The following is a 144,179-nucleotide window of genomic DNA, read 5'->3' as shown; positions in this document are numbered from 1 at the left end:
ATAGTGCTCTTCCCAGTGCACCAAGCTGCACTGTATCTTCCCATCTTCATTCATTTATTCCTTCCCTTTCACACTTATTTCTTCTTCCTTATCTCCTCCCTCCTTTCCATTTCTTTGCAATGCATTCTCATGAACGTTTTTGTATATCGTACGAATAATATCGTGCACATCTATATCCATGATGTTCCACTTTTGGGATTGCTCAGATGCTGCCGGAATTCCGCAGTATGTCGCTCTTTTTGGCCGGATTTCCATTACCTTCCGCTTTTTTGTGTTGGAAGTTTAAACTCCGGTGGATTTATAGTGGACTATGGTTAACTGCTCCTCAGATCTCTGCAAGGTAAATCCAGACAGCTAGCTAGACTATCTGTCCAATCTGAGTTTTCTGTTGCAAGACTAAAACAACTTTTGAACGTACACACGTTCCACCAAAACAAGTTCCTTCCCGAGGTTATTTTGCAGCAGCTCCGTTGCTCCGTCTGGCGCTAAGCATCGCCCAAGAAGATTGTGATTGGTTTAAAGAAATGCCAATAAACCAGAGCACGTTTTTCTCCCATCCCGGAATGCTGTGTAGACTAGCCAGACCCTCCTCCGCAGCGCTGCAGAGGAAGGTCTGGCAATGCAAGACTATGTGTCACGTGACCGCTGGTCAAATGACATTAACTTTTGCGCTCTTTACTGTTTAATTTAGCCAAGAAAAAAGGCAACGTTGAGCCGGATACAGGGCACCGTGAGCTGACGGTCCTTTCGGGGGTCGTTGCAGTTGAATTTAGCCGACAAAAGGTGACCGTCATGTGGCGAAGACAGTTTAGTTTAGGCACCAATACGACGAGTTAAGATTAGAAAAAAGATTGGGGTTTGAATTAAAACAAACAGTCCTTTTTATTATTATTATTATTTTTTTTTTGGGGCATTTTTAGGCCTTTATTGACAGGAAAGCTGAAGAAATGAAAGGGGAGGGAGGGGGGAATGACATGCAGCAAAGGGCCGCAGGTTGTAGTCAAACCCGGGCCTGCTGCATGGAGGAGTAGGCTAAACCTCTATATATGGGCGCCCGCTCTACCAACTGAGCTATGCGGGTGCCCACAACGTTCCTTTTAAATACTCTTGGAACACTATACACGTTTCCTGGGTGAGCGTCTTGCGTTTTATCCGGGTCACAAACTCCGCTCCCCAGCTTGAAAGCGCTGTTTTATGCCCCACCCATCCAACGTAACCTCCTCCCTATTTGGACCAGAGCCCTCTTATACATCAGCAATTACTGTGCTGCATACAGCAATGAATACGTAGAATACATATAAATTACAGTGCATTACTCGTCGCCATACGTAGGAATGGTTCATGAGAACCACCCTCTCTCCCGCATTTTACATTTCACCATGTTGCTCTTCTTCTTGTCTCCCTGTGTGAGTGGGAAGAAGAAAGGAAGGTTAACTGCAACTGGAGATGGCCTTTGCACATATGCAGGATCTTTCCAAAGAAGCGGTGTGAACTTCGCAGTAGGCAACGGTTGGGGATGCAGGCGGCAGCGGTGGCCTTGCTGCTGCCTTATATTTAATAAATAAAGCATTTTTCTTTCAAGGTGATCGAATATGGTATTTTTACAATATTATGCGATTTGGATTTTCCAAAAATTGGGATTACCATATCAATAATTATGAATATGAAATGTTTGTTCAATATTACCAAAACAGACTATCAAACCATATTAATGTTCACTGCAAACTAGTAGCGATCACAGCAGTCGTAGCAGAACAGGAGGGCTGGCAGCAAGATAAGCAGCAGATAAAATCCCAGGCCTCAGCTTCCATGAATATTTCATTTCTGGAAAGATGCAAGCAGGCAGGAGAGGGGGAGAAGGAGTTATAGAAAGTGGCAGATTGAGGAAAAGAATTCCGCTGCTATCTCTGTCTCCTCTCTTTCTCACTCCACTCGTCTGCCTGGGACTGCCTTTTTTTTCTCCTTCCTCCCGCCGTGCCAGATGGACTGTTTTCATCATGTGATTGGCTTTTGTAATTAGTACTGATGAGCTTCCCTGTAATGTAATAAGTTAAAAAGCAGATGTGGGAACGTCATTCCTTTTTGTCAAAACACACATGCAAATAAACACACACATCAAAACCAGGCTGAACACTTGCCGTAAAGCAATGTGATGTAACCCGGCAATACAATTTATTGGCCAATCAAATATGCAAAAGAGCACACCTTCCTGGATTACTTTGTAACATCTATCTATAAATTGCTGTCTGTCTGTCTGTGTGTGTGTGTGTGTGTGTTTGGGGGGGGGGGTGTTAAGCGCATATCTCTCGAACCGTTAGTCCGATGGATTTCAAACTTGACAGGTGTCTTGTGACGGGCACAAGTAAGTGCAGTGCCAAGTTTGACGTTGTTTGGATAAGAATCGCAAACGATGTCGTTAAATATATAGGTAAAAGAAGCACACATTGGCTTTTGCTGCTCTAGCCGCTGGCCACTCCCCCTCTCACACTGCATGCAAACACTGACTGAGCACCTGTTTGTCTCACTCTCTCCAACCCGGTCTCACGGCAGTTCGTGTAAATGTCCACATTATTCTTAATCTATTGATACGTGTTCACGGAGATGTTTTTCTCGTTTTTTACGTGTAACTGTCACGTTATTTTTTACATGTAAATGTCACATTATTTTCTCAGGGAAAGGACGCCGGGAGGCGGCCGAAAAGGTCGCTCCATAAGCCGGGAGGCGCCCGCGAGGTGGCCCGTTGGGGACCCGCCGGGAGGCGGCCGAAAAGGACGCTCCATAAGCCGGGAGGCGCCCGCGAGGCGGCCTGCGAGGCGGCCTGCGAGGCGGCCCGCTGGGGACGCCCCACAATAACGGGATGGCGGAGGTTGGGTTTAGGAAAAAACTTACGGGGAAAGGGCGCCTTAAACGCCGGGGAAAGGGCGCCTTAAACGCCGGGAGACACGCCACAGTAACACGCAGGACAAAATGCCACACGCAGGGACCAGGGAAACAAAGCGCCGCAAACTGGACGCGATCCCCGCTCGCCCGGGTGAAAGTCCTGTATTGTTTGACCCATCCACCACCCCGACCAACCTCCCTACGCGGATTTTCGGCTTTTTATATTACTCCCTACAATTTCGTGCTGTGGCCACAAAATGTGCTTCCCATTGAAATACATTACTTCACATTTTTGTGTTGTCCACCACGTAAAACGAGAAAAAATATCCTGAAACACCATAATAAATTATACACAATCAATTAAAAGAGCTCCATGCGCATTTCAGGCTGTCTGTTTGTGAAAAAAAAAAAAAAAAAAAAAAAAAAAAAAAAAAAAAAAAAAACAAAAAAAAAAAAAAAAAAAAAAAAATAAAAAAAAAAAAAAAAAAAAAAAAAAAAAAAAAAAATATGTGCTGTTTAGCGCTCATATGACACGAGACAACACCGTCTCTCTCTCTCTCTCTCTCTCTCTCTGCGCGCACGCACACACACCAGGGGCCAGTGGGTAGCACACTGCCATGAGTCCATGACACTAATGTCTGCTATGAGTCCATGACGCTAATGTCTGATTACTCCACATTTTCATTGTGATATTTTGTGATTAAATTCAGAATCTGCAACGTTCTGAGTACCACCTCGGGTCTCTCTGTCTCTGCGCACACACACAAACAGTCCGGTTCTGGTGGTGATTAACGCAGATATGTGCTTGGGTCTCTCTCTCTCTCTCTCTCTCTCTTTCTTTCTCTCTCTCTCTCTCTCTCACTCTCTCTCTCTCTCTCTCTCTCTCTCTCTCTCTCTCTCTCGCGCACACGAACACAAACGGTCCGGTTCTGGTGGTGATTAAAAAAAAATAAAAAATATGTGCCGTTTAGCGCTCATAACGGGCCAGTGGGTAGCGCACTGCCATGAGTCCATGACGCTAATGTCTGATTACTCCACATTTTAATTGTGATATTTTGTGATTACATTCTGATTCTGCAAAGTTCTCTGTCAGGTAAATAGGTAAGTTAGTAGTAGGGTATACAGGGGAGTTGCATTTGAAGTGGTTTGGGGTCCTTCTGTAAGTAATTTTGGGATAGGCTACTATTTGGTTTTGATGAATTCTACAAGCAGCAATACCACAGGCCAAGTAATCGCCCGTTCCAAACAGTCACATTTTCAACGGGCACTGCAATAGTACAATAAATTAAGTAATTTCACTTATTACTGCAGAAAGGGAACAGGGACCGTGTCATCTATCAAGGTTCCTGTTTTTGGTTTAAACACCCTGTAAAAATGACATGCCTTTCTCTAATCTTTAGTTGGCTAGGATTGATTGACACAACAAAGCAATGTCCTCTGGCTTAGACATCTCCTTATTGCTCGGATTCATTTCCATACATCTCAAAATAAGATTAGCTGAGTAATAGCATTTCAATGCCTACTTTACGGCTCATACTGTATTCAGATCTAAAAACATTGGATTCCTTTCTATTACTTATATAGGGTAATCCACAACATATTGCCCATTGTACCTTTAAGTACAATGTGAACCCTCCAGTTGTCCTCGGGTCAAATTTGACCCATTTAAAAAAATAATCTATATCAGAAATTTGGGTTTCTTCCAACTAAATTGTCAAAGAAAATAAAGTGGATGTTTCCATTCAACGCCCTTCACAAGTAAAATGAATCAAGTTTCAAGTTTAAATTTATTAGCTGTTTCAACAGTGCAGAGAGCCATAGTGCAGAGAGGACAGTCCACAAGTACATAAAAGAGAAAAACCTTAAAACGTTAAGCCATATTTAAGTGTCGTATAGCTTGGAGGTAGGTAGGTGCTATCTCTGAAGCGTGATGTTCTGCTGGTGATGCTTCTATACCTCTTCCCTGATGGCAAAAGGGTGAACAGGTGATGTGCTGAGTGGTAGGGGTCTGTGGTGATGTTTCTAGCCTAGAGGAGGAACTTTTAAAATGGCGACGGCACGCGTACACGGTTGGTGGGGCTCCTTGTTTGCTGCGCTTTTTGCACTTTTTATCGGATTAACTCATTTCTCCACGCATCTCAAATATCAGTTGATCAAGCTTTCAACACCGAGGCAATTATCGCTCAAAAAGTAAGCTATTTCTCAGCCTTTCACTCAGTTTTCAATTGCATAAACACTTTAAAAAACATTACACACAATTCTCTACCTAAGACACAAAAATCTAACAGGAGTGACTTGCTTTGCTTTTCTAAACACAACCAATCAAAATGCTACACTTAATTACCAGGGCACACACACACACTCCTCACATTTGCAAACACATTATTTCATAACTGAACACTAACCAATCACTGCTTTAGTATAGGCCTATACGTAGGTCAAGGTCAGATTACCTGTTTTGAACAATGGATGCCAACAATAGACAGAGAGCAAGGGGAGTAGGAGGGAAAGACAGGGGACAACAACAAGCAGGAGGAGGAGGAGGAGGGAAGAAGAGGAAGAAGGAGAGCCATCTCTGATGAGATCAGGGCCACACTTATTCATCATGTGATCAACCACAGATTGACCATGAGAGAAGCCCATCTTGAGTAGCTTCACAGTGGCATCCATACTGCATGCAACTATCTAATGACTATTTCAGCATTACTAATCAATCAGACTTTGTTTTGCACAAAGTGCATACAATCCCCCCTCACCCCGACACACAAGCACGCACAAACACACACATATATTCTTTATTCTAAAAATGATACCTTTGGTTTACGTATGTTTGTACTTTTGTTTTCTTGTTTCATACTACTGTATACAACACATGTGCTACTCTTACAAACGTAATGTTTTGTCCAATAAATATTTTCTGTTTTACTGTAACATTAAATAGTTTTTTACAGTGCACTTTCAGCAGATTACTTTCTCTCTAGAACATTGTAAATGTAGATATAAGCCTATGAAAGACAAAAGAGCTTTAGATTTAGAACATCAGTGTGTACATGGTATATCCAAATATTTACTATTATGAAAAAAGTGTTTGCTATTTGATGCAAATGCTTCATTTTGAGATGTGTTCATGGTATTTTGAATGCAGTGTTTCATTTTGAAGGAGATGTGAGGCATTTTGCATTTTTGTGTGTGCAGTTTTGAAAAAAGGAGACATAGTTTTGAAAATGCGTGTAAGCAGTTGGAAAAAACTGTAAACCCAGAACCTGACCAAAGTCTGTAAGAAATGTTTAAACACTAAGCTCTGTCCCCAACAGGGGCGGATATACCGGGGTGGCATAGGGTGGCAACTGCCACCCTAAAAGAAAGCCTTGCCACCCCTGCTGCCACCCCAGTTGGCAGCAACGAATTACGGTAAAAGTTATGGCCAATTTGACAATTTACGAGCGTGCGTCTCCAATGTCCGACTACAGTGAATGCAGCATAAGATGACGCCAGAGCGGAGAGAGCCTGTTATCTTTGGAAAACTGAGTGGCGCTAAGCGAGGGAGCCAGGAGTCGCGATGAATGGAGACACAGGAGGAAAGAGGGTAAAACGGGATTAACTATCTATCAAGAAATGAAATTATAAGCGAAGCACAGTGCTAGCATAGTTGCGATGCTGATTTTGAGATGATAAAAATCAAGTTGAAGAACGTTATTTCGCCAACTATACAATGTTACTTAGGGTCTGACGTTTGTTCTGTGTAAAGTAGGCTACAAAAGCTAATATTGATTCAACGTCTGTTAAGGAAAACATCGTTACTTTGAATCTTACAGAAATCAAGAGGAAAGGTAGCATATTCAGTTTTTGTCTCCAAAGAGAAAGGCGAGAGAAATAGAAAATGAACAAGTGAGCAAGGTAGATGGAGAAGATGTGGTGGAAGGAGAGAGAAAAGAAGTGGAAGGAGAGAGGGAAGAGGTGGAAGGAGAGAGAGAAGAGGTGGAAGGGGAGAGAAAAGGGCAACAGAAACGTGACAGAGACAGAATACAAGGCCAAGGCGACCAGGGACAGGAGGAGGTGGGAGAAGACCACAGCGGTGAAGATATGGAGGGAGAGCATCACCGAGAGGAGGAGGGAGAAAGCGAGAGACAAGAGAAGGTGCAGGGCTCAGACAGTGAAAGGGAAAGCAGAGTGCCTCCAACCATCTCCAGTCAAGCTGGTCCACACGGTATGGAAACTGTTGATGCATAGTATACTAAGTTAGATATGAATAAGAACAACAAATGACAAAGCTTAAATATGAATAATTAGGGAAAGTTGTCAGTGTGAAAGTTTGATGAGATGGGGAGATGAGTTTTTATATTTTGTGTAGAATGTATTTTAGATCTATTGCTCAGATTAAATAAAAAAAATAAAAAAATATATAAATAAAACAAAAAATAAACAAATGAACCTAAAAATACTCTCCCAGGCTAAAGTGTTAGTGTGTGTTAACACAGTCTGATGGTTAGAACTAATCAATGACAGTTCCTAATTTTGTACAACTGCTGCCTGCAACGCTTCCTCTCTGACACAGTCCAAAACAGTTTGCTTCCCCTCTCACACATCTGCCTCTCATCACCTGGGTCTTACCTTAATGCCTTTCCTGTGACAATGCCCCTTACTTCTATCATACTTCTATATCTCCTATTAAGTGAGATCACATTGTACGGTCACTTATTCCTAATATGAACTGTTTCAAATGAAACCTCAAATGCAGGACATTGATTGCATGAGATGAAGTGTGTCTGTATGAGTTTGTAAATGGCAGCCTGTGCCCTTTTGTAGTGTGTACATACTATTTCTCATCGAACTGTGATAACTGATTAAATTCAGTAAATATACATCTGACATATGTTGCCACCCCTCAAAAATTCCTGCCCCCCTCTCGCCACCCCAGAAATATTTTTCTAGATCCGCCCCTGGTCCCCAACAAACTTCATCTGTATAATTTCAGATATGGGCAACTCACCATTTACCGCTCATTTTTAATCTTCGGTCCAAGGCGCACTTTACGCACAACAACATGTCACTCCAACCGCATCAAAGCAAACAAATCTTATGCGGTATCATACCTTTTCCTACTGGTCTTACTCGCGGAAGATGTGCAGCTCAATCCAGGCCCAGGCCTGTGGATACAACTGTTGACGGCGCGACGGGGCTTCCTTCCTCGCCAGCGAGTGGAGTTTCCTGCCCTGGATGCCAACGGTCAGATCGGCTCCACGCCACCCGGAGTGCCCGCAGGTTTCCGGACTCTATCGCCCAAGAAAAAGCGCGCCTTTCCCCAAAATTAAAACCAAAAAAAAAACCCACCTCTCCGTGTAAAAATTATAAAGGAAGAAAACACAAAAAACACAAAAAAAAACCCCCCCCCCCCCCCCCCCCCCCCCCCCCCCCCTCTTTAATTAAAAAAAAATTTCCTTACCACCAAAAAAAACCACCAAAAAAAAAAAAAAAAAAAATTATATTATTTTTTATAAAAAAAAATTTTATTGGATAGACAAACGCTGCAGGAAAAACTGAAAAATCTCACATCCAAACATGACTTCAGGCAAAATTGAAAATTGAAGCTCCTATACGTATCACCAGGAATACTCAAACACTGATAGATTTAATTTTCACGAACAAACCTCATAAAAACATAATTTAGACACTGGTCTAGCTGACCATAATATGATTTTAATTGCAAGAAAAGACTGGCTAGGTTTATAAATTGAAATCAGAATTAATTTCAACTTGAAATCCCTCGTAAAAAACTGACTGAATTTGAGAACGAGTTAAAGGGTGTTAACTGGGAGGAGCTCCAACAATATGACCAAGTAAACGACTTCTGTAATAAGCTCATGTCCACTATTGGGAGTATTGTTGATAAATACATTAAAAAGGAGTGTGTTATAATTAATAATGTGAGAGCCACCTTTCTCAAAATTGAAACAGGGATCCCTCAGGGCACTGTCTTGAGACCCATACTCTTCATCCTCTACATTATCATGCCTCTACATTTGCCAGATGTATGTCCAGATATAGGTCTACAGATGTATGCAGATGACACAGTGGTGTATGCATCTGGTAATACCTATACTTCTGTGGCTGACAAACTAAATGACAACTTAGACAAAATATCATCTTGGCTGGCCTCATCTTCTTTAACTTTAAACACTAAGAAAACAAACTGTCTGCTTTTCCATTAAAAAGCTACCTCTAACACAACTCTTGAATGTACAAGTTAATGGGGAGCTTATTGAACAAGTACCTGAAGTGAAGTCTCTGGGAATAATTGTAGACTATCAGTTGAATTTCAAAAGTCATATCATGAAAATCTGTAAAACCATTAAGGCCAACTTGGGCTGTTTTATGATGATAAGAAACTGCCTGACTCTTGACTGTGCTTTTATCTTTCACACATATCGTATGGCTTAACCACATGGTCCCAAGCACAACAGACATCAGTTAAGACCATAGAGTGTCTTTATAACCGAGCCTTGAAAGTCCTGGACAAGAAGAGAATAAGGTACCATCACTGCCAAATTCTAAGCAAACATTAGATTTTAAGTTTTGCTGATTTTATCTCCCTGCATTTTGTTAAATTTGTCTTCAAATGCCTGAATACTGCTGCTTCCCCCCCACCCCAGTAAAAGGGGCACAATTATGGAACTCTCTGCCAGAGCGCTTGAAATGTATCCCAGTATTAGCCACCTTCGAAAAAAATACCAAATTGTGGCTAATTCGGGAACAATCTTGCACTCATATTTAGTTTCTACACTGTGCTCTCTCTTCATTTCATTCCATTTTATTTCATCTTGTCTTAGTTTTTATGTAAATCTGTATTTTTAACCAAAAGCCCTACTAGGGACAAGGTGGTGTTAAAATGATGTTAAAAGCTGAGCTAAAATCAAGTAACAGAACACTTGACACAGTACAGCATTAACACGTATGGTTATGAGAGAGTTGTACAGCCTGACAGGGATAATGGTGTTAAAAGCTGAGCTAAAATCAAGGAACAGAACACTTGCACTTGGCCTCAAGGTGTTGGAGAATTAAATGTGTGCATAGTGACACTGCATCATCCACTCCCTTATTTGCCCTGTAGGCAAACTTATGAGGGTCTAGTGTAATATGCTCTAAGATCCTACAGACCTACAGAGGAAGTTGGTCTGCACAGCTCCTTAGCGTGGCTGGCGTAACGCCGTCATGCCCTTCCGCTTTGCTGATATTTTGACGGTAGAGCAGCCTTCTGACATCATGCTCTGAGATTGAAAAAGGGGGGTGACCAAACAACCCCAGGTGGGAGAGACTGAGAGAGCTTGTCTGAGCTTCACTGGACTCAAATCTACAGCAAAAATCATTAAGCCTCTCAGGAAGGGAGGGGTCACAGTCTAGAACATGATGCTTGGTCTTGTAGTTAGTGATTATCTGCAGGCCCTGCCAAACTCCCTTAATGTCATGGACTTGGAGCTTGTTTTCAAGTTTTACTCTATAAGTGGCTTTAGCTGTTTTAACTGCCGTTTGAAGTTGGTATTTAAGGAGTCTGTATTGTACTTTGTCACCACATTTAAAAGCAGCATGTTTCACTGCATAGGCACCTTACTTCCTTGTTGAACCAAGGCTTGTTGTTACTGTAGCTGGTGACAGTTTTAGTGGGGATACACACAGACTCACACTATGTAGGACATTACAGTGTCAGTGAAAATGTCGATATCATCATGTTCAAAAACACTCCAGTCAGTAATATCGAAACTTGTGGCTTGTAGTCTTGTAGCATGTCTACAGCCGGGGGAGAGCTCCTCTTGACCCTCTTTGTAGTTGGTTTAGATGTTTTGAGTTTCTGACAGTATTTAGGAACGAGGAATATGGGGTTGTGATCAGACTCACCGTTCAAAGCTCTGATTAGAGCTTGATATGTGTCCGGGATGGAGGAGTAACACTGGTCCAGTGTTTTATCCAGCCTGGTGGGAATATGAATCTGAGGCTTGTATCTGGGAAGAGCTTTCTTCATGGAGAGGTGGTTGAAGTCTCCCAGCACCAGGACAGCCGATTCCAGGTTGGAGTTTTCTACGGCGGAGATGTGGTCAGCCAGTTGGTGTGTCGCTGTCGCCGTTGCAGCACTCGGGGGAATGTAGACTACGCACAGGATAACGGAGGAGATTTCTCTTGGTAGGTAAAAGGGGATGTACTTAACTGTTAGATACTACAGGTCCGGCGAGCAGTTGTGCGACAGAGATCTGGTGTCCGTACACCAGTTCTAGTTTTTTTTAAAAAAAAATTTATTTACCTTCACGTCGCGCTATTAATGACATCACAATCAAAATGTGCCACTGATTGGTTGGTTGTAATGTTAATCCAGGGCAAACAACTTCGTCATTGATCCTGGCCTGTTAATAACTTGGTGATATCAGATCGTGCAACACTCAGTGTTGCTCTCCATTTGTTTCGTTTTCCTACTGTTTGTTTCTGAAATCCTGCAATGGACTCATTCGGTATGACAGAGCCGAACTCCGAGACAATTTTCAGGTTTCACAGTCATTTGTGCCGGATCTACACCCTGATCTCCTGCAGGGGTGCTCAAAACACCGGCCAAGGAAGAGAGGCAAGAGAGGGGGAGCACTGGTTCGGCTAAGACACCGGGGGCACCGGCTAGCCCTACCGAGCCTTATTCTCTCCAACTTCGCTTGTTATCATACAAGAAGGATGAGCTCACTGCCTGCATTCATTTCAAATGGGATTTTAGGAACTGCTCTGCCATCTGCCAGACAGAAACTTGGCTGCATGAGAACACCATGATTGAAGATAGTTGTGGAAACTTTCCCGGCTGGTCAACAGTACAGAAGTTAGCTATCCAAGGCACAAAAGCGCATTTTGGATTTCTTTATAAATCAACCACAGGCTAAAAAGCCTAATAGACCGGGGGCAGAAAACTCAGCAACTGTAACCGAAAGAAGTATCAGCAGCACCTCTACACCTGTCACTCCCAGAGCGATCCTGCTAGCAACAGACGACGAGGGAGCTAATCTTGTAAGCAAAGTTAGCGGCACCAGGGCAGCCACAGACTGGCTTGCTTATCTTTGATTTAATATAATTCAGTGATGTGTTTTATACCCTTGTGTTTTGTGGCTCCGTTTTTGAGCTTGTAGTAGGCATATTCTGTACCGTTGTCGTAGCTTTGTGCCTATATCCTGCGTTACCCGTGCCCAGTTTGTTCTGTCTTGGACTTTATTCTTGTTTGTTTTTTCGCTTGTGGAGCGTGTACCTGCGTGTATAAAACTGGAACAGTTTTATTACTGAAGCCTTAGTACTGTTTTGACACCACGAAGGGCCTTTCTTTTAATAAATAAAGATATTTTGTCTTCATCTTGACAGTATGGGTATGAAAGAAATTTAACTTGGTTGAATAACGATAAATGTCTATTATTTTCCGGCGTTTCTGGATCAGTAGCCTATGGCAGGCTAATTATTGTCTTGGATAGGCTATTTATAATAAAATAGAATCTCTATACAGTTCAATAAATTGTGATGGAAGCAGTTTGGTGTGTGGTTGTTGACTTTGGCTGAAAACCTCATCCTGGAAAATTTGTCAGCACCCCCAATTCAAAATATGTTCCCGCGGCTCTGCTGGCCTGTTAATTACTTGGTGATATCAGATTGTGTGAGTCGCCATAGCGCGGCGCCATCTTGGATCCAGATCCAGACTTTGGTTGCATGCCACAAATGATCAGTTCACTACTTTTATTGAGTGTGGGTGTTTTATTCAATTTTATAGCATTTGAAAAAAAAAAATGACAAAATGTTTAAAAAATAGCAAAAATGCCAGAAAAAGTGACAAAAAATGGGGAAAAATATCAACAAAAATGTCGGGAAAAGTGTCGAAAAAGAACAACAAAATCTTGAAAAAAAGATCAACAAAACTAAAAGTTGCACTGGTCAACGGAAAGACGACACAAGGGTTAAAAAAATAAAGTCTGCATTTGTTACAATTGCATAATTACATTGACATCTCAAGATAATGATAAAATGAAATGTACTCGTGCAATTACAATGAAATCGAACAAAAAAGTCACTCACATGTTTCATAGACAAAAGCTCTTTTAATGAAAATCATGTACTTTTCTGTCAAGTAAAAAAGATTGATCATATGCATACTATTTATAGCTTTAACATAGCAGGCAGTAGAAAAAGAGTTTACATTTAAAATATCCAGAGCATTCAAAAGCATACGTCTTCTAATAACTTGACACTGAGACATTCCTGTACATCATCAACTCACTATGATTCTACTTTTGGCTGGTCTGATCGGTGGTTGGTTAGCTCCTCGCTACAAGAGAAATGTATACAGTGTGCAAGCCTGGGCTCAAATTGGTCCAGAGCAGTGCCAGAGCTGGGCTATTAGGAAGATGCTGTAATGTTCTGGATGAGCTCAATCAATTACTGTGAAAAGCTGTAGAAAAAGCATGCGGGATAATATTTTGACACAAAGTGATTTCAGTCTCACACGTCTGATATATTTTTGTTTCTTTTCTTCTTTTTTTGTCAGCTGAGATGTCTAAGCTAGGATGTCTTTTCTGCTGGTAATTTATCACCTAGATGAGTGCATTTTATGGAAGAGTGCTTGTTCATTTGCTGCTGATTTGCAATTTGTGTTTCTTCGCATTTTCGCTGATGAGACATCTGAGACAGGACAGGACACACACATCACAAAAATATACACAAGCTTACATAATTTCATCTAATCCTCACTGGATATCATGTGTGTTCTACTTTGTTCAACTTCTATTCCAGGGCCAATACATAGCAGTGTATTGACATACTGTTGGTGTTGCAGCCATATCATAGCATACAGTATGTTGCTAATGCTTGTATTATATGAGCAGTTGCCGTGGGATAATGCTGGCTCACAGTTTAATCAAAACTGTAATTTCTTAACTGCAATGTAAGATTTGGGTGAATTTAAATAAGGTGTGTACAGTTAGCTCTCTTTTCTATTTACATTTTTTGACAGACTCTGTTGTGCTATTTCTTTATTTTTGAGTGGAGATCTTCAACAGGGGGTCCTCGACCCCTAGGGGGTCATCAGAGTCACTGCAGAGGGGCCAACAAATTGTTATTTCCCCCAAAAACAATTTAATATGTAGGAAAATATACATGAAACATGAATCCAACATATTATTAGCAAAGACAAATCGGCCTATTCGTAGAAAGCAACGACCAACAACATTGATGATAGGCTTACTGGCCTATAGGTAAGGTAGCCACTATGGTAGCCATCCACAGATACAGGTAAGCTCATGGATTCACTGTGCCTTCCATGTTTGACAGTAAAACATGATGATATTTGAATATGTAAATAATTATTATTATTATTCAACTTAGCTCAATTTTATACAATATATGTAGTAGAGGGTCCCTGCTTGTCTCTCTCTCTCAGGTTAGGGCTCCTTGGCCTGAAAAACGTTGAAGACCTCTGTTTTAAGTAATCTTTCCAGACTACAGACCAGCAACTTTGCAGCTATACCAGTTTTGTAGCCATTAGACGCTCTGTCCATACTACGCTGGCTAATTCTTAAAATGCTGTTTCGCACAACAGGTGTTCGCAGTAGCATTTTGCGTAAAACGTAAAAAAGTCTGAACAGTAGGCAAACCACTAAATCTGGTTATAGAAGAATGGAGCCACTTCGGGGTCACATGGTAGAAAAAGAACATTTGCTTGACATTTGTCGGGATTGCTCTAATACTGAAAATACTACAATGTCCCATATGTTGTACTTAATAGACTGAAAACAATCACGTCACCATTGTACAATTCATCTGTGATGGACAGCACAAGTTACATTACAATACTGCCATTCAGAAGTAATCGCCTGCCACAAAAGCTTGATTGGCCACAGTAAGATGGCTGAGAGGACTACTGATCTTTTTGAATGGTCTTTTATGCTTTTAGGTTGTAGAAATTAATCTTTACACATGGATATTTTGTATGAAGGGTTCGGAAAAAACAAAAACGCTGTACGATGGTTCAACCAGACTGACAACTGAAAGGGCAGAACGAGACAAAGATCCCTCTGAGCAACAGTATGAATAAGGAATAAAGAAATCAGCAGTCATTGGTAAATGAAACTGGAAACTTAGCATCAAAACGTGTGTAGATTTAAATCGAAACAGGTTCCTGTTTTAGTGTCAAGTGAACAATAATGCAGCCTAATACAAGCCAGAATTAAAAGGTGTGATGCTTTTGCGCAGCTATATTTAGAAGGTTAGTCTAGTCTAGGGTTGGCACTATTGGATCTGGATCAGGAACTATTGCTATGGACTGACAAATCACAGTTTAAACCGTTTCAATCTAGCCCCTGACTGCAAAGGAAAAAAACGGTTAAAAAATATTTAGAGCCCAATTTTACAGTGGTGGTTTAATAATGATCTAGTGTCACTTACGCTTTTCTGGACTCGAAAACAAATTCAAAATCGAAGGGTAATTAATTATATATTTTACCCTATCATGCATTACTATGGGGACATTGAACGTAAATGTGTTTGAGTGTTTATCTGATGAGCAGGCTGCACCTTGTACGGCAGCCTCGGCCACAGTGTGTTAATGTGTGTGAATGGTGAATGGTTCCTGTACTATGTAAAAGCACTTTAAGTAGCCATTAAGACTAGAAAAGCGCTATATAAAAACAGTTTTGGGGCCCAAACTATTTCAAATGTGAATAATATGTTTGATGACTGAATTATACGTTTTTTATCAACGTGTCTACCATCTGTGTCTATGCAGGATGCGTTTGGGGACAATTACCGTATTTTCCGGACTATAAGTCGCACTTTTTTCATAGTTTGGCTGGTCCTGTGACTTATAGACAGGTGCGACTTATATATCAAAATATATATAATTTAACATGTTTTTAAATGTTAATTCATACTGACTGATTCATAATTAACTGAAACATTAACCTAAAGACAACTGAGAAAGACTGAACACAAACAAAATGCCCCCAAAAAGAAAATCCTATTCTGCAGATTACAAACTGCAGGTAGTAAAATATGCAGCCGAAAACGGTAATCGAGCAGCAGAAATAAAGTTTGGAGTGAGTGAGAAACTTGTGAGGGACTGGCGAAAAGCAGAGGTTACTCTTACTGCAATGAAGAAAACAAAGAAAGCAAATCGCGGTCTGAAAGCAAGATGGCCAGAGCTGGAGGAACGAGTCCACAGATGGGTGCTTGAACAACGTGCTGCCGGGAAAGGCCTGTCAACGGGGCAGTTACGTCTCCACGCTCTGTTAGTCTGACGACAGCCCAGCAGAAGAGGAGACGGTGCTTCATCTTCCTCCGGAGTTGGCAGAGTTGTTCAGAAGCGACACAGAGGATGAAGAATTCAATGGATTCAGTGATGTGGAATGAGATCGGGAGCTTGGTGAACTTGCTTACCAGTAACTTGCTTGTCGGACTCGCTGGCTTGTTTTGTTAATTTAGCCTATTCAGCCTCCCAGGTATATTCTTTATGCTATTGTGTAGCTGAATAACCGTTAATGTGTTACGTTAACATACCGGACACATATTCAGCCTGTTGTTCTGTGTGCTATTGTATGGCTGAATAACTGTTAATGTGTTACGTTAACATAACAGACACCTATTCAGCCTGTTGTTCTGTGTGCTATTTTGTAGTTGAATAACTTGCCTTTCCAGATTAAATGTCTGTTCTTGGATTTTGTGAAATAAATTTCTAAATAAATGCGCCTTATAGTCCAGTGCAACTTATATGTTTTTTTCCTCTTCATGACGTATTTTTTGACTGATGCAACCTATACTCCGGAGCGACTTATAGTCTGGAAAATATGGTAATATGAGTGTGGGTTTGGCAGCGCTTAGAGCCCGACACACAGTCCCTGTAGCTACACACATACAACAGAAGGAAATGGAAGTGACAATTAAAACACACGGTACGCAGTCTGTTCCATCAGACTCCTGTGACGACTGAAAAACGCAACTGGAATGCCCCTTCCCCACCTGTGTAGATACACCGTTAACGTACGTTAAAGTGCCCATATTATGAAAAAATCACTTTTTCTGGGATTTGGGGTGTCTATTTTGTGTCTCTGGTGCTTCCACACACATACAAACTTTGAAAAAAATCCATCCATGCTGTTTTGAGTGAGATACAGTTTCTGAATGTGTCCTGCCTTCAGTCTCCTGGTGAGCTGTTCAAAATCGGCTCGGACTGTGACGTCACAGTCCGAAATGAGCTGGCTAACCACAACCGTTAGCTCGTTAGCATGCTAACAGTTAGCATTAGCATGCTAACGCTAATGCTAACGCTAGCATGCTACGTCGTTCTCAATAGCAAAGCACTGCTACAACACACACAAGTTCACTATAATCTACAAAAGAATTACTTACATGTGTGCCCTCATTTAGAAGTCTCCCAGCTAATCCTGCCTTGTAACTGACCAAAGTTGGAGAAACAGGCTTTCTTTTACTGTCTCTAGAGTTAGCTAGCTGACATGATCTACATCTGAACTACTGAGCATGTGCGAGTGCAGTCAAAGATAGTACAGAAGAAGAAGATGAAAAGAGGTCTCACTCTGTAGCTAAAACAGAAACCAGGTGAAAAGAGGATCTACAGCAGTTAGAAAGAGCTGTGCAGTACAACAAAAATATGGTGTTTTTTGAAAATTAAACCATGTAAACCTATTCTGGTACAACCTTAAAATACAGTTATGAACCTGAAAATGAGCATAATATGGGCGCTTTAACCGGGAGCGTCTTTTCCATGCATCCCATTCATTGTATATGTAAGCAGCCGGGCAATGCATTCTGGTAGCAATGTGGCGACCTTCAAGAGAGGGGATGTCCAGTTTCCATCTCCTCATTTGCATAGAGTTGAATTGAGGCTGCGTCATGCAAATCAAGTCTTTTAAACTGACCGTTGTTGATCTAAAATGAAGTCAGATTCAGCAACGGCATAGCTTATTATCACATAAAATGTTTTTAGATAAAACATTTAGGTGAACTATTTTCGTAAAATGTGCGAAAGTTTCCAAACGAGCCGCCGTGTTGGTCTATTCTGAAATTCGGAAGCAAACAGCAAAGTGTTCGTCCAATCAGGTGCACGACTATGGACGCGTACCATCGGTAGGCCAAAATGGAGAGTGCATCCTCAAATTTAACTGGCTCAGTGTGGACATCATCTAAAATAAGTGGAATGGATGCATGCTATGGTCATGAAGCTGCAATACTTGTCAGTATTCATTAACTAGATATATAATTAGAATTAGAGTTGCCTATAATAACCGACTGAGCCTGAACACTATTATACACATTATATAAATAATACATTTCCATTTTCTCAACACAGTATACAAAAAACTTCCTGTTACGAATCCATCATATGTCAGCAACATTGCACAGTCATAGTCACAAACTGTAAATCAAATAACTTATACAGATTTCACAGAGCACGCTTACTCACTGTTCTCTCGCATTCAGCAAAGGCTGATGGTCGTTCAGTCTCTAGTGAAATATATATTCGTATGGTCTTCATCTCTATCGCAAAAAGTCTTTAGGATTTCTTTAAAAGGTGGAGAGAAAAGGAGTAAAAGATAGAATTCTATGGAAGTAATTATCACAGCAGTCCTCGGCAGGGAATTCAGACTTCTTTAATAGGTTGTGAATAAAAGTGATTTAAATGAAGGGGATAGAGTGGAGGGATTAAGGTAGGGTAGTGGTGCTAACAAGATCATTCATTTATTGACATATTTATTTATGTATTTGGAGGGAGAGAACTGCAGATATATTATGTAACCTGATAAATGAATACATTATACACAACTGATTGTTACATAGCATGGGAGCTGACACCCATGCATGCACAACAATGATGACACAAATATATAAAGGGGAAGACTGGTGGTGGTGTTAAAGGAAGGCACTCAGGAGAAGTTGATTGGAAAGGAGAGAGAAGGTGACAAAGAGGAGGAGGTGGGGTGAGCGGGGAAGAAGGTGGGATAAGCAGGATGGAAAGAGAGGAGAGAGGAAGCATGAATAATCCATCAGAGAATCACGACAGGATTAAGACGCTGGAAGCCAAAAATATCCGCGGCCAAGGCAGCTTGGCGCAATAACGCTGCAACGGAGCACAACACGACAGCAGCCACTCCTGCTGCCAGTCTCCATCGGCTCAGGAAGTAAAACATTAGGGGCATTATAAAAAGCCACTCTGATGTTGCTGTGTACAGTAAAACTTCCAGTATGAAGCCTAGACTCACACTATTTGCCTTCTCTACTGCCTGTAAAACATAGAGTGTTTGGTTAATATAACATCAAATGGGACAAAAACTAGACAAGCACTTCCCTCCATTATACAGATGAATCCAAACTTGACTGACACCCTATAGCACAAAGAAAAATCCATTTAAAAAAAACTGTTCAGGGCAGGGGCACCCCGGCAATTTTACACATTCAGTTTATGTTCAGTTTACTTGTCATGGGGAGTACTACTCACTATGTGAAAACAGCCAGTAGAGTGTGAAAGATGTGGCCATTTAGACATTGAGGGTTGAATGAACGATGCAAAGGGAATTGTAGCATCTAGTGTTTTCAGTGCTTGACCCATACTGGCAAGGTTGGTTTACCAACTGTGGAAAGCCAGCCACTGCCGCCGGGCCCCTAAAAGTACCAGGTTGTCTGTGTGGCAGTTACTTACTTCTTTGGTTGCTTTTTTCTTTATTGAAAACTGCAATGGTTAAATACCCTAACGTGATGCACTTCCAGTAAGCCCTGATCATATGGAGGGCCCCTGTACCTTTAAAGACCCCCAAAAACTTTCTTTAAATCTTAATTTTGTCTATACGACAACATTTAAAATTCACGACCACATAAGCCATAATCAGAGCTAATGTTGGGTAGAAAACGTTTTTAGTTTATGTTTAGAAATAGTTTATTTTACAATCACAAACTAAGCTAATCTGCTTAATCAGGACTCGGTGGTCTGGCAACATAATAAAAAACATCCCCACAACTGAAATCATATTATGATTAAATGTGACACGCAACCTAAATGACATACAGCAAAACTTGGGCAGGGTAATGGTAAAAATAGTGGTTTATTTGCTCTGTCAGGCTATTTTGGCCTTGGCTATATTCTTTTTAGTTTTTTAAATCTGTCTCTTACAAGTCCTCCACCTTATTGAAAGTGCAATACTAACATGCTGAATATCCCTTTCCTTTAAACATACTATAAAATATGTTAATTCTGAGGTAATTCCATTTTCTTCAACTGAACTTGATTTTAGAATTATTAAAAAACAGAGAGGCTGAGTAGGGGAGAAATCAGCTCTTTTTAAGATAGTCACTTTCCTCTAGTCTCGCATTGCCAGACCTTCCTCCACAGCGCCGCGGAAGAGGGTCTGGCTAGTCCACACAGCATTCCGGGATGGGTGCAAAACGTGGCCTGGTTTATTGGCATTTCTTAAAAAAAAAATCACAATCGTCACAGAACCCCGATGCCTCTGCAAAATATCCTCGGGAAGGAACTTGTTTTGGTGGAACATGTGTACGTTCGAAGGTTGTTTCAGTCTTGCAACAGAAAACTCAGACTGGACAGATAGTCTAGCTAGCTGTCTGGATTTACCCTGCAGAGATCTGAGGAGCAGTTAACCTTAGTCCTCATGAATCCACCGGAGTTTTAAATGCCAACACAAAGAAAGCGGAGCATTCCCGGAAGTTGAAGGTTGTGAATATACACTATTTTCCTCTGAAACGAGCAAATCTGCATCTGTGACAACAGACAGCAACGTTCGACGTGCTTTAAATAATATAAGCCTCTTAGACCTATTACTTTACATCAGCAAAGGACTCCACATGTGCATTTCTCACCCTTCATGCATACACCATCTCCTGTCACAAGAAAACGTCCAATCATCCCTACTGCTGTTATCTTCTCAAATTCAAATAAGGGCTTACCTCCTGTTTTTCTGGCATGCTTTTATCTTTATCTCTTCCTCCCTCTAACACTTCTCTCGTCCTTGCCTACATTTCCTGTCATTCTTTTCTCCCTCTGTACTTCTCTCTGTGTCACTTCACTCAAATGAGGTTAAATCTTCCTGCTGCTTGGTAAGAGGCATAGATTAGCAAAACAGAGTTCAAGCTCTGCCAACACCTAGGAAGGCGACCAGAAAAACAAGCAACCCAGAGACCGAAATTGGTAACTAACCGTTCTTTTTTGAAGAGTATACCTCGGCAAAATGTGTGCACATGGGTTTGTTTGGGTACGATACAAAGCCATGCAGAGCTGTACACCGCAGACTACTGTCCTCCTCCGGAAAACGCTCCCACAAGTCCTTTGTTCAAGCAGCAATTATGACTCATATTTACGTTTATAGAGGTGGTGCCCTCTAGTAGCCTCCCATAATTATTACGTGAGCAAAGCAGGAAGTAAGGTATAAGAGCGCCAAATTCCCAAGGGGGTAAGCTTCGCTTCAGAACTCGAACCTCCTATGGCGCCATTTAGATGCTACAAAGCATTCTCCTCCCGTTAGCATTCCACTGACTGTCATTCATTTTGACTTCACTTGACAGCGAATAACTTTACATCTGAAGTGTTTAAAGACTCTTTGTCCATTGTTTATTTCTAAAGAAACACGACAATGTATAAAAGGCTCCATTACCTTGTACCTCACGTTATGGCTCCGTAGCTGACGTTTTTGTAAAAATAGGCTATCGATTGTGTCACATAGTAGAGGAATTACCGTATAGTACAGGAGAAGCACGCAGGCAGTTTCGACTTACATGAGCTGTTTAGGTTTAATTACTAATGTTAACTAGCATTTTAGTTAGCAATAATTAGCCTGTGCCCATGTTATCTCCTTACATATACCTACACTCTCCATCTCTGCAAGATTGGGAATGATTGAGATTTCTCTTGGCACAGCTACAACTTTCAGACAGGTTGCTCACGTCACATTTACGTTGTCTCTCTCAGTTGAAGGCTGCGCAGTAACGCTAGCGCTCACCGGAAAAGTGCTTCTAATAGCCTTCACTGGTCTCCGTCCAGAGCAACGGGATCTGTTGGTCCATTCTTATATACTGTCTATGCAAATTCCACATAAGGACGCAGGTTGGGGTGGTGGATCGGTCAAACAAACAGGACTTTCATCCAGGAGAACTTTTTTACTTTACTTTGGACATAGACTATATTTCTTGCCACCGCTAGGGGTGCTAATTGAATTGTGGTTGTATTAGAGGGTAGGAATAAACAAACTATTGTATGGTTTGGAGAACTTGTTGGCACACTGGTCTAACAGCTGATCCACAATCGCATTTACACAGCATAGGGAATTTTAACAGTGACTCAAGGTGGTGAAAAGAGGATTAAAATGTATTATTTAGGAAAATCCCAACATGTGAACCATCATTTCTGGGCACAAACATGCATGCTCTTCTCTGTTTCATAGCAACAACATAGCAATGTACAAATTCATATGATTGTGAGTGATTGTTGTAAGATGTACAATTATGAGAAAGGCATTAACACTTAACAGCATTTAGTAACCTAAATTTCACAGTATTGTAACAATATTAAATATCAAGTTACCCTCCAATTTAAAGGTGCACTATGAGTTCCTGCATGGTTTCAGAGTAATTTCATTTTTGTCTCAAATCGTAGGCATCTCTCCTTGATCTGCTAGCCTCCTGCACGCCTGAATACACTGAAAAAGCCCGGTCTCGGGAGACAACACAGGGGTAGTAAACATCAAACAAACACTAGGGGCACAGGCTGTGCACCAAAATACAACAAAGCACTCCAGCCAATCACCGACAAGATGGTTGGGGGAAGGGGGTGGGGATTAGTGACAGTTAGTCATGACAGTTACAGAAACATGGGGGGAGGGGCGAGCTTGCTCTGTTTTGTTTGCAATTTACTTGGAACGTCAACAGAAGTGACCATGCAGGACCTCGTAGTGCACCTTTAATACACTTCCACTCACCTATTGAAATAACACACAAATAACCAACAACTTGTGGAACAATTGTCATCTCATCACAGTGTATTTTTACTGCACCTGGTTCTCAGTCACAATGTAAGAACAATACTCCACCTTTAATATATCAATATCTGTATTTAAATATTGGAAAACATACAGTATGTAAGGTAATGCCACCGGTAATATAAAGAGCACAGATTTATGAAGCTACCAGGCGGTTACAACCCTTACAAGAGGATTACCACTCACTTTGAGAGACCATTCAAGTCAGTTAGGCTACAGAGAACAGATGACTACCAAAAAAACAGCATTTAAGTAGAACCAGAAAGTGACTCTGAGTTGCCCAATCTGAACTACATTTTAAGATTAACTGTAGAATGAAATTGTTTTATCTGATTTCTCTACACTGAGGTTAATACTGCACAAAATTTTCCCTTGTATTAAAGGCAGTGTTGGTAAGGTTGAAAAGCTAGCAAGATTTGAAAGTAGCATCTCCTCAGGGCTCCGTCTAACCCCTCCCCCTGCCCTCTGGGCTCCGCCCCATTCACAGATGTGCATGAGCACCGCTGCTTCAAAGCAGAGCAGAGAAAGAACGCAATTTTACTCCATGTCTCATTCACCGGTAAGCAAACACCTAATATCATACCGAATGTTGAAAACAAACATCTACTGTTAGCAATGCGGCCACAACGTACATTGAGTTCAGCCTTGTACAGGTAGGGCTGGGTATCGTTCAAAAATATTCAATACTGGTGTCAATACCATTACTGTGACTTTGAAACCGGTTCCAAAACAATAATTTTTTCAATACCAATTTATAAAACAAAAAGAAATTACAACATTACACATTATGGCACAACTTTATTTATTTATTTTTCAGCTCCTACTACATGAGCCCTGTCTCTGTGCATAACAGAGTTTTTCGTAGTGTCTCTACGACGTGTAACGTTAGATAGCAAATCACCAGCATTATTAGATCTTGGTAGAAGCAGGCTGCATGCTTATTGGCTCACTGACGCTGATGAGATTTACTCCTAAGGTATCGAAATTGGGTATTGAATGACAAGGCATTTTTCGATACTCGATACTTTAGAGGCAATTCGGTCGGTTCCCTAAAAAGTATCAAATTTGTATATGGGGGTGGCGCAGTGGATATGACATGCCTACCTGGGTTCAATTCCCACTGCAATACATCAGCCAATGTGTCCCTAAGCAAGACACTTAACCCCAAGTTGCTCCCCCTAAATGGCATGTAATGTAATGGTACCCAGCCCAATGTACAGGGGAGGGGTAGAGTATGTGCAGCGGGGCAAGGAAGCATTTTATTGGTGCAGACCACGAGCGATTGTTGGGAGTTTTTACAGGATTACTTAGCTACAGAAGACAGATCTTTTTCTCTCCTTTTTCAGAGCCCATAACTTATTTATTGCTGTAAAAATGTATAAAAAAGTCTATATTGGAAATAGTTACCAACCCTGCCTTTAACTTCTTATATAGTAGCCTCAAAGGTTTCTTGCTGTATAACTGGCATTACAAAGCCATTTCACTGACTTGATCACTCTTTTATACCTTTGCTGCTTTTAGGATTTATCTTTATTCCAAGTCACATAGTCTTGCTTTAAAGAATGTTCTAGGAATTACATCTATTATCACATTCAGTAGCTGGTTTAAGACTGGTCTGTAAGGTTAAACCTAAATCTGCCCTTAGATTGATGTAATGTGATGTAGTTGTACTACATTACTAATTTTAAGCCTACAAAGTTAGCTTAAAAAGTTCGCCTTCCACAGGCTAGGACTCTAAAAGTTACACCTGTTAATAACTGACATTCATTACTTTATAACCATATGTGAGCATTCTTCTTACCTCAAAATGCGTTCCAAAAACATTTCCGTAAGCAACTGTTATTTCTGGGTATTTTGTGGTTTGAGGGAAAGCTGACCATGCTAATAAGAACTGGACTGAATTTTCCATTGGCCCACATAGTATATGTACCTTTTTAAACTGAGTGGTACAGTATATCCTTTTAAGACACAGTATATAAGGCTTAGACTTTGGCGACGTTAAATAGACCAGATTCCTCAAAATAAATAGCAAACAACCGTGCATTCTCTTCCCATGGACATACATGGACACATTATACTTGTGTATTTTATCCTTATTTCAGATGTGAAGTGAACAAATAATTATATGGATTTCATGTGGATGGCTGGATAGATAGATAGACAGATTTGAACTTTAATGGGACTGAGGTTACTAAAATAACCTTACTTCATTTTGAGCTTGTTACCTTCTGCACAATTTTGAAAGTTTATGAAAAATGTTGAAGTAGAATCCATTAATAACAGGTTTGATGAATGGGGGCAATATGAGCCTATTTTTTTTTGTTTAGTTAGTTGACATACAAGTTAGATTTGTTGCAATAAAAAAGTAATTTGTCCTCTGAGGCTGAAGATGCAGTGTAGATTATTCAACAAGCGAAGTTGTGATTGCATAATTTTATTGCCCAGTATTGTGGAAATATTGTGCTGTTCCTGGTTGTACAAACTGAAAATGTGCTGGTGCATGGACAAAGGATAGTACACCCATCTACCTGCCCAAACATTGACTTTTAAAATACCACCAAAGATTTTGGCAGACTTTTTTCTATTTTAATTCGGTTTTTGCTTTTTGATGAGCATGCATTGTACTTATTAGGAGGCAACTTCACCTAATATACCAATTGATGCCCATTTGTCATATGGATATTTAGCTGTAATGTATCACATACAGTACAATTTAGTTATGGTATCGCCATAGAAGATAAAGAGGGGCTACACACAAACACACCATATAGTAGGAGCTTACAGAATGGATCCAATGAAACTGAAGAGGTATGGTCACCATTATCTGTTTTTTGAAAATAAATGCTGCATTTATGGTTGGTTAGTTTTTACATGATTATAAAGCAAGTGAATAAATGTGACTCAAACAACCAAATTGTACTACAAATGTACAGGCGTCAAACTACATTTGTACACAGTGATGTACTCAGATGGAAATATGCAACAACAAAAAAACATACAAAGCTTAGCTTTTTATAGCAAAAGCATGTCAACTTAAAGAGCATCTGGTACCTTCATCAAATTTAGTTATAAAGCATACCAGGCCAGTTTACCTTTTAAAGAATAAGGCTGGCAATGTTTTGTATCTATCGGTCAACAAATCCAATGAAAAGACCAAAACCACCAATGTGCCATAGAGCTCCATTGCTCAGTAGCAAACCAAATGCATATTAATATGAAGCTGAAAATAGTTCTACATTTCCTAGTCCTATTTGAGTAGCATGTGTTAACTACTACAGTGTAACCAATGGTAACCAAGCTTTTGTGGGCTTGGGATTCTACAGATCGAGTAGGTAATGTGATAGGTAAGTTGGAAAGTATTGGGAGACGGACTAACACATTTTTGGTTTTGGTCTTTTTAGGAGATTTGTTGGTAAAAGGAAAACAATTTGAATAATGCCAAGCTCATACTTTAAGCTGGACTTTTCTCAAAAGACGACCGAAGACACTATAAAGTGTTGTAAATATCAATATCACATGCTGTTTCAGTGACCCATTGGTAAGATTCTGTGTGTTGCCTTAGAATAATATGTTCTAATAATATCTAATAATGCTATTTAAATACACAGGCGCCTAATTAGACGGCATTCAGCATTGGGAATGATGCTAATAGTAAGAAAGCTTAAAAGTGGTTAATGTAGCTAGGTAACAGCAATAGCTTTCTAGGCAGCAATGACAGTATATTTAAGAATGATGAAATGAATGAATGTTTTTCTTAAATCTGAGGGCCAAGTAGAGAATATAAAAGGAGTCAAAACACACAAACAAACAAGAAAATGGTGGCCACCGTTTCCCATATAAAAACGTGAATCATCAACAAACATTGACACTGCAGTGTGCAAGGAATAAGATCTAGTATACTGGTAACATTCCACTGTTTATTACTGGCCTACTGTGTTTAACTTTTTCCCTTTTTATTCTTTTTTTTAAGAAAATTCAGTCATTAAAAATCTTTCTATAGTATATTTTTTCTTAGCAAATATATAAAAAGTAATTTACAGTTATTTTACACAAGAATATCCTCTGGCTTTTGTTTTGGAACAGATATGACTAAATGTGTTCTTTTGCAGCATGGTGTTACAGAATATGTATTGAAACAACAAACATAGGTCACTACAACGTAGCAAAAATAAAAATAAAAATACGTAGACTTCATACAGAAAAATTAAATACATGCATACATACAGTACAGTGCCATGCAAACAGTTCATTTTGGGAAGTAAATTATTTAAGATTTCTTTCCCGTGTTTCAAACATTTCATGCCTTCCTGCTATACATACATGACATGGCTTATTCATAATGTGACGTTCACTGCAGCTGCTGCAGGAAAGTAGCCAAAAACTCCTCCCTTCTAAGTAGGGCAATGTTTGGTTGATGAAATCTATAAGGTTCTTATCATATGACATTACTTTCTCCACAAATCCACAAAAGCAGGGAATGTGTTTGTGGTAAAGTATGACAGGTAAACTATGATTCTTTTACACATTTGCATCTTATTTGTTTACTGATATGAGTTTAGAAAAGAAGTGGGTTTAATCTTCCCTCACGCACTTCTTTGTCAAACACATATATCTAACTGACGTTTGGTCCAATATCAACATTCTAATCTACCCCCAGCTGCCTGTTTAGCTGTCCTCTGTGAGAGCCATTCACTTCCTCAGTGGCACCACAAAGAAGCAAGACAGCAGTGTCCCCTCAATGACAATCCTGTAACAAGGTATTGACTGATCTGCAATCAGCCACATCTGCTCTCTCATATGGGGCCTCTCTATCACATGCAACCAGCTAAGATCTGCCTGCAAGAGGTCAGCGTGAGATTGGTATCTGTCAGAGCTGCTGACCTTGACCGTGTTTGTTTTGGGACTGCAACAGAGATTCTTATCAGGTCTTGGCACACATGGATAATACTGTTTACTCTCTGGGGAGACAGCAGCCATTTTAGACTTCAAGTCTGAATTTTGAAGAAGGGTATTGTGGAATGCAGAGTATTTTTTGATGGGATGTTATTTGAAGTATTAGGGCAAAAATAGACTAATTTACTACATGGACAAAACCAGCTTCAGGCCTATAGGTGGCAGTAGTGGTCAGCACCTTCACTTTTGCAATCTTCCCAATAGAGAGCCACTTTCAGGCTAGACTAGGCACTCGCATTCATAATTCAATAGAATCTCTCATTAAGGGTGGCTTACCCTGGTATTCTTACCCTAACCATTCTCACTCCTCATGCCTAAACCAATCTAACCAACAAAGGCAAATAGTACTAGCCAATCAGAGGCAGAGTAGGACAGGCCATGCCTTCGCCGTCTTAGGAAATTCAAATTTGCTTCATGGGGTTTACTGTCCAAAAAGTAAAATATTTGATTTGTTAACATTTAAATAACTGTCGTGGCCAGGATAGTTCAGTTGGTCTTTTCTAAAGAATTATCTTTAAAAAACTGTCAAAACTATGACATTTTTCTGTCATGGCCTTGCACACATTATACATAATCATAACTATTTCTTCCTTATATAGTATCTGTCATATCTAGTCTCTCAAGCTGTTTAATTTAACCCTGGATGGTCATAGGCTTGGGGTAATGGTGTTCAATAAAGCAGCTTTTTTTTGGTTAAGTGGGGGCCTTGGAACATGCTGAAAAACACATCTTGACAAATGATCACCTCAAAAAGTTAGCATGTATTAGCAAGCAATTGCTTATTTACACATCCGGCAGATACAGAGCAACATTAGCAATCACTTGGCGTTGTGTTTCTGAAAGCCTGACCAATGTAAGTCCAATATACACTTCTTTAAGCTCTGTTTTGGTCTCCACCGACTCCTGAGGGATGTGGCTCTTTAGCCTCTAAATGCTCCACTGTGTCCACCAACTTTGTCTGTCTGCTGTTTGTTGCTGGGACGATAGCGAAGAGAGGGCATATCAAAGCTTTTTCCCAGGAAAAAGCTGCCTGCTACTGGAAACACGGTTGATGAGAGTAGGGAGACTGAACCATACAGTTAGGTTGCTGGCCACAAAATAATGAGCTAAAAGATGCTAAAATGCTCTGCAGTTGGGTAATAATTCTCTGTGACCTGGTCAATATGATCGACACCTTTATCTACACTTTGTCTTTTGATCCATTGTCAACATAAAAATATTGATAAGTGCAGCTTTAAAGGCTGGTAAAAACACAAATATTAAATAAACAGTGATTATGCATTTTTCTTTTAAAACGTACTAACCATGTCTAAACAAATGGAGTGAACGAATACAACAGGTTATCTTGTACGGCTGGATTTATATTAATTTGTTTTATTACAAATGGCAATAATTTTGAATGCAGTTTTCTTACTTCTGGAACAAAACCCGGAGGTTCTATTTTCACTTCGGCAATTAAAACTATTCAGACACAGTGTACTTAACAAAAGGTGCCTCACTGCTTCATTTAAAACCTGCTTCACAATCTGCTCAACAAACCTCAACAACATTAAATAGCAATAATTTAAATTAGCTTGAATAATTCATGATTAATGGTTGATTTATATGAAAGTTCAAACTTACTGAGCCTTTTGTTGTTGTTATAGAACTGTCAAACAAACAAAAAATATGTACACTATTTGGCACCACTGCTAGCTTGAATCACATTCAGACCTTCCAATTACCAGTGCCATGCCAGTAAGCTTTTGTAAGTGGATCACAAAGACACTCATACTCTCACAGAAACTATCCATTGTTATCAACCTGCTAGAAAATTAAATATTTCAAACCTTTGAAACACTCTTCACTTTTGGTTTTACTGGTCTGGTGCAAAAGCAGTTACTTAAGTCATACTCAGGCTTACTGCATTTTCGAATACTGCTGCACAACAGTCACTTATCACTTCCTCTTCATAGCTGCAGCCCACTGCAGTTCCTTTTGCCATTGCGTACAACCTTATATGATCTCTGGAATAAAGCAGAAATATGGGTCTCCTGCTAATATATAAACCTCAACAGTTCTATTCTCACAATGCAATGTGCAAGATAATTCTTCATAATGGACACAGTGTATGCCATCTGCCAAGTTCAGCTGTTCAGCTATTTTTAATGTCACAGAAAAAGTTGCGGTGTGCTTTCCACGGTTTCTCTCTTTCCACAGAATTTGGTATTGGTAAGTTTCTGCTATCCAGGTGTGAGTAAGATGTGTACACTTTTGTATGATCACACTAACTACTTTCACCAACTTGAATGTCCTTGGCTTAACAGACTGCTATGATCCTCACTCACCTCTTTTGAGATATGGGCTAAGGGAGATGAAAATAAAATTGCTAATATTTAAATGGACTAACACAGTGTTTGTTTAGAATTTACTTACAGATTTAGCAAGCATAAGTTCTGGGAACTAACTTGTTTTCATAAACCTAATAGTTGGGAAAGAGGTTTAGAACCGTGAGCTTATTGCAGTTTGTGCAAATGAGATACACTGTCCAGACTGTCAAGGACTGAAAGACTGACCAGTGGGGCTGCGCTCTACTCTGGCCGGCCTAGCTGCTATTGGTTGGGAATGACCAGTTCCCACTCCTCAGGGGACATTTGACTCCCCTGCACCTCAAGAGGCAACTCACCATTGGAGAATACCTCTAATCCACCAATAACTGACGGATAACCACTCATACTCATTGCTAAAATTACAAACTACTCAGACATTTGTCACATGATCAGGATTCTCCCTGACTTCGATGCACTCTATCTCTTCCCTTTCTCTTTCCCTCTCCCGCTCCCTCTCCCTCTCCCGCTCTTTGCGCTTTGCCCGTTTCTTTTTCTTGTGTCTCTTTTTGGATGGCGGGAAGAAGGTCAGGAAGACAGGCAGGATGACAAAACAGTGCAGCACGGTGCAGCCTGCGGTGAGGAGGGAGCACTTGAACAGTGTATAGGTCAGATTGGAAGGCACAAACACCAGGGGCATGATCCCGATCACAAAACAGGATGCGTTCTGCAGGATGGCTGCCCCGTGCTCCTCCAGTGCCAACTTGATGCACTGCGTCCTAGTGTGCTCGGTGGCTAGCACAAAAGTGTACAGGTGTGGCGCACAGTGATCCATGGCGAAGTTGAGGGTATAAATAAGGCACAGGATTGAGATGCTGTCCATGCCAACGTTCCAGAGGGTCATCAAACCCAAGACGCCCAGCTCCACGGACGTTACCGTGAGGATGAGCCAGAAGTTCCCCAAGGGATTGATGACCAGGAAGAAAGTGAGGATGAGGATTGTGAGCACGCTGAAGCCTGAGGTCAGGATGGGTGAGATGACGGAGGAGCTGTAGCGGTCCATGAACACAAACGTAGGATTGAAGGCAATGAACTTGATGCTGTTGATCAGCATCAACGGACGAAGCTTTTCCAGAAGCTCCACCACCTCTTCCCGCTTCTTCTCTGTCGTCCGTGCCACCAAGTACATCCGTGAGGCAATAATGTCGTACTCATCGGTCTCACGGTTCTTGGAGAATATGATGTCCTCAGTGAAGTGCTGGTATTCCGGGCTGCGCAGGAAGGAGCCCTTCAGGATGGTGATAAAGTCGCTCTTGGTTGAAGCACTCACATTCACCACCCGCAGGTAGTGGAAAAAGTTGTCCATCCAAGAGATCTTGTTGAAGCCATGACTTAGAGTCTTCAGGTGCTCCTGCACCGTGGAGTTCCAGTACTCAATGGGCTCGTAAATGTAAAACCCAATCACGGGACTGTAGTTACTGAAGTATTTCTGCTGGGTCAGTGCATACGAAACACTGGGAGAGTTACTAGCCAGCAGGTTCACAATGTTTGATCCATCACTGATTTGTAAACATCCCATGAATGAGAAAGAGGCATAGATGAGATATAGAATGACCACAAAGGGTTTGACATAGGTGTTGGTAATCCATTCTGTGTAGTGCTCACGCAGGAAGTGCTGGATGAAGTGATTCTGGTAGGGGACGCTGTCGTGGTGCGTGGACAAGTCATGGCCGTCACTCATCATGGTTTTAAACCATGTGGGCTGGCGGTCCAGGTACTCCACGGAGGGGATTTTACAACAGAAAACACTGTGGTAGCGGTTCTGCTCCAGCTGTCCGGCAAAGACCAGGCACGAGCCGTAGAAAGAGAAAACGTAGAAGTAGTTGACCAGGATGGCAACGCACATGCTCTGACAGAAAATTTTAACTGACTCGATGTTGGTAAAAGGGCTAGCTCCCATGCCAAAGGTGATGATGTAGAGTGAGCTGGTCATGGTGTAGCACACCATCACATCAGCAAAAGCGTCCGCCACGCGCTCCTTGAAGGGGAGATTTTCCCTTGTTCTCCTCCAGCCTGCTAGCAGCTCGAACACCCCTTTGGTTCCATGGCCTAGTAGAAAAGAGAGAGAACTCAGTAAGAATTATGTTTGCACTGATGTATTACCACTGTGTTCATCAAAAAATGACATGGCCTGGAAAATTCTTCTATTTGCATGATATAATCATTCCTAGGAAGTGAAATGGTCCATGTCACAGAAGGATTTCAGAAGCAACGTTTTTTTGTACCACTGAGTAATATCAATTTAGATTCCTAAAAACTAAATGTATGTAGATGCAGATTGAACTGAACTGCCACACTATATTCGAATTACAAAAACACAATTTTATCAAGCAGCATCAACACAGGATATACAAAATATTATTGTGTAAACAAGCACTAAAGGGAAATCCCACTGCTTTAAAACGAATATAATTTAGGTGCTCCGCTAGCTGGGTTGGTCTGGCTGGTGGTGGTTGGTTCAGGCACATACCCACAATGTCCCCAGTTAGATTTCAGCTGGGGACCTTTGTTGCATGTCATACCCCTCTCTCTCTTCAAGTTTTGTTTGCATCACTACTATCATCTATTCAATAGAGGCAAAAATCCCCCCCAAAATCTCCTTTTACTGTATATGTCAACAGTTCCTTAAATTATCCTCTGCAAGAAGCACTACTTGATACATAAGAACCACTACTTGATACATAAGAACCACTACTTGATACATGAGCCAAAGCGATCTTCAAAAGCTGACCATGAAAAGCAGGAAACCACAGTCTTCCAGCATCATGACATAAAATTAAAAATAAACAAATACAAATTTGGTTTGATTCCTCTAATAGAGACATGGGCTTTTACTTTTCTCTTCATATCTGAGTCCTCTCTACCATGCATTCGTAAGCAGCTTCCAAATCTATCTGCAGCAGGCCCATTCATGAGTCAAATCTGTAGGATTTTCACCAGTTGAAAATATAGACATGAACACACAACGTTCAAAGGCATATGCTCAATAGTGCAAAATCTCCCACACAGAAACACTCGCCCACCCACGCACACTGTTCATTTGTTTGTAAAATGCCGGAGCTGCATTTATGATGAGGGGAAAACTGCTGCAAGGGAATGTGCTATACATTTCTGAACACTAGAATCAGTTTAATGGTCCTCTACCATGTAAATATTTCAGAACAAGTGAACACAGGATTTAGGCCATGCATATGTTTCTCAGCCAAAAACAGCTTTAACATATTATTTTCAAATCTAGCGGGTGGACAAGGCAGTGAGAGTGATTGCTACCCTTGACAGCATTGTAAATTCCCCCTTGTCTGATACATAGGAAAGAAGTAAATTAACTATAAAGGATTAGGCATTTGTAATGAGTTGGCTAGATGGCTTTTCCTGCTTTTAGTTTTATTAAGCTGTGCTGCGAGTCAATTAGTTAGTGTCAGTTGGTTTAGAGGGTGTGGAGAGAAAGGAAATTTATGCCCAAGGTTTTTCCAACATAACATCTGTCATGGGGTTGGAACCAAATGCAGATAGTAGAGGAGGCAGCATAATGAATTCAGTGGATTATTGAAGAAACAAGTGTGGATAGTCTTTCAGGCATCAATAGTCCAAGTGAGGCAGTAGATCTGATAGGCAGGTAAGAGGCAGACAGGTAACAGATCGCAGCAAGAAACCACATTGCAACAATGATAAACCGACAAGGGGACAAAAGAAGTGGACCAGTATATGTGGGGAGTGGCTGACGAGTAGGGATGGGTATCGAGAACTCGTACTAACCTGGTACCGGTTCTGGACTGGACAGTACCGAAATATCGATAACCTCCTGGACAAACAATCATGCTATAGGTTTTTGTGTAGCGCTGCTGGGCACCCGCTGGGGCTAAGCATCTAAGAATGTTTTCTAAACTAAAATGTGTTAGGTTACACAACACAAAAAGTAGCTAACTCCTTTGAGGAATTACTCAGAGCATATGTAAGTATAATGTAAGTGGTAGAGAGAGAGAGAAAAAAAGACAAAGAACGTGTGTGTGACGGTATGAAGTTAGCAGTTAGCTGTGAACGTAGGGGGGGGGGGGGGTGTGTTTTTTTTTTTTTTTTTTGTTTTTTTTTTTTTGTTGTTGTGGTTGTTGGTTTGTTATGGGTTTTGTGGTTTGTGTTGTTTTTTTTGGTTTGTTTTTGGGCTTTTGGGTTTTTTTGGTGGGTTTTTGTTTTTTTTTTTTTTTTTTTTTTTTTTTTTTTTTGTTTCCTTTTTCTGTTTGTGGGTGGGGGGGGTTCTGACAACCAGATAAACAATGTTTTTTATTGCTTATAGTTGTTAGAACAGACCTTTGCCCACCGCCCGCTCTGTTTGTTGGAAGCAACCAACCTACGTTTCGTTACATACAGTATGTGCCTGCACATTGTGTCAATGACTATACAATTGAATTTGTAGCAATTGCTCCTTCCTCATTATATATACAGTAACAATTTAACTTATTTTTGCAAGTAAAAGTAAAAAAGGTCAAATCTTTTCATGTCATTATTTTTTGCACCAAATTATAGAGTAGTATCGATATAATTATGAAGGAAAGGCTTTCAATTTGAACAACGAATAGTATTGGTATTAATAGGCAGTATTGGTATTGATAAAATCCTAACGATACCCATTGCTACTGACGAGGGAATGACATGCAGGTGAGCAGGTTGGCGGGGAAGGCCAGGCAGAGCTGATTAGTGAAGTGGGAACATACACGTGTGGATGAGTGTGGCAGTCAGGTGATGTGGAAAGGAGGGATAGTCCGATAGAGGAAGAATGTCATAGCTGTGGCTGGGGATGAGGGACCGAGAGCCAGTGGTGTTCGCATGGGTTTCCCATTTACCAAATAGGATTTTAAGTAGCGTGTCATTTTCTAGACATGATTTGGAAAAGCTCTGGGATTTATTGCAGTGATTAATTGCTGGCAGGAGGAAGTGGAGAATACCAATGAGCCCATCTGGTAAAGTGTCCCTGGTTAGTATTGTCACTAACGTTACTGAAGACTGATGACTCAAAAAATTTATTGCAATGAACAGTACTAACAGGTCCTTTGATATTGTATACTTTTAGATACAGTAAAACATTTAAAAAGGCAACAAACCAATAGTCCAAAACCAAAATATATTGAATTTGCAATGATTACCAAGTAGAGAATGGCTGTAAATCCTTACAGTTAAGAAAGTGTTCCATTTTCAATGGCTTAAATATCACATCTACAATAATAAGGGTATGTTATTGTAAGAGTAGGGATACCTTTAACAATTATTTCCATTATCAATGAATCGACAAATGTCAGCAAATATGCACATGCACACACACAACCCTCTCACACACAAATTACCACAGCTATGAGCATAAAAAAAAGTATAAAACACTGACTCGTGGGCATCTTTACTCCATTAACAAACAATGATGTAGCTAGTTATATTTTACAGACAGCTATTGCTCACAGATCATTTCAGTATAGCATGAAACTTCCAAAAATGCAAAATGTGCTTGATACACCATTATGTCTACATCAACATCTAAAAGCATGTTATACTAAAGTAAAATATGATTTGTAGTATATAGGATAAAACATTCAAAAAAACTGGTCAGATCCTTCAAATAGACTGGATTTAAGAAGCATTGAGACTATAGTGGTACTGTGTTTTGATGAAGTCTGCTTTCTAGTAAGAGCAGCACTCCTTTTATCCTGAGATTTCTTGGGAGATTTCACATCTGTCTTGGCACTCTGTGAAACTACCTTTTGTCTTTGATAGCTCCATGCTCAAAAGTTAGAAGAATCCCAATTAGAAGGGATGATACTGAGAGAGAACTGAAAGCAAGCAAAGAATAAAAACAGCAACACGCTCACTGTGCTGACAGTTATTCACACCCTCGTAAGACCCACTAAGGTGGGCAACATGTTTAAACTCAGCAACGATAGCACCCTGCATCTCTTCATGTTTAGTGGATCAAATATTTTGTGTTACCTTATATATATTATATATATATATATTTCCCTACCTCTATCAGGATATTTGACATGATGACTTTATTCTATGAAAGGAGTATCAATACCAATTTTGGGGAAATCAATTGTTTATGAAACATGACAACTAGTTCAGTCAGGAGTAGGCTATATCCACAACGTTCTACTTCCAGGATTGCTCCGGTGGCGCCGAAAAATCCGCCGGATTTCACTCATTTAGGCCGGATATCCGTTGCCTTGGGCTTCCCTTGTATTGGCATATAACCTTTTCTCAGATATCTGCAGAGTAAATCCAGACAGCTAGCTAGACTATCTGTCCAAGCTGAGTTTTCTGTTGCATGACTAAAACAACTAGAACTTCCTTCCGAGTCTATTTTGCAGCGGCACCATGGCTTTTCACATTTTCCTCCCATCCCCGAATGCTATGTGGCGTAGCCGGACTCTCCTCCACTGTGCTGTGGAGGTGGGACTACTACCACTTTAAGAGTGAATATAGTTTAATACTGGTCCATGGTGCATAATAGGTTGATATATTTGAGTCTTTGGCGATTTGACTCCATCACAATGTTAAATTATAAATAGGTATAGAGGCCATGAATATAGCAATATCCCCCTGATGGAGTCTAGACACTGGTGGTGGTGAAAAAGGGATAAAGGAAGTAGGGGTGGTACGGTTCATGAAAAAAAACCCATCCAAACAGTTCGGTCTGCTTGTCTCAGTTCGGAGCGTGTGTGCATCGCACGGTTCGTCAGTACACTGTTAATGTGCAGTAACCACTTACTGCCGTAGTGCCCACTTTCGACACCTATGTTAAAACACTTACTGGAAATGATGAGTGGGATGAGCGGGACGAAAGCAACACATGGCTGCTAATTGGACGAATGCATCACGTGGATCTTGCTGCTCCAAAATTTCAAAACAGACACTAATGGCGTCTTGTTCTGAATACGATCTCGTATTTTACGAAAATAGTTCACCGAAACCTGTTTCTGAAAACATTTTAAGCAAGAAATAGGCCATACAGTTGCTGAATCTGTCTGTTTTTTTGATTGACAAAGGTCAGTTTAAAAGATTTTCGTCGGATTTTGAGAGGCGGCGAGCCGAGCCGACCACTCCTCAAGTGGAGTGTGGAGTGCTGCAGGTCACGTCACTTGTAGAAATGTCAGGTGGGAGAGATAAGGAAGGCTACCCGGAGTTGGAGTATGTGCCAGTGTCGTATAAGTCTGGTGTGTGGGAACATTTTGGATTTCATGTTACCTATGATGAACTACCACTGTGTGCAAGTATTGTGCAACATGCATTCAATGTGCTAATTTTAGCTATATATCATATGCTGAAGTATATTTCTGGAGTGTTAAAGATTAAAAGAAAAAATAACCGTACAGAACCGAAAACCGTGATACGAACAGAACCGTGGGTTTTGTGAACCGTGCCACCCCTAAAAGGAAGATCTGGATGGATGTGATGTGGAGTGGGGCTTCTGATGATGGAGGAATCCTGGGTGCTGGGAATTTTGAGAACTGGAGATGAACGGGAGGAGGGTCACATTGTTTTTTTGCCTGAAATGCCTGAAATCACAACTGACAGCAGCAAAGAGTAGAACCGGTTTAAAGTTTGAATGCAACAACGCGATAGCTCGTGGAGATAAAACGGAGAGTAAACGGCCACATTCTGCAGATGACAATGCGGCTGCGTCGGGAGAGAAAGAGAAATGTGAAGCGTAGAAGTCGTCCTGAATGAACTTATGCTAAGCTTCATGAGATCAAATGTTGCCTTCTCGTGAATTGTTTATCCTTTGGCAGACAGCTCAATCCTTTTCTTGATAATGGAGATAGATGGATTGCAGAGGCTGGTTGCACCAGCTGTTTGTATGTTCAAACCTAGCCTAGTTATAATGTAAGTGTTCACTAAGTGAAAATAAACACATCACCAGTGCCCGAAATGAGCCAGTGGTGAAAACTTTCCTTCAGTGGTATAAATAAAGGAAAAACAAAAAGGCCTGGTCAGTGTGGACGTTGCAGGGGCTTTAATCAATGAAAACGTGAAAGAAGCAGCAGGGAGTGGAGCACATGGCTGGAAGCATGACTGCCGCTCAATGTTAATCAGATTGGGAGGAAACTGACAATTCTCTCAATGTCTGAATGCTGATAGATGCAAAACTGAATGTCCACATTTTTGCTTGAGCAATACGAATGGATGACGAAAGAAGAGCGGGGGTGAGGTAACACAGCAACAGAGACAGAGATAGAGACTGCATTCCCGATTATTGCGGTGATAAAACTTAACCAGTGTCACCGTCATGTCCTCTAAACAATATGGTACACACACACACACACACACACACACAGCATGACCACCCTCTGAGAACTTTATAGCCACGACTATGAGTCTGCAGGGAAGCCCACACTCTCATTTGCTGTTGCTCTGGCCATTTTCACCCACACACAGATGCTATGGAACAAACACCCACATACAGACAGCAAATGAACTAGTTTGCCTCCTTTTCACCTCCCTTTTTCTATATATGAGACTGCAGGTGGTATAACACAGTTTCTGGCAGCTGCAGTGAAGGCATACAGCACTTGGTCCTCAATATCTGTGAACAGCTGAGTGCACTGACTGGGGATTGTGCTTAGATAATAACATCCTGATATCAGCAACCTGCAAAAACATTTCAAATGAGCTTTTCAAGCTGCATGGTTTAGCTGTATCCCAAGTGTAGCTGTTGTTGAGGACAATGAGTTAATGTACTCTGTGTTTTTTTTTTCTGGAAATGTTGGGGTTTTAGTATCTGTGGGGACAGGGACGTTGGAATGTGTGGGGGGGCATTTTTAATGCCGCCAATCGTCAAGTTGCTGCCAACGGTGTTTTCTGGTGTTTCCTGAAGTAGCCCGTCTCATGAGGATCTTCCCTGTGTGTGCTATCAATGTAATTCTTAATGTGTTTTGTCATAAATTATTTTGCTAATATTTGTCAAACAATGAAGATGAGTCTCCACTCTCTGCTTGGCAGGACACAGCCTGTCAGCTATTCACACGCGAAGACACACACATACACACACGTATATGTGTAATATAGCCTAGAGCATGTGGGGGCGGAACATCATGCCTGATTGTTTTGAAGCGGAGGCCAGTGGTCGTAAAGTGTACATGCTTTAATCAAAACCATTTTATTAAAACCAAAAATTAATATGACAAAGTAGCCGGCTGGATTTAAATAAGCAGTTGGCTGTTTGGCTGGTAATGAACTCTTATGGAAAGCTATGCTCATATAAATCATGAAACCTTAACAAAATCCATTAATAAAAAGTGCATGTGCACATGAGGTGACAGGCTTATCATTTGTGACAATTACATTAGTAGGCTATTAAAAGCATATGTTCTTTGTTACAGGGAAATATGAAAGACAAATGAAAGTCAGACAAAATTAGCACCAATTCTTTATAACCAATAAATAATAAAACGTTTGCAGTAAAGGGAAGCTGTTTATATAGCATCTATAAGTTTCCATTTTAGAACATTTAACATATGTAACATAACATTCACACTCTTAATTTGAATAAAGGCCTGCTTATATAATTTGAATTCTCCTTCAGCTCAGTTCTTCAAGTGGACAGTTGTTCTTTCAATCAACCCTCTCAACCCAATCAATCAATCAACCCTCCCCATGTTGGTATAAGTGATGTTGCTCTACATTTTATTGTTTCTTGTCCAACAGGTCATCTGTCTTGGTTGGAGCTGCGCCTCCTCAACTATTCCTCTCTCTTGTGGGGTCCTTCAGGGGTCAATCCTGGGTCCTCTGTTATTCTTTATCTACATGCTGCTTCTCTGCGAACACAATATAGACTGCCATTGTAATGTAGATGCTAAACAACTGACTGTTCCCTAAACACCTCCCTTAAATAGCCACTGCCCAATCATAGTTTGGCAACCGTCAACTAGTACTGGGCGTTTCATTCGGTATAGTTTTAATTTCCCGTACAATATGTAAATGCAGAGCATCTTCCGATTTGTAGACGACCACTCTACCAACTGAGCCACAGGAGATATCTCATATATCGCAACACCAGTGCATAGTTGCTAAGAGCGCTAAGGTCAGAAGCTGTGAGTGAATCACTCATGGTTATAATTAACACAACAATTTAGTTCTTTTGCTCTTTAAAAGGTTAAACACCATGGCCCACAACAATTTGTAACATCATTTGTATTTGTATATTTACAAATTTGCATTACCAACGGCATGCAGGGTAACGTTATAGCTGCTAGCTTGCCAGGTAGTCTGTTAACATCCGGGAGAGGCTCTGTTGCTACTGCACATTCAAGAACAGAAAAGACAGATGGAGGATGAAGAAAGAGCGACCAGAGATGCACCAAAATAACTTTTTCCCAAGAGAGGAGCTGTGTGCTGTTCAGAAGTTTTTTGGTTTAAAAAGAAATCTGACATGGACATGGTCTTGCAACAGACAGTCGAGAAATAACTGTGTTATTGTGTGGAGTTACAAGTTACATTAATAAAATCCCCAGAATCGACACATTCACTACAACACCACTCTTGTAACACCAGACTAGACAGTCTTATCTGTTCTTTATTGGATTTGGGAAAGTTTACCAGAAATAAGTGTGCCAAATCATCGGTTGGTCTTCATCCTCAACACCATCTCTGAAATGGAAACATATTGCCTGGAAATACTGACAATAAGGCATATACAGTGCCTTGCGAAAGTATTCGGCCCCCTTGAACGTTTCGACCTTTTGCCACATTTCAGGCCTCAAACATAAAGATATAAAACTGTAATTTTTTGTGAAGAATCAACAACAAGTGGGTCCCAATTATGAAGTGGAACGAAATTCATTGGCTATTTCAAACTTTTTTAACAAATAAAAAACTGAAAAAGTGGGCGTGCAAAATTATTCAGCCCCTTTACTTTCAGTGCAACAAACTCTCTCCAGAAGTTCAGTGAGGATCTCTGAATGATCCAATGTTGACCTAAATGACTAATGATGATAAATAGAATCCAGCTGTGTGTAATCAAGTCTCCGTATAAATGCACCTGCTCTGCGATAGTCTCAGAGGTCCGTGTAAAGCGCAGAGAGCATCATGAAGAACAAGGAACACACCAGGCAGGTCCGAGATACTGTTGTGGAGAAGTTTAAAGCCGGATTTGGATACAAAAAGATTTCCCAAGCTTTAAACATCCCAAGGAGCACTGTGCAAGCGATAATATTGAAATGGAAGGAGTATCAGACCACTACAAATCTACGAAGACCCGGCCGTCCCTCTAAACTTTCAGCTCATACAATGAGAAGACTGATCAGAGATGCAGCCAAGAGGCCCATGATCACTCTGGATGAACTGCAGAGATCTACAGCTGAGGTGGGAGACTCTGTCCATAGGACAACAATCAGTCGTTGTACTGCACAAATCTGGCCTTTATGGAAGAGTGGCAAGAAGAAAGCCATTTCTTAAAGATATCCATAAAAAGTGTCGTTTAAAGTTTGCCAAAAGCCACCTGGGAGACACACCAAACGTGGAAGAAGGTGCTGTGGTCAGATGAAACCAAAATCAAACTTTTTGGCAACAATGCAAAACGTTATGTTTGGCGTAAAAGCAACACAGCTCATCACCCTGAACACACCATCCCCACTGTCAAACATGGTGGTGGCAGCATCATGGTTTGGGCCTGCTTTTCTTCAGCAGGGACAGGGAAGATGGTTAAAATTGATGGGAAGATGGAAGGAGCCAAATACAGGACCATTCTGGAAGAAAACCTGATGGAGTCTGCAAAAGACCTGAGACTGGGACGGAGATTTGTCTTCCAACAAGACAATGATCCAAAACATAAAGCAAAATCTACAATGGAATGGTTCACAAATAAACATATCCAGGTGTTAGAATGGCCAAGTCAAAGTCCAGACCTGAATCCAATCGAGAATCTGTGGAAAGAACTGAAAACTGCTGTTCACAAACTCTCTCCATCCAACCTCACTGAGCTCGAGCTGTTTTGCAAGGAGGAATGGGCAAAAATGTCAGTCTATCGATGTGCAAAACTGATAGAGACATACCCCAAGCGACTTACAGCTGTAATCGCAGTAAAAGGTGGCGCTACAAAGTATTAACTTAAGGGGGCTGAATAATTTTGCACGCCCAATATTTCAGTTTTTTATTTGTTTAAAAGGTTTGAAATATCCAATAAATTTCGTTCCACTTCATGATTGTGTCCCACTTGTTGTTGATTCTTCACAAAAAATTACAGTTTTATATGTTTATGTTTGAGGCCTGAAATGTGGCAAAAGGTCGAAAAGTTCAAGGGGGCCGAATACTTTCGCAAGGCACTGTATGTATCCTATGTATTTCCATAGTAGGCATCTGCATGGTGGTATAAAGTGTGTATACAATGTTATAAAGAATATAACAAATATTTCTGTATACTAAAATATAATACTTGTTATCCTGCAATACAAGAACACTGTTCCTACTTCATTCCACATGGATTAGATAGATAGATTTTTATTTATCCCAAAAATGGGAAATTTCAGTTATTAAGAAGCTGACTTTTTGCCTGGGACATGCAGCTTAAGCAGTCTTTTTTGCATTATTACATAATCATGTCATGTATGTTACCATCAAATTGATATTCAAGACCCTTTTGCATGGTTTGCATTTTCATTTTTCAGTATTTTTATATTTGAACAATGGGGCGGAGCTGGGGAGGATGACACATCTAAGCCAGTGTTGTGTAAAGGGGTGATAGAATGCAAAACTGATTTTACCTTGTCACAGTTGAATAACAACAGTTCGGTGGGTAAATAGGACATACATATAAGTTCAAAATCACATTGACACCCCTTTACTATGAAAATCTCATTTTGAAACTGCCGCTGAAAACGGGCGAATCTCAACAAAGCTAGTTGATTACGTAAGCATCTCAAAACCTGTACCTTTTTCATGCCCATGGGTGTATTAAGAGAATGGTCACGCCCCAACATTTACATAGGCTACACAACTGACCTGAGATCAGGTAGTCTTCTGAATCTAGGTCACGCAGATCTCTGCTATACCATTACAAAATTCAGTTCTGAAATTTTTTTATTTCACTTCTTTTAAACCGTTTTACAAAAATGGATGGCTAATTGCAAATTTTGTCCGACTGTGTGTCGGAGTTCAGTGGCCGGTGCTGCCTGGGTTGCTACATCGCCGCCCTGCGTGTCCTCCGTCACAGACCCCGCCCTGCTGTGAGCTCGATTGAGCTCGGCCGGTGCTCAATACCCGCGCAAACTTACCCTTTTCTGGGTGACTGGACTACCACACGCCGCTGCCCTGACAGAGCTCCAGGGGCTGCAGCTCGCTAATCTCCCTCCCCTTTTCCTGCTACCGGCCGGCCGGTGAGTGACTGAGACTGAGAGCGCGGTCAGCGAGCTTGTTACGCCCGCAATCTCTTACCGCAGCCCGCAGGTTCCAGTTAATCTTATAATGGATATGTGTGTTGAGTTATTTAAACAAACAATCGGGGAAATAAACGCCTCTTGTTTGGGTGACGTTGCGCTGGGTATGGAGCCCAGCAGGCTGCCGCTTTCTCGTCAGACTGTGTGGAGCCCCTAAAGTCCGATACATCTTACCAAATTTGCAATTAGCCATACATTTTCGTAAAATGGCCCATATTTGAGCTTTATATAGTTGATTTCTCGCATAAAAAAGTCTCAGAAGCGAATTTGGTAACGAAACATTGCAGTGTCTGGAATATGAGATTCCGTTGCGTCTCTAATGTGTGTGTATTGGGGATTCGCTCAACCAATCAGTGCGTCTCTAATGTGTGCGTATGGCAATTCGCTCAACCAATCAGCGCGCAGCTCATCTAAATATTCATGAACATACCATATTTGGAAGAAAAGCTCTTGTTACAAATAGGGCCAAAACACAGGGATGCATAAGGCCCAATAAAATATCAACCATTGCCATTTTCAGCCCAACCAATGTTACATACCCCATTAGGAGACCATAAGGAACAGTGTGAAATACCCTATATAATCATTCTATCGCCCCTTTAAGGTTTGCTAAAGAGTGACGAGTCACAAAATATTATAATTAACTGATGAAGTAAAAACACAGAGTGAGAGGGTCAAAGTTTGAGACGAAAACATGGACAACACCCAAAAACAAGTCCACGGCACAGTACACAGTGCCATGAGGGTTGAGTATCGTTTGTTTGTTTTTTCCGATACCTAAAGCGATATTTTTAAAATGGTGCAGGTGCCTAAACGGTGCCTGAACAGACATTAGCTGTCAGCATTGTAACTGTGTTTAATCCAGCTACGAGCTAATGGTGTCAAGTGTAGTGTTAACTAGCGTGACATGCAGCGATGCTTCTGTTGCCTATATTGCCTATATTAAGGAGCATCAGAGAGAAGTGCAGGTATTTCAGTGGCACCGAAATGAGGCACTGAAATCTGCATTACTATTCGGTCCTTTAGATAATGGTCGCTTAGGCACCGGTGCCATATTAGCATTGATTTTCCGTACCCTAGTGCCATGGATAAGCATTTCTAAGCCTCTGTTATTATTGACAAGTTGACGTGTAGCCATGTCCTTAAAACATCCCGTGCATTATCGTCGGTTTTAAAATAAATTGGATCATAATTTACAAAATGAACATCATACTGTATTGAAGAAAACTTAGAACTAGCAATTGAGACCATAAATCGTAATAATCGTTAGGAAAATGTTTAATAAGGGAATAAATCAAGTGAGCAGTAGGGTCATTTTCCCAGTGGAGTTGCCCTCTGCTGGTAATTAGAATGCAGGTTTAAGGCACTTTTGCATTGGCTTCACATTTTAGACCCGGAAGATGTCTATGATCAGGGCACATTCAAAAAATTACTATAAGTTTTGAGTGGTAAATCTTGTTATCATTGTAAACTGCATATTTGCAGGGCTTGATTGAAATGCTTGACAGACTTAGCAACAATAAGTAACAGGTGTCGAGTTTAATGTGGGTCAATTTTAATTCCCAATGAAGCCTGGTGCTATGGATTTGTCCTCCATTATCTTTTACATCGCTGAGGTTAAGTGCTGGATGTCCAGCTGAATAAAATCCTTATACTGTAGTTCCCCTGGTCATAGTACCTGCATTGTTAGTCTAATGTCTAGTCTGAGTGCTCTATCTAAATGAGAAGCATGTAATCCATGTTATTTCTTTTACTCTGAGCTGTAATGTGATGCACATGTCACTTAAGTACTGTAGTCTTGTTTTAATCGAGGCATATTGCCAAAATCGGGTCATGATCCTCTCATTTGCAGACCTGGAGCAGGTCATTCATGCTTTTATCTCCTCCAGGCCTGACCATTGTTAGGCACTGTATGAGAGTCTCAGCAGGTACTCATGACTCAATATTTTTAAAATCGTGCCTATGACCCCGATAGTATGGGCATTTCATTCTAGTAATTCTCTGACCATTATTACTGATTTAGCTGGTGATAGCCTTTGCTCATTTTTACCTGGAACAGTAGTGAACTTTTGCACCAAGCACAACTTCACACCTTCTGCAACCTTTTAATGAATCACCTATTCTCCTTCCCTCTAATCGAGGACAGCCTGTGCTGTCTGCCAGCCACTACAGCAGTGTATCAGGAAGCAGACATGGATAAAGAGAGAAAGAAAGATGGGAAGATGTAGCTCAGAATGAAAGGATGAAGAGGCAAGAGGCATTGTATCTCAAGCCTCTCCCAGATGCAGGTACATCCCTGAATGGATTGTAAGAGGGCAGTTTGTCACCGGCTGTCCAGCAGACTATTTTCCTGCCGAGAAGAGAGGCGGGGGGAGAAAAAAAAAAAAGCATTACAGTTCCACAGCCTGACCATGTTGCTCCTATAATGAAGGCCCGGCCTGCCTTCACCCTCCCCTCCTCTCCTGGCCCACACCAAAAAGCCACCGAGTCATTGAACTACATTACTGCTCTAAAATCTCTGTGGCAGGCAGACCCGCTTCATGTGGCAACAGAGCATGTCAGTTGCTCCCGCCCACCGTAACTCATCCAATCAGGATGCCGGCTTGTCACACAGGTGAAGATGACAGAGGAGCCAATATCACAAGAAGGAGTTCCCACTGCAGAAGAGTGATCCAAACTCAATATAAACAGATGATGGGAGTGAAAGTGAGAATGAACACGGGAGGGCAAAAAGCAATCTTCCCATCCAAATCAATATTTTGGTGATAAACCTCCAGTCTTTTTTGTAACTGAGGACATTTCTCTAATTTAAACTCTTAATTAATTTTAAATGCACATTTTCACAGTGCTACCTACATTTAATGGCTTGGCTAAATGCAGTTCATACTCTATTTTAGCTGGAGGTGAGTTTGACCCTGCTGCAGTAGGTTACATACAGAAGGAATAACTGATGAAAGTCATTAGTCACCAGAATGCAGGGTGGGATTCACATACAGCTTCCAGGCAAAGCATCAGACTACAATTAATGAAAACTAACACGTTCAGGGACTCCTTCCTCTTTGGCTTCAAATCACACTTAAAGGCCCCAAAAAACTATTTTCTCATTTAGCTTCTTCCTATGAGCTAAAGGCAGTTTTAGTAATTTTACACGAGAGATATCTCTCACTTCACTTCCCTCACAGCTCTTCACAGTGTAGCTGCTTATTCTGGCTCTCTGACTGGTTATACGGTATGTCAGTCTACATATAATACCCAATACCTTTACAGGCAAGAATGGAGGGAGAGACTACAGTGATGCAAAGGGGTGCACATGTACTTGTGCACATCCAAAGAGAAAATAAACAGATTCAGCGTAGCTTACCGACTGGTAACATGCAGCAATAGACACAGGGTTACGTTAGCTTACGGTAGCCTGCAGCTGCTGTTTTCCAGACACTATGGCCGATGCCGGAGTCTGAGAAAACGGGGAAACAGAGAAACAGAACTGGAAAATCCTCCTGCTTCCCTGAAGTCACCTGTGTGGCAACATATGGGCTTCCGCGCAAGTAAGTTATGGAAGCAAACAATGAAAGTAAAGCATTTGGGCTCCAACATGCAAAAGTTCTGCCAAGTTTGCAGGGGCTTTAAAATGGACTTCCTGTGGTAAACATTTAGATGCACTTGATATTAGCTAGCTTTACCTTAGACCATAATGAAATTACCATGAAACATGTCAATTAGGGTGACCATATTTTGATTTCCAAAAAAGATGACACTCGGCCCGGCCTCGAGACAAATCCAGACAGGCTTCTCAGAGGTTAATGAACATGCTTTATTATGCCTCAATGGTGCAAAAATAACTTCTGTAATAAAATTAAATTAAGTCTGTAACAGCCTGTAACAAAACAATAGCTCTCTTTTAAAATAAATAAATAATATGAAATAATGTTCTTAATATGACCTCTTCTGTGTTAGAAAATCCAGGTTCAACTAAATATCTCTTACTACCTTTTCAATGTAATAAGATAAATAATAAAGACACTGAAACATATGTGCCAGCTTTGCACACGGTGCACTCTGCCTCCCACTTGTCCGGTCCCGACCGGGACGGTACGTGAGACATTTCTTTTGCTGTTCAACTGTGAAGCTGCACTAGTCTTGTTTTATGGTTGTTTGCAGGCTCCATGCAGAGCTTTCACCGTAGCCTACATAAGTGGCCTAATGTTTATACATGTGCGCTGGTGTGTGCGTCGAGCCGGCATGTGTGTGTGTGTGGGGAGTGGGTGATAGAGCAAGGGAGAAGTGAGAGTGACGGCGAGCGAGTACGACTCTAGAGTCATAGTGAGAGAAACAAAGTGTCTTCCCTGTGTTTTCTGACCACAGTGGGAAATCTTTAGCAGGAAACGCTTCGGGATTTTGTGTGCAATGCTGCTCTGCTGTCTGCTCTGTTCCCTGTGTATGTGCGCGTCCCAGAGCCGCCCACAAGGCAGCCTCTTGGGAATTACATCACACAACAAAGTACTGTAGTATTGTGTGCAAAGTGCCAGTCAATTTAAGTACACGCTAATGGTCCCATGTGTCCCAACAGTGAAAACTGGACATTTTCATGAATTTATAAATCCCCCAGACGCCCCGGAGAGTAGGTAAAAAGTGGACATGTCCGGGCAAAAAGAGGACGTTTGGTCATGCTAATGTCAATAATCCAATACCTGCATCATGATCAATATGTGGGTTTAAATGAATGGTTATTAAATAAGAGTCACTTTACTGCAGATAGAATTATGCAAACCATATAAAATTAATTTTGCACAAAAAAAGAAAGAAAAAAAAAACATTTCGACACTGCTCTGCTTTTAATATCTGCAAGCTTTTCTATGATATGGGACACACTCACCCACATACACTTTCATGCCCCAATTCAGCAGCAAACTATCCTGGATTTTGAGTAGGCTGGCTGGGTTTGCCCCTAGGTGTGAAACAGTAAATTTGGTCATTTGCATTTTAAAGTTCTCTCCTTCTGGAAGAAAAATTTGTTGCTATAGCTTTTCTGTAGCAAAACATGTACATCTACGTGTCACTTTCCAGCAGCAGGTGTTGTGTTGAAATTGTGCTCGATGTAGCCACGGATAGTCATCAATAATATGGGAAAGCGTTGTTTATTTAAGTAGCTTCTCTGTCTGTTTAATATGTCTTGAGACTAGCCTTACGTACAATTTTTTTTATCTTTAGGTGAATGAGCATTGTGTATGCATGCCTGCATTTATTTATAGGCTTCCGTTTCTGCTTGTGTCTGTCTGAAAATACATAACTCACAAAGTGATCATCCACCACACTAAAATACAGGCATGCGTAAAAAAGGTGAGAAAGATACGGCGGTTCCCCTGACCATCTAGGGGGAAAATGTTGTACATTTTAAAGTTTATCGCATCAATCTGGTGCAGTTTGAGAGCAAAATTAAGAGGCTAGATCTATGTCGAATCTGTGCTCTTGTAAACAATTTTGTGTTCTTGTAAGCGATTTTGTATAGCATACATTTGAGTCATCAAAAGGACAAGCTTTGCACGCTAAATTTGAACATTTAATTTTATACTTATTACATATGGAGCATGTAATATTAATTTTGTGAAACAAGGACCTTAAGCACTCATTCTTTGAAAAGTACACAACAGGTGTCAAAGGATGAAAATCTCATTCTGAAGGAAAGCCTTTTCATTCTCACGTTATTAGACCGTTCTCTGAGACAGCAAAGGCAAGGTGATCTGCAGCTTAAGTACAAAGCATCACCTAAAGGGGTGATAGAATGGTTATATAGGGTATTTCACACTGTTCCTTAAGGTCTCCTAATAGGGTATGTAACATTGGTTGAGCTGAAAATGGCCCAGGTGCTATTCTATGGATCTGTGAATACTCTGTGAATATGGCCCTATTTGGAACGACAGCTTTTCTTCCAAATATGGTATGCTCATGAATATTTAGATGATCTGCGCGCTGATTGTTTGAGCAAAGCACATACACATACATTGGAGAAGAGACAGCAGGTCTCATATTTCAGACACTGCAAATGTTATATCATTACTCAATTCACCTTTTCACTTATTTACGCGATGTATAAAATTTCTGAGATCTGCATGACCTATTCAGAAGACTAACTGACGCAGTTTCAAATTGTGAGATTTGCAGAGGAAAGAGTTGTCAATGGGACTTTGAGGTTCTATATATACCTATTTTGTCTGTCGAACATTGAAAATGATAAAAGTGTGTCTTGACTAGTGGATAACTGCAGTTGATACTGTGTCGTTAGTTTTAATGTTACTTACCAGAAACGATGTTGTCAGTGAGTCTCGGACATGGATGTATAATAAGGTTTCAGATCGAGCCGTGAACTTTACAGTGCATGTCTCCTAGCATGCCTGTGTGTGAGCGTGCGTGCGTACAGCGGGGTCTGGGCGGGGTCGTTGGTGTTTAATTGGGGTGGCATAGGAAGCATTAGCACAGAACACACGAGAGATGTAAAAATATTTTTGGTTCATTATAAAACTGTGGCCTCAAATATTTCTTTTGGTTTCAAAACGGTGAATAGCATAAATAAACTATCTAAGCAAATCAATTCAAGTGTGCAAACAGCCTGTTTTTATCCAACTGCTGATGCCACTTCCATAGGTGGACATTTTCAAACTCACAGACAATAAAAGCTGTGTCAAAAAGTTTCAGGTTTCCAGCTTGATGGTCTGTCTATACAGAATCAGATTTATGTGTTTTCCCTTGAGTCTGGCAGAAAGGTCTGTTACGTCAGATCCTGAGAGTTGATTAATTCACTGAAGATGCTGATCTTAAATAATACATTGCAGTAAGTGTCTGCTTTATAGTGTTTTGTTGGAGTTTTCCTGAGCCATTTAGGCTTTTGACTGAATCTGGAAAAAAGAAAATAAGGAGAGGAAAAGGGCTTTGGGATGCTAAAATGAAAGAATAATGTATTGCCTTTGTTCTTTAAAAGTGTCAGATGACAACAGAGAGTGCAGTGAGCACTTAAAGCGCCCATATTATGCTCATTTTCAGGTTCATAACTGTATTTTAAGGTTGTACCAGAATAGGTTTACATGGTTTAATTTTCCAAAAACACCATATTTTTGTTGTACTGCACAGCTCTCTCTCACTGCTGCAGATCCTCTTTCCACCTGGTTTCTGTTTTAGCTACAGAGTGAGACCTCTTTTCATCTTCTTCTTCTGTACTATCTTTGATTGCACTCGCAGATGCTCAGTAGTTCAGATGTAGAGCATGTCAGCTAGCTAACTCTAGAGACAGTAAAAGAGAGCCTGTTTCTCCAACTTTGGTCAGTTACAAGGCAGGATTAGCTGGGAGACTTCTAAATGAGGGCGCACATGTAAGTAGTTCTTTTGTAGATTATGGTGAACTTGTGTGTGTTGTAGCAGTGCTTTGCTATTGAGAACAACGTAGCATGCTAGCGTTAGCATTAGCTTTAGCATGCTAATGCTAACGGTTAGCATGCTAACAAGCTAACGGTTGTGGTTAGCCAGCTCATTTCGGACTGTGATGTCACAGTCCGAGCCGATTTTGAACAGCTCACTAGGAGACTGAAGGCAGGACACATTCAGAAACTGTATCTCACTCAAAACAGCATGGATGGATTTTTTTCAAAGTTTGTATGTGTGTGGAAGCACCAGAGACACAAAAGAACACCCCAAATCCCAGAAAAAGTGATTTTTTCATAATATGGGCACTTTAAAGTTGATCTGCGTTTCATTTATCTCAGGAGACGGACGCCAGAGCTGGGAAAGACGTCACACACCCGAGATTACAACAAGTCGGAATTAACCATTTGTTCACAGTGGGGTTAGCTCTAGCCAGGTTAGCCATTGTTAGCAATACCAGTTGATAACAATGCATTAGGCATGTATTTTGTGTATACAAACACTTTCGCAACGTCCCCAGATAGAAGTTGTACAGTAGTGTGTGTACAACTGGTTTAATGAGAAGGAACTGCTAATAAACAGTATATTATTACAACTTTCACTACTGTTGATGCACGGAGGAGTAGGGATGGGTACCAAATTCAATACTTTTTAGACACCGACCAAATTGCCTCTATAGTATTGAGTATCGAAAAATGCCTTGTGAAAAAGCTTTGTGCCGTGATGTGCAATGTTTTAATTTATTTCTTTGGTTGGTGAAGTTCTTTGACTTTCCGAGTTGGAAATCCAACTTTAGGGAGCGTTCTGACTGGGAACTTCTAAATTCCGACTTGCCTGTTGGGAACATAGACAGTATATAAGAATTGACCAACAGATCCCGTTGCTCTGGACGGAGACCAGAGAAGGATATTAGAAGCACTTTTCCGGTGAGCGTTGAGCGTTACTGAGCAGCCTCCAACTGAGAGAGACAACGTAAATGTGTTGCATCAGAGTAATCCATTTTACTCAAAGATCTTATTCTACAAGCGGTTTATTGATGATACTTTTCTGATAATTGACTGCACAGTAGATGAATTAATGGGCTTCTATGAGTATCTTAATGCTTGTAATGAACATCTGAAATTTACTTTGGCATATGATAAACATTGCATCAGTTTCCTGGATATTCAGGTATACAAAGATGGTACAACAATAAAAACTGATTTGTTTCGTAAGCCTACTGATCGCAACACTATATTACATGGGGATAGTTTTCATCCCAGGCCTTTGGTCAAAAGTCTTCCGATCAGTCAGTTTCATCGTGTGCGCAGAATATGCAGCGACAATACATCTTATTCAACACAGGCTGTAGACTTGACAACAAGATTCCTCAATAGAGGCTATAAACAAGACTGGGTTGATTCGGCCAAAAAACGATTTGATCAGACAACACAAGAGGAGTGTCTTCGACCAAAAAAGTGCCCTAAAGATCTAAATAAGTCCCCTTTATGCTGTATTAAATATTCCCCACTGGTGTTAGAATTCAGAAAATCTGTCTATAAACATTGGCACATTATTGATTCGGACCCTAGATTAATGAAAGTTTTTCCAGAAAAACCTAAGCTTATCTTTAGGCGTGCTCCTAATTTAAGAGATCGCTTAGTTAAAAATTACATATGTCCGCAACCCACAACTTCCTTTCTTAGTATGCCTGATGGTAACTATAAATGTGGTAGTTGCGCCCAGTGTTCGTATACGCACAAATGTAAAAGCTTTAATCATCCACACACTGGCAAATTAACATCTATTCGCGGTGCGATTACATGTAGCACCACACATGTTATTTATCTAATTCGCTGCCCATGTGGTTTAGCTTATGTGGGTAAAACAACAAGAGCGATACGGACCAGAATCAGTGAACACAGAAGCACCATTAGAACAGGGGATGAGCGCAGCCCTGTAGCAGCTCATTTTAAACAGGCAGGGCATAATGTCAGCGCCTTTAGATATATAGGGGTGGAGCGAGTCAACAAACCTCCTAGAGGGGGAGACCAGGATAAAAGGCTCCTCCAACGGGAAACCTTTTGGATTCATTATCTAAACACAATGTCTCCTCATGGCCTTAATGAAGAATTTGATATAAAACCATTCTTATAAAAAATGTTGTAAGATATTGTTTGTTTCTTATATAAAATATTGTAAGATATTGTCTGTTTGTGTAAGTACTAATGCAGCAGATTTTATGAATATGTGGGGTAATGTTCATTAATTTCTTAACTGTTTGTGGTAACTTTATATGGAATTGTTTTCCTCTTGAATGTTTATTTCTTTCTTCTTTTTCCCTGTTTCTCCAGTTTTGTGTATGGTAACATCATGTGTCTCTTTGGATATATTGTATTTTAAAAAGCCCCCCCCCCCCCTTTTGAGATGTATATGGTGAAACAGTCTATGAAAATGTCATGGGTGTGGCTTTTTTGGGCCGCTCACACCTAATCAGACTAATTGAAGCCAGATGGTGTGTTAGCTGAATGTGAGCCCTACATATATCCCTTCATCAAATGTGTTCACCATTTGACTGAAGAAGACCCAGTTGGGTCGAAACGTTGCATTTTATATTAAATTTGGGAGTTTAAAGCAGTGTTGCGGACATTACATTCTTTTTGTTTTAAATACTTTAATTTGTCCTGCACCTGCCAGAAGGTTACTGACACAGTTACTTTTATAAATTTAGACAACGTAAATGTGACATGAACAACCTGTCTGAAAGTTGTAAGTGTTCTGGTAGCTGTGCCAAGAGAAATCTCAATCATTCCCAATCTTACAGAGACTGAGAGTGTAGGTATATGTAAGGAGATAACATAGGCACAGGCTAATTATTGATCACTAACATGCTAGTTAACATTAGTAATTAAACCTAAAGAGCTAACGTAAGTCGAAACTGCCTGCGAGCTTCTTCTGTACTATATGGTAATTACTCTACTATGCGACAGTAAGTCGCTTGGTTATGACACAACCGTTAGCCTATTTTTACAAAAACGTAACATAACGTGAGGTACAAGGTTATGGAGCCTTTTATACATTGTCGTGTTTCTTTAGAAATAAACAGTGGACAAATAGAGTCTTTAAACACTTCAGATGTAAAGTTAATCGCTGTCAAAATAGATGGCAGTAGCATCAAAATGGCGCCATAGGAGGTTCAAGTTCTGAAGCAAAGCTTACCCCCTTGGTTGGGATAAGCACCATTATACCCAGCCATCCAACCAATCAAATGCCTTTGTGTGTTTCACATTTTATTCCCGAATGATATTTCACATAATTGTCAAGTAAAACCCATATCTATCAATGAGTCTGAAATAACATGAAAAAAACATTGCTGTAGCGCTCTCTCACCATTAACGTGAAATGAGTTAGTGACATGCAGTGCACAAAAATACCACAACAGACCAAAATATACAGTCACAGGAAGTATGATGCACAGTGAACATAGGTAGACCTTTTTGTTGATCTTTTTGATATTCTGTTGATCCAATAAATATGCAAGAGCTCACCACCCTTTGATGCTATATTTAGCGCTGTTAAAAGCAGTCCTTCCTGCTGAATCTATAAAAAATGCATTTGCCCCCAACACACCTGCTCATTTACGGTTATCTGTAAAAGTGGCTCTCATCCAAGTCAATATTCACACAAATGGCAAATCAGTTTACCAGATTGGGATATGTTCTGCCAAATTGGGCTATTTTTTATTTGATTGGGTGAAAATGGTTTGGGTGGCTTGTGATGATTTTACAATTTGGGCAGTTTGCCAAATGAAAAATGAAGCTACATTCTAATGAATTGGTGCCTCCTCTCTTCCAATTAGTGTTATTGAGATTAACAGTGTACTAGTAAGGTCAACAATCAATGCTTCATAACTGAGGGTCAGCTATACCAAATGACATTTCAGTTCATTACAACTAGGTAAAACCTTGTATTCCTTTTCAAATTATTATTCGGTCATAGCTCTCTCCTCAATGCCTTGTGCTGTTACATGTAAGTAAAGACTTAAGTGAAGACTTTTTACATGAATTTAATGTGAACCAAAAGACTTGGTGGATGTAATTTGTAATATGAACACAAACCAATATCCTAAATGGAATTGAAGATCGGGCTTTACTTTAAAGCACTTTAGTTTGTTCATTGTAAAGTGCTTTGTGTAGGGAGACTTGAATCAGCTTATCAGATGCCATTTTCGATGACGTTTTGCATGTACCGTTGCTCTGAGTGATCACAGGCTTGTGAAAAACAACTTAGAAAATCAAAAATTGTATAACTTGTACCATTGCATCAAACAAAGAGAAGAAAACATAATGTGCATATACAGTATTTATGTTCTCTGTTGGTCACGCAAGCAACAAGTTATTATGAGCAGCATTAGAAGAGAGACTACAACATTACAATATGCCTCATAAATCAATGACATAAAGGTAGAAACAAGACAGAAAATAGGAGTTTTGCACCATAATGTTACGGGTGGATAGTTTGCTGCTGGTCGCTATGTTTCACTTTTATTGAGAAACTGCCTAGAAAATACATAAATGGAGGACAGAAGCGCAAAACAGTTTCAATACCGTTTTACTTTCTCATTGATCAGAAAAATCCCTGCACTCAGATGTTGATGCACATATATGTTACCATGCTTACTTTGCATAAACATAGAGCAGATCGCTTTTTTGACAGGTCCCATAATCAGCAGATGGATTTAATAGTAGTTTAGCTTTTAAAATTCCTACCTTCCTCATAAAAGACTTTCAAATATACAAGATTTTCACCCAGGAAATGCGTGTTTGTGTCCCGGGAGTGTTTTAATCTTAATTTGTCATTTTGGTGCCTAAACTTTTCTCTTTGCTGCAGGAAACTCAATTAATGTTGGCAAAACTTGACTGTAATGGCTGCTAAAACGACCAGCAAAATGTCCTTATCCGCCTTAAGCTCTGAAGCTGGCTCCCAGTAACCTTTTTTCAATTTCAACAGTCATGTGACTGTGGTCGAATGCGTTGACCACAGTGGTGTAACAGGACAGTAGAGTACTTTGAGGTAAACACAATTAAATCTCCTCTTTCCAGGAAACAAAGTGATCTCCTCGGTTTACCTATAGGCCAGATCACAATGGGTATGTGCAGAGATGGTGCAGGCACAAACTTTATTAATCTTGTTTCTGCTTTGATTAAACTGTGACATTTTTCTTTCCACTGCAATTCTGTGAGGCAGAATACTGAACACTGGTTTTATAATTCTGGATCAAGAAGGGAAGAAATAAGTGGAAAAGATAAATAAAATCAGTACAAGAACATGATAATGGGAATGGGACCAGAAATAAACCTAGTTCCCAGAATACAAAAATCCCATTGCCCATGGCAACATAAAATTGTGGTAGAAACATTGGGAGGAGTATATTGTAGAGACTCCAAATGGCTTGCTCTTCCAGAAAGAAGCATATTTTACCATCTGGGACCATATAGTCATAGAGCTATATTAATTGATGTATAAACCTGGTTTATGATTCTTCCCTGCAGTCCTTAATAACGACCCTAAAGCTGTCACACTTCCATCATGCCAGAGCCACTCACGGCAATAACATCCATAGATCGATCATCAGTCATCCAGCCCTATGAATGGAAGCAGGCAGGAATTCCCAGGGGGCTTTTCACCATCAGCGGAGATGGCTGCACATGACTGGCTGCGAATGCAATATTTATCTTGCACTTATCTTGAGGAGAAAAATAACATCAGTCCATAAAAACATCAAGGTCCAGAAAGAGAACACTCCAAAAAGCTTGTAAATCATGCAGCAACACTGGCAGAAACATCACAGGCTCAGATTGATATGGCAGAACACAGAGAGCGGGCATGATGGAGAGAACTTGAATCATGAAAACATCTTTAATGACCCTTCAATCGCCCAAACTGCCATGTATATAGTTTGAAGAGCAGATCACCACAACTTAACAGCTATACTGTACTTTTATTTTGGCAACCTATAGAATCTAGAACCTATAGACCTTTTTCACTACAGACATTTTGACTTGTCAAAGCAGGAAAAGCAATTGCTCCATTTTAATTAAAGGGTAACTTCCATATTTTTCAACCTGGACCCTATTTTCCCATGATTTTGTGTTTAAGTGACTGATGGGTACCACATTTTTTGAAATTGGTCGAGTATTAAGCAAGATCGCTGCAGTCGGCAGTGGGGAAACAAGCTACAATGTAAGTTATTGGGCAATTGCACACCTTCAATTTACGTCCACAAAAAGTGCTTGTTTTGCCAGTGATATGCTCAGATTATTATTGTAAGAGTCTGAATTATCTTATCTTATCAATATGGAAAGGATACCTACAGAGGTCGACCTTTTTCTTAAAGAATAAAATCATTTTTCGCATGAAACACTCCTGAAATCGCTAACGTAATTTAATCATCATAAAACACTTCATTCAAAGTTGACAGAAACTAAAAAACTATCAAAAAGGTGTCTTGGTTTGTCTTTCCACTGTTCCAACTATCACTACTCTGGTTTGGTTTAAATGAACCCTTAATTCACTAATTTACATGTAAAAAATATGCTGCAGATTTTGGAGCCGCTTCTGGTTAAACAAAAGGATCTTTCTCTTTAACAAAAAAAGTATATCTCAGTAGGGATCCATTCCATAATGTTGTCAGATACTTAAAATAACAACCTGAGCCTGTCAGTGGAAAAAAAAGCCCTTTTAGTGGACGGAAATTGATGATGCGCATTGCAGCCTGGTTCGTGGCCGGTTACTGTGTTCTTGCTCAATACTGCACCAATTTCAAAGATTCTTGTTCACATTAGTCACTAAGGGTGTTTTCAGACCTGCCTTGTTTAGTTTGGTTGAAGCAATCCATGGAGCATTTACCTCTTGGTGCGGTTTGTTTAGGCAGCCAGTCCAGTTACAAACAAACTCTGGTATCCTTCGGTACGTTTCGTTTGTGGTGAGAAAGTGATCCGACCTTGATCCGACCCAACTACCAGGTGTTGTCTCAACACAATGCTGAAAAACTAGTCCATACATTTGTTACTTCCAGGCTGGACTATTGTAAGTCCTTACTATCAGGATGCTCAAATAAAACCCTTAAGACTCTCCCAGCTGATCCAGAATGCTGCAGCGCGTTCTGACAAGAACTAAGAAAAGAGATCATATTTCTCCTGTATTAGCTTCTCTGCATTGGCTTCCTGTAAAATCCAGGATTGCATTTAAAATCCTTCTCCTGACGTACAAAGCTCTAAATGGTCAAGCACCTTCATATCTTGAGGAGCTCCTAGTACCTTATTGTCCCACTAGAGCACTGCACTCCCAGAATGCAGAGCTACTTGTGGTAACTTCCTAGAGAAAGTAGAATGGAAGCTAGAGCCTTCAGCTATCAGGCTCCTCTCCAGCGGAACCAGCTCCTGGTCTGTATTTGTGAGGCAGACACCGTCACCACTTTTAAGAGTAAACTTAAAACTCTCCTCTTTGATAAAGCTTATAGTTAGGGAGTGAGGAGTTTCAACGTTCGTCTAGACCAGCGGGGGAGGGTGTATTTCTACAGACACGGCACGCCTTCTCTTCTCTGCTTCTCTTCATAGTCCTTAGATCTTCCAACCCTTATAGAATTGGCTCATTGACTTCCTTCGACACACTAAGCTCTTCTCTCTTTCCATCTGTGTGCATCCATGTCCCAGAAATGCTTGTTACTAACCTAGTTCTGGGGAGCTTATTCCCCGGAGTCCTTGTGTTTTTTGTCGCCCAGCAGTTTTCCTTGGATTAGGATGGCTGCAGCTATTGCTGTGGTCCTGCTCCGCGCCCTTCTATGTCCCGCTACCCCTCTACGCCCTGCTACATCCTGCTAAGCCCTGCTACGTCCTGCTATGCCCTGTAACGCCCTGCAGTGCCCTGCTACACCATGAACTACTACATATACTATTTCTAGTCATAGTTCCATTATCTTTATTGTGACTATTATTGCCATTGTGCATCACACCCCCAACCGGCATTGTCAGAAACGCCTACCAAGAGCCTGGGTCTGTCCGAGGTTTCTCCCTAAAAGGAAGTTTTTCTCTAAATGCTTGCTCTTGGGGGAATTACTGGAATTGTTGGGTCTTTGTAAATTGTAGAGTGTGGTCTAAACCTACTCTATCTGTAAAGTGTCTTGAGATAACTCTTGTTAAGATTTGATACTATAAATAAAATTTAATTGAATTGTAGCCTACGCCGCAAGTCTGACCTAAACATCTCCTGTAGTCAGGCGTGCTTTGTAATCTCTGAGGTGGCAAACTGTAGCAACTTGCAATGTTTCTCTTACAGAAGTAGACTGTGGTCAAGCTTGCCTATACTATCGTCACCGTGGTCAAACCAGCCGCCACTTAAGTTGGAGATAGACGCCGGCAGAGCAAAGTCTCGGTGAGCAGAAGTAGAGCACCATACATGGAGATGCGAGAAATATGCACTAGTTGGGAAACGCTCCAAGTTTACAAACTCATCAACAGATTTGGACCAGAGCAAACAAACTACAGATGTGAAAACGCCCTTAGACACCAATGCATGGGGAAATAGGGTCCAGGTTGAAAAATACTGAAATTACCCTTTAAGTGTCCCAGTAAGGTAATATCAGTGAGTAAGTATGCACAACACCAGAGCTCTGGAACGTGCTCACCTACTGTAAATGGAATGCAGCCATCATTAATGTTATTACAATGTTTTACAATTGGAAACTCACATTTATCTATACCTTGTTCACATCTAAGGTTCAACAGGTTATTTTGCATTTGGCCACATTCTTCTCCACATCACGTCGTATGTCTTGTAACACATCTGGGAAAGAACAGTTTTACAAATTACAAAATGTTCCCTTTCCTCAGGGAATGAAATGCATTCTTATTATCTTTAGTTTGTGTTATGTTTTGAACATAAATTTAACAGTATGGACAATAGTAGGGAGTCTGAGTGAGAAAACTGTTAACTTTGATAGAGCTTTTTGTGACAAACCAATGAAAAGTGATCCACAGTTTAGTCCACATTGAGTTCTGTTTTGCTGGCCAATACGTTTTTAAAAAACAACTACTTAGTGTTAAGAAATGTGTAACCAATTGCAAAAAGAACTGTACTTCCACCTCTGATTTTCCCAAGAGTGCACCTGTGAGCGGAAAAAACACCGTTGCAACTTTCAAGTCAGCATCAGGAAGCGTCAGCGTCAGGAAGGATCGCGTGATATCAGGTCTCGCAATGTAATTCTTTGGCTTGTGGAGCGAAACAGCGCCCCTCAGGCTCTGCCTAGTGGTCAGTAAGAAGCTACCGACACTCAAAGGAGGCCAGCTTTTCCTGGCATCCCTAAGAGAAAAATATTAACATTTCAGCTATCAGAACTTCAGTGTTCATCAGAAGTGACGTGACAAAAGCATTTTGTTTTCACATGCATGTAGGCCAAGGTAAGAAAGGTGCGATTTGCTAACGTTGGCCAGCACATTTACAAAAAATACACATTCATAAAGTAATTTCAGGAATTGATTAGTAGTGATGGTTATACTATTCAAATTATATTCGACTTCCGGAATTCGTTTCAACAGTCATTATGTAATCTTGAGGCAATATGATCTCCATAATAAGCTCACTGCCTTCCTCGGTAATATTTACCACGCAGTGCCACTGAATTTGAAGCTTATTCTCTTCCTTCAGTGAGGTAGAGAAGATAATTACCACTCTCATGCATGTGTGGAAAATTTGAAGCTCTCACTAGCAGCTGGTTAGCTTAACTTAGCACACAGACTTTAAACAAGGGGGAAACATCTAACCTGGGTGGTAACAAAGTCATCCTACCTCCTCTAAAACGCACTAATTAACACCTTATATCCCCGACTACGTCTTGGCTCCTATAACTTTCAAAACTTGAAAGATTAAGCATTTTCCATTTAGTTTCTTTCGTAGTGATATCACTTCCCAGTGCACCTCCATACTATATATATCAGTGGTTCCCAACCTGGGGTCCGGGCACCCCCAGGGGGGGCGGCAAAGATCACATGGGGGGCGCAAGTCTTTATCTGGCTTGAGGTAAAAAAGAAAATATTTGCACATTAAACAAATTATGATAATACACTAGAATATATAATGTATACAAAAGTCTCTATGAAAACTATATATTTAGTTGTATCCTCATTTTTCCTGCCGCCACGGCATCACTATTTTATGAATGAAACATGGCGGAGAAACGTAACACTGCTGCTAACTCCTCTGTATCAAAAAAGAAAGTAAGGCTCTATCTCGAGAGTTACCTCAACTTCGGTTTTGGGGGGGGGGAGCTCAGCTTTTCTTAGACATGAGTAGGGGGCGCCAAGGAAAAAAGGTTGGGAACCACTGGCAATATATGAAAGTAAGAAAGTTTGTGTCCGATTATGGTAGAACACATTTGTTGTTTGACTGCACGCAAACTAAAACAAAAACACCTGTACACAGTTTAGGTAATGTAGCCATTTGAAACAATTTACAATTTACTGTGAGGCAAATGTGGCTGAGGTGAAAAAGATTGGATTACGGCTCGGCACCTCAGAGTACTACCATGTCCCTGTGTGATGTACAGTGGTTGCATGTTGTGGCAAGTAACTAAAATACAGTTTGGGAAGATCAATATACTGAGCAGATTTAGGCCTGTCCAGAGAGAGAAGAGAGTGACAAGCTCAGCTCAGCAGTAATTGGCCAGTTTGCAGATGACATGGCAGAGAGACACAGGGGACACAGACAGGAAGAGAAGCTGCTCCATAATAAACCAAGGTCCACCCGCACGTCCACCTGCCCTGTGTAGAGTTTCTTCTTCCTCTACTTCAGGGGTCTTCAACGTGTTTTAAGCTAAGGACCCCTTAACTGAAAGAGAGATGGAGCAGGGACCCCCTACTACATATATTGTAGAAAATAAAGGTGCATATTAAACTGGGTCTACAATTACGTGTAGGGGCGGCCTAAATCCTTTTTACATACCTTTTTTGCATAGAATACTAAGCTTTTGAAATAGCCTTATAATTGTCGGCATGCTTTTATAAACCATGTTTTCATTTTAAAACATACATGTGGCACATTAAGTCCTCAGGATTAATTGTATCTTTGGATGGCTACCTTAGTGACCACCTTTCCTATAGGACAGTAAGCCTATCCACAGTTTATATTTGCTAAGAATATGTTTGATTACAACTTTTTAACTTTTGAAAAAACTTTTCAAAAATTAATAATTTGGAGGCCCCCCTGCATTGACTCTGAGGACCCCCTGTTGAATAACCCTGCTCTACATGGTTCACAAAGCCTGAGATACAGACATTAGCTAGATTGTTCAGAGAGAATAATGGATTAGTTAGCAGATAAAGGGAAATTATGACACAGCTTTACGTTTAGCGAGCCACTTTCAGCTTCAGAAGGGAGAAACGTCTCTCTTGTATACCCAGAAGCAAATTTCCACACGCCATGTTATTTGGTTATTTCTGTGCATTTCTATGTTTGTGAGCCTTGTAGCATTGGATATGGAACCTGGAGTATTGAAAACTGTTAGGTAAAGTGGTTGGCATCGAATGATAACTTTTATAGTCTTTCGTTTCAAATCATGATTTAATTTGAAACTCCATTTCAATTAGCCATGGTTGGTATTTTGTTGATTGACAAAGTATGGAAACATTTGAAACAATACTCTTGCCTGTTGTTGTGCCACGTTTGAGTTTGTGTGCAGTTAGTGTTTTTTTTCCAAGTTGCCTCTCTGTATTTGGCTTCATTCAGTGTCATCATTCACTCAATCTTGACAATTCATCCAGACCTAGGCTGCAGTCAAAAGTAAAAAAATTACCTCCTAAGTCCTTTTTCCTAACCACTTTTCCTTAACCCCGATGGTAAACGTCATGAGGTCGGCTGCGTAATCATGCATATCTGGATACTTCTCCCCGTGTGTTCTAAATGTGATATTTCATGCAGGCTTTATAAACGTGGACAACCCGATGGAAAACATTACTTCATCCCATTTTATTCCCCTTCTCATTCCGCAATAATGATGTGGTTTAACTGCATGCCATTAAGTTATTATAAAACACTGGGCAGTAGGTTTCTTGTATGAAAGGTGTTCAGCAAATTAAGTTGATTTTTCATTATTGTCTGCTCACACTCACCCTCCTGCCCACTCATTTTTATCCACATGCATCCCGATTAGGATGATTGTAGAACACGTTAGACCTACGAATCTACTGTAGGCTTCATATTCTATATTATAAGGGTTAGATGGTTGCGGGGGGGGGAATACATTATTGAGGACAATATTCTCTAAAGGACAGCAGTCCACAGCGTCACTCCATTGATTATTTCATAAGCTAAAAGTTGAGTTGTACCTTCTCTGTCAAGTTTATAACTACAGATTTTAGTTTTGCTGTTTAAATATCCCACGATATCAGCTACAGTGACATTACTGCACGCTTGGAAACATTTACAGATAAAAACAATTTAAAAAACAGCCTTTCTCACAGTAACTCTTTAAAGAAAACACTGATACATCACTACAATGCATCATTTAAAAGCAATAGGCTACATAGACTGTAGAAAGGGTGCAAATAACTTATTTGGATGGGTGTGGGTGGGGGATTTCAGGTAATTGATTTCAATGCTGTCAGAGCCAACGGCACAGTTGTCACATACTATTCCTACTTTTTCACATGGTCATAATGATGTAGTCATATCTGTAGTCACTTTTAACAAAACATATATATTGAAATAAGCCATGAGGGGCGAACAGGTAGCTTGTTTCAGACGCTGCTCTTGGGTATAAATAAACCTCTGTCCGATGTGCTGTGTAACTTTGGATTCAGCGATCCATTTATCACAGTTCTGTAGACACATACTCACTGTATTTTTTACGTGTAGGAGAGGAGAGTAAAGTTCTCGCATTAACCAGTTTATTAAACTACTCAAATAGTGCCATAAAGTACCTTATCCTTTTTTAGGCCTATTAGATGTGTTGCAATGTCTCACAGAAAATAAAATATAGGCTCTGCACGGTGCGTACAGGATTACGGCGCTACTGCGCACCTTATATTGATTATGAATAGGTTTGGGTACCGAAACCCGGTTCCACTATGGTTCCTCATTTCGGTTCCAACTGAAATATTTTCCCTGTGTCGCTCCGGACAGCTGCAGACTCTATTTTTTTTTTTCTCTTTTTCCCTTTTCTGCCAAGTGGCGCACATGCCCGCTCGCGGTGTGAAGCGCGTATCCGCGCTATTCTTGGACATGCACTCTACAATCACTGCTGATAGACGTTTTTTTATACACGCTCCAAAACGGACGTAAAAATATCACAGTCTCTCTGTAGTCTACCGTTAGCTAGCTATCGTTGATGTAGGCTACTTTTAAAATGGCATATTTTCCCTCTGGGCTCACCAAAACGGACGTAAAAGCATATTAACCATTCACTGACTGCACGTGATCGCTAGTAAACATATTACACTTGCTCTGCTAGTCTATCGTTCAGGACAAGACCCTGTAGCCTGGTGGTGGGGGAGGCGAGACAGCCTCCCCAAATTGTCTGTCCTTTCAAACTCATACCTGTGTGTGTACAGACCTCTTGGACACTATCTGAGAGAGGTTTCTCCTGTGCAGGACATGCCATAAGTCAGGAGAGGTGTAGTGTCTTGCCAGAGAAGGCAAATATAGTCATTTTTCTGCAAAAGAACCGCTAAAGTTTGAAGCTGGTTGGCATACCAACTTAACATTTATTTTGTTGTTACTTGTTAATAGTGTAACTGCTATTTGTTGAATTATTGTAGTTATGTGTTAGGTGACTTAGGTTTACTTATTATATATTTAAGTACTTTAAAACGTTAATATATTGTTCAATTTAAATCATTTTCAGTTTTAAAAAAACTCCATAAAAAAAAGGCCTTTTTATGTCATTTTTCAGTTTTTCAAGAATCGGTTTAGGAATCGGTTAGGAATCGGAATCGTTTTAAAAGTACCGGGTAGGCATCGGAATCGTAAAAATCCAAACGGTAGTGGTGGGCAGATCGAGGCTTCGTGAAACAATGAAACAGTTGAAGCAAATGTGCCATATTGTGTCGATGCTTCGAAACAATCCGACACCCGTCTCAACAATGACACCTAGTGGTCACTTGCAGGTGTTGATCTGAAACAACCTTGACAACAAGCCATTAAAAAAAATATGTGAAGCTTGTAGGCTCCTCACTGTGCATAATGTTATTTTGGTCATGAAAAATGAATTAAAAGAAATCAAGCCACAATGTCTTACTTTTTTATAGATTTTTATTCCAAAATATTAATTTCTCTGCTGTGGAAGGACTTAGCCTACTTCTTTTTTTTTTACAGATAATGTCTCCAGCCTTTGAAAAAATCCTCACACAAGGGACACTTGTTGCTGGCATGCAAAGGTATTTTTTAGCAAGGACATACAAATGAGGGAAGATTACTGCTCTCTCTTTCCAGTAAGTTAGGGGATCATGAGTTCTGGGCAAAAACGCATAGTTCAGGTATTTTTTCACTTCCACTGTGGCATCAGCTGTAGCATTGTGTATCGTCTTGGTTTCACGGGTACGATCATCAAAACATTCCCATAAACTGTCCTATGTTTCTACTGATGTTGATGTTGATTATGATGGGCCTGATGTTGACATTTGTGGCTCTGAATGAAAATGAAAACGGAGCTTCCATTTCTATCTATCTATCTATCTATCTATCTATCTATCTATCTATCTATCTATCTATCTATCTATCCATCTATCTATCCATCTATCTGTGGCTATATATGTATCTATCTATTAATGTGTCACTGTATGTAGGCTATACTCTGTCTGTCTCTAGCCTATCAGTCAATGTGTAAATTTAAATGTAAGCCCAAATATAACTAAACAAATCGCACTATAAATGTCACTATTTCACCAAAAATCCGCTATCTCAAAATCAAACTCCTCTCACAAAAACCCAAGAGATTGTGTGGTCTGTTCCAGACCCTGTCAATACGGACCACGCCACCTGTTGAAACACTTGTGAAACACTCCGATGCTTCATTTAGCCGTAGTCACGTGACATGGGTGTTTTGAATCACGCTTCGGATCAGTGTTTCGAAACATCTGTGCTTCGGGATCTCAACAAAGCTTCGGAACGTCAGTTTCGCGTCAGCCATCCCTACCAAATGGTACCCAACCCTAATTATGAACGGCGAAATGGTGATGCGTCGCTTTCAATTTTGCTTATTATCTCCTTTCCTTTCGTAAAGGATGATCCAGTGTATCCTATGCTAAAGGAGGTAACAAAGGAAGTAATGAAGCACCTTTCCTTATCATTTAGACAATTCGAACGGCTCTTATCATGGCAGCCACTTAACTACTTAGTCATTTCACTCCGTTAGGAACCTTCCTATGCAAAATTGACTATTCAACCGTATCCCTGGTCCCTAATAAAAGCTTCCCAGTAGCATAGTGCCGCCAATACCATGCCTCACAGTGATTAACGGTACCCCACTGCACATAGCACTCAGAATTTTGGTCAGTTTAATTTCTCTCCATTCTGATTGGATTTTCGCATCATCAGTTCTCAAAGTGCCAACACATTTCCACCAGTTGGGCAGTCATACGTTTTGTATGTGTTGAATGGGTTTGTGACGACTGATCACATGACAGATTCAATTCAATTTTCAATTCAATTTTATTTATAGTATCAAATCATAACAAAAGTTATCTCGAGACACTTTCCAAAACCCCAACAATTACAGTAATTCCATCAAGAGCAAGCATTAGCAGTGGCTATCGCGACAGTGGCAAGGAAAAACTCCCTTTTAGGAAGAAACCTCGGCAGACCCAGACTCTTGGTAGGCGGTGTCTGACGGGCCGGTTGGGGGTGTGATGAACAGTGGCGATAATAGTCACATTAAAGGTCACAGTGACGTCGAAGGTTATCGTGGAAGTTCATGTCATGTGCATAGGTGTGTCTTTCTAAATACATCAACCAATCAAATCTACCTCAGGTCAGTTTAGGGATGGCTCGATGAGACAGAATGCATCTTAGCTGAAATTTCATGCCAACGATAATACAGATTGTAAAAGTTGTCATAGCACCCAACAGAAACTTCAAATTAAAAAAATGTCCATAGCGAGCCTTTAATTGTAACTAACTATTCAAAATCAGGACGAATACTATATTTGTACAACTGCATTAATTGTTTGTTTTTTTCATGTTTGCCAACAATTGCTGTATAAAATATAAACAAACAAACAGTCTTCCACAGGTTTCTTAAGAGCCAAAATGAAGCCCAAGCTAGCCGTCTCCTGGTGGTTCCAGCCATCGCCATCTCGGCAGTGCCTGATACCACCTAAATCCCGGTTAATCCAATGTGTGGATGGAATTGAGGTGGGCCGAATAAGGCCTACAGTTTATGCTCGCCACCTGTGACGGCACTCACCTGTCACTCAAAGCGACCACGCCCTTAATAAGATTAACTTTAAGTCTTATATAATTAAAATGGGTGAGTTAAATAAAAATTTACAACCCGTAAAGTTGTCATGAATGGATAAATTAGTTATAGAAACCAAAATTGTTTTTTGTGAACATGTTTATTTCTGCTGTAAAGTTGGGCATTTTGACATGGGAGTCTATAGGGATTAACTCACTTTTGGACTAACAGCCAAAAGCCATTAACAGCCATTAACAGCCATTGGAGAAACTGGAGTTTTGGCTTTCCGCGTTGTTTTTTTCCCCCCGCGGGTTTTTTTTTTTGCACTTTTCTTTTTTTTTTCCATTTTTTTTTTTTTTTTTTGATCAACCAAAATTAGCATTTATTGCATCCAATAACTCCAATATTTACTTTTATTTTAGCTGTATTCTGCACTCCACCAACTCCTGGGGGGAATATCTGTCTTTTTAACCTCTAAATGCTGCACTATGTTTACCTAACTTTGGTGTGTCAGCTGTTTGGTGGTCAGTATAGTGATAGCAAAGAGGTTATAATAATAATAAGAGGCGACACTCACATGTTTTTTGCGCAACCGGTGGGGCACGCTGACAGTGTGTCCGCCATTTTGGACTGAATTCTCCCCGTGTCACAGTCAAAATAATACAGCCATGGTCAAAATTAATTGTCAATTTGCGTCCACTAAAAGTGCTTTTTTTGCCACTGACAGGCTCAGACTGTTATTAGGTGCCTGACAACATTATAGAAAGGATTCTTACAGAGATAGACCTTGTTGTTAAACAGTAAAATCTACGGCTACGAGATTGCTGTCACTAAACCCACCAGACTCCATTTGTGTGTAAAGAGCCCAATTATTTCCATGTGTACATTGGTAAATTATGTGTTTATTTCAACCAAACCAGAGTGGTGATCATTGGAAACGTGTAACAAATGAACCAAAATGGCTTTTCGTTGTTTTATTTTATGTCTTTCAACTTTGAATGAAGTGTATTTTACGATGATAAAATTACTGTTTATTTACATGGAGTCTGGTAGGTTTAGCGATAGCAATTACGCAGATGTTTAAAAAAGGATCTTACTCTTTAACAGAACGGCCGCCCTCTGTGGGAATCCTTTCCACAATGTTGTCAGACACTTAGAATAATAATCTGAGACTGTCAGTGGCAAGACATGCACCTTTTAATAGTGAATTGAGGTGCGCAGTTGCCCAATAACTTACAGCTTGTTTTGCTGACTGCCGACTGCAGCGATGTTTATATGTTTTGCAATTAATGTAACAATACCTTGTAAAATCAATCATGCTTGGTTATTATTACCATAGCTGGCAGATCCCATAAACTTCGCTTTATTTTAACTTTATTATTGAATGACATATGGCAGGGCGGACTGTGTTCCACTTAGCGGCAAAACTGTATTCCAAAAGGCGGACCTCAGCAGCATTTCCATCCGTCCTGCGGTTGTTGTGGAAGTTGTGGACAGCGAGCCGGTAAAGAAGAGAGCCAGAGAGAGAGAGAGAGAGAGAGAGAGTCGGTGTGCTGTGCAGTTTCTGCAGGTGGGATTACGTGCATTGATTGCATCCGTTCACCGCAAACACAAATGCTATTATTTACATACATAAAACAACATTAAACTAAGGTGGAGGAATCTAAAAAAAAATTTTATGAAGCCCCTACACTGTTAAGTTAGCTAACTGTGCAAGCTTGGAGGATGAAATATGACCCGCAGCTTCTACAGTCATACATCATATTCCAATTTAAGCAAAAACCTTTTGTTTTCAACTTTGAGCACAAAATAAAGTTATTTGTTAAAAAATAAACACTGGCTCAGAAAAATAAAAAAAAATATAAAAAGAATATAAAAATACACTGGAGGGGGCCTTTAAAATTGGTCCAGCAACAGTTCTCCGATGTCCTCTAATTAGGATTTGTTGGTTGTTCCTCGCTCAAGACAAAAGGAGACTGCTTTTGAGGTTTGTATGGAAAGTCAAATATAATTTGAATAGTAAAAAAAATGTATACTATTTGAATGCTGAAATTACTATTTAAATGTAATTCTTTTTATAAACATGTTATCTAGTGTTAGCTAATCTCCTTCTTCTCGCCTTGGCCTACCCGCATGTGATAACGAAAATGCTACTTCAATGTCCCGTGTGATGAACAATAAGTTAGCGGGAGTGAGAAACACAAGGCATTGTGAGGTCTTAAGGTCACGGAGCTAACGTTACGTACCGAGTAACATTAGTACAGGTGTGCGATCATGGTGGAAAATTAACGTAAACAAAGTGGTGTGCAAGAAATGCAATGTGCCATGACGTAGGACCCCCTCAAGGCCAGGCTAATGTTGGCAATCCTGTTGACAATGCTTATGCATGCCTGAGTAGTGTAGTAATTTGTGTTGTGGTTCGCGGGAGATAAGAGGACCCAAATGCAGGGAGAGGCAGGCAGGCAGGCAGGAGATGGTGTGAACTTCCGGATTTATTAATATACCAAAAAACAGCAGTACAGAGACTGGAAAAACTCACTAAACCACACAGGGAGAAATCAAAAGCAACGGTGACAGGAGATAACATGCATAAGCTGACAGGCAAGACACAGGCAGGAACAAACAAGAACCAACACAAACTCAAAATGATGTGACACGAGACAAAGGGAACACGGGGGTTAACTACATGAGGTAATGAACAAACGAGGCACAGGTGATACAACAGGTGAAACACATTAGGAGAGACAGGGTAATCAACAAAGGTGGGAAAACACAGGAAGTAAAACTAGACATGACAAGACAGAGAAAAGACTATCAAAATAAAACAGGAAACAGAACATGAACAGGGAAATGCACAACAGGGAACAGAAAAATACAGAATCAACAGGAAACATACAGAAAACTACAAACAGGCAACAAAAATGGAACAAAATACAAAGCAAAATACTGAAACCATAACAAATTTGTCTTCTGTTGTTGATCTGTAATTTATGTATTTTTTTTATTGTGATGTTATATGCTGATTTGTTTTATTTATTTAAAGCGCCCATATTATGCTCATTTTCAGGTTCATAATTGTATTTTAAGGTTGTACCAGAATAGGTTTACATGGTTTAATTTTAAAAAAACACCATATTTTTGTTGTACTGCTTCTTCTTCTTCTTCTGTACTATCTTTGATTGCACTCACACATGCGCAGTAGCTCAGATGTAGATCATGTCAGCTAGCTAGCTCCATAGTAAAAGAAAGGTTGTTTCTCCAACTTCGGTCAGTTACAAGGCAGGATTAGCTGGGAGACTTCTAAATGAGGGCGCACATGTAAGTAGTTCTTTTGTAGATTATGGTGAACTTGTGTGTGTTGTAGCAGTGCTTTGCTATTGAGAACGAGGTAGCATGCTAGCGTTAGCATGCTAACGCTAACGCTACGAGCTAACAGTTGTGGTGATTTTGAACAGCTCACCCAGAGACTGAAGGCAGGACACATTCAGAAACTGTATCTCACTCAAAACAGCATGGATGGATTTGTCGGGGGTTTTTTCAAAGTTTGTGTGCGTGTGGAAGCACCAGAGACACAAAAGAACACCCCAAATCCCAGAAAGTGTTTTTTTTTTCATAATATGGGCACTTTAAGTTAAACTTATGAGGACCATCAACCTGTCAGGGACTAAGGATGGAAATTAGCCTTTGGCTATAATCCTGTATATTTACATTCTTCAAAATGTTCATTAATTTACACTGTCCCGTTTTGAAATAAATAAACTAAACTAAACATATTAATAACAGGCTGCATTTGAGCATTCATTATACAAATGTCTGAATATTCAAAAAAATTAACAAATTTGAATGGTATTACAGAGGAAGATTGACAGCTCTAATTTGTTAAGACTTGTTTTTGTTCAGTCTTTAGTTGTGAAGCACTTTCTAACATCTGCTCTTGAAAGCTTCTAAATAAATAAACATACTATTTAATATTAGTCAGTGATTCAGGTAACATTTAAGTATCTATGTGTAGCATTAAGTGGAGATATTTAAAAAGACACTGTGGCACTTATTGTTTTCTACAAACATAAGCCTCTACCACCATAATTATGACAAAAGGTTTTATGATAACATAACAATTCTACACATAGTGGCTTTAAATAGCACTCTATGATACCAAGTATCATTGTAGTCTCCACGGAGGAGATGAAGGGAGCTAGAACAAGCTAAAAAGCCAGGGAGACTATATTCAGATAAGATAAGTAGATCTACAGGCTGGTAATTAGGCTGGTATATAACCAGCACGAATTAATCATATAACTGCAAAATTACTGTGTGTACCAGGGGCGATTCTAGGATCTGACCTTTGGGGAGATTTCTTTTTTTTTAAAACCCTTAAATCATGACTTCTGGTGAGTTTTGGAGAAAGAAATAGACAGATTGAGACATGCAATTATGACAAACTATCAACAGATTCAAGGCATCTGCTGTGAAAAAAAGATGGCAACTACAAAGCATGATTATTGCAGCACATATACCCAGGGGCGTCGGACTGGGGGGGAAAAGGGGACTCAGTACCCAGGGCCCTCATGTGAGGAGGGCCCAAAAAGATGCTAGAATTAATAGCTGTGGATGCAGGGAGGGGCCCATAGAAAATGCCTTTCTACAGGGCCCAGAATGTTTAGCTACGCCCCTGCACATACCTTGAACTGGTAAAATAAGACTTAACATATTTTTAGACAGGATTATTCATGTTTTTTTCTGCTGTTAATTTTCAACTTTTTAATTTACATCATTGATAGAAACTGATATGGTTATACAGCTAAATGATGAATAATCTAATCTAATAATGCCTCTGAACCAGATGGGGAGGATCCAACATCTCTTTTTCATGAGAGCATGAATGGAATATTTTAAGTGTTTTAAGTGTTTTTGCCTGTACAATATACGTTCACTTTCTCACCTGGTTCTTCCAAGTCCCCCTCTTTGTCCACTCTCTCTCCATCCCCCTCTCTCCCTCTATCCCCCTCCCTCCATTGTATCACTGACAATCATATACAAAACATTTTGTAATCAACTAGAAAATTATCTTCAAACAAAGAGAAAACAAAACACAGTAGTCCTACTATAATATCTAAATTATAAAAATAATGAAAAATGTGGAACAAAAAATTCCAAAGTATTAAAACAACCTCAACTAAAACCACTGCAACATGGTGGTGACATCATTGGTTTCTTCAAAATGTCTGCAATTGACTTCACCAAAAACTATTAAAAATGGTAAAAAGCAGATGTGAAGAAATTGTTAAACGCTCCATCCAACTACTGAGCTCGGCGGTTTGAGATGGGCAAATGTCAGTCTCGATTGAAAACTGTAGAAATACCACGACTTAATGTTCGCAGCAAAGTGTACAAGTATTAATTAAGGGATATTTTGAAATATTATTAAATTGAAATACCAATAAATTTCGTACTTATTTTATTGTGTGATTTACAAAATTATATTTATTTGATGAAATGTGGCAAAGGTCAAAAGTTCAAGGGGCAATACTTAAGACGTATATATGTCTTATAGGCTACCTAGCCATTTTCTCACCTTGTTCATCTTGCTCTCTCTGCCCTTCTCCCTCTCTATTCTCCTCACTCCTTTGTGCTGTCAACCAGAAGGCAAATGTAATCGACTAATCAACAGAGAATGCATCGTGTAGGCTACCAAAGGTTATAAATTCACCTATTTATAACATATGTGAATATGGGGTTGCTGTTCAGTGCAGTGGGATAATGTTTAAGGCTTATCTTATACTTTCTCACCTGAACCTGGCTGTTTTCTATAAAAAAAAGAAAAGTATATCCATCTATGGGGAAACAGACTGTGAGTCAGGGTTTGGTGTTCCAGTTCTGATATGAATGAGTCTGATGATCCTTCAGGTCGAATTATTTATTTTTCATTGGCATTGACAGTTAAAAATAAGAAAGTGTCTGGTAGGGAGGTAACTGCAGCATAGGCGGCGGCGCTATATGCTATTTTTAGCGGTGCTTGTTACGGCAGGCTATTAATAGCACACTTTAAAACTGATTGTAGGCTACTCCTAAGCTACATTTGCCTACAGTTAGAAATTTTATCTAACATTGCACAACAAAATTGTACTCCGTGGTGAATAAGCTAGGCTAATTCATTTATAATTGCCATCACTGTGATCAGGGAATCAGATTGGTTCCACAAATACTACACCTGTAGCCTACTTAACGTGCTAATTTGATTAGATTTAATTTTCACTCCATTAGACGTACCTTTTCAGTGGTTGTAGTAGTATTCTGACGACCGAATTCCCCAAAGTTATCTGCGCTGACTGAACAGTAGGCTGAGGCGCCCTCGTTCAGGGAATCGCAGATAGGCTGTTGACTTTAGGCTACAACTGAGCTGAGCCTGTTGTCATTCATCCTATTCAATCGCTAAAATCAGGTTTGCAAAAGTAATAACGTTTGAGCACTAAACGATTTCACAAAATCACAATGATAAGGACTTTATTTTTCAGGGGTGCTGAGATGAGTTTAAGGGTGCTTCAGCACCCCTAAAAATAGCCTAGTGTCGCCTATGGTGTGTACCTCTGCTTTAGCAAAGATGTTTGTTAGGGCCGCTGTCAGAAATTATGGACGGGGACAAAATCTTCATCCAACCCATTCCAGCACCATAGTTTTTGCATGGGTCATCTGTCCCCTGATGGCAGGCCTGATTGTGGCCAACAGATATCAGAAGCTGCAGGCTAACTTACTAGCACAAAGAATAACAGTGAAGTTAAAATATTCCTACAAAAATTTGGATTAAAAGCCTTTTAATGCCAACTAACTGACAATGAATATAAACTGGAAACAGTTAATTAAAGAGCAACTTTTAAAGCTAAAGTGTGTAGTTTCTGTCGCCCCAATGAGGAATCTAAGTAATGACAAAGGATCTTGCTGTTTAACATTAACAGCCCCAAAATCGCCAAACCAACGAGACTCCATTTACATAAACAGTCATTTAATCATTGTGAAATACAGATCGGATCATGGTTTTGAGTCACGGATTGGGTCATTTTTCAAATCAGCACAAAAAAGGGGGGAATTTAAATGATTTAGGCTATTAATAATGTAACAACAATAACTTATAACAATAATAACTTATGTCACCTGTAAATTGCTGTTAAACGACAAAAACAGATGAGAAAGGGGTATTTTACAATAACTTTGAATGCACCACGTGGTTTACCAGTTTTAAAGTAAACGCAGCATTTAGTCTTGTCTGTGTTGTTTTTCCGACAACATCAGTGACCATAGGTTGTGTCTAAGCTGCAGACCGTTGGTCTGACCGTCCTGGTGTTTTAACCCTCTAAAGTGAAATACAGTCAAACTTTACACCGTTTAGCTGTCAGCATTTTAGCCGTATTTAATCCAGCTACTAGCTAACGGTAGGAAAACATTTCCTGCTGCCAAGTGTAACAGTGTTACAGCGATGCTTCTGTTGCCTGTAATGTCTGTTTCAGAGCATCAGAGAGCAGCACAGGCATTCAAGTGACACCGAAATGAGGCACCGAAATCCCTGTTGCTATTCCATCTGGTAGATACAGGTTGTTTAGGCACCAGTGGAATGGAAGACCACCATGGAAGACGTTACCCGTTGCTAGCTGTGAGGCCAGGTTTCAAAGCAGCGTGCTCTGGGTCCAGAAGACTGATGTTTTCTCCAGATTAAATGTAAATCACGCTCGCTTTGCCCCTTCCACTCATCACCAAAAAACAGAAAGTTGAAGAAAAAAATAACAAGTGACACTTAAAAAAAGAGTGACATGACACTGTCCCAACCCCCCCCCCCCCACCCCCCCAAGTGCTATCCTTGTTATCCTAAAACAAACGTTATAAAGGAGGAAATGGGATTTAGTTTTTGTTTTTTCCATAAATTTCTGGTCTTGTGACATCCGTAGTTGCCATTATTGTTGTGTTTTTTTATAATTTTCAAATGTTAATATCGGTACAGACTACTAGATTTTTGCGATCGTGACATCCCTACATCTGATATGACACATTTTTGTGAGGCAGTTTTAATGTCCTCCTCTAAATGGAGAAACTGGACATAGGCGCTCAAGGGCTGGGCTAATGAAACACTTTTAGTGCTGACTAACTATAAAACACACTCTAAACAGACTTGAGGACATTCACTAGCCTAGCAACATTAAGGCTACAACAACAACACATGCAATGCAACACTCTTTGTAAGAGACACTTTTTACATTAAAAAAAATTATGTTGTGAATAAAACTTGTCTACAAGTAAAAATTGGCTACACCTCAAATATAATACAACCCTGATTTTTCAAGCAAGAATTTCAAGAAACTAGAATTACCACCTGCCGGTTGAATACTCCGCCAACCAGTCAAGTTTCAGTTTACAGCCATGTCTCTCCAGACTCATTAATGTAGTAAAGACGTTGAAGGAATTTGATAAAATTTATTAAATGTCATTAAAAGCCTGATGCCTAGGGTTTTCATTTCCATCAAGTACTTCTGTTATTGTTGTGCACATGGCAATAAAAAATCCTTGAACCCTAAATGTAAGCTATTTTTTGACGAAAAGTAATTATATGTATGATTCCAGTGAATAATTTCCAGTGAGATGCTGTCTTCACTTAAAGACTATATTTACATGTACAGAAGAGTAGAGGTGAGATTCGTCACATGGTACAGCGACAATCACCTGAAGGTACGCTGGAAGTCAGTCAGAGTAGGGGGTGCTGAGAGAAAATCAGTCCATATAATGACGTCATACTAAATGCACGACATTCATGTATATTTCTCATTTCATCTCATCTCACTTTCTATATATTTTACTCATACCCATCCCTATGGAAGACTCACTACAGCCTACTACCACAGAGTGCGCTGTAAGGATACTAACACTGAAAACACAGCGGGGACGTAAGCGTTGCGCAAAGCCGCGTCGCGCAAAGCCGCGTCGGCGCAAAGCCGCGTCGCGCAAAGTATTTTGGCGCCCATGTTATCGTCGGCCCGCGCACTGCAGCGATCTTTTCAGTGTCACCTCTATTTCTTGCGCGAGCGAATGTGTCAAGCCAGGCAGGTAATCACATACAGGAAGACCACAGTGTAGCCGGATGCTTTACAAAAATAAAACACATTTCAAAATAACACGCCTAGGTTCATGGTGATTTTGGCTGTCTTGACTTCTCACAGCGAGACACGCGATCAGGCACACGGACAGAGAGAGTGACACACACACACACAAACACACACACACACATTTAGGCTACAATTACCACAGTTTTCCCCACTCATCCTGTCTCTTTCTATCGAAGAAGAGAGAGAGCGGAGAAGGATTGCTTTGTGACCAGCGTGGAGAAATACATGCCCGGTACGAATGGCCAGGCGCGCGATCGGTCACGTGTCTACGTTTCGCGGGTTACCCTTACACGCCCGGTGTGTTTTCACAGCAAGTCCCTCATATGACGTGATGTAAAAAATCAAGAGGAAAAAAAAAACAATAGTAATAAAAATCTTTGTTCCTGGCATTGTTGCTTTTTTATCTGAATTTCTGCTATGATGGCTTAAAATATCATAATAAAACCATAATTTTAAACTCATAAGATAACTTTTCAACGCCTACTTTTTATCAACCCTAATGATAACGTCTCAGCAGGGGGCGCCACACTGCCATTACAGCTTAGGTATCAGTATCCTTTTCAGTTCTTAGTGTCTGCCCCAATGTGGCGTTGATATAGTGATAGGGGTGTGTCTCAGGCAGGACCTCCCAGGAGGAGGGTGGACATCTGCTGCCTTTGAGGTCCTGTCACATGAAATTACAGACTTAATCAAGTCCTCTCCATCTCCTATGCCCTTCTCAACCTCCTCCCTTTCTATGTGACTTTCTCCCCTCTACTCTACCTCTCCCCTCTGTATCTGTCTCTGTCTGTTCCCTCTTCCTCTACACCCTCCTTTTGTTCACTCCTATACATCACATGCATTTTTCTCCCTCTTGTTTTTTTCTTCTTTTTTCTTTTTTTTTTTTTTTTCCTTTCTCACCAACCCACCCCAAAAATTTTTTTTTTTTTTTTTTCTTTCCGGGGAGGGTTTGGTTTTTTTTTTTTTTTTTTTTTTTTTTTTTTTTTTTTTTTTTTTCTTTTACGCGAGGCGGAGCCCCAAAACCCCAACAAACTAAAAACCCCAACAAAAAAAAAAAAAAAAAAAAAATATTTTTTTTTTTTTTTTTTTTTTTTTTTTTTTTTTTTTTTTTTTTTCTTTTTTCTTTTTTTTTTTTTTTTTTTCTCTCCCCCCCCCCCCCCACACCCCTTTCCTCCCTCTCTCCTCCTAGGGGGGGGGTGGTTTTTTTTTTTTTTTTTTTTTTTTTTTTTTTTTTTTTTTTTTTTTCCCCCCTTCTCTGCGGCTTGTTTTCCCCCCCCCCCAACCACCTTTTTAACTTAAAAAAAAAAAAAAAAAAAAAAATATTTTTTTTTTTTTTTTTTTGTATAATTTTTTTTTTTTTAAAAAAAAAAAAAAAAATTTTTTTTTTTTTGTCTGTTATGCAAAATATTAATTTTAAATTGTGAAAAGGACATCATTTTCATGGCAACGTACTTACTGTAGGTTGGTTTGTTGACTAGACCAAATAATTACAAACACTGGCAGGGGCTAAAAAACAGCCCTGGACTTTCTCCCAAATAGGCCCATCATCCGGCCATTCGCCCCTAGCCGTGCGCGACAGACTCTAGCCAGGATGTCCTGATACTATGCCACAATACTGTAGCCTATCAGACAAGGTATTCACAGCAAGTAACATCTCAAAACCAATGATGATAATTGGGGTTGTGTTTATTAATGAAGCCTCAGCCTTCAAATAAAAACAAAAAATGTACAATGCCATTACATCTGCATTGAAAATAAAATACAAATAATGAAATGTCACTGGCTTCAGAAACCCCAAATTACACAAACTTGTAATTATAAAACAGTACAGAGTATTACTGACAACACTTTCAGAGATAAAGTAGGCTACTTGCTGTACCTGAACATGGGGGTTAGATATATTGTAGGCCTATACCAAAACTACACTGAGAGTTATATTAAAATATAAATGTATATAATGTGTTGCTTTGTGTTAAAGAATTAGCATTGAATAACCTATTTAATATTTTCTCAATGTCATATTACACTTTTGATTCATATTAAGGCTGTTAAATGATGAAAATTACTAGGCCCTATCAATTTTGTCTGTGAAGCTTTCACAAACAACTACCAGGTCTTTGCCAGTTCCACAATAGTAAACCTGACAGACAGAAAGTGCAAGCTAGGATTTTTTGGTTAAACTTTAGGTTAAATTTGGTGAATTATTTAGCCCCCTTCCCTGTTTGTTAGCACATTTAGAGTGGTACCAATGCATGCCTGATGTTTTCCTGTTTAATATAATACCGTAGTCTTCATCCTAGCAGCAAAAGTGAGCTCACTACAACCTCTCATATACAACCAAGTGAAATCGCGGTCAACCCATGATTCATTTCTAACGCATTTAATGTTAGCAAAATCAATAACCCCACTCTCACCATTGACGGCACCATTGTCTCCCCATATCCCCAGGCCCGCAACCTTGGCGTGATCTTTGATTCCACCCTCTCCCTTGAGCCGAATATCCGCCATGTCATTGAAACCGCCTTCTTTCACCTCTGCAACATCGCCAAAATCACACCCTCTCTCACACCCCCCACTGCTAAAAGACTCATTCACGCCATTTACCCTCCCGACTGGAGTACTGCAACTCACTTCTCCTTGGCATCAGCTCTACCCACATCAACCAACACCAACTGGTCCAGAACGCAGCTGTCCGACTCATCACCCGCACCAAATCCTTGCACCACATCCCTCCAGTCCTAAAACAACTCCATTGGCTTCCCATCTCCCACCGGATCACCTACAAAATCTTGGTCCTTACCTACAAAGCCCTGCACCATCTGGCCCCATCATACCTCACTGACCTCTCCCCCTACCAACCCTCACGTTCCCTCAGATCCACCTCAGCTGGTCTCCTCTCCATCCACAAGTCCAACCTCCGCAGTTTTGGGGACAGAGCCTGGCCTCCCAGGCTCTGGAACTCCCTCCCCCAAGAGATCCACACCTCTGAGTCCCTCACCATCTTCCAGTCCCGCCTCAAGACCCATCTCTTCACCTCTGCCTATCCATAGCCCCCCCTTTTCATCTGTGCCTGAATCTTGTTTTGTTTTGTCTTTGTTTTCTACCTTGCCCTGTAAAGCGACTTTGAGTCCTTGAAAAGCGCTATACAAATTCAATTTATTATTATTATTATTATTATTGTTATTATTCCCCCTCTCTCTCCCCTTTCAAGTCTAAGCTGGGATGTAAAGGCCTAAAAAAATGCCCAAAAATAAGACAATGTGTGAGGCTTGTGAAATGGCTAGAGTTGCAGCATTTGAAAATATGTCATACAAACAGTCAGCCAGAGGCCTTTACTACGAATCAAGATCAACATGCCCTGGATTTCTTTCAGTTATCTGGCTTCACCTAACCTAACAACCACGGTCTCGCATAACCCGTGTCACGACGGTGGTTAATAACCAGTTCAATCAACCCAGGGTTTCCCAATCCAGCGGCGCGTGCGTTCACATAAAAGAGGCGGTGTTTGCACAGCACGACCAATCGCAAACATCTAACAGAGCCGCATATTTTACATAAGAAGAGGAAATTATAATTCTATATAAATATGAAGAACACAGACACGGTTTTGCAGGCAAAACGCAATACAGTTGCTGCTTCCTAAAACAGGAAGGAAAGCTGGCAAAAAAAAATAGCCGACGCTGTAGATGCGTAAATCACAACGCTTATCAATATCACTTCCCCATCAGTTAGGCACAAGGTCTGACCATAATTACACTTGTGCACTTTCCATAAACTGCCGTTGCTTTAGCCTATTATTTCAGTTGCAACCCTGGCAGTGGGAAGCCATTGATTGTGTGAGCAAATAAAATATATAAAAACATAAGTCAAACAAATGTGCGGATTGGCAACACACGGCTCAAGAAGCCGAGCCGATATGTAATTCCCTACCATTACAATCTATGCATTTCATAAATATACCCATCAGGGAATGCTAACGGGGTTGTCTGTCTCTAGCTAAATGTTTTAACTTTTATGTGCGCACCCCTTTCTCCCCCTCTCCCTCTCTCTCTCCCTCTCTCTCTCTCTGCGCACCGAGCTCTGCCTGATCTTCTATAAGAACGGTGACGCCACTAGGCGGGGGCTTTTACACCGGTTGATCTCTGATCTACAACTTAACCTGCTCCCGACCAGGTTAGGCATTCAGCATAAGTTACCACGGCGATTGAACCCAGTAACAACTAATCCACTGTCGTGGTAGAAAATCCTGGGTTGAACCAAAGCCGTCTACGGAAAGCCATTCCACTCCCTATTCAGCCCCATTGTGCCGGATTTTGGTTGCAGTTCCATCAGAGTTCCACTGGGGGTGATTGCGGTCCAGTGCAAAATGAATGGGACTCTATGGAGCTAGACGGCTAAATTTGTCTCTTTCGCCTGATTGTCGTTGAGAAACCTCAGATTTGATTGTAGTTTTTGCAAGTTCAACATGGGTTATAGGTCGAAAGTTGAATGAACGAGTACTTATGTCCTTTTGATTTCTTACAGGGTGAGTCGTTGTAGCCCATAACACGCTAGCATTCTGCTAATGAATGCTGATTGGTCAGTGAAGGAGTGATTACGATCGGAGATCCCGCTTGACGGCATCAGAAGCAGAGCCTGAAATATCAGAGTGAATATTTCGGTGTGGTCTTTAAAACGTTAGCAAACCTCTTTCTAGCACATGTATTAACAAGGAGAGCCTTACCTGTTAGCTGTGTTGTTGATGCCTCGAGAGAACAAAGGAAGCGACTCAGAGCTTGCCGTAAAGCAGTATCTCTGGTCGTATATGTGTATGACGTCATTGACATTTTAAAAGGCTTTTTAGAACAAAAAAGTGACTTTAAAAAAATCTAACACACAGCAGTGTGTATTTTTTTAGCCTCCCCTTTCGAATGCAACATTCAAATTACTAGACAAAAAATTATATCCTGAGAAAAGTGGGTTTTGAGGGGTATAGCTCCATAGAGCCCCATTCATTCTGCACTGGCCTGGGAGCGCCCCCTATATGGAACTCTGGTGGAACTGCAACCAGTTCAGAACCCGGAAGTAACGAGGGAGTGGAACTTCTTGGTATATTAGAAGTTCTTTGGTTGAACCTTAAGTTACCTCAGTAACGCTAAATCTTGCTTCGTAGTACAGGCCTCTGGTCTCACAGAATTCCGTGAAATGATCATGAACTGTTAACAGCTCATTACGTGGTGGTGGCACGGAATGAGCGAAAATTCGATGTAAAGTCAATGAGAAGATGACGTAGTATTAAGAGCGACTAAGGTAGCGAGTAGTATGTAAGGCTGAAATTCGGAGGTTGGTTGGGGTGGTGGATGGGTCAAACACTGGACTTTCATCCAGGAGACCAGGGTTTGTGTCCCGCATGTCACGTTTCCTAAAGTCGCTTTCTTCTTTTCCTAAACCCAACCATCCCGTTCTTTTCGTGTGTCACGGAACCGTAAGCCCACCCACGATCTTTTTTTGAACTCAACCATCCCGTTCTTCATGCGTGTCACGGAACCATAAGCCCACCCATGACCTTTTCCTTAACTTAAGGGGCTGTGTTTATTTAACTGAATTCTTCCGTGGGCCCATCACTGAATTTTCGGCAATCCGTGTTCATTTCACGGAATTCTTCCGTGGGCCCATCACGAAATGTTTTGCGATTCTGTGAAACTGCCACCGATTTTGAGTTAAGGGGCCGTGTTCATTTCACAGAATTCTGTGAGATCATGTTGAAACATTTTGCCAGATTGGATGCCTACACTAGAAAATGGGGAAAGTACATACGCTTTCTGCAGGGCTCCTAGGAAGTGCGTTGGTGACAAGGTTATTATAGTTTCTCATTTTTCATTAGTTTTTATTTTTATTTTGTTTTGACTTTTTGTTTTCAAATTCAGTTTAGTTTTAATTAGTTTTTAAAGTGGGTTTGCTAGTTTAGTTTTTAGTTTTTGAAAATGCTTAGTTTTTGTTAGTTTTAGTCTTTTTTGTAATATGGGTTATTTGTAAGGGGCAAGATTCAAAAAGGTCAGAAAAAGTAATAACTTTTTGAAGTCAATCGACTCACACAGTTGTGTAGACATCCCAGTATCAACACACATATTAACCCCCTCTTCCTCCCGCTTGTGGTGCTCCTGCGTATTTACTAACCAGCTGCTATCGGGTCGCCGGTGAAATCACGCATGTAGTGTTTTCTGTCCTGCGGTTGTCTCCGTCATGCTGCCTGGTCCTGTACCCATACATCCATGCCCTGTACCCATACATCCATGCCCTGTACCGGGGTTAGCTTCTGTTTTGGTTAAAGGGGGCTTTGCGTTCTCCTTTACCTTGTTAAGGTAAGCTAGGTTAGACTCCTTGTGCGCGCTTCTCAAATGTACTTTCAAATTTGTGGGATTTTTCCCACGTTGTTGGCATGATTTTATAAATCATCTTTTAATGTTAAACATACATGTGGCACAGTGAATCCTTACGATGAACTGTATCTGTGGATGGGCTTGGTGACTACCTTATGAGCCAGTTATCATCGGTGGGGATTTATAGTTGCTAATAATATGTTTGATTCATGTCAAGACATTTTAATTTTTGAAAAAACTTTCAAAAGTTAACAATAACTTGAAGGCCCGCCTGCAGTAACTCTGAGGACCCCCTAGGGGTCCCGGACCCCCCTGTTAAAGATCCATCCATCCATCTTTGTCCGCTTATCTGGGGTCAGGTCGCGGGGGCAGCAGCTCCAGCAGGGGACCCCAAACTTCCCATTCCCGAGCCACATTAACCAGCTCCGACTGTGGGATCCTGAGGCGTTCCCAGGCCAGGTTGGAGATATAATCCCTCCACCTAGTCCTGGGTCTTCCCCGAGGCCACCTCCCAGCTGGACATGCCTGGAACATCTCCCTAGGGAGGCGCCCACGGGGCATCCTTACTAGATGCCCAAACCACCTCAACTGGCTGCTTTCGATGCAAAGGAGCCTGTTAAAGATCTCCGCTCTATATCTCTGCTCAAGGAAAATGAAAGCGTGAGTATTAATTCAAATCATCAAAAATATCAAAGGGGTGTAATCTATCCCAGAGAGATGTCCGACGCAAAACAGCCATCAAAACGACAACTGCTATTTTACTGCAGACTACACCTACTATGGGCTAGGTGTAGTATTTAAGTTATAGCGTATGCCTTCATTCGAACTATTTCCGCTGTTGAACCTCCACACAGCTGGAGCAACCCAGTGCTGGTGGCCTAGTTATTACCATACAACTGCAAAGTCAGTATGATTCCAGCTAGACACCACTGGATGTCGACACCCCCCCCCCCGTCTGTATCTACACTGTCACTATCTAATCAAGGCAAAACAAATAAATCTTAAAAGGTTTTAGCTTTTGCAATGAGTCATCACAAAAATGATTAGTACTTCCAAAGGCCAATGTAATGTCTTAATCACCACTAGAAACAGTCATGATGATATACTGTAGTTTGGGGGTTTTATTTAATGATTAATGGAACCAGATGTACAAAGCTATTTTTTAATATCCAAATTCATTACTTTTAAAAGATCTAGCCTGTAATTCCTTCAGAAGGTTATACCTCATCCCCATGCTATACTGTAACCTTCAGCCTTACAAGTCATGCTCGCCACTGAAATCCCTAATGCCTTGTCCCTAAACACAAAGGCTGTGCTACAGTGTGTCACATTAATACATTTTGATGACTACAGAAGTTTTATCAGTTCAAGTTTACCCAAAAAGCACTTTCTTTGCTTACTCAACAACCAGTGTTTGTGTGCGAAACCACTGAAATATAATTCCAGCACTTTTCCATTTCCCGGGAGTCTGATGTGTTAGCCTTGTGTTGCTTCTCTTGTGGTTGATATACACTATAATAGAGTTTATTATCAAATCCACTACACTGGGGATAACATCACTTGAAGCTCAGTAAAAAATTGAATATGTCCTTAATGCAAAAGTCACAGAAAGTTACCTGACGAAAGAATGTGCTACACAAATGCAGCTGCAAGGTCCACACTAACACACACATGGAACTACAATGAACTGCCGGCATCCCCTCCGAGAAAAAGCCCATCACAATGATATGAGTGTCAACCCCTGATAAGCCCCTTAACCAACCACTACACACACACACAACACTCACACACACACACACACACACACACACACACACACACACACACACACACACACACACACACACACACAGGCAGTATCAGTCACACACACAGGCAGTATCAGTCACACAACCCTTGCTTCAACTCACCCATGGCAAAGAATGGGATCCCCAGCAGTGTAGAGTTGAACTTCCCGTCGGATATAAAGAAGATCCCTGCAGCTGTCACGTTGGCAATGCAGATGGTGAGCACGCCCAGCAGGCCCAGGAACGGCTTCCCCCTCAGGCAGTCCCGCATGGAGCTGGAGATGGTGGCGGCCAGGAGCACCAGCACCAGGCTGACCAGCACCTCGCCCTTGGCCAGCACTCCCGTCTGGTGGAAGTCACGCCACAGACTGAAGGACGTGAGCGACTGGATGTGGAGCTGGTCCGGCGCATGGGGCGCCTCGGCCATGGACAGCCGGCTGACCAGGGTGCAGAATTCGTTCTCCCAGCGTTCGGCGATGGCATCTTGCACCACCGGTCCGTGGTTGCGGAGGTAGTAGGTGATCTGGACAGCGCGGGCAAACTTAACCTGCTGGTCGCGGCTGTTGGCCGAGAAGGACACACCGCCCAGCTGGTGGCCTATGAAGGACACACGGCCATCCTGTTGGGGATTTACAAATATCTGACATTAGCTCTAATAAGAGTTTTCACAAAAATACATCATTCGACCTGTTTAAAATGCTCTACCCAATCTGACTTGAAACCAGTTATCTTGGCCTTGACAGCAGACCAGGGACATGCACAGACATTTTGGGCGGCAGGGGCTCAAGAAAAAAAAAAGGCCTAATAGTTAATGAATAATTATTTATTTGAAATTTAAACAAAACATTAAATATATTAACACAACTCTGACTACCATATCAATTTATCTTATTCCCCTTACGCAATTGTTTAATAGATTTAATAAATACTTAACAAAATAATCAGTTCCCATGGAGACATTTTTTAATATTCACCAGGTTAATCACAAACAGCAAAGGAAACTCTGCCACAATGTGCATATTTACTATGCTACTAGTTTCAAGTATATATTTAGAATAAGTGACTGCACCAAGGAGAGGGAAATAGTTTTGTTTATTTTGCAAATGGCAATAAATCAATTAAAGTCAATTTAATGTTATTGGAATAAATAAAACTTAAAAATATCTTTTTTTTTTCAGGAAATAACGCTACACCAATAATGAAAAATTTACTGTTTAATGTAGGACACTTTTTCATGTCAATTTAGAGATTTTGGTCTATGTTGCTTCCATGTCTTCTTTTACTCTAATGAAAGTAAAACTTCCAAAATACACATTTAGATGGTATTTATTTTAGGCTACATCTGTAGATTTCTACTTAAATTAATCTACATATTTTAACCTAACATTTAAGGAGACTCTTAACTCATTAACTTGGAAAGTTCTGTGCTGATATGTTTAGTTATTATTTATTATTAGTGATAATGTTATTAGACACAGATTTTACTGTAGCTGTTCACCTGGAGTGTCTCCATTAAGTATAGTACATTAGCCTGTAGGACCATGATGCCCCTGTTAAACCTTAGCTAACTTATTACATAAGCTCGTAGCTCATGCAAGTTAGCAAGGCAGAAGTTAAAGTGCTCATATTATGCTCATTTTCAGGTTCATAACTGTATTTAGAGGTTATATCAGAATAGCTTTACATTGGTTTAATTTTCAAAAAACACCATATTTTTCCACCTAGAGCACTTTATCGAGAAGCTACTCCACCCCGACCAATCAAGTTTTATACCAAAACGTCATGCTGCAGACAAAGTACACAGACTATTTCATGTAATAGAAGAAGCCAAAAACTGGCAGCAGTTTTATCAGTGGCTTTTTCTATCAAAGGCTTTCGACCGCCTATAGTGGAACTACTTGTGGCAAGTAATGGAGAGGCTTGGTTTGGGGGCCAAATTCATTGACATGGTGCATACATTATATGCAAATCCCATGGCCATAGTCTCAACCAATGGCTTGCGTTCTCAGCCGTTTCCCATTAAGCGGGGCTCGCGACAGGGATGCCCGCTTTCACCCATACTGTTTGCAATCTCTCTTGAACCGTTAGCCCAAGTAAAATAAAATCTGTAATGTCCAGATTAAATCCAATTGCAGCTCAATATCGTTATTTGCAGATGATATTTTGTTGTACATCTCTGATCTTGAGGACTCTATTCCAAAACTTCTTAAGATCTTCAACGAATTTGGCTCAATCTCCGGCTATAAAATTAACTGGAATAAATCTAATCTTCTTTTATTGAACAACAGGCATGTGATATCAGCCATTAGTGTTACAATACTAACCCAAACCAAAATTACATATTTGGGCATTACTATACACGCATCGCTACAGCGAGTTGTCCAGGACAACTATGAAACTATATTAAGTAGTGTTCAAAGGGATCTGGCCAATTGGTCAGTGTGGCCGGCATCACTGCGGTCCAGGATTGCTGTTGTTAAAATGAACATAGTTCCTCGTGTGAATTTCTTAAGTACAATGATCCCCTTAGCCCCACCAATACATTTCTAGAAGAAACTTGATACCTTAATTCGGCATTATATTTGGAATAATAAACAACCTATGCTAAAATACTCTACCCTGCAACGTACCACAAACACGGGAGGCTTGGCCCTCTCCAACCTTAAAGTGTACCACAGAGCCTTTCAGCTACGGGCCCTCAGAGTGTTGGACCCCTCATCTACAGTTCCATGGAGAGAAATAGAGCAAAACCTCACTGGAAGTCTAACCGGGGATTTACACCAGATGCGTAACGGCTGCGGACCGGCTCCGCTGCGTGTCTGCTGCGTGCTCCGCCGTCCGTCAATACCTACCAGATCCGGATTTGTTGTGGAATGGCTGCGGCCATGACCGACAGCTGTAGTCACGAGGACCCACAAGTTCAAGGAGTAGAGGGGAAACAACTCTGTGCTGTGTTTTCAAGGTGTAGTGCAGGGAAAGCACGGTGTATTTTATTTTGAAAATTAAATGGATATTTATTTTGTTTCTGTGCTCGACTTCCTGTCCCGCACTATCTGCCGTGTGCTGAATTGCTGCGGAGCTCTCTGGCGTCCGGCAAAAACAGAAGCTCTGCGTATCTGCTGCGGAGGGCTATGGACAGCCAGAGCTGGGACGCAGTCGGAACGCAGCCGTTATGCAGCCAGTGGAAATACACACATTGACTTTAATGGAAACCTAATGACTCCACCGCCGTTTCGGAGCCATTACGCATCTGGTGGAGATCCACGGTAAGACTGCAAGACCTTGCCTTTGCAGGTGTGTGTCCAAAAAAGTGTATGCTAGCCTATGGCCCTATTATCACCAACACATTGACCAACTTTAAATAGGTGGAGGAGCAACTATGTACACCAATAAGTGGCATTTGAACACCCCAATATGGTTCAATACACATTTAATGTCAGGTAACAAACCCTTTGCTTGTAAGCAGTGGAGTGACAGAGGTATTTATACTTTAGACCAGCTATTCAATAAGAAAGGTATGGTAAAAGGTATTTTGAAGACCTGTGAGCTAGTTTTGAGGTCCCCAGGACATCCTTTTACTTTTATCTGCGCTTAAGATCTGCCCTAAAATGTTATGGAGTACCATGGGAGAACAGTCTTGACGCGCATGCGTCATTAAATGGTTTGCTGATTTTCCTGTGAGAGGATTAGTGCCCAGGATGTATGCTAATCTGATGGAAGTATCCATAGGAGAACTCCCAATAGTAAAGAAATGGGAGCGAGAGCTGAGCCCGGAGGGGAACGCAATTAATTGGGAGACAGTTTGGGACAACATTTTCCACTGTTCCAAAAACCCAAATAACCAGTACATCCACTTCAACATATGTCATAGGACATATTGGACTCCTCAGAAGAGATACGTCTCTAAAGTCATTCCCACTCCCTATTGCACGTTCTGTCAACCTGAACAAACTGGAACTTTCCTGCATATGGTCTGGGAGTGTGAACAGGTGCATGAGTTTTGGAATAAAACATCATCAATAATATCTGATGTGTCTCTTCCGGTTGGGTGAACATGTAAACGGCAGGGTGGTCTCGAGTTCCCACAACTTCATTTCGAAAACTTACTTTTTCATTAACCCCAACAGTCTGAAACAACATAGTGTACTTCATTAACTTAATATAAGCCGGCACGATGTCAAAATCCGGGAAAAACGTCAAAAAAGGCACCGAAGGAGAAGCCTCAGCCGCATGCAACAACACCTGTGCAGCTAGCATTGCTAGCTTACTTGAAGACCATAGAGCTAGCATCTCTGCCGATTTCAAAACCACTTTTGCGGCTCTTGAGGCGAAATTGGACCACACACAGGCTGCGGTGACGGAGCACAGTCAACGGATTGACTCTTTGGAATCCGGAGCAGAACTGCAGCATCAGCGGATTCAGGCTCTGGAGGACAGGTGTGCGGCTTTAGCCGAGAGCAACGCTAGGCTAAGGGTGAAGACATTAGACCTTGAAAGCCGCAGCCGTAGAAACAACATCAGAATAATCGGACTCCCTGAATCTATTGAAGGCCCGCGGCCTACAACCTTCTTTTCAGACCTCCTCGTCGAATTGCTCGGCCAACAGACCCTCTCTTCACCGCCGCACTGAAATCGTAGCGCGCATCGCGCTTACCGCTAAGCCACAACCGGGGTCTCGGCCGCGGCCGGTAATTATTCGTCTCCATCGGTTCAAGATAAAGGAGATGATTGTACGGGAGGCCCGCAAAAGACGAGGCGATCTTCAATACCGAGGGTCGCCGGTACACATTTACGAAGACTACACACCGGAGGTCCTTGAGCAACGAGCTAAGTACCGTGACGCCATGTCAACGCTATACAACCTAGGCCTCAAACTGTCTCTTCTGTTCCCGGCCCGCCTACAGATTACGCTGCCAAACGGAGCTAAGCAGAAACTAGCCTCGCCCGAGGAGGCCGCCACCTTTACAGCTAACTACCAGCAGAGTCCAAACATGGAGGCTGACTAACGGGCTTCACCTCGGCTGACGGCTGATTGCACTAGCTGTGTTGAGTAGCTTTTTCCCGGGGCAGGTCTACTCCGCCTTTCTGCGGGCTATGGACCCTGAGCCGGGACTGAATTGAGACAATACATAACAGGTGAGCCCCCGGCTATTTCTTGGGCTAAATAGCAGCTAACTAGCAGGCTAAAGGTCTGGGGCCCAGGGGATAACATCCCATAACTCTTAGGGGGCGAAACCCTGAAGATGCTGGGCCGGAGACACAGTAAACTGAGTCCGTAATGCACTCGGACACTCTATGTTGTTAGACCTGCCTTTTTTTATTTTATTTTTTCCTTTATTTATTGATGATGATGGGTCAATGTTCTTGTTCTGTTGCTGTTGCTTCCCCCAGCTACGGGCTGACGTTTAAAATCTCGGAGATGGTGATTGTCATATCACATTAAAGGTACTGTAGTTCAGCTTTATGCAGCATACTCTGAAGAATCATTTTAATTAGCCTTTTGTATACTTTCTTGGAGGGCTTCATAAGTTTATTTTTGGATCCTCTACTGCGTAACAGGTTACCAGTTAACTTTAGTTGGAGTTTTCCTCTAAATCCTTCTGAGTTTTTAGTCCTATAATTGTATTTGATATATTCAGCCACTTGGCTATGGGATATCCCTGGAGCGTACTATATCAGTGGCTATTATAGCACTGGGTACACAATGGTTGGTACATTATTTTTGTCTGTTATTGGGGTTACTAGGGTTTTAGACAAACGTGGGTATTGAGATGAAGAAAAGGAGACGATATGGAAAGGGAAGTGTGGACGAGTATGGAAGGGATGATCTGGACGGGAGAAGGGTTTGGGTGGGGCAATGGGGGGGACCTAGATTCTTGCTGGTCATTGATCTGGGTGGGAGGTATGAAGCACGGTGGGAGAGTCAGTGTTCGGTATGTTGGGAAATCCTTTTATTTTTATTTTTTTATCTTTTTTTTTTTTTCTTTCATGTTTATTATTCTTGAGGACTGTTTCAACTATTTTTTTCACAGTAAAGTATGTTGTTCTTGCGCAGCAGATTTTTTCTTTTTCCTCTATTGGTTGCTCACATTCTGGGATGTCTCTGATACATTGCAATTGTTTCCGGTGCCATGGTTGGAGGGACTAAAAACGGGGCAAATGGTGGGCAGGCAGTGAGGATCATTTCACTAAACACTGGTGGGTTGAACGCTTCGGTGAAACGTACTAAGATTATGACGCATATTAAAAACTTGAACACAGACATAATACTTTTGCAGGAGACACACTTGCGTGACTCTGACCACCGGAAATTGAACAGGCCCTGGATCGGACAGCTCTTCCACTCCAAATTCAATTTGAAAACGAGGGGTACAGCAATACTGTTAAGATCTAGGATTGACTTTTATACCTAATATCTAATCGAGATCAAGCTCTAATCGAAAATGGCAGCAACTCTCTCTGCCTTCATGGACCGGTATGGCTATGTTGACCCCTGGGCGGCTCTCATACCCCTCTACTAGACAATACTCTTTCTTCTCCCATGTGCACCGTACTTACTCGCGTATAGATTACCTTATAATAGACAGGGCATTTATCCCATCAGTTTCCTCCACCCAGTACTCACCGATAACAGTATCGGACCATTCAACTGTTATTCTGGACCTCCAATTTGACCATAAGCCAAAGGGATACAAATTTTGGCGCCTGGATCCTCTTTTGCTAGCTGAGGTGGACTTTTGCAAATACTTATCAGTGACTATTAAACTCTTCCTAGACACCAATCAGAACGATGAGACCTCACCTTCCCTCCTCTGGGAAACCCTTAAGGCTTTTGTTAGAGGCAAGATTATATCGTTCACAGCTTATGCAGATAGAGCCCGTAAAACCCAAAGAGTAGAACTGGAAAGAGCTATAGAGGACCTGGATGTCTCACTCTCAACCAATCAATCACCTGACTTGCATAAGGAGAGGATGGTGCTTCATACTGAGCTCGACCTCCTCTTGACGAGGGAAGCTGAACGCAATCTCCTTCGTGCGCGGGGATATATGTATGAGCCCGGGGATAAAGCCAGTCGCCTCCTGGCCCACCAATTGAGGGCCAAGATGGCCTCAAACCAAATTACACAGATAAGAGACGATTCGGGTTCCCTCACATCTGACCCAGAAACGATTAATGATACTTTCAGGAAGTTCTACTCCCAGTTATATAAATCGGAATGTTCTTATGACGAAGCTCAGTTATCTCAGTTTTTTGAAAGACTGGCCATGCCCAAAATACCTGATAGCGACCGTGAGATGTTAAACGCTTTCAGAAATTAAGGAGGCAATACAGTTGATGAACAACGGTAAATCCCCGGGACCCGATGGGTACCTGGTTGAATTTTATAAGAAATTTTCAGACCAACTGGCCCCATTATTGTTAGAAATCACTCATACCGCCTGGGCTCTCTGCCGCCCACCCTCACACAGGCTTCTATTTCTTTGATTTATAAAGCAGGCAAAGACCCCCTGAATTGCACATCGTACCGCCCAATCTCACTCTTATCCGTAGACGTTAAAATACTCGCTAAAGTTCTTGCCCGCAGAATGGAGTCGGTCATGCCCTCAGTTGTATCGGAAGACCAGACAGGATTTATAAAGGGGAGGCACTCGTTCGCTAATGTTAGAAGACTTCTCAGCATCATTCACACCCCGCATTCGCCTTCGGAACCGGAGGTTGTTATATCTCTCGACGCGGAGAAGGCTTTTGATAGGGTGGAGTGGGCCTATCTGTTCTCCTCCCTCCAACAATTTGGTTTTGGGGCAGATTTTATCTCTTGGATTCGGTTACTCTACTCCTCCCTCTGCGCATCAGTTTGTACCAACACCCAGCGCTCTGGGTCCTTTCCTCTCTTCCGCAGGACTCGACAGGGATGCCCGCTTTCCCCACTCTTGTTTGCGGCCGCTATCGAGCCACTTTCGATTGCACTGAAGGCAGAGGAGGGAATTCAGGGGATTCGGAGATGGGGCACAGACCACAAGGTCTCGCTATATGCCGACGATCTCCTTTTGTACATCCGTGACCCTCGGTCCAGTATCCCACATGCTCTCTCGGTCCTGAAGTCCTTTAGTGAGCTCTCGGGTTATAAATTGAACATCTCAAAAAGCGAGTGCTATGCTATCAACCAATTAGCTGTAGAGCTACCCCCGTCTTCGGTCCCCTTTAGATTGTCTAATTCAGGATTCAAATATTTAGGCATTGCAATCACAAGATCTGTCCGCGCATTACGGGAGCAAAACTTTACTGTCTTAACGACAACAGTCAAGTCCGATTTGCAGAGGTGGAGCCGCCTACCGCTATCCTTGGCCGGAAGAGTACAGACCGTTAAGATGAATATACTTCCTAGATACTTATACATTTTCCAGTGTCTGCCTATTTACTTACCCAGGTCATTTTTCACTGCCATTGAAAGTATTATCTCTTCATTTATTTGGGCTGGAAATCACGCCCGAGCTGGTAGACCGCTGTTGCAGAGAAGCAAATCCCTTGGGGGTCTTGGCCTGCCTAGCCTTATTGGTTATTACTGGGCAGCAAATGCTCATAAGATTATGCTTTGGTTTACCTCAGCTCAGAGCGACTAGTGCCAGATCGAGGCCAAGTCATGCTCCTCTTCTTCACTCCAGGCCCTGGTTTGCAGTAGTCTTCCTTTTTCTCCGGCGCTTTATACATCTAATCCTATAGTAATTGGCACTCTGAAAATCTGGGCACAAATTAGGCGCAACTCTGGCTGGCTCACTCTTCCCCAGACAACTCCTATTTGCGATAATCATTTATTCCTCCCTGCTACAATTGATCCTAGATTCACGTTTTTTGCTAGGAGTGGTCTCAGATATTTCAGAGATATGTATGTTAACGGCTGCTTTGTCAACTTTGAGCAATTGCGCACGACTTTCAACTTCAGTAGCTCTGACTTTTTAAGATACTTCCAGTTACGGGATTTTGCTAGGACCCATTCCCCTAAATTCCCTCAAATCCCACCCCCGAGTGGCATAGATCTAATTATTAAGGCTGAGACTCTACCCAAGGGCCATATATCATACTTCTATAACCTACTCTCTCCATCTTTTGACCCTGTTGTTAACAAAATTAGGACCAACTGGGAGAACGAACTGCAAATTTCCCTGTCTGATGACTTTTGGGAAAAAGCCCTGCGAGCAGTCAACTCTTCCTCCAGCTGTGCTAAGCTTAGTCTTATTCAATTTAAAGTTGTACATAGGATTCACTTTAGCGAGGCCAGGCTTGCCAAGATTTATCCAGGGGGCCCGGACGAGGGATGCAATAGATGCTCTCAGACCCCTTGTGATTTGACCCATATGTTCTGGTCGTGCCCCAAACTGTTAAACTTTTGGCAGCTATATTTTGACGCGATCTCAAGGGTTTTGGCGTTGAAGATCTGTCCCTCCCCCCATATAGCGATCTTCGGTAGACCTCCGGATGGTCTCAGATTGACAACAATTCAAGTCAATGTTATTGCTTTTACCTCCCTAATTGCTCGTCGGAGAATTCTGACTCTGTGGAAGTCACCCCTACCACCGTCGTTTAAAGCCCCGGCTATGTGACACAAATTTTCTTTTTAAAACTTGAGAAGATAAGGTTTACTCTCAGAGGTTCTACTGACAAATTTTATTCTCATTGGAAACCACTGATTAAGTATGTGAACCAGCTTTCTGTTAAGGTAATGTCACTGTAGTGGCATAGTTAGTATTTGTCTGCATAGGTTCCCACTTCGCTATACCTCACTGGCTGCCCACCACACATCCCGCTGCGTTATGGGTGTAATTGAACCATGGCCCTCACGATCCCTGTTGGTCCATGAATCCTAGTAACCTGGCGCGGTGCCCTAGGTGTCAGCAACTACTAACCTCTTTCTACATGTCATTGTCCTCCTAACTTATTCGTTTATTTTCTTTACTTGCTGATTTGTTTTCTGACCTCGCTCTCTAAGAGCTATATATATGTATGTATGCATGTGCGTGTGTATACTTGCATGTGTGTGTGTATGCATATATGTCTAGCAATTGACTCATTCATTTACTTAGATTTATTTCTTACTATTTACCCTTTTTGTTTGTTCTCAGTATTTTATTTTATCTTTATTTTATATTTTATTTTTTTATATTTCTGTGTCTAACTGGCCATGGGGGGGGGGGTTGGTGGGAGGGACATTGGATAAAACCATGAAAGGACATCTGTTTTGAGGAGCTGTTCATTCTGAAAAAAGAAATGAAGACTTGTGTTGTACTATGTTGTACTGTTTGTACGCTGTATCCAATAAAATATATGGGAAAAAAAATATATATATCTGATGTGATAGGATGTCGAATTCCTACTGACCCGATTGTTTTGTTACTTAATGACGACTGTAAATTATACCTGCTTGGGAGACAGAGGAAAATTTGGCTAGCCGGATCAACTGCAACCAAGAAAATTATAGCTCAGCGCTGGCTCCCCCCTCACTCGCTTTGTATAAAACAGTGGTTGGCATATTTTCTGGACATAGTTATGCCTGAGCTCTCTACAGCAAGGATTAACAAAGCCAGATCATCAACTGTCAGCCTATGGGAAAAGCGCAGCAGCACAAATATCAGACTTAATGACCTCAGCCCCACAAGAACTAGAGGAGAGTGATTAGGAAAGGTGTGGTTTCTGTTTGTTTGTTTTGTTTTCCTTGAGACTGCAGAGGGTGGGGGGTGAGTGAGGGTCTTTGTTCTTGTTCAATTTATTTATTCTTTTTCTTCTTCTGTGCGCCATCTGACGTTATCTGTCACATTGTGGAGATGATTTTGTATGTCTGAAGGTGCTAATAAAAAAAAAAAAAAATGTATCACAAAAAATATATATATATATTTGTGTGTACTGCACATTGCTGAAGCTTCTCTTTTCACCCTGTATGTTGAACTCTCTGTTTTAGCTACAGAGTGAGGCATCTCACTTCCATTCCATCTTTGTTGGGAGTCGCACATGCTCAGTAGCTAGGTAAGGACTACTACCCTAATCAGAAGCAGAGTATGAGGGCATGCCACGCTAGCAGCTAGGTGAGCATTATAACGTGTGTTACAAAGTGACGCACGTTCGTCTACTGCTGGACTACAATAGAGCTGTTTGGAGCAGTTTGTGAACAGTGTTTTCTGTTGGAGATGGTAAGTCCCTTTAGGTGGGACTTTGGGCTTTTTCACTTTGTAAACCTATAATATGCACATAAAAGATATATAACACAATAAAGTTAAGGGAAAAAGCCAAAAAGCATAATATGAGCACTTTAACTATTTGTTTTATCTTTTGGCTAATTAGCTGTAAACATGAGGCACTGGCTGCTTAGTATTTTGTTCATTACCACTCATCTCTACACAAGCCAAAAAGAACTTTCTGAGGTAGGAGCTGAAAAGGACTGCTGTCTGTCTGTCTGTCTGCCTGCCTCTGTGTGTGTGTGTGTGTGTGTGTGTGTGTGTGTGTGTGTGTGTGTGTGTGTGTGTGTGTGTGTGTGTGTGTGTGTGTGTGTGTGTGTGTGTGCGCCAGGTGAAGCATTGAGGAGGGAGAGAGAGAGAGGGATCGACAAAGTCTTATCTTGCAAACTGATATTTCGATTTTTTACTTCAATAAATATATTTGTTTGACAGGGAAGCTGTGTGCAAACCGGAATATAGTATATATAGGGTATTTTTATGAATAATTCTTTTTTTTTAAAACATGCATCCAGAAAACATTGCACTTTCTCTCAAGGCAGAAAAAGGGCAGGTGCTCAATCCCCTTTTGATGTCTGTGTGCACGTGCCTGCAGCAGACAGCAAACACCAGTGATTGGGGAGCAGCCAGCTGTATAATATACTGTAAAGTTCCAGCCCACACAGAGCAGTGCAACACAAATTCTCTGCCCTATTTGCTTCAGCGTTGATTTACCGTTTAACTTGAACTCACCATACAGCTGTGGACAGAACTGCTTATGAAGGTTGATGTGCTGCTCCATTGTAATGACTCATAGCGCATTCAAGACATCACAGTGACAAGAGTTTGGAAATAATGTGCAATAGGAGTTGTGAAGAGCTCAGTGAGGCAATAACAGTGGGTCTGTCAGGAATAAAGACAGAACTGTATTGCTGGCACAACCTTCTTATATTTAAACTGAAAATGTTGCCAATGTAGCTCTGAATATGTGCACTATGCCACAAGTTACAATATTTCATTTTTTGAAGTAGCCTGTTAGCAGCAGTAAAAAAAAAAAAAGAGTACAGCTGAGGAAGACAGTGACCAAAGGATGTCTTAGTAAAGTCCAGAGGAAATTAAAAATGCATTTCTAACCATTATAAATCACATCCCCAGTCATATTGTTCACCTACTTTAAAATATATGCCAAAAAATACAACAAATCCATGTCTTTGTATTCTTAAATTAAAGTCCACCTCAAACCTTGTTCCATTTCCCTAAAATCAGTGTCCAAGTTAAAAAAAAATTCTAATAGATCCAAGTTTTACTCGCCCCAATTGGCAACATATACATTGTAATGATTCATCCAAACAACTAAGAACTGACTGATGGGCGCCAGGATACCTCACTTGGTAGAGCGGGCGCCCATCTATAGAGGTCCTTGCTGCATGTCATCCCCCCCTCTCTCCCCTTTCATTTCTTCAGCTGTCCTGTCAATGAAGGCCTAAAAATGGCATCATGACAGTGTCATGTCACTCTTATGTAGATACCTTCAAGTAAAGTGTTACCAAACATTTTAAAGATTTTAATATTAAAATCGGGTGTTCCTAGCGTCATGGAAAACACAGTACCCCTGGGTGGAGGAAGACGAGGATTTGTGGTATGTATTGCTCAGTTTGCACTCAAACAACCTTTGAAAGTACACGTTCCACCAAAACAAGTTCCTTCCCGACGCTATTTTGCAGTGGCACCGTGGCTCCACTCGGCACTTAGCGCTGCCCAAGACGATGTGATTGTTTTAAATAAATGCCAATAAACCAGAGCATGTTGTTCTTCCATCTCGGATTGCTGTGTGGACTAGCCAGACCCTCCGCCGCAGCGCTGTGGAGGAAGGTCTGGCAATGCAAGACTAGGGGCCCGCTGGCTAGAATTTGTTCACTATGAGGAAAGCAGTATCTGTAACAGCTCCAAACTATACACATGGCATTTTACAGTGGACTGCTTCAGCAACTACATGGAGCATATGATGGGCTTTGTCTCTCTCTCTCTCTCTCCCTGATGAACACATCCTTCCGGCGTACACCATCGGGGCCTCAATTTTGACAGCCCTATCGTGTATTGGATTAATCCGATGAGATGAGATGCCCTCTAGACTTTCGTCATTTGCTATCTTTCCTCACTTCCGTTTTTCTTGTTGTGCATTGATTCAATAAGCTGACCGACCTGGTGTGTCAGGGCTACCTTTGTGCCTGATCTGACACAAGAGGACCATGAAAGGTAGGCTTCAGTACTGTGTGCGGGGTGTGTGTGGGTGGGTGCAGGGATGATAAACCAAATGTAGGCACTGTCTACACAATATAATCATAGCCATGCAGTAGTAGCACTACAACTACCAGAAATAGCACTACAACACTGTGTGTAGTTCTGGGGCGCCTATCTTGCTACAAAACTGGATAATGTAGTGCTGTTATAGAAGTTAACACTGGTCATTTTTCTAACAATGTGTTCAACCTAGAAGGAGTCAAAATGTATGCTGAATTTTCTATTTTAGAAATTTTAGTTTTGCTTTATGTGGATGGCGTTGGACAGTTATGACGTGGCTATGAGACGCTAGAGTAAACACAGAGTAAAAGGTGAAGATGGCTATCAACCAGACCTATGGCTACAATCCCTATGTGGACAAGCAGGACCCAGCAGTGCTTATCTACCGCTGTACAACACAAGAAAGTATGGTGTATGAGAAATATGTAATACAGCTCTTAAGGACGCGCCCAACCTGCACCTCCACGTGCCAAACTGAAACATTTGTTTTTGTGACCCTTGTATCCTCCATATAGATAATCACAATCTTACTACAGACAAAATAGTATTACAGTTTTTCTTGATTGCTTTGATGCAGCAGTCAACTCAAACTCCACATTTTCAAAACAGTTAACACACAGGCCGAAACAGTGGCACTCATGGTAAAAGTGACAAATTTTGTTTGCAAAAGGCTTTAACCGTGCCAAAACATTTAGAATATGCAAAAGCTAATTTTGCCTTCAAACAACACAACTTGCGTGTAGTGTATGAGCTCTTCCAATCAACCATTAAACAGTGGACAACAAAATACAAAATACAGCACTCAGTGCGAATCAGTGCACCATTGCTTGTCATTGTAACCTATTACTGTACGTAGCTTTCATGCCAGTGCCATTTGTTGTCAAATTTGCCTTCTTGCAAAGAATTAGATCCAGAATCAGAAATGCTTTGATGCAAATTTTATTGATTCCATTGATTCATATTTTCAAATTGTGGCTGAAAACTGAAATACTGTAAATATTACACATAATACATGTAAACCAAAATAAAATCTATTAAGAGTATAAGAAATTAAGAAAATAAAAATAATATCTATTAAGAGTATAAGAAATTAAGAAAATAAAAATAAAATCTATTACAGTAAAGTATAAACATATATTACTCTAGAGTATAAGAAATAGCCACTATTGACACTACTGATTGAGTCTCTTCGGTCTTGACGATGGGGCCACATGGCCTAACCTGCAAACTGATTGCTAATTGAAGATTTTTGGGAAGGAGTGTCAAACAGGTGCTTGAGTGATTTCATACTGATGTAGGTAGTTTCTAATAGTTAGGAACAGATGTTTTCTGTTTGGTTACCATACCTAAAACAATGGAGTTTGGACTGCTTGAATGACATCCATGTTAACTGTTCTGCAAAAGGGTGGGGGAAATGTGTCAATCCAATGAGAAAGGGTTAACACATTTGCAAGAGGTGTCTTCTGCTCTGCTGAGACAGTGATGATGAAAACCAAGTGGATCCCAGTTTCTTTAAGCAGTTCAAAGCAATCAAGAAAAACTGTAACACACAGTATTAGCATACATATTATTTTACCTGGAAACCGGCTGTTGTTTACATACATCATATTGCTGAATCATGACACACAGGTAGGCCTACAGTAGGTTTTCACTGCCACCACAAAAAAACTGTGGAAAAGCCAGCTTTACATCAGGAACATTACAGCGGGCAATCTTCAGCGGTCAGTTGCAGCGGTGCTTCTTGCATTCAGACTCACAATGTAAAAACAAATAAAAGAATTTGTAATTTTTTTTAATTTACATTTGGTAAACTCTGAATGGATTATGGTTAGGTAAGATGCGATATGTTTTGATGGTGTGGCTAAGTGTGGTATGTGTTGTGTTGGTTTTAAGGTACTGCCATCGCTGCGTATAGAGTGCATGTGTTCCTGGAACTACTTCAATCACCAGAGAGCTTTCTTCCAGCCAGCCATCCTCTGGCAGCGGAGGGCTGAGTAGCAGCAGGTCATTGAGAGGGCAAAGCAGCCGGGAAAGCCCATCACCTTGGGTAGTGACATGAGAGCTGATTCGCCAGGTTCGTACTTGTTATTTCTGAGTCAATTAACAATTGAAAAAGATCTAGGCAAAATAGTAGTGTAAACCTCGGGCAACGTTACTGTGCGACATTCATTCTTAAAGGGTAACTTCATTTTTTTTTTTAAACTGGACCCTATTCATCTATGCTTTTCTGTGTTAAGTGACTGATGGGAACAGCAATCTTTGAAATTAGTCCAGTATTAGGCAGGACGCAACAGAAGCTACAATGTAAGTTGTTGGGCAATTGCGCAACTTCAATTTACGTCCACAAAAAGTGTGGTTTTTTATCATTGACGTGCTCAGATTATTGTTCCAAGTCTAACAACATTATGGAAAGGATCCCTACAGAGGTCAACCTTTTTGTTAAAGGGTAAGATTTTTTTTTTTTTAAAATGAAATAGCCCCAAAATCGCTATCCCCACCAGACTCCATTTAAATAAACAGTATTGTTATCATTGTAAAATACACTTCATTCAAATTTGCCAGAAACAAGATGAAACTATCAAAAGCCATCTTGGTTAGTCTTTCCAATGTTGTTAGGTTAAAATAAAACCTTATTTCACCCATTTACATATGAAAATATGCTGGCTCTATACACAATAAAATAATTCTTATTTACGGTAAATGGAGTCTGGTGGGTTTGGCGATAGTGATTTTGGAGCTGTTTTTGGTTAAACAAAAAGAATCTTACTCTTTAACAAAAAGGTCTTTACCTGTAGGGGTTCTTTTTCATAATGTTGTTGTAATGTAATAACAATCTGCTGCATAATGATGATGCACATTTGCCCTGTAAGTGTACATAGGCTCACAGCTACCCATTACAGCATTCTCACTCAATACTGGACCAATTTCAAAGATTTTCATTCACATTTGTCACGTAGACACTAATGCATTGGAAATAGGGTCCAGGTTGAAAAAAAACTAAATTACTCTTTAAAGTAAAGATTTGGTAGTTGGCGATATCACAAATTTTGCTATGATGCAAATCAATTCTGTAACATACTGTATGAGCAATATCACAAAAACATATATTGTGATTCAACAGACACAATTGTGTTACAACATCTCTGTCAAACCATAAATGCATGCAACTAAAATATGGTCTGCTTTCATTTTTTCTTTGCATCGATTTTGAATTGATATATGTGCCTTTCAGTGACCTGTCTTCATTTTCCCCTAAGGACATGGGTGCAAAGTTTGGATGATAAGCTTGGATAACAACAGGATGCTATCCAGCTTCTCCAGGTAAACTGGAAATGAAAGTGCTTCACACTATATTTTACATGTATGTATAAAAGTGTAATAAAAGCATTGTTTGGAATTTTGCCTATTAAAATTAGGAATAGGATCCCTTTGAAAATGATAATGTCCATATTGTCCCCTCACAATTTTGCTTAACTTTGGAGCAATATTTTGCCCATTTTCGACTGAGATAGCTGTTATTAATGGATCACTTACATTCCCAAGTTTCATATCGTCACTTTCCTAAAATAATCACCTAAGTCATTTTTTCAGGTTTTTCAGAAAACATGTCATGAAAATAGATGACTATTGACATACTAATAACAATGTCAGTCAATTATGCAACATAACAGGAATAAATGACTTAAGCAAATCTTTGAACATGCCTTTGTGACTTTTGTGGCAATTTTAAACCTTCAACTCTGTCAACAATCAGTGTGTCATCACTTACCAATTGGGGACGGACTCTGAATCATGGAAATAACTTCAGTGATAGAGTGGTAGATTAGTGTTCTTGAAGTGGCTGCCATTTTGAAAAGCTTGTAAAATTGCCTAAGTCACATTGTCTTTATTTTTGTCATACCAAATAGTTTATTTTGACAGACCATACATTTTGCCAATGTCTAATATATATAATTGATGCAACTGTATTTTACTTTCATTGACACTTTATTTCCTTAACATCCATGTATGTTGAGAGTAGCAGGGGACATTGAAATTGGTGCATAAACATTCACTCAAAATCTAATGGCAGAGGACCGACAGACCCCCCCATCCTCCCCGCTCAATTTGTGCCCCCTGGGCATGGGGCCTCTGGTAAGATGTCCCTTATTTTTCCACATTGAAGGTAGCAAACCTAGACAGGCCTCACAGCGTCTAGGGTGACACACAAGAAATCTCAGCAACTTCACTTAAACATACAATGTGTAATTTTCTGCTGCTAGGGGTTTCTCAATCAAAACAATGGATGGTAACGGACTTTTGTGGATGTAGTGAAATGTGTGTAGTTTTGATTGTTAAACACTATCTCCAATTTGAATGCATCTGTTCACAGACAAATTTACCCATTCAAGTTTATTCACACTACGTTTATTCATGTCATTCTTATTAAATAGCTGCAGTTTCCCCAACATAATTACGTTTTTCTTGATTTGATTTGTATTGGTAGCTGACCAGTTAGCTAGTGAGCAAGCAAGCTAACATTAGCCAGCAGCTAAAATCACACTATCACAATATATTCCACATGTCAATTTCACCTTTTGGATGTTTTCAACACTGGGGCGAAAGGGGTTTGTTGTAACGTTACTCAACGACACTGAGAGACAGGTGTGGGTGGGGATGGCTGGCGGAATCTCCAAGATGGCGAGGACGTCCGATGGCCAATGTTGTACAGCAGCAGAAGATCTCCCAGCTGCCCGGAATTATCTACCCTTCACTTTGTTGCAATCTTAACTAGTAATTTTAGTAATTACTGATGAACTTATTCATGGGTTAGCACAGTGCTGTTAACCGTGGTCAAAACAATCATACTAAAAATAACTTTATGAGCATGTTGAACGATGTCGTAACCTTATAATGTTACCCACCAAGCATTAGCATTAGCTTCTTGTCAACTAGCACATTGTAGTAGCCTAACATCAAGCTAGATCGATTGATATTGAAATCAATCAATATCAATAAATAAGGTCTCTGCTGTATTACTGTGTTGCAAAGTGGCATGTAATCAATGAAAAAATTATGCCGTGTGGCAGAAAAAAACTGTATTATGGTTACTGAGTATAACTCTTTCTGTGGCATTGTATGATTTACAATTACTCTCGAATGTATCATCAGGCTTCCCGTGTTTTGACGGAAGTTAGAGGAACCAGAGGGGTCAAAGGTTATATGACGCCACTGATAGGCGAAACCTCTGGGTTTGAAAATTGTTGGAAACACACAAAATAAAATATAAAATATAGGTATTGTTGTATATGTTGTATCTTTAAACCAGTGGTTCCCAACCTGAGGTCTGGGCACCCCCAGGGGGGGCGGAAAAGATCACAGGGGGGACGCAAGTCTTTATCTGGTTTGAGGTTGAGGTAAAAAAAAAATATTTGCACATGTTAAACAAATTATGATAATACACTATATAATGTATACGAAAGTCTGTATGAAAGCTATATATTTTGTTGTATCCTCGTTTTTCCTGCCGCCACGGCATCACTATTTTATGGATGAAACATGGCGGAGAAATGTAACAGTGCTGATAACTCCTCTGTATCAAAAAAGAAAGTAAGGCTCTATCTCGAGAGTTACCTCAACTTCGGTTTCGGGGGGGGGGGCTCAGCTTTTCTTAGACATGAGTAGGGGGGGGCGCCAAGGAAAAAAGGTTGGGAACCACTGCTTTAAACAGTCCTTTTTTATTGTTAGCTGAACTAACATATCTGACACTGATAACATTCAGTAACTCTTTGTCTTTCACCCAATAGATTAATCTCAACATTTTCTGTTTACTGAGCCTGAGCTATCAAAAATGGAATATACATTCAAAGCACATTTAACCAGCAATGAAGCTACTGTATATCACAGCTAAGCTGAAACTGTAGCTTTGAAGCAAATTGAACATAGCGGCTAAAGATGGAATTGCCATGTCACGTGATGCCCTCTGGCCCTAAAGGACTTTTCCCATAGACTTAAATGGTGAAAGAGACTTCTGTAAATCAATGGATACATTTTTTTGAGCATCACAACCCCCATGAAATGAGTCATTTCACTATCAGAATTTGATCCATTCGGTCAGATAAAATTTGGAAAGTGTAGAAGAGTTTTTATCATTTAATCATTTAATCTCCATTCAAGTTAGTGGAGCGCTAAACCAGAAGTAGCTGGCTTGGCCCGGCGGAGGTCTCTAGTGTGCCTGCTTTATGGGCCGCACAATGTGGAAGCAAAGCGGAAGATCCGGGTATTTACAGTATAGGCTCCATGAAGGCTTCATGCGCCACTGAAAAACTCTTATAGGAATGAACGGGACTCCGCTTCCAACACTGTATCCAGTTCATACAGTTCAGCTTCCACACTATCTTTTTGGCTTTCAGGGATTATGCTGGCCACCTGGGTGTATGACCCATTTTAAAAAGCAGCATTTCCTTATGTTTAATGCAATTGTGCTGATATATCAAAGCTTTATACTTTATGCTATGTCACTCACCCACACAATATTGTGATGTGAATTTGAACTCCTGCTTTATTGTTGCAACCAGAACAATGTCAACGTTAATTTGCAGCTTATTGTAGATATGATTTATCTTGTTTTGAACACAATAATCCAGCACAATCAAACAGCCGCAGTATGCTGTTTCACAGTGGGGAGCGTGATATAAATCTCACGCTTCGAGATAAATAAATCCCAGTGATTGTTTGCCTCAATTTCTGTAAACAATTTACTGCAGTGAGAAAGAAAACTGATGGAGTTATTATGTGGGCAGCAGGATAAATTAGTGGTGGTGGACGCTGCAACTCAAAGACACATAATTGATAACATTCATAAGTCAATAGCCAGTTTTCCTGTGAGAGCCAAACATTCTATAACTGACTTCTTCTAATACATCAAATTTAACAGGCAAGATCTGCACATTATTTCTGAGCTACATTATTACTCTCAAAACACTCCTACTTAGTCCTTCAAATTTGTCATTTCATGACCGTGTATATTTGTGTAATGTAATCACTCAGCCATCGCTAAGGGAAGTCTGAAAGTTTCAGCTTTAAGTTTACTTGCGTAATTGCACAAAGCTCAAATTTATCCACACTGACTTTCCAACTTCACTAAAGCATTTCAAATGAATATCGGTAGTTACAACACACTTATCTATAAACTTCTGCAGCCAACACTGAGCCAATACATGCTTATACAATGTGCAGTGCTGGAACACATGCAAACTGCAGTTACATAGTGAATAATGAGACGTATTTAGGGCAACACTTTCTATATCTCCTGCAAACTGCCTGTGCGGTTGAGCTTTTCAAAATGCTCAAGCTATGTTTTCTATTCTTGTTTTTGGCACCCTTTGGCAAAGACAAAATATAGTTCTCGCTCTGTGTGTGTGTGTGTGTGTGTGTGTGTGTGTGTGTGTGTGTGTGTGTGTGTGTGTGTGTGTGTGTGTGTGTGTGTGTGTGTGTGTGTGTGTGCGTGTGTGTGTGAGACAACAAAATGAGAGTAGGTGGGGAATGGGGCACCACACAAAAGCAAGTATGTGATTTCTGTGAGCAGTTGAGTGATTTGTGAAAAGGGAGGAAGTGACACCTCTCGAACATTCTGAGAAAAGATGGAGGAGGCAGGTGGGAGAGGTGGAGAGAGAGAAGCTTCCAGGTTTCATTAACACATTTAAACAGAGAAACCATTCAATTCAAATAATTATAGATTTATATGCTATTACTGCTTTCTAAGGCAACTTAATATTGATATTGTTTGTGTATGAACAGCCTTTGGTTAACGGGGCCCTCAACTAATGTTACATGTCAAAGTGTGATGTAGAATAAAATATAAAGGAGTATAAGAAAAAAAATCAGATACAATTGGGTTACAAACTCTTACAAACAGGGTGCATGTGGATGTTTACTAGGCAGGGAAGCTCTAATGTAAGATGCTATAGAGTTGCATTACGGGATTTTGGAGGATCTACTTATAACTACTATGGACATTGGAGGGAGCTGATACCTCTGCCTAACAATAAAACGTAAATATGGGTCGTAATTGCTGATTTTCCAAACGGCTAACGGAGTCATTTCCTTCACATATCTGTCTGCTGTTCCAGGGGTGCTAGGGCTGCACAATTAATCTAATGGCCATCGCGATGTCACTCAAAAATTGTGCGATTTTAAGTAAACAAAAAGGTGTGCTGTGTGAACTGCAATCTCCACGTTATAACAACCTTCACTTTACCTACAGGATTAACAATAGATGAAGCCACCCTGTCTTAAGAAGCTTTTTGTTTACTGCAAACTCACTTTACATCGTCTTTGCTTTTTCCTCTCGCTTTTCTCTCACTCAGCCGCTACAGCTAAGCCCGACACTAGGCCTACTCACGGTCACTCTCCTTGCTTCACCACTCAATGCCTGCCGTTGTCGCTCTCACTAATGCCTGATTCATGGTTTTGTGTTGAATCTGCCCATGGAGTTACGCTGTCCCATGGATGTATTAAGCGAGCCCCTCGTCAGAAAGTCACAAAAAAAGTCTGTCTAGGCAGTAGCGCATGTTTCATATGGTCATGTGAGTAGGCTATCAGAAGTGTAGAGGGGTTCAGAGCACTCAGACAACAGAGGTTGTACAAAGTTTATTTTGTAACTTAAAGCTATAGTGCGTAACTTTTTGATATTTATGAATGTACGTTACATTCAAGCCATTGCAAAATGAGCTAATTAAGACTATCAGCGCCACACAACTCTCTAGATTTCTCAGTATGGCTATGTTCAGAAGATTGTGTCGTCCACTGACTTTCCCACGCAGAAGCTCGAGTGAAGATAATTACCTCTTCTGAAGAGTCCATCATGTTTTTTTCCTCCTTGGCTACTGGGGGGGGGGCTTGTAGCATGTGGACTCGCCAACAGTTTTGTTGTCATTACTTAGAATTACTCATGGGGGCGACAAAAACTATGCACTATAGCTTTAAACACTAATAATTATATTAGCCATCTTATATGTCATCGTTTAAAAGGGCATACAAAATGTATTAATTTAATAACTTATAATAATTATGTAATCATTTATATTTTTGGTATTTCATTTTCAAGTTATTTAAAAAGTATTGCACGTTCTTATGCTCATTTAACTTTGTATGTTCAAAATACACATTTCAAAATTTTGGTGTCTTATTTTCAGTATTTTCCTTCATGATCAAGTAAACACCAACTTTGCCATATCTCGGCCAAAATAAATGCTATCAACGTGAACAAAATGGCCACTAGGGGGCGCTACAAGTACAAAAAGTTTATATCTCATGAATGGCTCATCCGATTTTTACGAAATTTGGAGGGTACTATCTAGGGCAATCTGCGAGGGGCCAAATCCGGCCCCTCGCAGATTTTGATCCGGCCCGCATATCAGTTTAGGTTCACAATAGATTTTGGCCCACATAGTTTTTGTAGTTTTTTTCCGATTTTTTCGCCACTTTTTCCAATGTTTTTTGGCCCGTTTTTACGACGTTTTTGTTGCTTTTTTTCAACTTTTTTTGTAATTTTTTTTCCGTAGAAGTTACTTTCTTTGCTGACTTTTTTGGGTCTTTATGGCAACCGAGCTGTAAGTGAGAAGATTATATGAGTCGTGCAATAATACGATAAAAGATGCTTGACTTTTACGATGAAATAATAGCATGTGAATAACCTAAACATGTCTGGCCCTGGATGGGATTCTTGTTTTGCAGTGTGGCCCTTCGTGGAATTGAGTTTGACACGTATGACCTAGGGCATACCTGGGCATTGTACGGACCCCAGGCCATATCTGGCCCTTTGGGAAGCCATAACTGGCCCGCGTGAGGTCAATGGGAAGTTAGCAATCAAACATAAATAAGTAATAAATAAATAAGTAATAATAACATAAATATGTACATCATGCATGGAATACAACTGCATTGCTTTTATTTTGAAGGCGACTTTTTGTTGTTGCTTTTTTTGTGCAAACGTATGCAGCTTCTTCTTCTCTGGTTGCAAGTCGCACATTAAAAAGAAGTAGAAGAAGAACTGAAATGTGTCGCGCCACAGCCCAGTTACTAATTTTTGTACGTGGGATAACAAAACTCAGAACTGAAATTGGTATTTTTGCATTGTATTATACATCAGCAGGTGTTGTGTAAGTCAGTGCTAAAACTGAACCATGTTATTGATGTTGTAACTAAAACAGTTAACTTCATCAGGGCAAGAGCATTAAAACACAGGCAGTTTGTATCACTTTTGGAGGAGCATGAAACTGAACATGGTGACAGGCTACCACACAGCTGGTGGCTCAGTCTGGGCAAGGTGCTTAAAAGAGTATGGGACCAGAGAGCAGAGATTCGAGAATTTTGTGATATGAAAGGCTAAGACATCCCAGAGCTCTCAGATGTAAACTGGATGGCTGATCTTGCATTTGCTGTTGATGTGACTGCACTAATGAATGAACTAAACACCAAACTGCAAGGCAAGGGCCTATTTTCACTTGAAATGCACAGCCTGGTGAAGGCCTATATGAGAAAGTTGCAGTTTCTCCCAAGCCAGTGCAAACCCTGAAAGAAGCCACACCATCAACCGATCACCTCCGCAGGTACTCATCCATGTTAGTGGCACTGCATGGTGAGTTTTCAACGCGATTTCAAGACAGTTTAGGGTGAAATGTACATGATTTCTTCTCCCTTCACTTGCAGTGTGGACAATGCACCATTGACCTGCAGTCAGATACAGTGCTGTCAGAGCACTTTATGTCTGTATCATTGCTTGAGGAAGAGAGGAGAACTTTCCACACATGAGGAGGCACGCTCAGAAGATGTTGGTTCTCTTTGGATCGACCTACATATGTGAACAAACATTTTCAGTGATGAAGTTTAACAAATCCAGAAACAGATCTTCGCTCACTGATGATCACCTGTCAGCTGTCCTTCGCATAACTCACTGAACAAGAAAAATAAATATATATATATATAAAATTTTGTTCACAATTGCTTTGTGAATGCTGTTCAAATAGTTACATAATGTTGGCATTTTCTACTATGTCTGCCTGATGTCTCCTCATTTGTGCCCTTTCCAGTCGCAGCTTATCAAAGACCTTACAATTTACTGCTTTTCATAAAGAGATAAAATTAATATTGAGCAGAATTAAGTTTAGCCTATTGGTCCGGCCCTCCACAACAGTCCCTGTTTCTCATGTGGCCCCTTGGGAAAATTAATTGCCCACCCCTGAGCTAGGGCCACTCCTGAGGCCACCCCTACAGATGGGGTACTGGTCAAAGTGGGCATGATCTATGGGACCCACGTTTCGATTCACCACTTATATTAATGTGAATAACTTTACATTTTCAGGGTAGATTTACAATGGGTCATGGACCTCACCTACCAAAAAATAGACATGTGGACCACTAGGTGGCGCTATAATGACGTCAAACGTGTTTTTGCCTAAAACTCCCACATTACACATTGCACATTGGAAACCCTTACATCCACGTGTTCCTTGAATCGAGTTGAGTCACATGATATAGGCCCTTCCCATTTCCGCTAAGAATTGTTTTCGCAATATTGCATAATGTGCAAAACCAACTTTTTGGAATTCGTCCTGGGCCGTGCGACAGATCTGCACGAAACCTGGTATGTTGCATCTCCAGATGGACCTGTCCAGAATTTGTCAAAAGAATTTTGCTACATTAAAGTATGCACATTTTAAGTCCAAACAAATTTTCCTAGCTAGCTACCAAACACAAACTTTATCATATCTCGGCCACTTTAAATGCTATCAGCCAATGACTTGGGATTGTTCTTCAACATACCACTAGGATGCTCTGTACCAAATATGGCGAAGATCGGCCATTAGATGGCGCTATAATCAACGTTTATTTGTTTTGGCCGATAACTCAATGCATGTCAAAGGAACATTTGCGATTGCAATTTCTCTGCCCTAGTAATTGTTATCAACACGAAACTTATGATGCGTGGTTGGCATGCCGCTCTGAGGCTCTGTACAAAATTTGGCGAAGATCGCCCATTTGGGGGCGCTATAGCCAACGTAGACGAGTTTTGGCCATTCTACTCAATCAATGTTAATGGGATATTTGCAACGACAATGCGGCTCACACCTCTCGATATTTACTGACGTTTTCCTACCCACCGTTACAAATATTCACTGAATTACAATGCTGTAGAGAAAGGGCGCTATTGCAGACTTATATACTAAGGCTTTGATTAAAGTTTTTAAATATAGTCAGTCGTGAAGTAAAGTGGTCTAAGGCATGAAACTACAGGGCTTAAAATGAGTCCCACTCCGGCCCTGGTGGTCATAGTGCAACATTTCACTTCTTGATGACATCACCGAATCAAAACCTTATTTGGGTGTGTTTTTCTTCTTTATTTTCAGTGAGAAATAATCCTGAAGTGATGCTACCTACTTATCTGGCTTCCTTTCATTCATTGTCAGCCATGCAACCACTCTATCTATTGGGGCAAGGTTGGGCAATTATAGTACTTTTCAGTCGATTGTACCATAATGATATCAGTGTGTTTTTATTTTATAAAATTATATTGTCCTACTTAATGACTCAAGCAAATAAAAAGAAACTATGTTATGCTGACAATTCCTAATTAAGGGTTTTAATGCAACTTCAGGAGACATCTGAGGATTGTATTGACTGTTTTTTATTGCCCAAACGCACCCCAGGGCGAGCCAATTATTGACACACACACAGAGCTAATCCCATCAGCTAATTCCTGTGCCTCGTCTGTTCTCCCATCCTCCAATCACGTTTCCTCTACTGCAGCATTTAAACTGTCACAGAGCTCATTCTGCCCATCAGCTGTTTTCCTACTGCCTCGCCACTGCAGCGCTCATTTCCAATTTTATGATTTATTAAAGAGAATGGGGGGGTTGACCTTAGCTTGACATTGCCATGCACCATCCAACCCAAACTACCCGATAGCTTCATCCAATCCAGCGCTCAATTTCACTGTCCTCTCATGAATGGAACAAGAAGCGTGATCTTGTGAAACACTATCTTAATATTGTTAGAATATACTGCAGAAAAGGCACACCTCTGCCTTTTTATATAACCCTAACCCTTTATAATCTATTTGGACCATAAGAGCTTTTATCTACAGAAGCCCAGGGCAGCCAGACTCTTTTATAAGGTATCTTATTATCACAAGATGATCTCTTTCAGATTCTGATTCTGATCTTGAGATATCAAACTGGTATCTCAGGAGAATGGGCTGAAACAATAGGCAGGCACCACATCTGATCAAGACAAATCACAATCTTGATCACAACCATGTTTCATTTATGTTTTAAGCCAATTATCTTGAGATTTATTTAATTAATCATACTATCTGAAGATATCAAACATTCTCAGCCTGTAATGTAATTATCTTCTTTTTTTTATTTTATAGTTATTTAAATAGGTCTGGTGTTGTGCTCACCTGGGCCACATTCAACCTTGTCAAAACGTGTTTTGAACACTGGTGTGTGTGCAAGCTTACTGCCTTTTTAATTACCATGAGTTTACATACACATCGCTACTGATTGTGAATCATCTGGGTGTACCGAATACCATTTTTTGAACTTCGAAGCTTACGTGAAGACAGCATGTGAAGGAAGCGGAGAAAAAGAGAAAAGAGATGAAGCGACAGTTGTAGCGACTTTGCTTTGTTGTTGCTGGACACAGTCACCTATTTCTTAGTCGCGCTTTGCTAGACCTTCCTCCAAAGCGCTGAAAAGGAGGGTCTGGCTAGTCGACACAGCATTCCGAGATGGGAGAAAAATGTGCTCTGGTTTATTGGCATTTCTTTAAAGCTAAGCTCCGCACGGTGCCGCTGCAAAATAACCTCTGTAAGGAACTTGTTTTTGTGAAACGTGTACGTTCAAAAGTTGCTATAGTTGTGCGAAAAAAAAAAACTCAGATTGGAAAGATAGTCTAGCTAGCTGTCTGGATTTACCCTGCAGAGATCTGAGGAGCAGTTAACCATAGTCCTCATAAATCCACCGGTGTTTAGAATTCCAACACAAAGAAAGGTAACGGACATCGGCGAAAAGACATGCATCCGGCAGAATTTCCTTAGCCTGGATGCCAGCCGAATTTAGCCCCGCCCACATCATTTGATCCGTTGTGGAGCAACTATCCTCGAACCAGAGCTGTTTGGATCAATCAAATTAGGGCGGGCTTTATGCGATGATGGATAGACGATCAACAGTAACGTAATCAACCGCGTCACCAAAGAGCACTTGGGTTGAATTTGTTTACAACAAAGATGGCTGCTGCTGGAGAATTGAGATGTGTAGATGCCACCATCGCGTCTGTTATAGAAGATATCGTATAAGTATGACGACGACAGGCTAGAATTTCCTGCGTACCGGAGCAATCCCAGAAGTGAAATGTAGTTTTTTTTTTACCTTCATAGTGTTTAAACCTTTTTTGTTGCAGCGATAGAGGCAGTGATGTTTCCTGTTTACAGTAACGTTAACGGGACTCTCACACATGATTGTCCACCGCAGGGTGAAGTCGGGTTGCTTTCCTCCAAAATTGGTCTTAACTTTTTTCTGCAGGCATTTAAAATAAATATAATGACCTGCGTTTTGGCCGGACTGTCTGACGAGTGACGACCGACGCAGTGTGTGTGAATGAATGCTCAGCCAGCACCTCACTAGAGCGAATGTGAACAGTCGTACTATCTTTACCTTTATCAAATCGCCTGAAAACGACACCAGGCTGCTACAGTATTAACCATACAGACCTCTCCAAACATCAGATTGCTCACTTGTAACTCAATATTTCTCCTTTCTTGGCTGAGATGGACGACAAAGCGCTGCATAAATTAGCCAGCAACTAGTGGCTTAATACCAACAAAACACCACAGTAAATTTCAGCCTGCGTGCACGTTTAAAAAAAACAAAAACAAAACTTGAATCCCAAAATTGAAAATCGAATACCTACCCTTCAAGCGAATATTCAAATTTGGATCCAGCCCTACACCATTGCACACTGTTGCACATTGTTCCGAGTTAACATTTCGTTTAACAAGGAAACCGTAGCAAAACGTTGCACACCGTTTTGAGATTGAACATGCCCCCTGGCTTCCCAGTGGGAGAAACAGCCGAGCCAATCAGAACTTTGTAGACGAGAGATAAGTAATCGTGACGTCATCTTCCTGTGCCGGAGCCAGAAAAAGGACAACAGAATAGGCTTGTTCAAGATGAGCTGCGCCTAGCCTGTAAAGTGAACGGGAGTAGGCTGGCAGTAGCAGAGGGCGGTGACAAAAAAAGCTGCAGTAAAGTTAGACAGTTTCCAGTTGTTTTAATCCACCTTTAGACTGTACAGGAAGTCATAGAAACACTCACTCCTGTTAGATCCAATTTTGATTTATTACAATGATGTCAGACCAATATATCCATTTGAACGCAGTCTTCAATTGTTTTGATTAGGACATAATAGGCTGCAGGGCTGGACTCGGACAAAAAATTGGCCCTGGCATTTTTGGCCCAGGCGGCCCACACCCAACGTGATTGGTCAGACACATTCCCTGCAGACAGTCCTCTTAAAATATGCGTGCATTCAAGGATATGAGTTACCTAGTGTTCAGCATTCATGTGATCGTTTTGGATCCTTCAAGAGGGGTCTCAAGACTTATCTGTTGATCTTACACTAATAACACTAATACTTAATTAATTCTTAGAGTTATGATTTGTATATTTATGGTATTTTTATTATTGATATTTTATATTGTATTGCCATTATTGTTATTATTACTATTTTGCTTAATATTGGCTTAGCAACTTTAAAAACAGTTTACTGTTAATTTTAACTATTGTAAGATTCATATTTTGTCACTTTGGACACAAGTGTCTGCTAAATACTAAAACCATAACTATAACCCTTCCTAAAAGCTACAATAAAGCTGAGAGTAGTATATGCCTTGGAAAAGAGCACCAATACAAGAGAAGCTAATTAAGCCATTCAAGGAACACTGATGCTTGTATCAACACTGATTTTATAGATCACACAGACTTTTCAGCTACCCAACAGGCTAACCGTTAGCATTTTCAATGTAAGCTTAAACAGTTAGGTTACCTGACAGCCACTAACTTTAATGTTACAGCCAAACTGCTTGTTGTCGTTAAGACATGACGTCACACACACACACACACACACACACACACACACACACACACACACACACACACACACACACACACACACACAAACACTCTCTTCCCCCCCCCCTTAATATGCTAATATTACCACATCGTACATATTGCCTCTCATCTATCTCTTTTCCTTCCTTGTCCCACATGGCCCTGTCGTCCTGCTTACTCTCGCTCTCCTTCTGCTCTTCCTGTCATGATGCTGTTTTGTTCTCTGTATAGCAGCCACCTCTCCTCCTTCCTCGTTCAAGTAATGGTGATGTTGAAGCAGCTACTACACCCCAAAAAAAAAAAAAAAAAGTGGAACATAATTTTTGAGGAATCCGCCTAGAGATTCTTAATCTTTTTCTCCTGTATTTTCTCTGCACCTCCCTTGCACTTTGGTGGTCGTTTGTCCATTTTAACGTGGTTGCTAAACTTCCAGCATAACTAGTGTCTCAGGGCCGGGAGGCGTGGACATAGTGGGATTCGTAAATTTGCGGCCCGGAGTGGATTTTATTGGGTCAGGCCAGTGCCAATAAAGAAAATTAACCAATGGGCTGCTGTGAGTTCTTTATGGGCCGGCCCGGTTCAAAAAATAAAAAAGGCCTATTTATATCGGCGATCGGCCCAAAAGTGCGTCGGCCCACCGGGAAAATGCCCGGTATGCCAAATGGGCAGTCCAGCCTTGATAGGCTGTTAAAATGCTATACAGGTGACCTGTTGCAGATGTTAATATACAACAGACTGTAGGTGATCTGTAATCTGATGTATTTATTCTCTCTGATTACTAAATGTTACCTCAGACAGACATGTATTCTTTTAACAGAATAAAACTTGAGACAAATATGTCATAGTGCACTGTTAAGTCAATTTGGACCTGGATAATCGCCGGAACATCCGGATGTCCCTCTCCTTGCAAAACTCAATTTGTTTCAGAAAAATACAACAAACTTCAAGCTAGCAAGTTAAACGCTGAAAATTGCATGTTTTGAAGAAACAAAAATTACACATTACAGCACAAATCATTTTATTTATTTTTCAGCTCCTACTACATGAGTCCTGTCTCTGTGCGTAGCGTAGAGTTTTTCCAGCCTGCTTCTACGACGTTTAACGAGAGACGGCCAATCACAATCATTATTAGATCTTGGTAGAAGCATGCTGCATGCTTATTGGCTCACTGACGCTGATGAAATTTGCTCCTTAGGTATTGAAACTGGGTATTGAATGACAAGGCACTTTCCGATACTCAATACTTCAGAGGCAATTCGGTCAGTGCCTTAAAAGTATTGAATTCGGTACCAAGCCCTAGTCAGACCAATTCTGGATCAAGTCGGACACAAATCTAACTGGCATGAAAATGCAGACAGAAAGAGATTGATTGAGATTGATGTAGCTAGTTCACTCCCTACTGAATGGTTAGTGCATCCCACCAACAACAATTCCAAAGATAACAAACCCACACAGATTACAGATAACATGAACACAACAGTCATACTGAATAATTAAGTAAAAGAGCTTAGCCTGACAGAAAATATCAGAAAGGGCCAGGATATCAGGTAAAGCGCACAGTGATCTATGTCTGACACAGGCAGAAATTACATTGTGCCACTCTGTTATAAACATTAAAAGAAATCACCATTTGCTCTTCATTCGACAAAAGAATAGATTAACTTTAGACCGAGGTAGGTTAGAAAACCATGGCATTGTTAATGAGTTAATGAGCTATTACATTTGATATTTCATTGATTCATTGAATGTGTCAAAATAAAAACATAGTAAAAATGTTATTGCAGGATAACGGCTGTAATGCACACAAAATAAAAAGCTGGTCATTACCTTCCAAAATATTAAATTACATTACATTTAATTAGATGCTTTTATCCAAAGCGACTTCCAATAAGTGCATTCAACCATGAAAGTACAAACTCCAAACAGCAAGAATCGAGAACAAGTACTTTGGCTTCAAATAAGCCAACTACAAAGAACCACATGCAAATGCAACACAAAACAATCCATTAAAGCAGCCACCTTTACAATTGCAGTTTGGTTTAGGCAACAAAACTACTTGATTAAGGTAACAAAAATATCCTGCTTATGGTAATAAAAAACCATGGTGGACAGGATGCTAATGTTGGTTTCATATGGAATGCTGTTTTATTCAATATTAAATAAATTAATATATACATAAATAAACCTGACGGAGGACCTTTACCTTTACCCAGCACAAAGTCACCTGTTCTGCGGTAACTGAACCACCAAGTACCGCTGACCTGACAGAGCACCACACCGGCTATTTATGTGGACGTTTCTGTCCTCATTCATCTCGTTTACGACGACGGTAAATTCAGATGTTCAGAATACGAAATCGTGAATTATTTTCTAAATTAAGTCACAGTTAAGTTAATGAGCATGATGCATGATGCAATTTATTGAATGCCATTTAAACTCTTAAATTAACGATAGCCATACATAGCCTATTGGCAGATTTGTCGATGTTAATGTTGTCTCCCTGATGTTAACGTTTGTTGTTTATTTGATGAAACCTGCGATGACTTTACTTTTTTTTTCTTTGATGCTTTGTTTGCAAATTCATAACAGTAAAAAAATATATATAGCTCAACAATGAAGCCACCCACATAATACTAAAATTAATACTCTTTTACAAGTATAACATATGAGACCACAGAAGAGTAGGCTACAATAAAAAGGTTTTCATGCCTCCCATTAGAAAGGGGATCTGATATCTAAAATTGAGATAAGAGGAGGTTAACCAATATTTTATTATAGGCTAAATCTTTTTAATCTTCTATAATTTTGAAAGCTGCATTTATGGATATGAAATTTGACAAAAACAATTAGGATTGATATAAAATGTTGGTTAACCTCCTTTCTGAAATCATAAAACATTTAAAACTGCATCAGCGTTTAACGTTGACGTTTGTTTAAGCCATATTACATAAGAGGGTTTAATTTAGAGGTCCGAAGGGCGCATCACTGAAGTGTAGGCCTCCTCAAGTGTGATATTGTGATTATACAACAGCGGTTACCAACAAAATAAGTGATAATCAATCTGTATTCATATTGTGGAGCAATTTGCTCTTGAAATACAAATAACTACAACTGTACCCATAGTCAGGTCAGCGCTAGTTGGTGGTTCAGTTATCCCCAGAATAGGTGACTGTGCGCTGGGTACAGATCACTGCTGCTGCGGTCGTGGTGCACTCGTTCATGGTGCACACGGCTCTGTTCTGAATGTGAGAGATAGCCACGCCCCCTGATTTGCATAGAACTGGAAATAAAAAGAGAGGGAAATAAATAAATGTGGCATTAGGAAATAAAACTCCACGGAAATAAATAAATGTGGATTTATGAAATAAAAGTCTCTTGAAATAAACATGGACTTATGAAATAAAAGAACCATGAAATAATTAAAAGTAAAACCTTTTAATATATTTATTTAACTGATTCATTTTTATATGAATATTTACATTTATTTAATTATTTATGTATTTATTGCCTCATTTATTTATTTCATGATGTATTTCAAAGGCTTATTTATTCATTCATGTATTTATTAATTAATTAATTTATTTATTTAATATTGAATAAAACGGCATTCCATAGTTTCAGGCAATCACCAAAGTCATTGGGATTTCTGAAAAATGTCTTGGCAATCCATCATATAATTGTGGAGATATTTCAGTTTGGATCAAAGTGGTGTACTGACTGACCGACCAACCATCTGACAGTGCCATCCCTATAGCCAACATGGCAAAAAAGTAAACTTAAAGAAAAATATTTTTAAAGGAAGCTTATAGCTTATAGTTTTTATACTCATTATCAGAGTCAGCTTGAAAAAAATCCAGTATCTGGGGCTATATTACTCACAAGAGAAGGTTGCTTTTCAGGAAAATGTAAACAAAGGTCATTTTAACTGTTCAGCTGATGCTGTTGATCTGTTGAACACGATATGATCATGAGATAATTAAGTTAAGATCTTGTAATGTTATGTAACGTTGAACCATGGCTGTTCTGGGCTTCTGTATTACATTTATAACCCTCACATGTATATATTATGTACATTTGGGCAATTGATGTTCATATTTGTATGACCTGAGACAAACTGTGCCTTGACTGTCATTAAGGGAAAACTAATATTTGGGCCCTTTCGGCTATCAGATAATCACATATCAGCGTTGCCATATGTCCGGTCTGTTGCTGTAACAACTTTGGCACTTCACCTAGCAGTCAACAAGCTCTAATTAGCCATCGTACATTAGCATGGAGATGTGGTTGCTGCTGGTATGAATGTAGGATTAAACCAAAGTACAAAAGCTGGCATGTATTCTTCATATTTCTCATATTTCTCCTTAGACTGCTGCTTATTTGTACTTTGATATCGGTATCTCTTTCTATATTAGATATAGTTCACCTTAATATGTTGAAATTGTCCAATTGTATTTGTTAATGAAGCCCAATTTGCTGTATCTTTCTTTTTTTAATCATATTGTTTAATGTAATTTAGATTTTGTAATACCTTACAGTTTAAAAAGACTACACAGCTGAAAATGACAGACAGAGAAAAACAAAGAATATATATTTTAAGCATTTTCTCCTGGGAACAGAGCTAAAGTTCAGCTCAGCAAAAAGTAGGAGTCTTTTTTTCAAAGACTATGTCTGTATAACAAGCACAGAAATAAACTCTGGTTGTGACATCAAAGAGGAGGATAAAGCATAAGAAGTCAGGCAAATGAATTAGCCCAGACAGCTCGTCAAACAGGCAGACGTAGAGAAGAAGGATTCAGGAACATGGTTAGTGCAGAATGCCCCATACACAGTGAGGAGAGCTGGAGAGGAATGAGGTCACCTTAAAAAAAAGAAAAATTGGAATTTGTGTTGGAGAAAAGTTAATGATAACGCAAGTGTTCATGAGTATATGCATGCATTCTGTAGATACACTTGAGATTATCGATTGACCGTCATTTTTTCTAAAGAAAATGCCAAATGTTAATTGGTTCTAGCTTTTCAATTGTAAGGACTTTTTGCTTTCACTGTAAACACAATATCTTTGGGTTGGGTTTTGGACTGTCTTGAGGGGAAAAGGCCATTTGAAGACATCCCATTCGGCCTTAAGAAACTGTTTTTTCCCTATTGGCTGACATTTTATTGACCAAAATGATTAATCAATTAGTGGAAATCATCAGCAAATCAATTGATAACAAAAATAATCGTTAGTTGCAGCGCTTATGATTATTTTCATTACTCAGTCGATAATAAATCACTTGAACATAAGAAACCGGGAAAATGGCCATCACAATTTCCTAGAGCCCAATGATTCTTCAAACCATCTAAGACTACTGCCATCACCACAATACCATAGGATTGAATGGAATTTTGTTTCTGGAGTCAAATCGTTATTTCTGGAATGAAATCGGAATCTCCTATTGCACTGGAGAAATCACAGACCATACTATGAACAGTTTTCATTGGAACTACTTCTTATGAATCATGAAACTATGAAAATTGTATTGGGGCTGCAGCAGAATTACTTAGACCTGGCAGGATACCACAAAGGGTTGTGTACATGAGACAATACATCTAGTTTTTATTTTGAGGTGAACTAATCCTTTAACAATTAAAAGGCCGGATAACAATGCAAGCCACAAAATAATTAAATAAAAAAGTATATAATACTCCTCTTTAAACCGAAGAAAGACCCGACCCTGCCATCAAGTGACCATCCCATTTTCCCCCTCAACGCAGATATAAAAATCCTCAGTAAGGCACTAGCTTGTAGAATAGAAATAGTAACTCCATCAATAATTCACCCAGAACAAACAGGCTTTATCAAAGGCAGACATTGATCCAGCAACAAATGCAGACTATCCAATTTTATTATTATTATTCATCATAATACCATGCAGGAACCATCATAGCTACCTTAGATGCAGGAAAAGCCTTTGACAGAGTAAAATGGACGTTTCTCATAAAGACATTACACCCCACTACTCAAAACAATAAATGACGACCTACTTCTATAGCTACAGTTAAAATGACAACATTTCCTAAAATAAATTATCTATTCACCATGATACCCAACTCAACCCACCCTAAACTGGTTCAAATCGCTAGACTCCAAATTCTACTGGAAAAACAAGACACCAAGAATTAAACTGGCCACTCTCCATAAATCAATCAATCCAATCAATCACATAACACATGGTTAGATAGAGAGCAAACCACTTGTAAAGACATTCAGAATTTAAATTTACCATTTCTCAGCCAATCTATAAAACATCATAGAATAGAATAGAATAAATCTTTATTGTCCACCAGGGTGGAAATTTTCCTTTGGCTCACCAGACATACAAGAAATAAACATACAGACAACATATCAGACATAGTAAGTTGAATATATATTAAAAAAAAAAGATATCAATCCATGTTTTAAAATATCAACAGTAGCAGAAAGGCTGACAGCCTATCGAAATTCCACAAAATCACAGACACCACTTTTTGAGCCCACCATATGAACAACACAGATTATCTCAAGTAATAACAAACCAAAAAGGCATCACTCTTCTTAAACACATCTTCCATAATAACATGTTGGTTTCATTCCCCCAGTTGGTCCAGAAGTACATCAGGAGCAAACAATTTCTGGAATATCTGTAACTTAAAGCATCTGTTCAAACTACATAATACAACTATACATTATGGCCATTATTGATCCTCCTCCCTCAACCTCAGAATTGATTAACATTCCCTCCTCAAAAATACTCCTCTCCAAAATCTAGAAGATAACATCACAATCTGACAAAGGGGAACTAGACTTCACTCCTGATGCTGAATTTTGGATCCAAATTTGCAAAAATATCTACTTAATGACTAAAAATGCCAGTCTACAACTTATACAATACAAGATACTCCATAGAATTCACTTCAATGGGCAAAAAAAAAGTTTGAAATGATGATGATTAGACCAATCAGTCAAAAAAAATAATAATTAAACTTCATTGCGGTAATTACAAAAGAAAACATTAACCCCTTGACCCAGCCAGACTGACCCTGCTGACCCTCTCTGGAGTTCCCTGAAGATGCCCCGACCAAATATTTTTCGTATTATTATTATTATCATTATTATTGATATACTTGTATTACTTTCATTAAAGATATGTGTATTACTTTATTACTTTAATACTTACCAGTAGTATTGGTGGTTGTTGTAGTTATTATTTTTTTTAAATTGTCGTGAGATCTCCCATTAGTCCATCACCCCCGACCCATCTCTCACCCATCCACTCTATAGACTTTGTCCCAGACTGATCGTTTAGACACATACATGCAGAAACACACACAAATACACACACACACACACACACACACACACACACACACACACACACACACACACACACACACACACACACACACACACACACAACTACAGAGGTCAACAGGGTTTCTGCAGGTTTCACCAAGTCAAATTTAAGACTTTTTAAGACCTTTTTAAGACCATTATGAATGAAGTTTAAGACCTTTTTCCCATCATCAAGTAAGCTAAAATTAACTAATTAACTAACTAACTAACTAACTAAATAAAACATTTTCAACCCAAGTATCGCTTAATTTGCACTTCCGCATAGCTGAAGAATAAAATCCGTTTTATGTCTGTGGTACAATCCGAAAGAGACTCACACCGATAACACGAAAGCTGATTGGCTGCAATATAAGTTGCATGTTGGTCTCATTTGTAGTAATACAGCAAATTATATTTGGACTATTGAAAGAAAGAACTACAACACCATGGAACAAAAAAAATGAGCATAATGAGGTAGCGTTGCACGGACGTAGGAAAATTATGACCTGTTTAAAATGATTTAAGAACACAATACTTCAGCAAATGTAAGACTTTTAAGACCTACAATTTCGAGTTTGAAATGTTAGACTTTTTAAGACCCCACAGAAACCCTGATGTGTGCATACCTAAATGCACACGCACACACATAACAACCGGCATCTCTTGTCCTGTAGTCAGTTTTTGTTTGTTTTGTTTTGTTCTGTTGTTGCTATGTTAATGTTTTCTCTCCTGTCTTGCAATAAATAGATATTGCTGCAATACATGTCTATAGTATGAATGTATTTAATACTAAATATTGTAAACTCTCTGACTCTCCTAAGTGGCTGTTTATTCTCCCTGTGATAAGACAGGGAAGTGACTCATTCTAATTGCATCGTTCTCCAGAACTAAAGTCTGTCTGGTTCATAATAAACTTCATGCCGATCATTTCTATATGAGGATACATTGTGTAACTAACTGTGTATCATGAATAGAATAGAATGGAATAGAATGCCTTTTATTGTCACTATACACATTGTACACAATGAGATTAAAAGCAACTCCTTTTCCCGTGCCAACATGTAGGCTACGTAAAAAGTATAGCACCATGCAATAAAATAAGTAGTGCAAAAAAAAAGGGGGGGTAAGGTGCACAGTTCTGAGACACAGTTGTGATACAGTACAGTAATATACCTTTTTCACGACAGACATTTTGACAAAGCAGAAATACACAGGTGTATTTAATGACACTAATGATGGCTGCATACCACTTAGGGGAGGTCCTGGTATTGTGTGTGCTGTCTCAGTGGGACACTTAATGGAACTGAGCCATTGTTAATGTTATTAATCACACCTTGGTTCCTGCTGCGACCAGTCAAAATGTCTGCTATGAAAAAAGTTTGATTATCATCAATGCCTTGTGAAAACCATGTATCTCCAAAATACCAAATTTGTATAAGCCAAGAAACCCAAGCCCTGTTTTCAGATTTATGATACTGCATTTTCAGATAATTCTGTGTGTTTTAAAATGTTTTTTTCTCTTACGAGGTCGAAATTTCTCAACCCATTACAGTAAGTAACACGGAACGCTTTAGTTTATCTGAAAAAAGCTAATTCCGCAAATTTGAAGGTTCATGATTTCACCAGAGGCCTCGCGATACGATATCATCACGATATGATATTATTGCGATTTTAAACATATTGCGATATTCTGCGATGTATTGTAACTTAAAATTTTTCCCAATTTCAAATGATGTCCCCAAAGGAAAACTTTGACAACATATTTTATCTAAAAAGATACATTTCTCTATTTGTTCATCTTAGTTTGGGAGAAAATTGGGATTGTCATATCTAATATATATATATATATATATAATAGATTGATACTTAGTGTCTGTGTATCGCTACAGTATTGCCACGGAAAATATTGCGATACTATGCTGTATCGATTTTTTTCCCCCACCACTAATATGTAGAGGCAATCATATTTTCCTTTCTTATCACTCTTTTGAGAGAATGCTATAGTGCTTTTAAATGGAATAAACAGGCGTATTGGAACAAAAAAACTGCACAACCCATATTTGACTCCCACTTGTCATCCAAAACAAGAAAACACTATGCATCCTTTTACCTGAATATTAGGAAGCAAACAGTCTGCAACACGACGATGAATGATCTTACTACTCCACTCAGACACCGGTACTGCTCGGATAGCTCACACTGCTGTGGCAGCTCTCAGTGGAAGTTACAATCCGGCTTGTGATACATTAAATATGCGCTTGTGTCAGTTTGCGCCTACCGTATGTGTATGTATGGCAGATAGGGAAAAAGCAGTGTACAGTGGTGTGAACCCCACAATCTAGTCCCCTAGTGTTGAATAAGCTGGTTGTTGTAATGTCCATTATGTATATTTTCTATCAAATCTGTACAGTACAGTGGACGTGCTTCAAGGTAACACAACATAAACTAATTAAAAACACACATGAGAAACTGAGAGAAAGAATAATCCAGGCAAGCATAATACCTGGGAGTCTATTAGCCAATGTAGCCATGTCATGTGAAGCCAGGGGAAGGCAAGAGGGAGACACTGCATCAAAAAAGACAGGATATCCCTGTGTGTGTGTGTGTGTGTGTGTGTGTGTGTGTGTGTGTGTGTGTGTGTGTGTGTGTGTGTGTGTGTGTGTGTGTGAGAGAGAGAGAGGGAGAGAGAGAGAGAGAGCAGAGAGCAGGCAGTGAGGGGCTACATGCAGCCAATCAATTCACCTGCAAGGAAGGGTGACAACTGAAAAGCTGGCTGTCTGTGTTATGGAGAGGGTTCCCTCACATATCCAGCAATCTACAGCCCCACATCACAGCCTGAGCGAATACAAACCCACTGCATTCATTCAGAAATGATGGCAAACTCTGAGGGCCAGCCATGCTGACTACTGCTGCTGCACTGTCACCACGCTCTCATGGAGAGATTTTTTCTTTCTGGGGGGAGGGTTGTTGTAGTATGTAGGCTACAGGCCTGGCTGACATGTGGCTATGTAAAAAAAAAATAAAAAAATATAAAACCAAGAAGAAAAGAAGAGCTGCAGTGTAAAATAAATAAAATCTCACCTTTAATGTTGTGTTTGGATAGCTCACGGGCACCTTATGGAAAGTGTTGTTGGAAAGCACAGCCAGTCTGATATCTTCGAAGATGGTGATGATATCATCCAGGAGGCAGCGCTTGTCCCTGTGGCTTAGCACGCAGAGGTGAGCGAACGTGTAATTGAATCCCTTGTAATTGACGCGCAAATCCAACACCTGCTTGTGGACCTGCAGGACCTGGTCGGCCAGCTCCAGGATGTTCCCCCCGGACTTGGCCAGCAGGATCAGCCTGCCATATCTGCCCGGGGTGTGCAAATCCGAGTACAGCTTGTGCTTCGACTGGTCGATGGGAAACAGGCTGTTGGCGAGACTCCGCTCGATCTTAGCCAGGCTGTGAGTAGGGGCGACCAGCACCTCCAGGTCCGTCTCCGGCTTGAATCGGCTCAGCACGGTAGATCCGAAAATGATGGTGAGGACCGCGGGGACAGTGAGGAAGAAAACCGGGTGCCTGCTAACGAATAAGCCGAGCCAGTAGAACGAAGCCTTGAGCCCTCTGTGTATCACTTGCCGCAGCATCCTCCACAAAATCCAGCTTCCAGATGCCCCGTCTCCTCCGATGAAGCACATGTGACATCAGACTCCGTTCCCCGGCTTAGTCCAATTCGTAAGAGAATTGCACCATGCTACAGCACCATGCACTCACATTCACACACACATTTACACACTCTCTCACTCACTCACTCACTCAGACACACACACACACACACACACACACACACACTCACACGCACCACAACACCTGGAAAAACAGCACTGCAGCAATTCGCGGCAAGACACACGGACACACACAGACAGACAGACATACAGACAGTCAGAAAACCATCGTGCACCAGCCGATCGAGACGGGTCCGTGTTGTCTGATCTCAAGCCATTCCGCCTCTGTGTGATGGAGAGGGTGTTGGGAGAGGGAGGGGTGTGAAGCCGCGATTTTCCTTCGCATCACCGGCTGCAGTAGCAGCGACAAGCCGCGGCGGTGTGAAGTGCATAGCATGTGTGTCTCCTGTCAGCCTCTACGGCTCTTACAGCAGCGGTGGCGCCTGATTTATGTACTTTACTGTAACCAATGTGGCGGGGTTTGAAGCAGGGGAGGAGGTGCTGGATGATGATGCCTGGTTATTTTAGGAACAGCGGAGGCAACAGGCAACATGAGAGTTCCTGCTTGTGGCCGAATGACCAAAAGCACTTGCACGGATGAGTCAGTGCTGGCTTTATGAATGGGGCAAACCCACCGTGTGTGCTTCGTGCTAAGTGGTTTTATGCAGGCCAGGCAGGGTGGTGTGACAGCAACAAGCAGACCTCCCTGAATTATTTTTTTTTTTTAATAATCTGCCTGTTTAAGTGGCTTGTGATTATTACAGAACACACACACACACACACACACACACACACACACACACGCACGCACACACATCTAGTTCCATCTATTGTGCTTTCTTCAATAAATAAATAGAGCAGGTGCATGGAAATGGGAGCTTCCAGTCTATTTTTGACAGACTTACATTGCCAGTGTGAAAATGTTATATGGTAGGACATGATAATTGAATGATGTCCATTTGACCGCCATTCTGATGGGCAAGGTCTTATAGCAGTGATGACCTTGAGTCAGTTGCAGTTTCAGGGCTGCAGTCCAGGTTAAGGTTACTGTAGCTACATTCGCATCTACTTGGAAAAACTAGGGCCCTAGGAATGCGGTCCTGAAACTGCAGATTCCTGTATTGCAGGAACATGCTCAGTCGAAGGGCAAGGCAAATCCTGCACCATCTTCACTTTTACATGATTAGCATTAACTTTAATATAAGACATCACACTCTGTTGGAATAAATAATGCTTTGTTACTTGACACCAGTTTTTTTTTCTTCACATAAAAGGACCAACATGTCCAGTCTAAATTAATAAATAAATGATTTGCCAATTCCTTCATGAAAGTCTTTTTAAATCAAATGCACTTTGTTTGCCACTGCCTTCCAAAACCATTGCAAAGAAAATTCATATAACATATATTTTCTCGATGGTGCTTAAGGTAGACTTGTTGGGGTTAGAGAAACATCACAGTTTTGGTAAAATATTTGTCAAGGTAAGGGGACCTTCATTGTCATGGCTAAATATGTCATTGCTTCAAGCTTATTTTGTCCAGTGCCCCAAGAACCAACCAGTATCCCCCCACTGAGTAAGTTTACTATAAAACACTTTTTTTTCTATTTTATTTTTTTTTTTACAAATGCACGATGTCAGCATAATAACAACTGAAATATTAAAGGTAATAAAGGGCAATCCAAACATTTTGTATTGTACTGCCATTAAATAAAGGGACTTGTGAAAGACAGATTAAAAAAAGAATGTCCAACTTCAAAGAAGCAGAGGTAGAGCTATCCTGACTTGTATTCCCTTGTATGGGTCCAGCTCCAAAAATAATGGCTCTTACATTACCCATAATAAAACTCAAAAGCATCTATAGTTAGACTCACCCTCCATGGTAAATACCAAGGATTGATGAATAGACTGTATACATGAAGCCAAAACATCTCGATCGCCCCACTGGTGACCCCATAGGTCATAAATCCCGCATAGACCAAACAACAAAAAAAGTGTGTATAAAAATGTCAAATAATATTTTTCCCAAAGATGGTTTGTCACTTTAGGTAGTTCTTATCACACTGATGTTTGTTCATTTTTCTGATAAATTTTGTTTTTATTAGTTATTTGATGCTGTAAAAATGGGCTGAAACATCATGATTGACAGATGTGATTGACTTGTGATTGGTCTGGCAGGGTGTATGGACGGGCGGGACTTCAATACTGCCCGGTCACTACTGAGCAGAAAATTACAAGATGGCATCGCCTGTATTCCGGGATAATTTGGCTTCCCTTTTGTACAGTGGGAGGAAGTGGAGATGTGTCGCCAATCTTTATATACAGTCTATGGTAAATACCCATGTCCTCAGACTATTTCTTCTCCTCCAGAACATCAAAAAATGTTCTACTTTGACTGGTAAAATTGATGGAGTGCACATTTAAACCGGATTTTGACGCAGGGCCCCATTATAAGCCATTCGATTGGGTAAATATTAAGGAGCCCCTTGAGGATCTGGAGGGTTTGGGGCAATTGCCCACTTTGTAGGTCATCCAACCTTGGGTATTGCATGTTTTTTAATTTATTTTTTAATAATTTCTCTCAAAAACTACATACTAAGAGGAAACAATTTAATAATTTGCACTAATAACATTAGACACTACAGTATCTGGCCCACTCACGTAGCTGCCTGCTTGTTGAACAGTTTCACAGACAGGGATTAAACATCGTCCTAGTCTAATGTTTTCCAGTAAACATCTCATCACTGAAAAATCAATTACAGCTCAGGATTAGGATTAAGTCATGCTTGTTATACTGTAAATACAATTTGTATACTCTTGGGTTTACAATGGTAATCATCATCGAAGCCCGTTCCTAGTCTGTGCACATAGAAAGCCACTGAAGAATCCCCAACAACCAAGATCTCACTGCATAAGTGTTGGAGATTGATGTCATTGTTGTTGACCAAAACCTTACTCCCGCTTTAGAAGAGCCTTAGATTGTCCAAGCAGCAACTCTTATTGGAGCATCAGCAGTGGCGATGTAGCATAAAAAGTAGGGCATGTACAGTACCTACCTCTGTAGTACTACCTCTGCTCCTGAATAATTTCTTGGCATGAGTAAAGCCTCATTCACCAGCCTGCCAAACAGGCCTCCTGAGCAAAAGATGCAGAAGCGTTATTTGTCCTTATTTGTTTCCTTTTGATTGTCAGGAGCTGTTTGGGTGTATTTGCCCATTTAAATGACAAAGCTCTGGCCCTGCTCACTAGACTGGCACAAAGAACACTGCAGAATTCACGTCTGTGCACTTTTGTTGAATAAATCATTATTTAGAATTTTAAGATGTTCAGCGTTCCAAAAACTCAGAACACGTCTCCACTGCTGAGGACTTGAGATAAACAACCTTTCTTTGTAGTCCACTATCAGCTGGGCTGGAGAAGCCTTGACAAAAGACCTTTATCTAGACACAAAGCATTGGAATCAAAAAGCGCATGGCATCCAGTGCATCTCGAGAAGCCCATGCAGTGCATAGCGAGTAGTCTAAAACTGGTATTATATCAAATGTTAATGCATTACTCTCAGAGAGGTCTTTTCAAATTCAGCCATTCATTTCCATGCCACTGCAAATATACTATGTTATAATATAGCTGCCGTATGCATCTGTTAATGCATCACTTGCGGTAACATACATGCTTAATGGTTTACTGCCCTATGTGGGTGAGAAAATACTATATACTCATTTTTTTCTCCTTCCAGAACAGTAAATCCTCCCCTACTGGAAGGACTTAATTAAAGGTCGCACAGTGACCAAATTCCATTTAGCCTCTGATTGAATGCCAAGTGCCCCCTTTAGAAACCAAAGTCTCTGATCACAGGATAGATAGTCGCTAACCTGATAGTATTATGAAAGTGTTCTGGAGTAAACCTACATATATAACTGCTTTTACTATTGTAATTAGTCTGGATCGACGACCCTCGCTTTTCGCTTTCTTTGTGTTTACGTTCTAAACTCCGGTCGCTACGAGGAACAGGAAGCAGAACCTTCGAGCTAGCAAGCTAACGTACATGCTGAAAATGGCATGTTTTGAAGAACATTTAGATTGTGCAACAAAGCAAGCCAGCTTGGTTCTTTCGGGGAATGATTGTAAAGATTTACGAGCAATATGTTTGTTTATCTGTGTTTTAAGCCCCCAATGTCTCCTTCCAGGCAGCGCTGCCTGGAAAGCACTAGGATTAGGCAATGGTTAAGGTTAGGGATAGGTGTCTTGAAGTCAACGGTCGCAGCGCTGCCTGGAAGGAGACGTTGGCGGCTTAAAACACCATCGAGCAATATGTTTACTGCATTTACTCTCTAATCGGGATGTTTTGGGACCTATTGACTGGGATTTGCTATAGACAAAATACACATGGGTGACGCACTGGTAAGAACAAATTACTTTTAACCATGTATCCAGCTAATGGCTACTTACTGTATTGTGTGAACAGTTAACTTCATTTAATATTGTACGTGGCGTTGTCGTTTTAAAGCTATAGTGCATAGTTTCTGTCTCCCCCATGAGGAATTCTAAGGAATGACAACAAAACTGTTGGAGCCCCCACATTCCGTGACCGCACAAGTGCCCCACCCCACTCAGTTACTTGTAGCCAAGGAGGACACGGAGGATTAAAAAACTTGATGGACTCTTCAGAAGAGGTAATTATCTTCACTCGAGCTTCTGAGATACTTGGAAATCCAGAGGGAGTTGTGTGGAGCTGATAGTCTTAATTAGCTTTGTAGCAACTCAATTGGCAATGGCTTAAATGTAACAGACGTTTATTAATATCAAAAAGTTACGCACTAAAGCTTTAAAGAAAAACAAACAAACAAAAAAACTTTTTTTTTCTCCTACCCAGGAGTGTAGTGGGGAAGGGCCAGACCTTACTCTGCAGCGCTGTGGAGATAGGTCTGGCAAGCGAGACAATACTGTAATTGATGGTGGATGTTATCACAAGATATTGTACATACATTTTTCATGACTCAGTTTGCAACCCTCCTTCTCTCTTCTATTACTATAGCACATTCATGCTCCATTACTAATACCAACTTTTTATATGCATTGATGCCCTGCACAGTTGGTAGAAATGTGTATTGGGTCACTGAAATGATTTAATATAACACCATATACAAACCATACAGGGGCCCCCTAATGTTTTTATACAGCGCCACCAGTGGTAAAAAACCTGACACAGTGTCCCTTTAATTTTAGGGACAAATTAAATAATTATAATATTAAAGTTGACAAAGGTGACATGAATAATAATACAATAATAAATCCAAATGAATGATGATGTTGCTCGGTAACTGGCTGGATGTGTGAATGAATGGCTAACAAGTTTGCCATATCCACTTATATGAACAATGTGAATGCCGCCACCAATTGGCCTAATTAAAATTAGGTATAGCCTTTCAACCACAGAAATAGAGACTTGACGTGTTAAAATAAAGCAATGATGTTTGGGGGACTGATACCAATAAAACACAGGTACAAATGAATGTGTGTTGGCTTGTGTGTCTTTAAGTGTGTGTGTGTGTGTGTGTGTGTGTGTGTGTGTATGTGTGAGTGTGTGTGTCACTTTCTGAAAGTGATTTTCTGCCTGAATGGTTGTTTCCCAAATGCTGGCGATGTCCTGTAATCCTGCAGGGCGCTCCAAGGGCTCCAGTGTCGTCCTCACTGCTAATCAAAGCCATTCATCAGCACCTCCTCAAAGACTCTCACACACACATACTGTACACAAGACAGCCCTTAAGATTTTCAAATGCAATTTTATGCACAGAAACACACTGACATTGCAAGCATACATAAAGACATGCATACATCTACAAATGTATGCATTCACACCCACACACATCTCCTCTGGAGGCTAAAATAATCACTTTCCCCCTTGGAACACAGCTTAGCTAATAGGTGGCAACAAAAAAACTTCAGCAGATCTAGTGCAGGCCCCAAGGAAGTGCACCTGGCTTTAAAGCAAATTGAACATAGCAGCCAAACGGTGGATTTGCAACTTTCAGCCCATCACATGATGCCATCTGGCCCAAAAATACTTTTTAGTCCTTTTTTAGACACTGTTAACCACACGGTGAAATGAGAATATCCTCTACACACACACACACACACACACACACACACACACTCAAAATTAACTTTTACAGGGTAGCTTTACATTATGTTATATATTTAAGATAATTATTTACATACACAATAATTATTAAATACTGTAAGTATTAGATTTTAGACTGACAAGTGTGTGAGAGCTTACCTTTAAATTCTGGCTGCCAGTTGTAACTTGAACAGGCTGCTGAAGAACAAATCTGAACGCAACTTTCTAGAACTATGTACAGTCTGCTAAGCTGTTGCCAACAGTTGTCGGGGAGGATGGATTGCTGCAGGTGTCCATCCATTCCGTGTCAGTCCTGAGCGCACATCCATCAAACTTGAAAGGAGTGGCAACCCCATTCGATTTCTGGTGTCATCTTTAAGCAGTGTGACTTGAGAAAATGCTCTTTTAACGAGAGCGTTGGATATGGGGAGAGTGAGCAATCGTATTGCACCGAGTGCTAAATCGTGAAAGCAGTGGCTTCCTCCAGCATCTTTACTCCTTAGGCAACTGTTAGACCGGTGATCTGTTGGACACAACAATAGCAGGGCACAGGAGCTCCAGCTTCTGAAGAAACTCCATGGATGCAAGCAAACACATTTGGTACTGGACCAGGAGTTATTTTAATGAGTCTGTGCAGCGTGTCAAGACCACCTGCTTTTTCTCAGGTGGCATAGCGCTTGCCTCCAACTTCTGACTGAATGTTGTCCCCATTTCAGCATCAGCAGGTGAGATGTATTTACTGGAGGATTGTAGATCCAATCCCCTGAGTTGTTTTTAATAATTTATTTCACTCAGAAGTCGTGCTGCATAGCAGTGTTCAGAGCTTGCTGCCATACTGAAATGTAAAGTTAGAGTCTTCTTCATCAAGGATTCTGTCAATGCAATCTGCTGTCACTAACCAGCAGGTGAGACTTGGAGAAAGCAATTTCAAAGGGCATCCTCTGCTGTTAACTGTCCCATAAAGAGTTCGGTAGTCACTCTGACGCTTAGCCGAATGGGCAAACCAGTTGTAAGTCTTCCTGATCATATATTCTATATTGCTATGGAGCTGCTGCATGGCTTTTTAAGCCCAGGGAATGGCATACACACCTAATCAACTGTAAATTAGGCTGCTTCTGTTTGAGCAGCGTATACACAGAATGTCTCCCTACCATGACGCTCGCTCCATCTGTTGCTATGCCTACCATATCCGCTATATCCAGCACATTAACTTGCAGAAAGTCAATGTAGTATCCACAATACCAGTAGAATCAATGTCCAAAAGTTCGATCAGTCCCAGGTAAGTGCTCACAAATAGATACGGTAATGCTAGTTGTTTGATCCAAGGAAAGGGAATAGGGTGTGTGTCCTGTCGTAGTTCTTCTCTGAAATACGGTGCCACAACCAACTTAATGACAGCCATACATTTGGTTCTGTGCATCTGGAATGCTGTGTTGTGACTGTCCCCAGCGCTTGGAGAAAATTTCCCGGAAAATGTTGAATATTTTGGATAGTATGAAAGGTATGAATGACGAAAGTAATATTAGGAATGTCCTGATCGAGCTGAGCGTTTTGATGTTTGAAGAAGATAGCATTCACATCAATGACTCTTGTTGAATTCTGAATGCCAGCGAACGTATAATTGCTGATTCATTTAATTTGATGTATAAAAGCAACTGTTTCTGATACTGAAATAAAATGGATACACATCTACCTCCCTGAAAATAGCTCACAGCACGAGGAAGATCAGAAAAGTGTCATTGGTATCCAAAATATCTCTGCGCTGAAGGAGGTTTTATGATTCTAATTCTGTCTTTGCTATATCAATAACTTTCAGGAGTAGTGACAGTTAATGAATGCCCCCTCCTTCCTGCATGACAGCACAACTAAACCTGCCGAATCCACCCAATGGAGCACTGCATGATGTGCATAGGAGGTGTTGTCGTTTTATTCGTTAAATGACCTTAATCATTGAGTTAAATGGCGTTAATACCCATTAAAAAGCAAAGGGACTCAGACTGTCAATGGATTCATACTCTTCAGCTTCTCCTCTATTGACCATTAATCTTCCGAGACAGACTTCCTCCAGTTTTTGCTAAATTTAGAAGGTTCGGTAGTGGATGTCACTGACTGATTGTGCTTCTACCCCACTGCTCCCCACAGACCAGACTATGGTTGGGTATCGTTTGGGTTTTTTCCGATACTGGGGCCTAAACAGTGCCTGAACCGATACTTTATTTCAACAATCAGTTGCTGTTATACCATGGTATGGGTGAATTCTCAATTCTGATTGGCTGCAAGGTGTTTACTAAAATTAGACCTATCCTAAAATGTCCTGAAAGATCTTCTCCAATTGATCTTATTCTAACTAATGTACCACATAAATACACAGCTGCTTCTGTATTTGCAAATGACAAATTGCAAATGACAGATGTGTGCAGTTAGACATGCACACATCTGACAGATTTGATGTTGTTTTGTGATGCACCATATTAAAATGTGCAGTACGTGTCCTTTCCTGCTTGACTTTGTTCCTTGCGTTGTTACTTAGAAATAACTGTGGAAATACAAATGCATGGCGTTAATATTTAATGGAAGCATATGAACATGCAGCGGTGCATACACTACAGGACGATGCAGTGCATGTTTTATGAATCTGCAGATGCAGTACACACCAACCCCCTGAAGGACTGGATTTAAAGTTGTGCAGGAGAGAGAGAGAGAGAGAGAGAGAGAGAGAGAGAGAGAGAGAGAGAGAGAGATCCTTCTGGGTTTCTTTCACCACTTACCCACATGAAAAGAGCTTTTATTCCATAGAGACAGAGCAGTAGAGCCAGAGAGTAGAGAAAAAGTAGGAGGAAGATGATAGAAGTCGGCCGCTGCGGTGTGGGGGGGAAGGAGGAAACCCTGTGCAGAGTTAGCATCTTTCTGGCCAATGAGCTTCACTGACATTCTAACATCACATCACTATATCTGCAGGGAGAATAAAAGGCACCGAGCAATGTCCTTATAAGAGTGGGACTTGCAGGTAGCAGATACAGTTTGTGCAGGGAGGATTTTCAACTTGCTAAAACATATCTCTGTGTCACAGTCCTCAAGTACCGATTGTCCTCTCCATCTTTTCTTTGAAGGCTACGAGCAGTTGCCGTGGCAGTTCCTGGATGGAAGGCTTGTCACCTCTCCTCCTTGAACTTGCTGACACACAAACACATACAGTACACACATGCACCATGAATCACCTCCAGAGCGGCCATCTGTCCATTTTACTCCACACTCCAATCTGTCAGCCCGTCCTTTTTAAATGGCAGTGGGCCTGCTCAATGGCTGTTCCATCAAGAGAAGGTTTTCTATATCTTAATGTGTGATCCTACAATAGACATGGCCATAGGCTTCCTGGTATTCCTCTGGAGTCATTCATACCTAGAAACTGCCCAGTACAACCATAGCTGTATCATTAGCTACTGCACCACTCTGGAGCACCTACTGGTTCAGGGGCTTTGTCAAAGCCTCATTAAGTGGTATAGAGGGAGTAATACTCATATACCTCATTAACCCACAGTTCCCCAGTCACTGCAGAGTGCAGTAATATTTATAAGCTTAGTTCTTCATCCTCCAGGTAACTGCAACACCACAGGTTAAGAGTGTCTAGTCTGCTGCTTTTGTATCATTAGCCATTATTATTATACATTTCAAAATGTGTCTACAGTTGCTGTATTGTCAAAGTAAAATTTCTTACATTCTGAAAGTGGAACATTTAAATCAAGACTGAAATTTACTGTCTCAAAGGGTAATTTCATTTTTCTTCAACCTGGACCCTATTTCCCATGCATTGGTGTCTAAGTGACTAATGTGAAGAAAAATATTTTTAAACTGGTCCAGTATCGAGCAAGAATAGGGAAAACGTGCATCGTCAATTTCGTCCACTAAAAGAACTGTTTTTGCCACTGAAAGGCTCAGACTGTTAATATAGGAGTCTAAAAACATTATGGAAAGGATCCCTACAGAGATAGACCTTTTTGTTAAAGAGTAAGATCATTTTTGTTTAACCAGAAACAGCTCCGAAATCGCCAAAACGAAACTCACCAGACTCCATTTAAAAAAAAAACACGATACTTTTAGCATATTTCCACATATAAATGGGTAAATTAAGGATTTATTTCAACCAAACCAGAGTGGTGATTGTTGGAACAGTGGTAAGAACTAACACAGCTTTTGATAGTTTTACTTTGTTTCGGCTGACTTTAAATGAAGTGTAATTAACGATGATAAAATAACTGTGTTGAAATGGAGTCTGGTGGGTTTGGCTTGGGATTTTTCACAGTTTCATGCTATAGAAAAGGATCCTACTCTTAAACATCAATGTGGGAAAGAAAAGAAAACACAAAATGTAAACACAAAAAAGAAAACACAAAATGTAAATTTACAACTGCTGTCAAATGACATGATAAAAACTGTAGTATAAATATGTAGCCACAGTGAAAGTGTCACTTTTTTCCTACTTTCTGTAACAATGGCACACTACTGAGAACTTTCTTTTGCAATAAGACGAAAAGAAAAGAAGAAAAGAAAAGAAAAGAAGAGCCTGCTGTAGTACAAATACATATGTGATATAAAATAGGGACATCCAATCAACATGTAATACAAAATGATCTATATAAAAGCTAGTCTGTAGAGATGTTTATTGAGAAATTATGTCAAATCATACCAGTTTTGCTGCCCTAAGCTTCTCAGGCATCCAGTAAAAAACTAAGAGCATGGATGGCATAGTCCCAATCACCTCTGCACTTTTTATTTTTTTTTACTAGACTTTGAACTTGCCAGAATGGATCTGCTTCAGTATCTGGAGCTAAACACTGGCCCATAAAGAGTCAAAGCAGCAGTGATTAAGCTAATAGCCTACATAATGTGAACAGTGTAACTTACACAATGGTTGTACAGTAGGTTAATGTAAGTATGCCTCAGTGATGTTGACATGTGCTATAGAATTCTGAATAATGTAATTGTACTACAGTGAATGGAAAAAGGACATTTTTGGTGAGTGGGTAGGTACGTTCATATAGTTTGCTCCCAGAACTGCAGGTTTAATATTGGCCCATTATCTTTGCTTCTCATCTATTCTCCCACTCTTCAGTCAAATTTAAACAGTTGCTGTGTTTGGTGCTGAAGTCAGTAGAGGCTTGTCGCGTTCCATGGTTCTGATTGCTTTCACAAGCCTAAAAGACTTTACAGTAGTGGCACCTATCAATCTGTCTCCTCAACATTTATTTTGTTTAGTTTAAATGTGTGAGGCCAATTATATTACACTGCACATTCAGTACAGTTTATCAGCCACCTGCTGAACTGTTAGTCTGCTCAAGTTCTGTTGTTCTAATCTATGACTTCAATAAAATGCTACCTCAGTTTCTTTGTTTCCAGCTGTCATCTGATTGCTGGTTTTAGAACCAATGTTGAAGTTTGACTTCAATCACAAAGGTGGATATCTTGTTATTGGGTTCAATCGCCGTGTTAACTTATGCTGGACGCCTAACCTGGTCGGGAGCAGGTTAAGTTGGAGATCAGAGATCAACCGGTGTAAAAGCACGCCTACTGACCAATCAATACTCGATTGATAATGGCGTCACCGTTCTTAGAAGATCAGGTGGAGCTCGGTGCGCGGAGAGAGAGAGAGATAGAGAGAAAAAGAGAGGGTGTGCTCATACAAAAAACATTTAGTGACCGACAGCCCTGTTAACATTCCCTGATGGGTATATTTGCCGTGTGTAATGCGCACAGCAGTTTGAATTATGTTTTTTATATTTTTTATTTGCTCTCACGATCACTTCCACTGCCAGGGTTGCAACTGAAATAAAAGGCTAAAGCAACGGCAGTTTATGGAAAGTACAAGTGTAATTATGGTCAGATCTTGTGCCTGACTGATGGGGAAGTGATATTGATAGCCTAAGAGTTGTGCACATTTACAGCGTCAGCTATTTTTTTTTTGCCAGCTGTCCTCCTGTTTTAGGAAGCAGCGACTGTATTGCGTTTTGCCTGTAAAACCGTGTCTGTGTTCTTCATATTTATGTAGAATTATAGTTTGCTCTTCTTATGTAAAATATGTGGCTATTGTTGGTCATGTTGTGCAAACATCACCTCTTTTATGTGAACACGCGCCGCTGGATTGGGAAACCCTGATGGTTGATTGAACTAGTTAACCACCGGCATGACAGCTTGCGGGACCGCGGTGGTTAGGTTAGGTGAAGCCGGGTAACTGAAAGAAATCCAGGACATGTTGATCTGGCCTCTGGCGTGTTCCTCCTCGTCTGTGTCTGCATTGCCGACGGCTGATTCTGACATTGCCATTTTTGTTTTGCTGCGACTGTAAGCTAACCTATCCCGCCGCTGAGTTTGAGTATGTTGACGAGACGTGACTGCACAACTACGTTTGATTGGTGAAACAAAGCCACGTGGTAGAGCCTTTAGCGGAAGTCTCTCTCTCTCTGTCAAAATAAAACATTAAAATCAGGGGTACGCGGGGGGGGGGGATAAAAACAATGACGCGTAGAATACCAAAGAGGTAAAAAGAAAAGTAACAAGCTCATTGTAGCCTAATGTAGCGGAGTAAGAGTACAGTTTCTTCTTCACAAATCTACTCAAGTAAAAGTAAAAAGTATAGAGATTTAAAACTACTCCTAGAAGTATCATTTTTTCAAAAACTTACTCAAGTAAATGTAACGGAGTAAATGTAACTCGTTACTACCCACCTCTGGTGACGGTGCCCTTAAAAAATCATAGCGGAGATAGCGAAAGGGGTAAGGCTTTTTCCCAGCATGGTACACCCATTAAGCCAAAAAATGGAGGCAGAGAAAGCGTCTCAATTCTGAAGCAATGAAGAAACGGCACTTTGTCTTACGCAAATAAGGACCCAAGCTTGGACGAAGAAAAAGACTGCCCAGTATGGGGCAAATGGGGAATATTTTAAATGCAGGTGCTATTCTTAAAGGTCCAATGGCATGAAAATTTCACTTTATGAGGTTTTTTAACATTAATATGCGTTCCCCCAGCCTGCCTATGGTCCCCCAGTGGCTAGAAATGACAATAGCTGTAAACCGAGCCCTGGGTATCCTGCTCTGCCTTTGAGAAAATGAAAGCACAGATGGGCCAATCTGGAATATGAGGTCATAAGGAGCAAGGTTTCCTCATCTTTCTCTGCTTTGCCCACCCATGAGAGAGAGACATCATGGCTTTCAAATTAGCAAAGTGGCAGTTGGTCAAGGCCAAAAAGTATTTTTGATAATGTCTAAATTGGTAGCCAAATTGGCTGAAATTAACCATTCACTGAACTAATCTTGACCCTAGGATGATTTATATGCAAATACTCTATACCAAACATTTCAATTGACTTCTTTAGATTTCTACTGGAGAAAAAAACAAAAACAAGAGATACTTATATAGATAAATGAAGAGAAGACAGTATTTTCAGATTAAGTAATTGACATTAAAAATCCACGTTAGGTTAGCTTGAACTTAACAATTGGCATGGATCATGCACAACAATTTATCATTTTCTAAAACATACAGTAACAAGTAGTAGTCTTAAGGGGTAGCTTTGTTTTTTTTTTAACCTGGACCATATTTTCCTGTCTAAGTGACTGATGTGAACAACAATCTTTGAAATTGGTCCAGTATAAAGTGAGACCACTGCAGTAGGCAGCTGCGAAAGAAGCTACAGTGTAGGTTTTTGGGCAATTGCACACCTTCAATTTATTTAAAGTGCTTGTTTTATCACTCACATATTATCATATCCATACCCATATTATATTGTTCCAAGGGTCTGACAACATTATGGAAAGGATCCCTACAGAGGTTGACCTTTTTGTTAAAGAGTGAGATAATTTTTGTTTACCATGAAACTGTGAAAAATCATAATCACCAAACCCACCAGACTCCATTTAAATAAACAGTAATGTTATCATCGTAAAACACACTTCATTCGAAGTTGACAGAAACTAAATCAAAAGGCTTTTTGGTTCGTTTTTTCACTGTTCCATCAATCACCGCTCTGGTTTGGTTGAAATAAACCCTTAAATTGTCTACCTTTATTCACCCGTATACATGCTACACGTATTTTTTATTTAAATGGAATCTGGTGAGTTTGGCGATAGTGATTTCGGAGCTGTTTCTGGTTAAACAAAAAGGATCTAACTCTTTTTACAAAAAGGTCTATCTCTGTAGGAATCTTTTCCATAATGTTGTCTGGCACTTAGAATAACAATCTGAGCCTGTCAGTGACAAAACAAGCACTTTTAGTGGGAGAAAACTGACAATGCACATTTGCCCCATATGATTACCTCGCACCTCTCCGTGAACCATCACCTTATCGTGGTGGAGAGGTTTGTGTGTCTCTGTGAACCTGAGGGCTGTGTTGTCTGGAGCTTTGTGCTCCTGGTAGGGTCTCCCAAGGCAAAGTGGTCTCAGGTGAGGGGCCAGACAAAGAATGGTTCAAAACCCCAATGGAAAAACAAGGTAGAAATGGAGTGACCCTGCCCGGAGGAAGCCCGGGGCCCGCCGCGAGCCAGGCCCAGACGGGCGGGCTCGTCGGGCGACGCCTGGTGCCGGGTTTGCCACGGAGCCCGGCCGGGCACAGCCCGAACAAGCTACGCTGGCTCCCATCTCTCCAGCCCATGGGCCCACCACCTGTGGGAGGAACCGCTGGGTCGGGTGCGCTGCCACATGGGTGGCAGTGAAGGTCAGGGGCCTCGACGGACCAGACCCAGGCAGCAGACGCTGGCTCTGGGGACGTGGAACGTCACCTCTCTGTGGGGAAGGAGCGGAACTGGTGCGGGAGGTGGGCTCTACCGGTTAGATCTGGTGGGGCTTACCTTTACGCACAGTCTCGGTTCTGGAACCGTACTCCTGGATAGGGGTTGGACTCTTTTCTTTTCTGGAGTTGTTAGTCTTTGCGGGCGGGGGGGGGGGGGGGGGGGGGATATTAACAAGCCCCCGCCTGAGCGCCGCTACGTTGGAGTTTACCTCGGTGGACGAGAGGGTCGCTTCCCTACGCTTGCGGGTTGTGGGGGGGAAAACTCTGACTGTTGTTTGTGCATATGCACCAAACAGGAGTTCGGAGTATTTGGCCTTCTTGGAGACCTTGAGTGGAGTCCTGCATGGGGCGCCAGTGGGGGACTCCATTGTTCTGCTGGGGTACTTCAACGCACACGTGGGCAATGATGGAGACACCTGGAGAGGCGTGATTGGGAGGAACGGCCTCTGTGGACTTCTGTGCTAGGCATGGATTGTCTATAACGAACACCATGTTCGAACATAGGGATGCTCATAAGTGTACCTGGTACCAGAGCACCCTAGGCCGAAGGTCAATGATCGATTTTATAATCGTTTCATCTGATCTGAGGCCGTATGTTTTGGACACTCGGGTGAAGAGAGGGGCAGAGCTGTCAACTGATCACCATCTGGTGGTGAGTTGGGTCAGGGGGTGGGGGAAGACTCTGGACAGACCTGGTAAGCCCAAACGTGTAGTGCGGGTAAATTGGGAATGTCTGGAGGAGGCCCCTGTCCAACGGACTTTCAACTCGCACCTCCGGCGGAGCTTTTCGTGCATCCCTGTGGAGGCTGGGGGCATTGAACCCGAGTGGACAATGTTCAAAGTTTCCATTGCTGAAGCTGCGGCGAGGAGCTGTGGTCTTAGGGTCTTAGGTGCCTCAAGGGACGGTAACCCACGAACACCGTGGTGGACACCGGTGGTCAGGGAAGCCGTCCGACTGAAGAAGGAGTCTTTCCGGGATATGTTATCCCAGAGGACTCCGGAGGCAGTTGCAGGGTACCGGCGGGCCCGGGGGCGGGCTGCAGCCTCTGCCGTGGAAAGAGGCAAAGCAGCGGGTGTGGGGGGACAAGTTTGAGAAGACATGGAGAAGGACTCTTCGGTCGGCACCAAAAGGCTCTTTGGAAAACTGTTCGCCACCTCAGGAGGGGGAAGGGAACCATCCAAGCTGTGTACAGTAAGGATGGGACACTGTTGACCTCAACTGAGGAGGTAATAGGGCGGTGGAAGGAGCATTTTGAGGAACTCCTGAATCGACTACTAAATCCGCCTTATTTACTTTTTAGAGGCAGAGCTGGAGGATGACGGGGATTGTCGTCGATTTCCCGGGCGGAAGTCACTGATGTAGTCAAACAACTCCACAGTGGCAAAGCCCCGGGGATTGATGAGATCCGTCCAGAAATGCTCAAGGCTCTGGGTGTGGAGGGGCTGTCCTGGTTGACACGTCTCTTCAACATTGCGTGGAAGTCTGGAACAGTGCCAAAGGAGTGGCAGACTGGGGTGGTGGTTCCCCTTTTTAAAAAGGGGGAACAGAGGGTGTGTGCCAATTACAGGGGTATCACACTTCTCAGCCTCCCTGGTAAAGTCTACTCCAAGGTGCTGGAAAGGAGGGTTCGGCCGATAGTCGAACCTCAGGTTGAGGAGGAACAATGCGGATTCCGTCCTGGTCGTGGAACAACGGACCAGCTCTTCACTCTCGCAAGGATCCTGGAGGGGGCCTGGGAGTATGCCCAACCGGTCTACATGTGTTTTGTGGATTTGGAGAAGGCGTATGACCGGGTCCCCCGGGAGATACTGTGGGAGGTGCTGCGGGAGTATGGGGTGAGGGGGTCTCTACTCAGGGCCATCCAATCTCTGTACGACCAAAGTGAGAGCTGTGTCCGGGTTCTCGGCAGTAAGTCGGACTCGTTTCAGGTGAGGGTTGGCCTCCGACAGGGCTGCGCTTTGTCACCAATCCTGTTTGTAATGTTTATGGACAGGATATCGAGGCGTAGTCGGGGTGGGGAGGGGTTGCAGTTCGGTGGGCTGGGGATCTCATCGCTGCTCTTTGCAGATGACGTGGTCCTGATGGCATCATCGGCCTGTGACCTTCAGCACTCACTGGATCGGTTCGCAGCCGAGTGTGAAGCGGTTGGGATGAGGATCAGCACCTCTAAATCGGAGGCCATGGTTCTCAGCAGGAAACCGATGGAATGCCTTCTCCAGGTAGGGAATAAGTCCTTACCCCAAGTAAAGGAGTTCAAGTACCTTGGGGTTTTGTTCGCGAGTGAGGGGACAATGGAGCGGGAGATTGGTCGGAGAATCGGCGCAGCGGGTGCGGTATTACATTCCATCTATCGCACCGTTGTGACGAAAAGAGAGCTGAGCCAGAAGGTAAAGCTCTCGATCTACCGGTCAGTTTTCGTTCCTACCCTCACCTATGGTCATGAAGGCTGGGTCATGACCGAAAGAACGAGATCCAGGGTACAAGGCGCGAAATGGGTTTCCTCAGGAGGGTGGCTTGCGTCTCCCTTAGAGATAGGGTGAGAAGCTCAGTCATCCGTGAGGAGCTTCGGAGAGCCGCTGCTTCCTTTGCGTTGAAAGGAGCCAGTTGAGGTGGTTCGGGCATCTGGTAAGGATGCCCCCTGGGCGCCTCCCTAGGGAGGTGTTCCAGGCACGTCCAGCTGGGAGGAGGCCTCGGGGAAGACCCAGGACTAGGTGGAGGGATTATATCTCCAACCTGGCCTGGGAACGCCTCGGGATCCCCCAGTCGGAGCTGGTTAATGTTGCTCGGGAAAGGGAAGTTTGGGGTCCCCTGCTGGAGCTGCTCCCCCCGCGACCCGACACCGGATAAGCGGACGAAGATGGATGGATGGATGGATTACCTCGCAGCCCAGGTTTGTGGCTGCCAATTACAGCATTCTCCCTCAATACTGGACCAGTTTTGACAATTTTTGTTCACATTAGTCACTTAGACACCAGTGCATGGTAAAATAGGGTCCAGGTTGAAAAAAACTTGTTTTACCCTTTAAAAGGGGATGACAGCATAGCTAAACATCCATAATGCTGAATGCTATATCCCAGCTGGGCTTATAAAATGTCTTTATTTGAATAAGTGATGCCAAATTAAGCTTGAGAAAGCCAGGCCTTCTACTAAGGATTCGGAGCCCCCTGACAACAAGCAACTCTCAGACACACAAAAAGGCCTTATTCAGCTTGGGCAGCACTGTATTATTAACAACTTTTTGTTTCACTTATGAAGATAGTACAGACACAGATGGGAGGTGGAGAACACCAGGATTTTAGAATATGCTGGTGTTAAAGTAAAGATAAAATTATGCTATGCATTGAGGATAGAAAATGATTGCTCAGCCGTTTTGTCTTTTTTTTTATTGATATATTCAGATGCACTAGCTTTTTAAACGATTACATTTATGGAAAATGAACAGCTACCTGCCGTAAGCATTTGAGCCTTCTATCTGATTTGCATGCCTGTATCCACAACCCTTGATCTACGACACAGATTGTCATGACATATTTCTCTTCCATGAGGTACATAAATAACACTGATGGAAGGGGTGATTGTGTTAGCTGGAGGTACAAGGTCCCCATGCCTAACCACCTCTGGAATGCACTGCAAAGCGGTCTTCGTCAAAAAATATAGCTACTCGTTAAATGACGTTGGAGCAGTCATTCCCAATCTCATTAATCACTGGCACTTGTAGCACCCGGTACGACACCTTGCTGACAAAGCATTTCTGGAAATATATAGCCCTCCAGGCTGA

The 144,179-nt window shown here is 40.9% G+C and overlaps 1 protein-coding gene across 1 annotated transcript; it reads right to left on the bottom strand.

Moving 5' to 3' along the window:
* Window positions 1–26,831: 26,831 nt before the first annotated feature.
* On the bottom strand, window positions 26,832–125,776 carry ptchd4 (patched domain containing 4). Its single transcript, XM_039781972.1, has 3 exons — window positions 124,877–125,776; window positions 84,911–85,406; window positions 26,832–32,296 (listed from the first exon to the last, which is right to left on the bottom strand). The coding sequence occupies exons 1-3, from the start codon at window positions 125,474–125,476 to the stop codon at window positions 30,621–30,623; spliced, it is 2,772 nt and encodes a 923-aa protein (XP_039637906.1). The 5' UTR covers window positions 125,477–125,776; the 3' UTR covers window positions 26,832–30,620.
* Window positions 125,777–144,179: the final 18,403 nt, after the last annotated feature.

This window comes from Perca fluviatilis, chromosome 18, assembly GCF_010015445.1.
Source record: "Perca fluviatilis chromosome 18, GENO_Pfluv_1.0, whole genome shotgun sequence".
Taxonomy (NCBI): Eukaryota; Metazoa; Chordata; class Actinopteri; order Perciformes; family Percidae; genus Perca; species Perca fluviatilis.
Note: the sequence above shows the minus strand (reverse complement) of the source record. Positions and strands in the feature narration are given on the sequence as shown.

What these genes read in the sequence shown, in the direction of transcription:
- ptchd4 (XM_039781972.1), bottom strand. Translation starts at nt 125,476, where the DNA reads ATGTGCTTCATCGGAGGAGACGGGGCATCTGGAAGCTGGATTTTGTGG. An exon ending in ATCCAAACACAACATTAAAG is followed by an intron (nt 85,407 to 124,876) that starts GTGAGATTTTAT and finishes AATCCCCAACAG; the next exon opens with GATGGCCGTGTGTCCTTCAT. An exon ending in GATCCCATTCTTTGCCATGG is followed by an intron (nt 32,297 to 84,910) that starts GTGAGTTGAAGC and finishes CTTTTCTACTAG; the next exon opens with GCCATGGAACCAAAGGGGTG.